This window comes from Lithobates pipiens, unplaced genomic scaffold (assembly GCF_037356315.1).
Source record: "Lithobates pipiens isolate NorthernLeopardFrog02 unplaced genomic scaffold, aLitPip1_a1.2 Scaffold_10, whole genome shotgun sequence".
NCBI lineage: Eukaryota > Metazoa > Chordata > Amphibia > Anura > Ranidae > Lithobates > Lithobates pipiens.
Genome location: NW_027507686.1, coordinates 81581966 through 81726144, shown reverse-complemented (window position 1 = coordinate 81726144; position 144179 = coordinate 81581966). Strand labels below are relative to the sequence as shown.

Here is a 144179-nt window from a genome sequence, read left to right as displayed (position 1 = left end):
GGAGCAGGCTGTACAGGGAGGCTCTCCTGGCTGTATGTCAGCCGAGGGGTCACCTGGACACGGGGGGTCCGAGGTAGCTTTCCGGGGGGTTCCACAGCAGGCGCTGCCGGGGACGGCTGCTGCTGAGGGAGGTGTGACGGGGTTTTTGCGCGCTTTTTTGGCGGGTTTCAGCGAGGCGTTGGCCCGCTGTGAGGCGCCTGGGGGTACCGCGAGCGGGGTTTGCCCTGCGGGGGCCTGGGGGGTGGTGCCCACGGTTGCTCCAAGTGGTCAAAGGGCTGCAGTCTTCGGCGCCCAGTCTGCTGCGGGCCTTGGGGAGGGGGAGAGATTGTGCTCGCTTTCCCCGGGTGGGATAGTACAGCAGGTAGTTGGTGGTGGGGCGCAGGGGGGCTCGGGTCAGGCCGCGGAACAAGGTCAGGGGCCAGTGGCGCGAGGGTCCGGCGAGGCTGAGGGTTTACGTTTGGCGGATGCGGCCAGGTGCGAAGTATATGTGTGCTTCAAGGGCCCGCTGGGTGCTCACCTGAAGCAGGACGTGAAGGAACGGATTTGGCGGGGTGAGTATGTTGAGATTTTCTCCCTCTTGCCTCTGGAAAAGTTTAACCTGGATAAGGTTAGACCGGATGAGAGCAAAAGGGAGGAAGAGGAAAAGCGGCGGTTCCGGCTGATTCCACGAACGTTTGGGAATTGGTTACAGGCGTTTAATATTTTGGCAAGTGTGATTGGGGAAAAGGCACCGGAGCAATGCTCGGCCCTTTTCTGCTACGCCGATGCGATCGGGGAGGCGCAGCGTTTGTATGGGGGGTTGTCGTGGTTGCGCTATGACGAGCAATTCCGACAACGGAAGGCTGTGAGGCCTTCTATTCGGTGGGACCACAAGGATATTAGCTTGTGGATGCGTTTGATGACGCAGGCGAGACCGTCCGGTCCCCCCTTTTCAGGGGGGGCTGGTGGCGCTGCAGGAACCTCGTCGTCATCGGCCGAAAAGCGGAAAGGTTACTGCTGGCAGTTTAACGATGGGACTTGCAAATTTGGAGGTACCTGCCGATTCCGGCATGAATGCTCCGGCTGCGGGGGTTCGCACCCATTCTCCAAGTGTTTTAGCAAAACGAAAGGAAAATCCGGTGAAACTGGAAAGAGGGAGGACGCCAGTGAAAGTGGAAAGATTGGCCCCCTTCCTAAGTAGATATCCGGATAGGGTGGCGGCGGATTTGTTGTGGCGCGTTTTTTCTTTTGGTTTTGTCATCCCGAGCGAGTTAGCGACGGTCCCGCCTGTTCCTAAGAATTTGATGTCTGCGCGGCAACACCCAGAGGTGGTGTCGGCGAAGCTGGCTAAAGAAGTGGCCTTGGGTAGGATGGCTGGTCCGTTTGGGGAGCCCCCCCCTGGTGGACCTGGTCGTTTCGCCGCTGGGGGTGGTTCCGAAGAAGGAACCTAATTCCTTCCGGTTGATTCACCATCTTTCCCATCCAAAAGGCTCATCGGTCAATGATGGCATTGACCGGGAGTCTTGTGCAGTTTCATACGCCTCTTTTGACAAAGCGGTGGCATGGGTCCGCAGGTTTGGTAAAGGGGCGCTTTTGGCGAAAACCGACGTTGAGTCGGCTTTCCGCCTTCTTCCGGTGCATCCCAGCAGCTGGAGGCTGCTGGGATGCAAGTGGAAGGAGCAGTATTTTGTGGATTTGTGTTTGCCAATGGGCTGTTCCGTTTCGTGCTCTTTCTTTGAGTCTTTTAGCTCATTTCTGGAATGGGTGGTGAAGGACGTGTCCGGGTTGCACTCCATAATCCATTATCTTGACGATTTTTTGGTGATCGGCCCTGCGGGGAGCAGGGTTTGTCAGACCCTCTTGGCTTCTTTGCAGTACATCTTTCGTTCGTTTGGTGTGCCGCTCGCAATCGAAAAAACGGAAGACCCGGTTACGACGATCAAATTCCTGGGAATTGTTATTGACACGCTCCGGATGGAGTGCAGGTTGCCCCTGGATAAGGTGGAGGAGTTGCGGGCCTCTGTGGCGCTGGCTCTGAAGGGCCCCAAGATTCAATTGCATGCCCTTCAGTCTCTGTTGGGAAAATTGAACTTTGCATGCCGAATTATGCCCATGGGCAGGGTTTTTTGTAGGCGTCTGGCAGCGGCCACGTCCGGGATTCGGGCGCCACATCACTTCATGCGGCTGTCCAAGGAGCTCAAGGCCGACCTTCGGGTGTGGTTGTTGTTCCTTGAACAGTTTAATGGGCAGTCGGTATGGATGGACAAATGGGTCTCGGCTTGGGACTTGGAGCTGTACACAGACGCTGCAGGGGCAGTGGGTTACGGGGCCATTTTGGGTAAGCACTGGAGTGCTGCTAGTTGGCCTGATTCATGGAGGGTGTCAGGTTTGTTGGGTAATCTCGTGCTTTTGGAACTGTTCCCAATTGTTTTGGCAGTGGAGATTTGGCAAAATGAATTCAGGAACAAGCGGGTGCGTTTTAATTGCGACAATTTGGGCGTGGTGCAGGCGGTCAACAAGGTGTCGGCCTCGTCACCTCCGGTAGTCAGGCTGCTTAGGCAATTGGTGTTCCAGTGTTTGTGTTTTAATTGTTTTGTCAGTGCTGTGCATGTGCCAGGTGTCCGTAATACTGTGGCTGATGCGCTGTCTCGTCAACAGTGGGACAGATTTCGCGTGTTGGCACCGGCAGCGGAGCGGCACGGAATTCCTTGCCCGGCATTCTTGTGGGACGTCGTTTTCGAACGGTAGCGGGTTTGCTGAAGAGGTCGGTGTGCACAGCCACTTTATCTGCTTATGAGAAGGTTTGGGCTGAATGGAATAATTTGAACTTTGAAAAGGGGGGTTGTTTTTCGGATACGGAGCGATTGTGTTTGCTGTTGGAATTCATTGGGAAGAATGTGGAAGCTGGAATTTCTTTATCCGCATTAGGGAAGAAAATAGCGGGTTTGGCCTTTCTCTTTCAGGTGTCGGGGGTGGAGGACGTGACCAAGCGTGCCTTGGTGAAGAAGGTTCTGCGGGGATACCGCAGGGGCAGGGTAGCGCGGGACCGGCGCCGCCCTGTGTCCTTTCAGTTGCTGGACACAGTTGCTCATGCCCTGGAAAGGGTTTGCTCTTCGGCTTACGAGACTACTCTTTTTCGGACGGCGTTTGTTTTGGCGTTTTTTGGTGCGTTTCGCTTGGGGGAATTGGTTAGTGCATCCAAGAAAGGGGGTGGGGGTATGGCTTTGGATGATGTGCGTATCAGGGGGGAGGTGTTGTCCATGCGCATCCCCTTTTCCAAGACTGATCGGGACGGAAAAGGTAAGTGGGTGGTCTTGGCGTCGGTCCCGGGGTCGCATTTATGCCCGGTTCAGGTTTTGCGCCATTGGTTGGGCGTTAGAGGGTCGGGGCCCGGGCCATTGTTGGTCCACCAGGATGGGTCGGCCTTGTCTCGTTTCCAATTCGGGGCGGTCTTTCACAAGTGCTTACGAGCGGCCGGTATAGATGTGCAGAACTACTCTTCACATTCCTTCCGGATTGGCGCGGCCACGGAGGCGTTCCGCTGGGGGGCGGAGGAGGAGCTGGTTAAACGCATAGGGCATTGGGAGTCAAATCGTTTTAGGTCGTACGTACGGCCACAGTTGTTGTGATCTTGGTGATTAGTGTTGGCTCTGGTTTTTATAAAGGGGCGCTGGTGGTTGTCCTTGTTTCTATGTGTGTCTTAGCGTCTTGTGTTAGTGATGTTGTGGTCTGTTCGTGTCAGGGCCTTTCGGGGTTCTGGAATGTCCATTTTCTTTTGCAGGTACGGAATGTTTGGTATGGATCCTGGGCCACTCATTTGTGTTCTGGGGAGCCAAGAGGGCGGATGTTAGGCCGGAAGGGCGCCAGTTGGGTTTCCCGAGGGACCAGGTGAAGGTTCGCTGAATCGGAGTTCCTGGGATGTTATGGTCACGGGTGCTCCCTGAGGTTCACCGTTATGCAAGGTTGGATAGGCCCCCTGATGTCCTGGTTCTGCATGTGGGGGGTAATGACCTTGGGCTGCGGGCATCCCGGGAATTGTGTAGGGATATTAAATATGATTTCCTGCGGTTACGGACCATGTTCCCTGACACAGTGGTGGTGTGGTCCGACATGGTGGCTAGAGCGACTTGGCGACTGGCGGTGTCAGTGGAAGGTGTGAATAGGGCCTGCATAAAGGTCAATAAAGCAGTGGCCAAGTTCTTTTTACGTAATGGGGGTCTGGCCGTTCGACACCGGGAATTGGAGAAGGAGCCTTGGCTGTTCCTTCGGGGTGACGGGGTACATCTGAATGCAGTAGGGATTGATATGTGGTTTTTGAGTTTGGAGGAAGGCATTCAAAGGGCCATAGCAGTGTGGCGGGTCGGCCGGGCGTAAGGTGTCACGCCTGCCGGCTTTGGCGGTGGTCGGAGGGTTTTTGAAGGCAGGGATGGTAAAAGGTATTCGGAGGAAGATGGGCTGGGCCCATCACTGAAACAAGTGGATCTGCCCTAAGGAGGGCAGAAGTGAGAGGTGGCTGTACCGGCTGGGTGAATTTTGCCAATTATTGTCTCTGTGCTGGCGTAAGTTACGGCTAGGGGCTAGGTAAGAGGCAAAAGGGTGTGCCGGATACAGAAAATGAATGACATTGGTGCCTTCAAAAACCCTCGGCAATATATATATATATATGGTTTCTGGTAATTTTGAGTTTAATGTTTTAAAGTGTTTATGTTATGTTTGGTTAATAAAAGGCTGCTATGGCCATTTAAACCCAAATACAGGTGTCTGGTATTGTTTATTTCAGGGGGTTATGGGTAATGGGGTTTGGTTAGGCCTAAAATTGGACAATACCCCATACAAGTATAGGACAGGAACCATAGTGAAACGTAGGTGGAGGGCCTGCATGATGGGGTTTGGACAGAAAAGGCTAGCAAGATAAGGGTTAATCAAGTTAGTAAGAGCAGGGGGAGGTCAGAAAGGTGGTGTGGTCTTAAGTAAAAGGTCATTGGTGGAGGATAGGGTGTGGCAGGGTGGTCCCTAGGGGGTTGCTATGTGGGGTGTGGGGAGCCTGAGAGCAGTTGCAGTCAGGACAGCCATCTAGGGACATTCTCACGCCCGCCCGCCCCAATTTTAGTGCAGTTAGTGTCTGACAGGTATTTGTCTGGTTTTGTGTTGTCTTTCCTAAAGTCGTAGCAGCTGGCGGTGGTCGGAGGGTTTTTGAAGGCGGGGATGGTAAAAGGTATTCGGAGAAAGATGGGCTGGGCCCATCACTGAAACAAGTGGATCTGCCCTAAGGAGGGCAGAAGTGAGAGGTGGCTGTACCGGCTGGGTGAATTTTGCCAATTATTGTCTCTGTGCTGGCGTAAGTTACAGCTAGGGGCCGGGTAAGAGGCAAAAGGGTGTGCCGGATACAGAAAATGAATGACATTGGTGCCTTCAAAAACCCTCGGCAATATATATATATATATATATATGGTTTCTGGTAATTTTGAGTTTAATGTTTTAAAGTGTTTATGTTATGTTTGGTTAATAAAAGGCTGCTATGGCCATTTAAACCCAAATACAGGTGTCTGGTATTGTTTATTTCAGGGGGTTATGGGTAATGGGGTTTGGTTAGGCCTAAAATTGGACAATACCCCATACATGCGATGTCTGTGCGATGCAAATTCAGCCATACAGACTATATGGCTGAATTCGAATAACATTGGGACCAAAGTCAGGGGGGAGGGGGGCGCCGATACAGATTCTCGCCAAGGGCGCTGGAGACCCTAGGTATGCCTCTGGTCTAAGGCCTCATGCACACTGGGTGTTTAGCCCCTGTACCTGAGATTCCTGTGTTTTTCTGCGGTTTGAAAGCACAGGTACACTGTCAAGCCCCGTTGCCAGTAGCCTGTAATAGTATATGAGAGCCTGGAATATGCAGCAGCTGGACACTGTACCATGTGGTACTAACATTTAGGGCCATATGCACCCAAAAAAGAATGCTTGGAAGGCTGCTGGCAGGGATTGGGCAGTGCACCCACATAAAAACGCTGGAATCTCAGACACAGAGGCTAAATGCCCAGTGTGCATGAGGCCTAAGAAGGGACTTCTCTTACATTGTAAAGATATCCTCTCACTTTCTGTTGAGTCTACAGTATAGGTTGAAGAGAAATAAAACCCTTGTTTAACCCCCCCCCACCCACTCTATCCAAAAATAAAAAAACTTTTGGCTTTGGATATGCTTGGAATCCTGACGTTCTATTCTCTTGCTGGTACTGAACTCCTTCTGCATGAACTAAAACCAGCTATGTGGACTTTTCAAGTTTACTTCAATGACATGTGGATTCTTATTCACTGGCACAGCTTTCCAGTCACATTTAGGTTTGAGCATTCATTTGAAATTGGGCCCTTCAGGCAGTGCAAAGATAATATATAAATCCTGTAGTAAACACTCAGGTACCAATTATATCATGGTCTTTAAATATGTCTGTACACTTTCTTGATGAACATTTAATACGTCAACATACATAACAATGATTTAACACTGAACTGTGACCATACCATTTTTTAGTATCTATCATAAAAGTGCGCTGTGAATAAACTTCAACAAACTCCAAATCAAAATCAACATGCAAAACAATAATAGTAATATTGCTAATCTCTCCACAGACTCCTTAATATATTAATCTTGATAAAACGTGAAATCATTAAAGTTCATAGATTTCAGAGGAGCTGGATATCAGAGTGTCTCTAAATTAAGTCTGCACAACTTACACTATTTGGATAAGTCTACATTTAATAATAACAGTTGAAAAAAAATAATTGATAAAACGTGAAATCATTAAAGTGAGGCACTGGATATCATAGTGTCTCTAAATAATAAAGTGCTAAACAGTTCCAACAAAGAAATAATAGGGAAGAAGATGATGTTAATCGCTTGCTGACTGTATACTGTATGTATCCTGCACCTCCAGGTCTGGTGGTGACGCACCCACTGCCGGCAGCCCATAGCGGGAGCTTAGACACATTAGCGGGAGATTAGACACAGCGGGACCTGAATGGCGGGTACGGCCGACTCAATGTCCGCCAGCACCCGCCAATGCTTTGGTACATAGGCAGAATGGCAGTCTGCCTATGTAAACAAGGCATATCGCTGTTCTGTCACTACAGAAGACATGGATCCTGTGTATCTGCTAAGCAAAGGCAACAATCCATGCCTTCTCCTAGTACAAGTACCTCCCGCACAGAGGAAAAGCACTGGTCAGGCACACATTTAACCCTTTGATCGCCCCTTATGGTAACCCCTTCCCAGCCAGTGTCATTAGTGCAGTTACAGTGCATATTTGTAGTACTGATCACTGTATTAGTGTCACTGGTCCCCAAAAAGGGTCAAAAGTGTCAGATAGTATCTTGACTGTCCCCGCAATATTGCAGTCTCGCTATAAGTCGCTGATCACTGCCATTACTTGAAAAAAAAAATGTAAACTATCCCATAGTTTGTAGAAGCTATAACTTTTGCGCAAACCAATCAATATACGCTTATTGGGATTTTTTAGCAAAAATATGTAGCAGAGTACATTTTAGCCAAAATATATGAAGAAATGAGATCTTTTACATGTTTTTATTGTATATGTTTTATAGCAGAAAGTAAAAACTATTGTTTTTTTGTTTTTTTTCAAAACTGTGGGTCTTTTTTTTAATAGCGTTATAGTGTAAAAAATAAAAAACGCAGAGGTGAACAAATACCGCCGAAAGAAAGCTTTATTTGGGAAAAAGGACATACAGTGCCTTGCGAAAATATTCGGCCCCCTTGAACTTTTCAACCTTTTGCCACATTTCAAGCTTCAAACATAAAGATATAAAATTTTAATTTTTTGTGAAGAATCACCAACAAGTGGGACACAATTGTGAAGTGGAACGAAATCTATTGGATAATTTAAACTTTTTTAACAAATAAAAAACTGAAAAGTGGTGCGTGCAAAATGATTCGGCCCCTTTACTTTCAGTGCAGCAAACTCACTCCAGAAGTTCAGCGAGGATCTCTGAATGATCCAATGTTGTCCTAAATGACTGATGGTGATAAATAGAATCCACCTGTGTGTAATCAAGTCTCTGTATAAATGCACCTGCTCTGTGATAGTCTCAGGGTTCTGTTGAAAGCGCAGAGAGCATAATGAAGACCAAGGAACACACCAGGCAGGTCCGTAATACTGTTGTGGAGAAGTTTAAAGCCGGATTTGGATAAAAAAAAGATTTCCCAAGCTTTAAACATCCCAAGGAGCACTGTGCAAGCGATCATTTTGAAATGGAAGGAGTATCAAACCACTGCAAATCTACCAAGACCTGGCCGTCCCCCTAAACTCTCAGCTCAGACAAGGAGAAGACTGATCAGAGATGCAGCCAAGAGGCCCATGATCACTCTGGATGAACTGCAGAGAACTACAGCTGAGGTGGGAGAGTCTGTCCATAGGACAACAATCAGTCGTACACTGCACAAATCTGGCCTTTATGGAAGAGTGGCAAGAAGAAAGCCATTTCTCAAAGATATCCATAAAAAGTCTCGTCTAAAGTTTGCCACAAGCCACCAGGGAGACACACCAAACATGTGGAAGAAGGTGCTCTGGTCAGATGAAACCAAAATTGAACTTTTTGCCCACAATGCAAAACGATATGTTTGGTGTAAAAGCAACACAGCTCATCACCCTCAACACACCATCCCCACTGTCAAACATGGTGGTGGCAGCATCATGGTTTGGGCCTGCTTTTCTTCAGCAGGGACAGGGAAGATGGTTAAAATTGAGGGGAAGATGGATGCAGCCAAATACAGGACCATTCTGGATGAAAACCTGTTGGAGTCTGCAAAAGACCTGAAACTGGGACGGAGATTTATCTTCCAACAAGACAATGATCACAAACATACAGCAAAATCTACAAAGGAATGGTTCACAAATAAACGTATCCAGGTGTTAGAATAGCCAAGTCAAAGTCCAGACCTGAATCCAATCGAGAAAAAGAGCTGAAAACTGCTGTTCACAAACGCTCTCCATCCAACCTCACTGAGCTCGAGCTGTTTTGCAAGGAAGAATGGGCAAGAATTTCAGTCTCTCGATGTGCAAAACTGATAGAGACATACCCCAAGCGACTTGCAGCTGTAATCGCAGCAAAAGGTGGCTCTACAAAGTATTAACGCAATGGGGCCGAATAATTTTGCACGCCCCACTTTTAATTTTTTTATTAGTTAAAAAAGTTTCAAAAATCCAATAGATTTCGTTACACTTCACAATTGTGTCCCACTTGTTGGTGATTCTCCACAAAAAACAAAAATGTTATATCTTTATGTTTGAAGCCTGAAATGTGGCAAAAGGTTGAAAAGTTCAAGGGGGCCGAATACTTTCGCAAGGCACTGTAAATTTTGTTTAGGTACAGCATTGCATGACCGTGCAATTGTCAGTTAAAGTACCGCAGTGCCGTGTCGCAAAAAATGGCCTGGTCATGAAGTGGGATAAACCTTCTGGAGGTCAAGTGGTTAAAGAAGACCCCACATGCAGATCTTTCTTTTGTGTGAATAACTCATAAAATGCTCAGCAAAATGCGCTTAGATTATATCACTAGTTCAGCTATTTCATCACGTACAATTCCACCAAGTACTAAATCATGCTTTGCTTGGGGATTAAATACTTTTTTTACTCACTGAACTGCAACTCAATTTATAACATTTTCATCATGTGTTTTTTCTGGATTTTTGGTTGATATTCTGTCGCGGTCATTTAAAATGCACCTATGATTAAAATTATAGACTCTTAATTTCTTTGTAAGTGGGCAAACTTACAAAATCTGCAGGGCATCAAATAATTATTTGTCCCACTGTAACTGGTAACTGGTTGTCAGGGCAGGTGGAATGGGTCTTCAGTGATATCAGTGGTCCTTGCTCCTCTCTCATGGCAAATGTATTCGGTACCCTATTACCCTTTTCTTCTATGAAACAGCTGCAAATGAAATCAGTGGACATTGTGCCTACAGCATAACTTGGCATACCTGAAGTAAAATTTTGCAGGGCAAAGGTACATTGCACAATAATATAGCAAATTACCATAGTACATTGTATGCTACAAAAACATTTCTGAAAGGGACACATGGGTAATAACATGGGGACAAGGCGCTTTAGGGTGGAGGTCACAGAGCCCCTCGTGCCCCAAAGCTTCCACACCCCCATGTTGAGGGCATGAGGCCTGGTATGGTTCGTTGGGGGACAATTGTTCATCCCCCCTTTCCTGGCCTGCCGGGCTGCATGCTCGGATAAGGGTCTGGTAGAGTTTTTTTTGGGGGAGGGCCAAGCCTTTCTTTAAAAAAAAAAGATCTATACCAGACTCAAAGGGCCTGGTATGTATCTGGGGGGACTCTACGTCATTTAAACAAATAAATAAATTGGTGTGAGGTTTTCTCCATACCAGAATCAAAGGAATTGTTTTGATTCATCACAGGACAAGTTGCATTCATCTCAAAGTCGGATCCTGTTCATTGAAGTCGCATGGAAGTCAGACTTGAAATCACAGGGCAAAGTCATGCGACTTCGGTGTCTGATCAGTGTGAACATAGCCTAAATGTGATTCATAAATGGAAGCAGAGTAAGTATCTGAATTTGACCTTGTATAAGCCTCTGTAGACCCTGTAATGCAGGGTGGAAACATTTGAAGAAAAAGCAGCACAAGGAGCTAATAGTTCATGTACTGTCATGAAGCATACTGATGGGAGGAGAAAGGAGAGTGACAGAGAGATGAGCTCATCACTGGGATGACCTCCCCTTTTCACTGACCAGTAACACATTGGGGAGGGTCTATGAGGACTTGGTCTCAGAGGAAGTGGGTTGAATGATGCTGGCTATCAGACTGAGGGCATTCTGTGGTGAAAAAGAAGAACTGCTTGTGAAAGCTCTGGATTGAAAGGGAATATTGCAGCAAAAGCTTGCTATTTATTTTATCTTTTAATGGAAAACATTTTTTTTATATTTTTTTTTTTTGCCTGGGATTCTGCTTTAAATTGAAGTTCTGATAATTGGAAGACATGTCAGATTGCCCTTTCAGTACATTAGAGGAGCCTGTACAAATGTGCAAGACTAAAGGTAAGGATGGAATTCAGATTTAAAGTTCTCCTGATCACCATCCGAATCCAAAATAACTTCCCTTTGTCATCTACTCTGAAGCATCCTCCAGAGGGTTGCTGTTTTCTTGCATTAGAGCCCTGCAGCACCATAGGGAACCCATCCCTTTACACCCCTAACAGCCAGATAAAACATTCCTGTCTGCATCAACTCAGCATTTTTCACTGATTGATGTCAGCAAAATTTCAGCTTGAAACAATAGAGTCTTAGAACACTTGGATTTCATCTACTGTTGCTTTTACAGGTCAGAACATTGGGATGCTTGAAATAAAGTTGATCAATGACCCTTAAATACAAATTGACATAGTATTTCACAAAAGTTTTAGGCAAGTGTTATGAAATGCTGTCAAGTAAAGAATGTTTTTAAAATATATTTTAATTGTTTATTGTTATCAATTTACAAAATGCAAAGTGAGTGAACAGAGGAAAAATCTAAATCAAATCAATATTGGTGTGGCTACCCTTTGGTTTCAAACTAGCACCAATTGTTACACTTGCACACTTTGTACACTTGCACAAAGTCAGAGATTTTGTAGGATTAGAGTCAGGTGTATGATTACCAATTATGTCAAGCAGGCGCTAACAATCATCAATTACTGCATCAGCAAGGTCTCTCCCAGGCAAAGACTTCAATTATGTGCTGTTCAAGCTCTTTTGAAGAAGCACAAAGAAATGGGCAACGTTGAGGACCGTAGATGCAGTGGTCAGCCAAGAAAATGCAGCAGATGAAAGACACATTATGCTTACCTCCCTTCAATATCAGAAGATGTCCAGCAGTGCCACCAGCCAGAACTATTGGAAACTAGGGGGATCCAGGTACACCCATCTACTGTCTGGAGAATTCTGGCAAGAAGTACAAAAGCATAGGAACTGGGGTGCAGACAAATAGCACCATATGTCCTAGACTGATGAGTTAAAATCTGAACTATTTGGCTGTAGCAGGAGGCAGTTTGTTCATCAAAGCGCTGTAGAGTGGTATAATTATAAATGTCTGCAGGCAACAGTGAAGCATGGTGGAGGTTCCTTGTAAGTTTGGCGCTTTATTGTAGATTGGTCAGGGTCAAAAAGAAATAATAATAATAATGCTGTCATAACTGAAGCCTATAACTAAAGCAGCATTGTGTCTTAGTCCTAGTCCTAGTATTGTGTCTTAGTCCCACCCCTTGAGGGATTTGTCCATTTCCTTTCTGCAAGCAAAGCTAACAGAATTTTAGCAAGCATTAAAAAGGGGATTAACTCCAAAGATAAAATGGAAACTCTAGTCCGGCCGCACCTGGAGTATGCTGTCCAGTTCCATTCCTCAGGAAGGATGTGCTGGAACTGGAGAGAGTCCAGAGAAGGACTGAAGGATCTCAGCTACGAGGAAAGACTGCAAGCACTGAACGTATTCTCTCTGTCGATAAGACGCTTGAGAGGGGATATGATTTCAATGTATAAAATACCATACTGATGACCCCACAATAGGGATGAAACTCTTGCGAAAGGGAATTAAAAAAGACATGCCGCCATTCATTAAATAAATTAGAAGAGAAGTGATTTAACCTTAAACTGTGTAGAGGGTTCTTTACGGTAAGAGTGGTAAGGTTGTAGAATTCTCTTACACAGCCAGTTGTTTTAGCTGAGAGCATAGATCATTTCAAAAAACAATTACAGTGGTGTGAAAAATTGTTTGCCCCCTTCCTCATTTCCTGTTCCTTTGCATGTTTGTCACACTTAAGTGTTTCGGAACTTCAAACCAATTTAAACAATAGTCAAGGACAACACAAGTAAACACAAAATGCAATTTGTAAATGAAGGTGTTTATTATTAAAGGTGAAAAAAAATCCAAACCATCATGGCCCTGTGTGAAAAAGTGATTGCCCCCTAAACCTAATAACTGGTTGGGCCACCCTTAGCAGCAACAACTGCAACCAAGCGTTTGCGATAACGTGCAATGAGGCTTTTCCAGCGTCCTGGAGGAATTTTGGCCCACTCATCTTTGCAGAATTGTCCTAATTCAGTTACATTAGAGGGTTTTCGAGCATGAGCGGCCTTTTTAAGGTCATACCACAACATCTCAATAGGATTCAGGTCAGGACTTTGGCTAGGCCACTCCAAAGTCTTCATTTTGTTTTTCTTCAGCCATTCGGTGGTGGACTTGCTGGTGTGTTTAGGATCATTGTCCTGCTGCAGAACCCAAGTTCGTTTCAGCTTGAGTACACAAACAGATGGTCGGACATTCTCCTTCAGGATCTCTTGGTAGACAGCAGAATTCATAGTTCCTTTTATCACGGCAAGTCTTCCAGATCCTGAAGCAGCAAAACAGCCCCAGACCATCACACTACCACCACCATATTTTACTGTTGGTATAATGTTCTTTTTATGAAATGCAGTGTTCCTTCTACGCCAGATATACTTGGACACACACCTTCCAAAGAGTTCCACTTTTGTCTCATCGGTCCACAGAATGTTGTCCCAAAAGTCTTGGGGATCATCAAGATGTGTTGTGGAGAAATTGAGACGAGCTTTGATGTTCTTTTTGCTCAGCAGTGGTTTTCTCCTTGGAACTCTGCCATGCAGGCCATTTTTGCCCAGTCTTTTCCTGATGGTGGAGGCATGAACGCTGACCTTAACTGAGGCAAGTGAGGCCTGCAGTTCCTTGGACGTTGTTGTGGGGTCTTTTGTGACCTCTTGGATGAGTCGTCGCTGCGCTCTTGGGGTAATTTTGGGCGGCCGGCCACTCCTGGGAAGGTTCACCACTGTTCCATGTCTTCGCCATTTGTGGATAATGGCTCTCACTGTGGTTCGCTGGATTCCCAAAGCTTTGGAAATGGCTTTATAACCCTTTCCAGACTGATAGATCTCAATTACTTTCTTTCTCAATTGTTCCTGAATTTCTTTGGGTCTCGGCATGATGTGTAGCTTTTAAGGATCTTCTGGTGGACCTTACTGTGTCAAGCAGCTCCTATTTAAGTGATGCCTTGATTGTGAACAGGTGTGGCAATAATCAGGCCTGGGTGTGGCTAGAGAAATTGAACTCAGGTGTGGACAACCACAGTTATAGTATGTTTTAACAAGGGGGGCAATCACTTTTTCACACAGGGCCATGATGGTTTGGATTTTTTTTCACCTTTAATAATAAACACCTTCATTTACAAATTGCATTTTGTGTTTACTTGTGTTGTCCTTGACTATTGTTTAAATTGGTTTGATGTTCCGAAACACTTAAGTGTGACAAACATGCAAAGGAACAGGAAATGAGGAAGGGGGCAAACACTTATTCACACCACTGTAGATAGGTACCTGAGCGATCATAACATACAGGGATAGACAATGTTATAATGACATAAAAACACACATACACAGGTTAGACTTGATGGACTTGTGTCTTTTTTCAACCTCACCAACTATGTGTTTTCAACCATTGAATGACAAACCTTCGGAGTAGAGTTCCCACCCAACCAGTACTTACCTGGCCTAACTGCAAAATATGTAAAAAGGTATATGGAGGTAAAAAAAAAAAATCCTGGTCTGTTATGGGGTAGCAATTTGTTGTGCAGTATGTCAGTGCACTTACGCAGTTCATCAATCCCCAGTCCTAGCCCTCCCCTATTACTTTAACCCTTATTGGGCTACTGGGCTGCACAAGGATGACAGGGAGACTGGGAGAGGCTGACTTTGTGTGTCTGACACTCAATTGGGGTTTATTCTCTTATCCTTGCTGCCTCTACCAGAAGAATCAGTAGCCTGTGTCTGGTTGACTGTTTTACTTGCGCTGCTCTGTCCCCTCAACTCCTGTTCTACAAATGATTGATAATATATATTTTTTTTATTAATGACAATTATATTTATTATAAAATAGTAATAATAATAACAAAATAAAATTAAATATAAATGTGATTGAGTAGGTTTAATGTTAATATGATTTAAAGGTGCCATGACCAAGTCATGCCCCTTTTAAGACTCACAACAAGTACACCATATACAAATTGTGTTGCTGCTGTGCACAAAGCCTCAAATGTTCTGTATCATTTATAGTATAAAATGTGCAGTACAATGCATCCAGAAAGTATTCACAGCGCTTTCTTTTTTTCACATTTTGTTATGTTACAGCCTTATTCCAAAATTGATTAAATTCATTATTTTCCTCAAAATTCTTTTACAAAGGTTTTTATTAGCAAATAGCATAGGTATACAGAACCGACTGACAAGTATGAGAAACTGATACATGTGAAATAACTTGGAGTTCAATTCCAAAATACAATGGGATGAAAGGGAATTACAGCAAGTGAATTATTACAATGGGTAAACTGAACCACTGTATTAAAGGGATTGTAAACCTTCGTGTTTTTTTTTTTTCATTTTAATGCATCCTATGATATAGTGTGAGAAAGACCTCTTCGGTTAAGAACAGGACGAGTGAGAATGCTATAATAGAGGAAGGAAAGTGAGAGAAAGGAAGGGGAGAGAAAGAGTGGTCTCAGAGGGCAAAGTGCACAAACTAAAAGTATCACAGTGTCATCAGCATTTGGTCAAAACATGAAGGATTCGCGTAGGCTATCCAGGGTTGCCAAGCTCGCAGAAACTGGTCATGGGTATCAGAGAGAATAGCTGTTAATTTCTCATTGACCATAGGGTTGTTCATGTGGTGTTTCACCACTTTAAAACTAAGTGCAGGAGTTTTCCAGGCTTTTGTTAAAGTTAGTTTGGTCGCAACAAAGAGGTGTGTTGCCAGCTTGGATTCTGTTCGCAATAGGGATTCTATAGGTTGGAAAAGAAGGGGTTTCTCTTTACATCTGAATTAAGTATTTATTTATTTACAAAAGCGCGTAAACCTGGATCCACAGCCTTAGGGCAATACCACCGGTTGAAAATATCCGCGAAAGCATGCTGATGGGTATTATGTAACATGCCATCAGTGTATAAACTTATAGGCATTTTCTAGAATGACTACATTTCTGGAACTCTTTGAAGCAGCTTGGAACATAATCTGCCCACTGTTGTTGGAAGGGACACACTGGAAGTTTACTACAGAATATAATCGAAGAATAAATCAGGGAAATTATACCCGTGGAATGTGGACGTGACCTTTATATGCTCTCAAAGGCTGCAAGAAGGTAAGGTGTTTTGTGGGACCTAAGGAGTCTTTGGATAAAATGATAAAGCTAAGGATAGCGGAAATGTTCACACAGCGGTATCTTGTGCGAAGAGCGAGGTGCGTCAAATTATGATCCTAACCGGGGCAAGTATAGAGTGGACATCCGAGAACCCGTGATCTGTCCACCAACCAAACTGCCCCGGCTTGTCCATACCGGGGGGAAATTATGGGCAGTGTAAGAAGCGTAATAGAGGTAAATGAGATGAGATCTAGCCTGCCGAATATTTAATTGAATCCCAAAGGCAGAGTGTATGTGGTAAAGACCTATAGGGGTGGGAAGAAGGAGAGAGCCATGGCAAGGAAGATAGGGGTATCAGATGTGAATCTATCATATCAATTGTGGCCCACAAGGGGAGGTAATAAGTCTCATGTATGTAGGAGATGGAGGCATGGAGATTAGGGACAGAGAGGCCTCCAATGATCCTAAACAGGATTTGCCTGTTGACTCGTGGACAGGAAGAGCCCCAAATAAAAAGTAATATTTTCCGTAGGTGAATATGGTGTATATGTAGCGGTACATAAATCAGTAGGACCCAGAAGGCATATAGCAATTTGGGTAGGTATATTATTATGACTGCGTTAATCCTGCCAAACCAAGACAACAGTAGAAGGACAGAAATAGGTTTGATAGTGATTTGAGTAAAGGGGGGGAAATTAGCTTGATATAGCCCTTCATATGTAGGAGTCAACTGAATCACCAGGTACAGCAAGGAGTCGAGCAATTGAAATGGGAAGGACTGTCGCAGGGTATCCTGAGTCAGCAATGTGAGAGACACTGTATTTTCCTCAAAATTCTTTAAACAATACCCCATAATGACAACATGAAAGATGTTTGTTTTAAATCTTTGCAAATTTATAAAAAAAATAAAAAAAAAATCACATGTACATAAGTATTCACAGCCTTTGCTCAGTACTTTGTTGAAGCACCTTTGACACCAATTACAACCTCAAGTCTTTTTGAGTATGATGCTACAAGCTTGGCACACCTATTTTTGGGCAGTTTCTCACATTCTTCTATGCAGGACCTCTCAAGCTCCATCAGGTTGGATGGAGAGCATCGTGCACAGCCATTTTAAGATCTCTCCAGCGATGTTCAATCTCTGGCTCTGGCTGGGCCACTCAAGGACAATTACAGAGTTGTCCCGTAGCCACTCCTTAGTTATCTTGGCTGTGTGCTTAGCGTCGTTGTTCTGTTGGATGATGAAACTTCACCCCAGTCTGAGGTCCAGAGCGCTCTGGAGCAGGATTTCATCAAGGATGTCTCTGTACATTGCTGCATTCATGTTTCCCTTAAAAATGACTAGTCTCCCAGTTCCTGCCTCTGAAAAACACCCCCACATTATGATGCTCCCACCACCGTGTTTCACTGTAGGGATGGTATTGACCAGGTGATGAGTAGTGCCTGGTCTCCTCCAGACATACCGATTGCCATTCAGGCCAAATATTTCAATCCTTGTTTCATCAGACCAGAGAATTTTGTTTCTCATGGTCTGTGAAGTCCTTCAGGTGCCTTTTGGCAAACTCCAGGCGGGCTGTCATGTGCCTTTTACCGAGGAGTTGTTTACGTCTGGCCACTCTACTATACCGGCCTGAATGTTCCTGAGGTTGTTCTTCTAGAAGGTTCTCCTCTCTCCACAGAAATGCTGGAGATTTGTCAGAGTGACGATCAAGTTTTTGGTGATTTTTTTTTTTTTTTAATTTGCAAAGATTTCAAACAAACTTCTTTCATGTTGTCATTATGGCGTATTGTTTGTAGAATTTTAAGGAAAATAATGACTGTAATCCATTTTGGAATAAGGCTGTAACATAAATAAATATGGAAAAAGTCAAGCGTTGTGAATCATTTTCGGATGCACTGTATATAGTACCATTAATAAAGTGCAATTTCTGGTTACCTGGTAAAATTCCCTACTCCCAACATCAATTACTCAGATAACAGAACTTTTCTGAGAAATGTGCAGAATAGTTATAATCAATGTAAAGATGATACCCATAAAGATAACAATGTGATAAATATGTACTGCATATCTGCCATCAAGCGATTTTCAAAGATCCAGGGACAAAAGGTACATGAGTTACATTGCCCAACCTTCTTTGCCCATATATTATCTTTGCACTCGCTCTAAATATGCTTGCTAGTACATGCCATACAGATGGTTGTCATGCTTGCCACTGGTTTCCTTGTATGTGTCTATGTTGTTTTGTCTTGTCCCCTATATATAGGTAATTTGCTATGCTTGCTTGATGGTCCTATTTTGCCCTCTAATGTAACCTTCTTCTTAGCAGTTATGGGGACCTTCCTCCAAGGTCTGTGTACCATATATAGAGGGAATTGTCTGCTAGTTGTGGGCTTATTGATGCCTTGGGATTGATGCCACAAGATGTGGTATTGCTATTTGGATTTATCCTACAATGAAGCTTAGGTGCAGCGGAGAGAGGTGCAACCCAATTTCCCTATATTATGTCTGTTAACAGGAGGGTAGTATTAAGTAACTGAAGTGCAGGAAGCATGCTAAGCTTGGTTTTCTTTTTAAACGTGTTACATAACAAAATTTTCTAGTCTATGAAAAAACCTATTCAAAAAAACAAAGCAAGGAGCAAAGAAATAAGTGCAATGGATTAGTCATTTAAAACCAATGTGTATTAATTTCACCAATGCCATACTAGTTTAAAATTGATTCTGACAGGTTCCTAAATAAGATACATAAATACAGGGCCTTTTTTCAGCGGGAAGCGGGGGAACGCAGTTCCAGCACCTTCAGCACTGAATGTATGTAATGGCAAGGTGTGCTGGATTGTGTTACAGTGTCTATTGATGCTGGCTGCTGGGGGATCTATTGTTACTGGAGGTGCTATTTTTTGCAGGGGTTTATTGTTGTTGTTGAGGTCTATTGTTGCTGCTTGGGAACCTATTGTTTCTGGAAGCAGTCTATTTTTGCAAGGGGAGGTCTGTTGTTGCCGACGGGGGGTCTATTGTTGCTTGCAGGGGATCTTTTGTTGTTGGGGGGGATTTACTGTTGAGGGAGCAGTCTATTGTAGCGGGCTGCTGGAGGGTCTATTGGAAATCTGTTGTTGCTGCCGGGGGTCTATTGTTGCTGGAAGGGGGTATTTTTTGCAGGTGGTCCATTGTTGCTGGGGGGGGGGAGAGGGTCCATTGGTGGCTGCAGGGGGTCTTTTTTACTGCTTTTCTTGTTATCATTAACAAATTCCATACAAATTACTTAGTACCACAAATGTTACTTGGTTCTGTATTTTCTAAAAGGGGCAGTATTGGGAGGTGGATAGGGGGTGGAACCAAGTAACGGTGCTCAGAGGTGGGTAGGATCAGGGACAAGGGCTAACTCCGTAAAGCGGAGTTCCTGCACCTATTCTCTGAGAAAAAAAGCCCAGCATAAATATAACCTGTAATTCATTATACCACTGCAATTGTTTTCTATGTGGTAATATATTGAACAGCACACCTTTCATATAATCATCGCCTTAAAAACAAAGTGCATCTAAAAGATACAGTAATGTGAAATAGTAAGTACACCCCTTGGAAATGGTTGATGTTTTTTCAACATATATGAACACACACACACATTAGATCTTTATTCAAATAGAGTGCAGCTAAAGGTAATATACTTGAATAAAACAACAGAAAAAATTGTCTTTTCACTCATGTATTCAACAAAAACATCAATAGCTGTAATGGGGTACTGTGGAAAAAGTATGTACATCCTTGGCATCAAAAGCTGACATTGCAGGCATTGTAGCAGAAATGATTTCTTGTAGGCATTCATATAACCGCCCACCAGTCTCTGACATTGTGATTTTTTTGACCACTTGTAAATGCTAAATTTCTTCAGATGCAAGTTGTCTGTGGGTTTCTTTGCATAAACAACTAATTTCTAAATACCCCTAAAATATTCAATAGGTATCAAATCAGGACTTTGACTAGGGCAGTCTATAACCATCTATTTATACTTTTTTTAAGCCATTCTTTGGCAGATTTGCTGATATGCTTCAGATCATTATGTTGACTCATTTGTGGTTCACCTTCAACTTTTGGACAGATGACATTCACATTCTCTTCAAGCATACTTTTATATGATGCAGAATGTATGGTTTGCTTGGTGACTGCAAGCTGCCCAGATCCTGAAGCAGCAAAGTATCCCCAAATAATGACATTTACACTACCATCCTTCATGGTTGGTATGAGGTCTTTCCCTTGAAATACTGTCTTCAATTTGAAGTTCAAGATAAACTGTACTCTTTTAGAACTAAATTAATGATTTTCATAAAGATCACACAAAGACGAAGTTACTTAGATGTAAGCTCACATTCTATGGACAAGGTAACAAGCCAGGAAAATTGTTAGCATGGGCCCTTCGAGATGTTCAGGGCAGAAACTTTATCTCACAAGTAATAGCTGCGGCTTTTTGGGCCTATTATATTGCCTTGTATGACCTCTACCCCAATGACACTTCACGACCCTCCTTTCAAAATCAGACTGGAATCATTTGCTATATACAGGACTCAGGCATGCCTCTCCTGCCTGAGGAAGCGATCCAAGATCCAGATTGCCCACTTTCCACAGATGAATTTGATTTAGCCCTTAAGCAGTGGCGTAACTAGAACCCTCAGGGCCCCGATGCAAGAAACTATGGAGCCCCCCCCCCCCCCCACCTCTGGACCAAAGCTCTTTTCTCCGAGCCCGATGGCAGAACACCAGGGCCCAGTCCCAATTGGGTGGCTGCATATAAAGGAACCAATTTCTCCACCCCCCCCCCGCTTCTCTTCCTCTCCCACCCACAGACATTCAGCGGATACAGGAGGAAAATGGAGAGATCTTTCCTCTATGTCGTGTGTTTCACAATCTTTTTCCAGTCAGGGCACCCTTGAAGTATACCCCTAGGTGAATGGGGCTGCACTGCAACCCCCCTGCAATGTGTGCATTGCATGCAGTTGCAGCATAGTGATGATGCATTTAAGGGGTTAAAACAGGTGGTCAGTACGCAACATTTTGCCTCTCTACCGGCTGTCATATGCCTCTGAAAAGCGATCTGAGCATGGATCGCTTTTCGTAGGAACCGCATTTTACATAAAATGTGCATACATACATGTAAACACACACACATATATAAAAACCACACACACACACACACACACACACACACACACACATATATATATATAAATGCACATATGCATGCACATATAAACCAGTGGCAGCTGGTGCTCAAAATTTTTAGGGGGACACAAGCAAACTGAAAAATTCTGAAAAAAAGACATCAATTACAGCCACTGTGCCCATCAATTGCAGCCACTGTACCATCAAACGCCACCACTGTGCCTATCAAATGCTGCCACTGTGCCCTAACTCTGCCACTGTGCCCATCAAATGCCTCCAGTGTGCCCATCAAATGCTGCCAGTGTACCCATCAAACACTGCCACTGTGCCCATTAAATGCTGCCACTGTGCCCATCAAGCTCTGTCACTGTACCATCAAATGCCACCACTGTGCTCATCAAATGCTGCCACTGTGCACATCAAATGCTGCCACTGTGCCAATTAAATGCTGCCAGTGTGCCATCAAATGCTGCTACTGTGAATCCACACCGCCCGCTCGCCATCTGCTCGGCCCTTACCCTATCTTGGTGGGGCAGCGGGTGTCTCCTGCCATCCTCATCTCCCGTCCTCTCCTCCTGATAGGCGTCCAATAGCTGCGCCTATCGTTTTAGCCAATCAGGTGACGGGTAATAGACCCACACACCTGATTGGTGGAGAGGAGGTTCAGTGTTAGGAAAGTGAATATTAATTCACTTTTCTAACACACCTGGGTGGACTGTGAGCGTCATGCATGGTGCTCGCAGTTCACCTATTTTGTAGCCTATTAGAGCCTACGGCTCTAATCAGGTGCTTGAAAAACACCCCCCCGCCTTTATAATTCAGGCGCCTCAAAAGGGACCGGACACCTATATATGGGGGTGGCAGAGGTGGCCATGGATATATTCATGCTATGCATGAATCTATCCATTGGTCATAGAGGGGGTGGCTGGAGAGAAGGGGCGGCACCCGTGTGCCCTTTTGGACACACCGTCACTGATGAACACATGCACATTCACATACATACATACATATGCATACATGCACACACAAATTCATACATACACATACATATATGAACACACACATGCATGTATGCAAACACACACACACATGCATGCACACACACATGCACACCCATATGCATGCACACGCACGCACACATACATGCATACACACACATGCACACCCACACGCATACACACATACATACATGCACACACACATGCCCACCCACATGCATGCACACACACACACACACATACATGCATGTGCACAGACATACACATACATGCACACACACACATACATGCGCACAGACATACACATACATGCATGCACGCACACACACATACATGCATGCACACACACATACATGCACACCCACATGCATACATATAAATACAAATACAGGAGTAGTAAAAAAAAACCTTACCTTGGCTCTTCCTGCTGGGTACTGCACTGTAGGGGGAGACAAAGAGCACACACTGTGCTTTCACTTTAGCCTAATGTGAGGAGCTCCCCGGACAGTGCCGATTACAGTTTGGCTGATGATCGGGGAGCTCCTCTCAGCCTCCCCTCCTATCGAAGAGTACAGGGGGCCCTCAAGTGCCCCCTGCAGCAAGGGGCCCGGTCGCCATGGCCATCTCGGCGACCCCTATAATTCCGCCACTGCCCTTAAGGCTATGAGCACTGGGAAAGCCCCCGGCCCTGATGAGTTCACCCTTGCATATCATAAATCTTTTCAGGCTGTTATACCTAAGGAAGGCAAAGATCCTCAGTAGTGCCAGAGCTATAGGCCTATATCCCTCCTAAACGTAAATCTACATTTTTTACAAGAATATTGGACAGTTGACTGTTGCTTTATATCCCTTCTCTTATAAATTCTGATCAGTCTGGATTTGTGCCTGAACGGGAGGCTAGAGACAATACTCAAAGAGTTCTAAGTGCTATCCATCTAGCCCAAGAGAAAAACATTCCCTTTATTCCATTATCTGCTGACGCAGAAAAAGCTTTTGATAGAGTGAGCTGGGATTTTGTTCTTGGCCCATATAGGTTTAGGGATTAACATGTTGGCATGGGTCAGGGCCTTATACTCACATCTGACTGCCTCTGTGAGAGCCAACGATTTATCTCAGCCCCTTTTTTGATAAGCAATGGAACTCGACAAGGTTGTCCTTTGTCTGCCCTCATTTTTATATTATCTCTGCAACTATTTATATGGACTGTTAGGGTGCATCCGGTAGTTACAAGCCTTAACATTTCTAATTATGCTCATAAGGTTGCAGCATATGCTGACAATTTTACTTTTTCTTCTGTCCCCTCAAACTCCCCTTCTGGTCCTACTACTGGAACTGGAGACCTATAGGGTGCTTTCTAATTACAAAATCAATGTTTTGAAATCAGAAGCCTGAAATATTACGTTATCCTCTCAACATCTAAAGAGCCTAAAATGGCAGCTTACCTTTAAGTGGTCTTTTCATATTAAATATTTAGGCACGCTGATTCCTGCCGACTTAAGACAGGTTTTTGAATTGAATTTCCGACCACTGGCTAAACATATTAAAGCGGATCTCCGTAACTGGAACAAAGCAGTCCTTACCTATTTTGGACGCAACAGTGTCTTGAAAATTAATATTTTACGGTGTTTCCTTTATTTATTACGAACTCTCCTGGAATCTTTACCACATAGTTTTCTCAAAGATCTACAGACTCATTTTCCGTGCTATCTGTAGGGAGGAAAGAAAGCCAGAATCAGTAGGGCAATTTTGGCTCTTCCCAAACCAAGGGCTGGCATTGGGGTTTCCAGACCCTACTAGATATTATGCTGAAGTCCATTTGATGAGGGTGATCAACTGGTGCACCCAGAAGACGAGTAAACATTGGCTGCCCTCTCATTAGGGCTATGCTTCGAACTATTAAATCTATTTTCAAGACTACTTCTCTTTTACTGTATCCCAGTCCACTCCTGCCATTGTTCAATTTCAATTTATTATATTAGCTCCACTCATTCACAATTCTGCATTCTCTATCCCAAAGGAAGATTTTGACTATGCCACCATTCTTTGAAAAACAAACCTATGTCCATTGCAAACCTACAAGCTACGATTGGTTTAGACTTGGATATTTTCCATTGCTTTTTGATCCCTGAGGAAGTCACGTGACCAATGATGCAAATCGGTGGGTGAAGCCTTGAAACATCACTTACGGTGTTCATCGATAACAGAAGGTGTCTTCACAGACGGGTTCTGGGTTCCCATCAGCTATCTATTGAGCTTTATTTGACCTTTTGGTCATACCTGGAGGTGAGCGGCCTGTCTTTACATCTATTGGTGTTTTTCTCCCTGATCCCTTTCTTTGTCGGATTGATGGTTATTTCCCCGCTATCAGATATGGACTAATTAGTCATCCTGATTATTATATAAAAAACAAAAAACAGCGCACAATGGAAATCGCATGAAGACGTATTAGTCTTTAGATAGGTAACATGATGAATTTATTGCACTAAGAGTCAAATATAAAAAGTTGCAGCAACTGTCAATAGTAGTATAAATACTTGCAGACGGTTGCAGAACAGTCATAAAAGCATATAGCTAAATAAGATATTGGTATAAATAATAAACAATACTGCTGCTGAGTTCGGATCAGTGGGGGTTAACATCAACCAATCGGCTTCAGGCTGGACCGTGGAGAGGGCTGTCACAATTCTAAATAGATAGTATGAAAATCCCAGTATGACAGGGGGGAGGATGGTGTCTCAAATCTTGTAGCTGCCAGATGAAAGCGCTCAGCCTACAAACACACGTGCAGGCACGGTAAAGAGGATCCTCACATGGGCACAGTAAGCCCTACCGTGAGATGTGGGATGAGGCACATATGAGGATGCTGTGTAGCTGAGCTTAGCTGTGCGAAGGCTAGACAGAGACAACCGCAAGGAGGGAAGGAAGCCAAAAGAGCTGAGCAGGCAGACTAGGAGCCGGACGCACCGAGTGACGTCAGCGTTACCACAGAAACATAGGGAAGTCAGTAACAACGGGAACTCATCAGTAATCAGCAGTGGAACATCGTAGGCTCAGGGGAAGCCCTGACTACATGTTTCACGCTTCAGCACTTTATCAAAGTGATTATTATATAATTCTTTGCACTTGGACAATTTTTTGCACTTTGTTTTTTTAATTATCATTTTGCATTTGGACGTTAGATATTCTTTTTCAACTTTATTCATTAGTAACTTATTCACTTGGTTATCAACTTTATTGTTTATTAATTTACAATTTGCAACAGGGAAGTTCTCTTGACCTTCTGCTGTCATCGCCTGTCCTCCAGGGTGGGCTTGGCCACCTGCATTTCGGCACCATGTTCTCCACGCCCACATTGTGACGTCTGCTGACGATGCAATTGTGGGCTGTGTGGAACATCTCGGAGATAAGGCCGGTGTTCTGCCTTGAGCGTACACCCCCAGCTTGATGCCAGTCTGTCATTCTCCGTACATGGCGCTGGGGGTGGGGCGCCTGGAGCCGCAGGGGGTATATCTGGCTGATCGGCTTGGCTGTGGTTCGCATTTGAGGCTTGTCGGTCTGCACAGTGGTCACAGGTACGGGTGGCTATTATTGACGTTTGGGGATGTTGAAACTGATTTAAGGCAACACTCTGATTTACTTATATCTATTGTGTGGGTGGTCTATTCCCCCACTATATTATAATTGGTTTATTAATTTACCATCATATAATTTTGCTTGTTTCCCCCCACAGTCTCCCAAATGATTCCATTGTGTGACTCCTAATGGATACATGTACTATATACCGCTCTAATTAATCATTTCCATACACATAGAGGGTTGTGGCACATTATAGGGTTCCTTAATTTATATACCAATATGCCAACTTCAATCATGTATGTTTTTTATCTATGTTCCCTAGTTGGTCCCAACCGCCCTCCTTTTCGAGCCTTGTGTTTTTTTACACATATTCTTTTTTCATAGATACATTTTTCTCTACATCTTAGACCTTTTGACCGATGCCTCTTCCAGCCAATGCTGCTCATCCGGGTGTTTCCACCTGTGGTATCCTTTCACCTGCGCCCCCTCAGCTCCCGGGCTGGACATTTATTGCCACCGTCATGGCAACAACGGGCAGTGATCCAGCCCAGTGGTTTGGTGAGTATGAGGTCTCCGGTTTGTTGACCTCCCTTGCCAATTGCTATCTTTTCCCCTTTGGCTTTTTCTACTCACCAATGTATACCTACCTTTTTTATTATATTTCATTTTCTGTTCCAGACAAGACTAATTTGCATCTGCCCCTGAAGAGCGAGCAGAGACTCGCGAAATGCATAGGGAAACACCGATGCTTCTGATAGATTCATACTGCTGGGTAATCCTTTGTTGGGGCATCAACAATGTTCCTCATGTGTTTATATTGTTGGGTATTTTTGTTGTGTGCATTGTGGTTCACACATTATTCCATATATGTATGTACAACCTTCTACCTCATACTATGTGTATATATATCAATTGACTTAGCTATTTATTATGAATTTTATTATTATTTCATGGCTGTATATGGAATGTAATGAATTTATATTTGTTTTTCCTATTGCTGTTAACTTGGCCACTATGCCGGGTAACGCACACTTATTGTTGTTGCCAATTGGTTACACAGCATTATGTAATTAATAAATTAAAGTTTTTTTACATTTCCGTGTGAACATATGCCTACTCTCTCCCACCTCATTTTAAAGTCCCAGAGCGATCCATTTTTCTTTTTCTTCCCTCTAAAGTGGAGCTGACCACCATGCTAAAACACTACTTTCTTGAAAATACCACCCCTGAGACTACTCCTTCCACACTTTGGGAAGCCCACAAGGCAGTCCTTCGGGGTCACTGTTTGGCACTAGCCTCGGCAATGAAGTGGGACACCATAGCTGCCAGGTTGCAGGCTGAGGGGAACTAAGGGCACTAGAAAAGACCCTATCGACCTTTCCCTCGATTCCACTCCTAAAAAAAATAATCTGCCTCCGACACTCAAGGATCTCGCTATAGGCCGAGTAGAGAATTGCGGAGGCTGAAACAGCTTTATTATGATAAAGGCAACAAGGCCCACTCCCTCTTGGCTCGCAAGCTGGCTGAACGCTCACACGTGACCACGCACCATCAAATTAAAAACAAAGAAGATAGTCTGCTCTCCCACCCCCATGACATAGCAAAAACTTTCGCAGAATTCTACACTATGTTATACAACAACCCTGAGATTCCACATAACCCCCCCTCCCAGGACCTGATCTGACCAATTAGCCCAATCTTGAACGTAGTGAGATACCTCCAATACCTCCAAACCTAGCTCCAATCCTCTGACCTTATCTCTCTTAATGCACCCATCTCTGAGGAAGAACTTATCGCCACCATTAAGTCAATGCCCGCGCGCAAATCCCCGGGCCCAGATGGCCTCCCCTACGAGTACTACAAGACCTTCCTCCCCATTTTGCTACCGCATATGAGCAGGCTCTTTAACGCCTTCCTTCACCAAATGCCTATACTCCCAGAGATGCAGAGATCATACCTTTCATTGATCCCAAAACCGAATAAAGACCCCTCCCTCTGCGTGAGTTATAGGCCAATTGCACTTCTGAACTCGGACTTAAAGATTTTTACAAAACTCCTGTCCACACGACTGAACATGATATTGCTGTCCCTGGTTCACAAGGACCAGGTGGGCTTTGTCTCCCTCCGCCAAGCGGGTGATAATACTAGACGGGTCATCGACCTGATAGACGTAGCAAATAAGGAGAGCCAGGCAGCCCTAGCCTTGAGCCTAGATGCAGAAAAAGCCTTTGACCGACTTGGCTGGCCCTTCCTGTTCGCCACACTAAAGCACATCGGATTCCGGGGTCCTTTCATCTGAGCCATCCAACCAGGGCCGCTGATAGAAATCATGGGGCCCCGTACAGCCTACCTGAAGGGGCCCCCTTCAGCTCCACCCTGGCCCCGCCCCTGGTCCCTCCTTTAGCCCCACCCCTGGCCCCACCCATTGCCCCTCCCCAGACCCCGCCTTGAAACAAAGTGTAGGTTTGGCTACAAGTGATATTTTTTTTTTCTCCAGTCAGTTATAGGTTTGATTATCCAAAAGAAATACTGTTTTCAGATGAGAACATACCTCTTTAATATCTATATGTAATACAAACCATTAATGAATAAATAAAATGGTATTTTGGAGAATATTGGCAGGGTATTTATTGCAGAGTATTGGCAGGGTAAGTATTGCAGAGTATTGAAAGGGTATTGCCAGGGTATTGGCGGGGTATGTATTGCAGAGTATTGGCGGGGTATGTATTGCAGAGTATTGTCAGGGTATTGCCAGGGTATTGGCGGGGTATTGGCGGGGTAAGTATTGCAGAGTATTGGCGGGGTATGTATTGCAGAGTATTGTCAGGGTATTGCCAGGGTATTGGTGGGGTATTGGCAGGGTAAGTATTGCAGAGCATTGGCAGGGTATTGGCAGAGTAAGTATTGCAGAGTATTGGCAGGGTAAGTATAAAGTATTGCAGAGTATTGGCAGAGTATGTATTGGCAGGGTATGTATTGGCAGGGTATGTATTGCAGAGTATGTATTGGCAGAGTATGTATTGGCAGAGTATGTATTGGCAGAGTATGTATGGCAGAGTATGTATTGGCAGAGTATGTATTGGCAGAGTATGTATTGCAAAGTATGTATTGCAGAGTATGTATTGCAGATGTTGAACTTCAAGCATACACCTCACCTGTGTAATTGTTAGCTCTAGCAGGGCAGCAGAGATCCCTTCCTCCCTCTTCTTGAGTGTCCACAATAGCTTGATCGCCCGGCCCCTGCACTCTCTGCTCCTCTCACTCTGCTACTTCTTCTCACGCGGAGAGAGAGAGAGAGGAATATCACTCCGCAACACCATAGGGTATGCTGGCCGGGACTTGTGCGGTGTGCAGGAGGAGCGGGCGCAGAAGGCCTATTCTTCCGCGCCCGAAATACAACAAATAGTCCCTCCCCTGCAGCCTCATACAGAACAGACTAATCGCATCTAATAAAAAAAAAAACCTTACCGAACGGGGGTGGGGTTGTGCGGACGATGATCGGTGGAGGAGAATCTTTTTTTTTTTTTCTATATTAATTTTGCAGTTCAGGTTGCCCGGGCCCCCCCTGCTGGTCAGGCCCGGTACAGCAGGGCCAGTTGTACTGGCCTATCAGCGGCCCTGCATCCAACATCTATACACAAATCCCACAACCCAGGTCAAGACTCCCTTTGCCCTTTCCCAGGCTTTTTCAGTAACCAATGGGACCCGTCAAGGGTGCCCGTTATCCCCTTTATCATTTGCCCTCTGCGTGGAGCCACTGACGGCATCCATCCGCAGAAACTCTGACATCCGCGGCGTGACGGTCAGGGGGCGGGAATTTAAATTGTCATTATTCGCAGACGACATTATTCTTACCCTCACCCAGCCCAGGATATCACTGCCCAACCTGCAACCTACCTAATTGGATAAATATAAAGCCCTATCGGGGTATAAAATGAATGCGTCCAAATCTGAGGCGCTCTAAATTAACTTACCTGATGCAGAAAGACAACACCTACAGCAATCACAAAGTAACACTGGAAGACCACAGCCCTTAAACATCTAGGGGTCCAAATCACTCCGTCGTATTCGTCCCTATACCAGGCTAATTCCCCCCCCCCCCCCCCCCCTTCAAACACATAAGGGATCTTTTACAGAAATTGAAAGCACACCATATTTCCCTTCTAGGCAGGATAGCGACGGTAAAAATGACCATCCTTCCCAAGCTCCTGTATCTGTGAACAAATGCATGATCAGCCTCCTGCTGTGGATGCAGATGCCATAACGCGGCCAATCTTGGAGGCAATCAGTGCAAGCAAAGCAGAGCTCATAGGGTGCGTTGATCACCTATCTTCTGAATGTAAATTAATCAGACATGATCTGGACAAGATCTGGGGCCACCTGACCACGGTGGAAACACGGCTGTCTGACATAGAGGACACGTCTCACAACTATGGAGCACAGCTGGCTGAGATCAGAGACCAGGTCAGGACCCTGCAACATAGAGCCATAGATGCTGAGGACAGACAGAGACGAAATAATATCAGGGTGGTGGGGCTGCACCTGCTATCCCTGCAAGAAATGTCTCCCACATATGTGGTCAAGCGAGTGCACAGGGTTCCCACTGGTAGCAGACCCCCAGGAGCATTTCCTCTGCCCTTCCTGGTACGCTTTCTGAACTTTCGGGATAGGGACATGATCCTGACCCAGGCCAGGAAACTACAGGAGTTACGCCATTACAACGCAAGGATCATGTTGTTTCCTGATTTTTCTGGAGACACGCAAAAGAAAAGAAGGTCTTTCACAGAGGTTAGACGACGCCTGAGAGATAAGGAAATCAAGTACTGCATGCTATACCCGAGCAAACTCAGAATTCAATAGGCTCGGTGAAGTTCTTTGAGCACCTGGAAGAAACCAGTGACTGGATGGATAAAGAGCTCTGAGGCCCATCCCTTTACACTGCCGAGATGCAGATGGAGCTGGTATGTTGTACATGGAGTTATTTGGAACCCTGACCTAGACATCCAAGTCTTAGAGCCCTTACTAAAGTTTTGGAAGGCACTGTTCCCCATGGCCTTCTTGTTGATAGAGACCGGAATTATAGTTGTTCTCTCTAATACGTTATGTTATTGTACTGTTAAGGGGGAATGGCGGGTTCCGTAGAACAGTTGGGCCGCGTACACACGGGCGGACTGTTCGCCCAACTTTGTTCGTCAAACAGTACGACAAACAGTCCGCTCAAAATTAGCATGAGCGGACTTGACCACACACGATAAACGAACAGTCCGCTGAAACCGTGCGCGATGACGTGAACGGCACGTACGACGGGACGAAAAATACGACATCCAATACACTGCAATGCAACCTTCGCCGTGTAAATCCTTTCTGAGCATGCGCGACACTTAGTTTGTCGAACAAGCCTACACACGAGCGGACTGTCCGCTCAAACCAAGTTTCAGCGGACTGTCTTACGGAAATTCCGAAAAACTTTGTTCGTCAGACTGTCCGCTGAAACTGTCCGCTGAAGCCCACACACGAGCGGACTGTCCGCTGAAACACTGTTCAGCGGACAAAGTTGGGCGAACAGTCCGCCCGTGTGTACGTGGCCTTGGGGACCGCCAACTGGGGCCCTCCTCCCCGGTTTCCTTATTTATTAATTAATATGTACCTAGTAACACGGGTGGTCTCCTCTTGCTTAGGCTTAGTCCTACTTCTTGGCCACACCAGAGGAGGCGGCCTTCCAACTCCAACATTACTTTTTGATACAGGCTGTGGGGCTACCCTTCCTCAATGGCACTGACATTGTCATCTGGTCCATATATATATATTTTTCTTTTTCTTTGAGATTATATATATATATATATATATATATATATATATATATATATATATATATATATATATATATATATATATATATATTATTTTTTTATGCATTTCCCCTGACAAACATCATATGGTCACATCTTCTTTTATTACTGCATATGGTCTCAATAATCTCTGCAGATATCGTGTGGAGATGATCAATTCAGCAGGATTTCACTGCAATTGTTTTTTTTGCTTTTTGGTTTAGGGAAGAAGCTTTATACCGGATTAGTTGGGGTTGTTGTTGGTATAAAAGCAAGGGTGGGCTTTGTAAGAGTCACAGCTCGACTTGGGGGTACATGCAATATTTGGGTTTTCCTAACTAATGTGTTATATGCTTTTTCTGTGGGTAAGTCAATTTACAAATGGTATCCTGATTCACTTTTAACATTATCCGTGGTAATGGCGGAGGATGTAGGAACTGTGTCTTGGAATGTTGGGGGCCTTGGTCAGAAGGTTAAAGGGGCCTCAGTATTCCAATTTATCACAGGATGTATGAGTAACAATAGCAATGGTGGATGATATTAGGATTGTATCTTAGAATGTTAGGGGCCTTAATCACAAATTTAAGAGGGCCTCGACTTTCCATTATCTTAGACAAACCCGACCACATGTTATATTCCTACAGGAAACACACCTGGATGGCAATAGAGTTCTTTCTTTATGTAAACCATGGATCCAAAAAGCTATACGTTCAATGTACTCCACGTTTGCCAGAGGAGTCTCTATTTTAATTAACAGAACTATACCCTGCACGATCCAACAGGTGTTTTCTGATCCAGGAGGCAGATATGTGGCGGTAGTTATGGATATGTCATAAAAGTGTTGTGGTGGTTAATGTTTATGTGCCCCCCCCTTTTCAAGTTAAGATATTATTTGATTTATTGGCTAAAATTGCACCATATACTCACCTCCAGATGGTTCTACTGGGGGATTTCAATGCCGTTCTTGATGCAGCGTTGGACACTTCCAATCCGACCAGGGGAGGCTCCACGGACCTGAATGGTTGGAGATTGGTGGCAGGTCTCACAGAACTGTGACGTTGGAAACAACCGAATGATAGATGCTATTCACATGTTTTGACGGCCCACAGATCCTCTGCCAGAATTTATCTGGCCTTTGGGAACAATCTCTTACTACCCTATGTGAAAGACGTTGCATATTTGGCTAGAGGTTTGACCGATCACAACCCCCTTGCTGTCACCCTGTCTTTTGTGTCGGGAGCGGGGGGGAGAAGCTGGAGGCTCCCACCTGGCTGGTTGCAAAATGAACATGTTTCAGTCCAGTTGACTGAGGCCATGAAATCATATTGGTCCTCTAATGATAACACAGCTGACCCCCAAATTGTATGGGATGCCCTTAAGGCGGTGACACGGGGGGGGGGGGGTGTATCACCGCCATCAAGACAGCGCAGTCACAGGATAATGAGGAGACAGAGTTGCTGCAAAACAAGGAAAGGGAGAGTGCGAGGGCTCATGCGGATGCCCCTACAGGGGCCTCGTATGAGGCCTTGCTAGAGGCGAGACGAACTCTGTCCATCCACTTCACGGGACAGGCCCGTGCAGAGATGGTGAAGAGGGCCCAGGCTAGCTTCGCAGAAGGGGACAAAAATGAGAAACTCCTGGCCATGCTGGTGGCTGATTATCATCCACTCACCTGCATTCCAGTTATTAGAGAACAAGGGCGAAACTTGATTGATGAACCTGGATGCATTATGCAGGAGTTTGTTAACTACTACTAATCGTAGGACCTTTCGGCCCTGGACTCTCTTTTAGATGACCTTCCAATACCGAAACTATCTGAAAACGACATGAATGCCTTAGATGCTAAAATCACAAAAAAATTAATTGAAAAGGCAATATTTACCATTCCCCCAGAATAAGGCCCCGGGACCAGATGGCCTCCCCGCTGACTTCTACAAGGCTAACGTAGAAATATTGGCCCCTAGACTGAATCTACTTTTAGAATACTAAACGGACAGAACACCCTGCCAGACTCTTTGCTAGAAGCATATATGGTTTTGTTATTAAAACCTGGAAAAGACCCGAAGGATTGCGCATCATACCGGCCAATAGCTTTATTGAACATGGACTTAAAAATTCTGACAAAGATCTTAGCCCTCAGATTAGCCACGGTTCTTCCTACTATTGTTAACATAGATCAAACGGGCTTCACGCCAGGAAAGTCGACGTACACAAATCTGAGGAGACTATTCACTCACTTACAAATTGGACCAAGGACCGATAGCTCAAGAGTAGTAGTCTCTATAGACTTTGAAAAGGCCTTCAACTCTGTGGACTGGCAGTATATGTTCAAGGTCTTGGAGGTAATGGGATTTGGTCCCCAGTTTAGGAAGTGGGTATCCCTGCTTTATAGACACCCAAGAGCGGCAGTCCGGCTGGGGACCTCCACCTGACTTTTTTGAGGTGGGCAGAGGAACTCGGCAGGGTTGCCCGTTATCCCCCTTTTTGTTTTCTCTTGCCCTGGAGCCCCTGGTGGTAGCACTGGTGGTAGCACTTAGGTCATCTAGAGAAATACAATCCATCTGGGCGGGTACAATAGATGAGTCCTTGGCGTTATACGCAGACGATATGCTGTTGTTCCTTTGCAACCCAGGGGGTTTTCCTGAAAAAGGCACTAGGGATCATTAATCATTTAGCCACCTTTTCGGGGTTAAGAGTAAACTGGGGTAAATCCTCTATTCTGCCAATAGACCCTAGGGCCCGGACAAAGGCAGATCCGAATTTACCAGTCCAATGGGTCTCATCCATCAAATACCTGGGAGTTCAGGTAACAGCGAACGTACAGGATTACATATCCTTCAATTTACTACCCCTAATAACATTACTAAAACAAAAGGTACAGGCTTGGACTAAACTCCCACTATCCCTAATAGGTAGAGTCAGTCTATTAAAAATGAAGTTTCTTCCTGTTGCACTATATTTTCTGAGACATGTGCCAGTTTGGATTCCGAATTCATACTTTCGGAAGCTTGACAGCATTATCTCATCTTTTCTATGGTCTCCCAAATATCCAAGAATAGGACTCAAGGTATTGCAGGAGCCAGGGGATCAAGGGGGTTTGGCGTTACCGGACTGGCAAAAATATTACTTAGTGGTGCTTGCTCGCAGGTGGTTGACTCCTGATGATGGGGATGTGGCTACGGTTTTGGAAGCAGCTCATCTGGGGTCATATGACAGTCTTCGATTTGCTTTGTTTAGAGGCCTTAGATCTGAACTCCCATTGACACTAACAATGAAAGCCACTATCAGAGCATGGGGGATGGCGGTGAGGGTGGCATGCCCCAGTTATAGGTGTATGTCCCCCTCAATCCCCATTTGGATGAACCCAACATTGCCCCAGTTCTACAACTTGCCGGATCCTATGATCTGGGCAGTTAAGGGAATTAAAACCCTAAAAGATATAACATCTTATGGTGAGTTGCAATCCTTTTCCCAATTGCAATCGAGACATGATCTTCCCAATTCATATCTGTTTAGATTTTTACAGGTTCAACATGCCTTCCAATTGCAGTTTCGCGAGTTGAGGGTTTAGTCCCTGCCCTCATCTCTTAAAGCAATGCTGGTGGGTGAGGAATTGCCAAAAACCCTTTCGGCAACTTATAAAGAATTCTTAAAGGTAACTCCACAGGCAATCACCAGATCTAGGGAAAGATGGGCGAGGGAGGTCCCGGAGGTACTGGGAGAGGATTGGGACAATTTGTGGACTCAACCATTTAAGCACTTGGTGTCCGCAAAGGGATAAGTTGATCCAGTTCAAATTTTTGCACAGGAGTTATTATACACCAGCCAGGTTGGGTAAAAAAATGTATACGGTCTCGGCAGAGTGTTGGAGATGTCTTCACTCACCTGCTGACATCACATTTTTTGCCATTGCCCCCCATATTCAGAGATTCTGGTTGGATGTCGTTTCTTGTATTACGGAATTAATATCAGTTCCAATACCAATGACCATCAGGGTTTGTCTCTTGGGTCTAGTGGATGATGTGGTGCCCACACGTGCCATGCGGACAATGTTGAATGTACTTCTCTTCTATGGCAAAAAGGTTATTTTGCTGGACTGGAAAAAGCCAGAGGCTCTGAGCATCTCCGCCTGGAAAGGTCTGGTAAACTCCATGCTACCTTATTACAAAGCCACGTATGACGTTAGGGGCTGTATGAACAAATTTGACAAAGTATGGCACTCGTGGTTTAACTCCAGCACTACAGTAAGATAAAGGAAGGGGCACGCTGCCGCTGGCACTGAACCAGTCAAACTCCCTCTTATGTGAGCAGCACTTAATAATGTATAACAGTGTTTAATATGAGGAAGAATTTCCGCTAAGACCCGTGCAGTAGTAATATGCACATTAGCACCCCATATAATTAACTGAAGGAAAACTGTAGATCCTGCTAGTTGTCGAGCTGTGACTAGGGGGCGGGTGGAGGGGGGATGGGGTGTTAGATAGTAGATATTTGTTAGATAGCAATTAGGCCATGTTGGCCTTGTTATGGATGGTGTCCTAGCTGGCACGTCCTAATGTGCTATGCTTATAAAAACAATAAACAGATTAGAAAAAAAAAAGAACACAGAGGAGAGATGGGTTTGCTTTAAGAGCATATTAAATAAGGGCTTTAGCCAGTGCATCCCATTGGGAAATACATTTAAATGAGTGAACAAAAGTCCTGGATGACTTAACTCCAATGTAAACATGCATATAAAAGCAAAGGAGAAGGCCTTCAAAAAATACAAGGCTGAGGGATCACCATCAACATTCAGACTTTACAAAGAATGCAAGAATAAATTTAAAGGTGCAATTAGAGCAGTTAAGATAGAACACGATAGACACATAGCAGAGGAGAGCAAAAAAAATAAGAAATTCTTTAAGTATATAAACAGTAAAAAAGGGAGGACAGACCATATTGGCCGCATAAAGAATGAGGAAGGAAATCTGGTTACAAAGGATGCGTGTCAGGTCACCTAGAGCCCAGGTGACAGATGCACACCGTAGGGTTTAGGGGTGCACCGCAAGGTTGTGGACCCTACGGCTGACTGCTGCAGACGGGGGACAGATCCCACTGGGGATAGAGCGTAAGATTCCCTGGGGCGTGGAGTCTAAGAGCCAGCAGGTGTTCACCAGAGCCTCGAGTGGTGAGGATGGACTTGGCTGCAACTGGCTCCAGGTCGCGACCCCCAGGGTCCCCCAGCTCACACCCACAGTAGGCAAAAGGAGGATAGGGATGGTGAGGGACAAAGCCAAGGTCGGGGCCACAAGCAAACAGGGATAGTCAGACACGCCAAAGTCGGTAACGGAAAACAGTAGCAGAGCACACGGCAGTAACCAGGAAGCTAACACATAAAGAATACACAATGGTTGATCAGCACTGAGGCCTGCAGTGCACAGGTTAATATAGGGCTCCCTGATAGGGCCTGGGGTGGAGCCATGCTTAGAGGAGAGGTTATAAAAACCACCAGGTGGAAGTGGCTGGCTTCTTAGTCAGAAGACATGAGGGAAGGTAAGCAAACACAGGAAGATCACTGTATAACCATGACAGTACCCTCCCTCTTATGAGGCCTCCCCCTTCCCTGCCTGGGTCCAGGCTTAAAGGGAAACTCCAGATGGAACCTCCTTAACAGACAGGGAGCAAAGACCTCAGATGCAGTGATCCAAGACCTCTCCTCAGGACCCAACCCTTTCCAAAGTACGAGGTACTGAAGAATGCCTTTACGGAGCTGGGAATCCAAAACTTGACTAACCTCGTATTTTAGATTATCCTCAGAGACCAAAACAGAGGTAGGGAGAGAACGAGGGGACTTGAGGACTAAAGGCTATTTAGGAATGGGTAGGGGCATGAGAAGATCAGGAGTCTGAGCAGGGTCCCCCAGACCCTTAAAGATGAATTGGGCATCCATAACCGGACCACCAGACTGGGCAGAGGTCAGTGGATCACTGAGGTCAGGTTGGTTAGAAAGTGACATGTCACAAGAATCAAGCTGGGTAGCTGAAACAGAAACAGAATGCAGAGAACCCTGAGAAAAAGATTGAAAACCCCTCCTGGCCGAATGAGGTATGCTATTCAAAGGATGGATTGAGCCTCTTAAACGGGTTTGAACGGACATAGTAGCAGTAGGGTGAGGCTGGATCACAGAAGGTCCTGAACAAGAAGCAGGAAGCTCATTGGGCATGGGCTGGACTGGCCTAAGTGGTGCAGAGGCCGACTGAATAGTATAGTCAGATGTAGCGACCATCTCAATCGCATCACAAGGCATAGCGACTCTGGAACTTGCAGACAAGTTAGCCTGGCTGTGCGTCCAAGGGAGATTAGGGACAGGCAAATGTAAATGGTTATGCGAACTGGAGTGAATGATCGACTCAGGTTCATAGGTGGGCTCCTCATCCAGAGTACCACATGACCCAGAGAGTGCACCAGTCCGACTATTGCAGGACGTATCGCAGGGATCGCTATATACAGCAGGAAAAGCAGAAGATACTGGGATGGTGGAAACAGGAAGTCTCTCCTTTGGGGTACCCTTGAGTAGGCAGGAAGAGGAACAGGAGGAACCCCAAGCCAGGATCTGTCTAGCAGACCAGTCAACGTGTGGAGAATGGAGCCGAAACCAAGGAAGACCTAATATGATAGGAGATGAAGCCTTAGGTAAGACAAGGAAGGATATCCACTCCTGGTGGAGTGTCCCTACCGACATCTTAACAGGAATAGTCTGGAAGCGGATAGGGCCCTCTGGGAGAACCGTGCCATCAATCGCCAAGACCACCAATGGTGTTGTAAGGGGCAAAAGGGTAAGTCTCATGGAGGATACAGTTTCCCAATCCATGAAATTGGCAGCGGCTCCGGAATCCAGATGTACTGAGACCGAACGAGAGGAAGCACCGACATGAAGCAACACAGAAAGGAGAAGACGAGAAGGTGAAGGTGATATTTCAGGGTCTAATACTCCACCTTCCAGATGTATTAGCCCTGAGCGTTTTTCCGGACGAAGAAAACAAGTGTCCCGGAAATGACCTTTGGCCCCAAAATAGAGGCATAGGCCCAGAGTTCTGCGCCTAGCGCGTTCTTCGAGAGATAACTTAGTCCAGCCCAACTGCATAGGTTCCTCGGTAGGCAGGGGGTGCTTCTCGGTTCGAGGAGAAGGGACTGGGGACTCAGGCTGCCTAAAGAACGGGGAGTGCTGGCGTCTTTTTTCCAGGGCCCTCTCCTGAAAGCGAATATCGATCTGGTTACACAAGGTGATGACACTGTCCAGATCAGCAGGAAGGGATCTTCCTGCTAATTCATCCTTCACTCTATCAGAGAGGCCATGTAAAATGGTTGCAACTAGGGCCTCATTATTCCAGCTCAATTCAGCTGAGAGGATACGGAACTCAAGAGCATACTGTCCCACAGAAGCGGACTCTTGACGGAGACGTAAAAGAGCGCTAGCCGCTGAGGAGACACGACCCGGTTCCTCGAAGATATTCCGAAAAAGTTTAAAGAAATCAGACAGGCTAGAAACCACTGGATCATTCAGTTCCCACAGAGGGGCGGCCCAGGCTAACGCCTCGCCGGACAGGAGGGATATGATATATGCGACTTTTGCCCGATCGGACAGGAAGTTTTGGGGCAGAAGTTCAAAATGAATTTTGCACTGGCTAAGGAACCCCCTGCAAGCCTTGGAGTCCCCAGAGAAACGGACCGGAGCTGGTAGTTGTAATGAATGTGTGGCTGCGACTGATGCGATAGGTGCAGCGGCAGATAGCGGTTGAGGTTATTGAACCGGGGGTCCTAATGAGGCCTGAACCTGTTCAAAACGGGATGCCAAATCCTGAAGGAATTGCATCACCTGGGTCTGATGCGATTCTTGGGTCTCAAGTCGCCGAACTAAGCTCTGCAATGGATCATCTGCAGGAAGCGGCACATCAGCCGGGTCCATGGCTGATCAAACTGTCAGGTCACCTAGAGCCCAGGTGACAGATGCACACCGTAGGGTTTAGGGGTGCACCGCAAGGTTGTGGACCCTACGGCTGACTGCTGCAGACGAGGGACAAATCCCACTGGGGATAGAGCGCAAGATTCCCTGGGGCGCGGAGTCTAAGAGCCAGCAGGTGTTCACCAGAGCCTCGAGTGGTGAGGATGGACTTGGCTGCAACTGGCTCCAGGTCGCAACCCCCAGGGTCCCCCAGCTCACACCCACAGTAGGCAACAGGAGAATAGGGATGGTGAGGGACAAAGCCAAGGTCGGGGCCACAAGCAGACAAGAATAGTCAGGTACACGCCAAAAGGTCAGGATCACAGGCAAACAGGGATAGTCAGACACGCCAAAGTCGGTAACGGAAAACAGTAGCAGAGCACACGGCAGGAACCAGGAAGCTAACACACAAAGAATACACAATGGTTGATCAGCACTGAGGCCTGCAGTGCACAGGTTAATATAGGGCTCCCTGATAGGGCCTGGGGTAGAGCCATGCTTAGAGGAGAGGTTATAAAAACCACCAGGTGGAAGTGGCTGGCTTCTTAGTCAGAAGACATGAGGGAAGGTAAGCAAACACAGGAAGATCACTGCATAACCATGACAATGCGGAGATGGCGAAGGTATTGAATTTATTCTTCTCCTCAGTCTTCATGAGGGAATCAGGGGGCTTGATCACAGGAAGCACTCTCATTACTAACAGAGGACAGAATTATAGATAGACTTGGAAAACTTAACATTAATAAGTCACGACTTACACTCAAGGGTCCTTAGGGAACTCAGTCAAGTAATTGTCAGACCCAGGGCCGCTGTTAGAAATCATGGGGCCCCATAGAGCATACCTGACAGGGCCCCTTGGTCCCGCCCACAACCCCACCCCTGGCTCCGCCCTTGACCCCATGCTGTCACAAAATCTGGGGGAAAGGTGGCAGGAGCTGAAACATGTAAGATGTTCCAAAAGGTGAACCTTTAAAGTGGTGTTACACCCCCAAAAAAATAAACATTAAAAGCCAGAAGCTACACATACTGCAGCTGCTGGCTTTTAATAAATGGACACTTACCTGTCCTGGAGTCCAACGATCTCGACACCCGCAGCGGATGTTTCCATCAGCTGTTGGGTGCTCCACCACCATTATGGGTAAGGGAACCCGGCAGTGTAGCCTTTCAGCTTCACGCCGGAAACCCTACTGCACATGCACGAGGCCCCGCTTCTCTCCCCGTTTGGCCCAGGGGCCAGAGGAGGAGGAGGGAGCCCCGCGGTGACATCACAGCTCTGTGGCAGGGAATCCTGAAAGTGGAAAAGGATAGCTGATACCCTATACCCCCCCCCCCCCCCCCATTTCCCCCTCAAAAGGTGCCAATTGTGGCACCGGAGGGGGGGAGGAAGAAGATGAGCAGAAGTTCCACTTTTGGGTGGAACTCCGCTTTAATAACCATTATTATTCTATTATTTTATTTTTTTACCTGAATGGACACAAGTCAATTCATATCTGGACTCCTGTAGACCTACATGGGGCTTTCAATCGGTCCACATCAGTGGCAGGCGATGCTCAAAATTTATGAGGGGGACGCAAACAAACTGAAAATCATATGAACATCATATGCAGCTACTGTACCCATCAATTGCCGCCACTGTGCCATCAATTTCCGCTACTGTGCCATCATACGCAGCTACTGTACCCATCAATTGCTGCCACTGTGCCATCAATTGCCGCCACTGTGCCATCAATTTCCGCTACTGTGCCATCATACGCAGCTACTGTACCCATCAATTGCCGCCACTGTGCCATCAAACATAGCTACTGTGCCATCAATTGCCGCCACTGTGCCCATCAAACTTAGCTACTGTGCCATCAAACGCAGCCACTGTGCCCATCATACACAGCTACTGCACCCACTGGTCCACAGGAAAAACTGACAGGCGGACCTGATTGCAAGGCTTGGGTGAAAAATTCTTAAAGGGGAGTGATTTGGGGGTGGTACAAATGCATCTTGGCTGTGTGTTTTTACTGTCCCTTCCCCTATCACATGTGTAAAGTAGCATCTCACTATGTGCTCATGGTCACTATGATGATCAGGGCACAGCAGGTTCTCTATGGCTCTGTCAGTGTAACATGCTGTGTGGTGCTGACTTTCTTATGGCTGTGCTGAGTTATAGTCTGTAACACACAGCACAGCCATATATTAAGAAAATCACAACCACACAGTCATGTTACACTGACAGAGCCATAGAGAACCTGCTGTGCTTTGATCATCATAATGACCATGAGCACACAATGGGGAGTCAGGGGACTAAGCCTCAGCCTGTGTGATGTGTGTCAGTGTGTGTGATGTGTGTAAGGGAATTGCTTGCCTGTGGGACCAGCATATGGATTACTCTCTCGTTCAGTCTCTCCATCAGGCTGCAGCAGCAAGGCACTTATTGAGGGAAGGGAGCCGCATTACAATTGAATCCATCCGCCCAGGAAAGCATACAGTGAGCACAAGGTACACAGATGCAGAGCAGGGATTGTATGCCTCCACCCGAAAATGGAGAAAAAGTCCCTCTTCTTCTCTCACCTCCTGGGCCCCTCTATTAACCTGATGGGGCCCAGGAAGGTACAATATACCTTGCCAATCAAGTGGGAGCAGGTTAATAAAGTTATTTAGCAAATTCGTTTTTTTAGCTAGAAATCTGCTCGGGCCCCCCCTGCTGGCTGGGCCCGGTACAACAGGGCTGCTTGTACTGCCCTATCAGCGGCCCTGGTCAGACCATTGTTCCTAATTTTTACAGACAGTCTACTAACTGGAAGGGTACCAGTGGATTGGAGAAAAGCCAAAGTAGCACCAATATTTAAAACATGGCCAAAATATATCTCTGGGAATTACAGACCAGTTAGCCTACCATCAATAGTATGCAAGCTCTTGGATGGGGATTATAAGGTATTATATACAAGATTTTAGTAATGAAAACAGTATCATTAGCAGTAATCAGCATGGATTCATGAAGAATCGCTCTTGCCAAACCAATCGATTAACCTTCTTTGAGGCCCGTAATTGGGGTATATCTGGATTTTGCAAAAGCATTTGACACAGCTCCCCATAAACGTTTACTGTACAAAGTAAGGTCCATTGGCATGGACCATAGGGTGAGTACATGGATTGAAAACTGGCTACAAGGGCGAGTTCAGAGGGTATGGGAGAACTCAGAATGGTCAGGGGGGAAAGTGGGGTCCCCCAGGGTTCTGTGCTGGGAACAAGCCTATTTAGTTTGTTTATAAATGACCTGGAGGATGGGGTAAACAGTTCAATTTCTGTATTTGTGGATTATACTAAGTTAAGTAGGGCAATAACTTCTCTGCAGGATGTGGAAACCTTGCAAGAAGATCTGAACAAATGAATGGGGTGTGCAACTACATGGCAAATGGGGTTTAATGTGGAAAAATTGAAAAATAATGGATTTGGGTGGCAAAAATATAAATGCAATCTACTCACTGGGGGGAGAACCTCTGGGGGAATCTAGGATGGAAAAGAACCTGGGGGTCCTAGTAGATGATAGGCTAAGCAATGGCATGCAATGCCAAGCTGCTGCTAACAAAGCAAACAGAATATTGTTATGGATTAAAAAGGGGATTAACCACTTCCGGACTGCCGCACGACTATATACGTCCTCACTTTGAGGACGGATATCGTTGTTATGGCAGCAGATAGCCCTCCGCCGCTTACTGGAGCCGTCAGCAGCTGCGGAGGCAATCAGATCCTTCCCGAGTGAGGGGAAGATGGCCCTTACTTGTCTCCATGACACTGCAGGGCAGAAGCGACTTCAAAACGTCACTTCCGGCCCATAGCTCTTAAAGGGCCATTTTTTAATTTATTTTTTAAATGACAACTTTTTTTTCTGTTGCATTTTAGTGTAAATTTGAGGTCTGAGGTCTTTTTGACCCCAGATCTCAAATTTAAAGCGGTCTTGTACTCACATTTTCAACAACATCCTAAGCCAATCTCTTTCTGCCATAGATGTGCAATTGACCCTTAAAAAAAATCAGATCGCCGTAATTACCTTTTAATTGCGATTCTAAAAGTACCGTATATACTCGAGTATAGGCCGACCCGAATATAAGCCGAGGCCCCCAATTTACCCCCAAAAAACTGGAAAAAATTATTGACTCGTGTATAAGCCGAGGGTGAGACATGCCTGTCCATCCCTGTGTGTCCGTCCATCCCTGTGGGTCCATCCATCCCTGTGTGTGTGTCCATGCATCCGTGTGTGTGTGTGTGTGTGTGTGTGTGTGTGTGTGTGTGTGTGTGTGTGTGTGTGTGTGTGTGTGTGTCCGTGCAGCCTACCTGTGTCCAGCCTGCCTGTGTCCGTCCAGCCTGCGTCCCGTCCAGCCTGCGTCCCGTCCAGCCTGCGTCCCGTCCAGCCTGCGTCCCGTCCCGGCCCGGCCCGGCCCGTCCCGTCCCGAGCCGAGCCTCCGTCCTTCAGCTCTTCGTCGGCGGCCATTCTAGGATTCAAAAGCCGCGCCTCCGTCGGTGATAGGCGGAACACTCAATTTCCCACTGACTGCTGTTCCGCCTATCGGATGTCCGTGATAGGCGGAACACTCAATTTCCCAGCAGCCTGTGTTCCGCCTATCACGGGCATCGTCTCATCCTCGTCCGTAGTACGAGGATGAGACGATGCCCGTGATAGGCGGAACACAGGCTGCTGGGAAATTCAGTGTTCCGCCTATCACAGGCGAAGGCGGAGCCGGAGGCGCGGCTTTTGAATTCTAGAATGGCCGCTGTCTGTCTGCTCGACACGCTGATCGAGCGGGCAGACAGCGATGACTCGAGTATAAGCCGAGGGGGGCACTTTCAGCCTCAAAAAAGAGGCTGAAAATCTCGGCTTATACTCGAGTATATACGGTAACTTCCGGGCTCTCCTCCCGTGGGAGTAGGCGTGGTTATCGCCTTTCCCCGGCTCCGCAAAGTCCCCTGGGAGCTTTCGCACATTCTTCCCATGAATCAGTGGGGAACGCAGTCCTGCCGAAATCTCGAAAGATTTCAGGACTGAATGACGCCGCTGATATAACTGAGCATGCGCGGGATCGGAACTAAGTGCTTGTGGGCTTCAAATGCCCACAAGAAAAATGGAAACGGGCGGGAGGAATTTTTAAATGTTAAACTCACGGACGAAATCGGCAAGCCAGGGAAAAAAAAACAGCAACAAGTGAGTGCTAGACTAATAGTATAATCAGATATCAATGACACCAAAAAAAAAAAAAAACGATAGGTCAGCGGAATCCCGCTTTAAGAGGTCCTGTCATGCTTTTTTTTCTATTATAAGGGATATTTACATTCCTTGTAATAAAATTAATAAAAAAGACACTTTTTTTTAAAACAGTGTAAAAAAAAATAAAAATAAAAGATAAAATAAATAAGAACATTTTTTTTTAAACACGCCCCATCCCGCCGAGCTCTCGTGCAGAAGTGAAGTAATACGTGAGTAGCGTCCACATATGAAAACGGTGCTCAAACCACACATGTGAAGTATCGCTGCGATCGGTAGAATGAGAGCAATGATTCTAGCCCTAGACTTCCTCTGTAATGCAAAACATGCAACCTGTAGAATTTTTTAAATGTCGCCTATGGAGATCTTTATAAGATTTTTAAAAGTTTGTCACCATTCCACGAGTGGGCGCAATATTGAAGCGTGACATGTTGGGTATCAATTTACTCGGCGTAACATTATCTTTCACAATATTAAAAAAATTGGGCTAACTTCACTGTTGTCTTATTTTTTAATTCAAAAAAGTGTATTTTTTTTAAAAAAAGTACGCTTGTAAAACCGCTGCGCAAATACGGTGTGACAGAAAGTATTGCAACGACCGACATTTTATTCTCTAGGGTGTTAGAAAAAAATATATAATGTTTGGGGGTTCTAAGTAATTTTTGAGCAAAAAAAAAATTTAACTTAAACAACACATCTAAAAAAAAAGGCCTGGTCCTTGAAGCCCCATACACACTATCAGTTTTTCTGCTGAGTTTTTCCTTCAGACTTACCAAAACCATATAATATGAGGTCAAACCTTAGGAGTTTCAATGTTTATGCAATCAGGCAGGCCCTTGCACTACATGGTTTTGGTAAAACTGATGGAAAAACTCAGCAGTAAAACTGATAGTGTGTATGGGGCTTAAGTGGTTAACTCAAGAGATAAAGTGATAATTCTCCCACTCTACAAGACTCTGGTCCGGCCTCAGCTGGAGTATGAAGTCCAGTTCTGAGCACCATTCTTCAGGAAGGATATACTGGAAACTACAGACCTAAATGTGAGCCGGGCATATTATGGGAAGCACATAAACCAGTCCCCCTTCCCCGGCCTCAGAGTTGGATCTTATGATAATCAGAAAGCATCTTTTACTATATAAGGCTAAAGCGGCACTGCAGTTTTGCCGCAGGGCAAATTATGAGTCGGGAGACAAATGTGGGAAACTCTTAGCGAAACAGGTTAGAGAACACAAACTATCTTCATATATCCCCCAGGTAGTCAGAGGCGACGGACAAAAAATAGTCCTCCCAGCACAGATAACACAGGAATTTTGAGAGTTTTACTCTCACCTGTATAATTTACCATTACCAACGTCGCCTCTGCTGGCCATGGAGGAATACATTAAGGCATCTCAATTACCATCCCTGTCGCCTGAACTTCGAGAGGAACTTGACTCCCCTGTCTCCCTTTTGGAATTACAAAAAGCACTAGGGAAGGCACCAGGCCCTGATGGGTACACTGTACAATACTACAAAACATTCCCCCCAATCCTAGGCCCACACATGATTCAACTATTTAATGCAATCAATTCTGGCTCAGTCTTCGCCAGAGACACACTGAGAGCTCACATCTCTGTAAGGAAGGAAAAGACCCCATGGCCTGCGGTAACTACAGACCTATATCGCTGTTAAATACAGATCTCAATCTTCACACAAGATTCTGGCTACCCGGCTGGCTCAACACCTGCAAAAACTCATTCACCTAGACCAGGTGGGATTTATTCCCACACGTGATGCGAGAGACAGTACTTCTAAAGTGTTGAATCTCCTACACGTAGCCCAGTCCACAGATACCCCATGTGTCTTTTTGAACACTGACGTGGAAAAGGCGTTTGACCGAGTGAACTGGTCATTTATGTTTTCCGTCCTCAGACATATTGGACTGGGAGAGGTGATGCGGAATCGGATAGCTGGAATATACTCCAACCTGACCGCTCAGGTAAAAGCGAACGGCGTACTATCGGAACCCTTCCCAACTAGAAACGGAACAAGACAAGGCTGCCCATTATCTCCCCTGTTGTTCGCCCTATCCCTAGAACCCTTCCTCGCTATGGTCAGATTAAACCCAGACATACAGGGGTTAAAAATAGGTAAGACACAATACAAGATATCGTCTTATGCCGATGACCTACTTTTTTCACTCACAAACCCCACAATATCACTCTCAAACCTCTTCAAAAAATTCAATATATATGGCACTTTATCCAACCTGAAGATAAATTTCACAAAATCGGATGCGTTGGGAATAGCTATGTCACCGCAAACCCTTCCATCGATGTACTCAGATTTTCGCTTTAAGTGGACATCGACCGCACTTAATTATCTAGGTATGAGCATTCCAGCCAATCTCTCCTGAATATAGGACCTAAACTTCCCACCTCTGTTTACAAAAACTAAGGTGCTACTAGACAAGTGGAATCTAAACCTTCACTCCTAGTTTGGCAGGTGCAATTTACTAAAAATGTGCATTCTACCAAAGTATCTTTACCTATTCCAGGCCCTACCAGTCAAAATACCAATCACATACTTCAGACAAGTACAGTCTTTGTTTACACGCTTTGTCTGGGCCCACAAAAAAACATGCATCCCACGCACACAATTGACACTGCCAAAACATTACGGAGGCCTAGCATTACCAGACATCAGGAGATATTATATAGCAGTGCATCTAGGCAGAGTCATTGATTGGCAACGTCACAGTGAACTGAAATTATGGGCACAAATAGAACAAGAACAATCTCCCGTACCATTGAAGAACGCACTTTAGTGTTGGGACTCTATACCACCTGACCTGAAAACATACCCTTTAATAGTAAACACCCTGAAACAATGCTCACAAGCCACAATGCAAATAAGCAAACAACCAAGACATCGCCCTTGACCACGATTCTAGGGAACCCCAAATTCCCGCTGGGCATGTCAGCCGCACACTTTCAGACTTTATGTGATTACGGGAATATCACTACATCCAAGTTTGTGACAGGAGACAGATGGCCCACCAATCATTGAGGAATTAATAGATCCTACGGGCCCATACCAGCTTACATTCTGGACTGCGGTACAGATACATCACTTCCGCCAAATGTTGAAAGACCCTCAGTCATACGCAAGACGCCTCACCACATTTGAGGAATACTGCTCAGGGCTAGAACCATTATCTCATGTCCTATCCAAAATGTACATGCTGCTCAATACCCCCCCCCCCCCCCCCCGAGCAACCAGTGCTATCTAGTATACGGAAATGGGAAACAGATTTGCACCGCACTTTTACTGCACCACAAATACAAAACATGTTAAACTTATCCCTAAAATCCTCACTATGCACCAAGATACAGGAAACCAACTATAAGGTTCTAACGAGATTGTACATGACACCCAGCAAACTTCACACTTTTTTCCCTAACACACCGTAACGGTGCTGGTGGTGTGATTCAGACAGAGGAAAGATTCTACATATATTTTGGACGTGTCCTAAACTGACATCCTTTTGGACGACAGTCCGCACCATATCCCAAAAATGTACAGACTTTGTAATCCCAGACGACCCTGCATTTTTTCTACTACACGTCTCCACCATGTCAGTTAAGACAAAAATCCATACTGCAATATTTAGTGAATGCAGCCAAGTCCTGCATTAGGGCCGGTTCACACTGCAGGCGATGCGAGGCGACACCGACTTGCCTCGCCGCGACCTGCCGCGACCTCAGCGGCAACTTCTAGATGACTTCTGTATAGAAGTCAATGCAAGTCGCCCCGAGGTCGCCCGAAAGTAGTACAGGAACCTTTTTTCTGAGTCGGAGCGACTCGAGTCGCTCCTCTCAGAACGGTTCCATTGTACAGAACGGGGGCGACTTGTAAGATAGCGGCGAGGCGAGTCGTGTCGCCTCGCATCGCCCGCAGTGTGAACCAGCCCTTACTCTGGAAGCAGCAGAACCCACCAACCACAGCGTTATGGCTAAAAAAGGTAGAAGACATAAACAAGATGGAGGAGTTGATATTGACTGAAGCAGACAGACACGAGACATACCAGTAAACCTGGGCCCTTTGGAATGTATTCAAATACTCAGAAGAAGGTAAATCTCTAGAATGTTCTTTAGAACATGAACATTGTCGGGTAATAAGAAGTAATGCTACCATACACACATAACTTGAGATGCAACCACATCCCACCCAGTGTGCCACCCTTCAACCCCCTTCCTGCTTTTCTTTCTCTACTATCTCTACCTACCTCTGCATTTCTATTCTTTCTTGTTGGGTCCATATCCCAATTATATAGTAAAAGTTAAGGAAAAGAGACATGATCTTGGTGGGAGATAGTAAGCTATCCCCCTACCACTGCAATTTTACCGCACTAGGACAGTGAGCAATATCGATCACAAACACTCCAGCCTGTAAAAGTATAAGATAACATGCATAACTGTTTATGGCATTCCCATAATTAGAAGGCTATGTCCTTCTTTATATATGAATAAGGTATTGTTACCATCCTTTCTGTCTTCTATTATATGGACATACTCTGTTTTGTTTGGTTCTTGTTGTGCTTTATTTTGTTTTATTCTATGTCTGTTATTCCTAAAAAAAAACGAATAAAAATATATTTGCAAGAAAAAAAAAAACTTTTCCATGGAAGAGAGTTTAATAAGACACGTGGCCACTCATTAAAATGAGAAGAAATGAGGTTTAACCTTAAACTGCATAGTGTTCTTTACGGTAAGCGGCAAGGTTGTGGAATTCACTGCCATAGGCGGTGGTTTCAGCGGGAGCATAGATAGTTAAAAAAAACTATTCGATAACGACCGCAACATACAGGGATATACAATGTAATACTGACATAAAATCACACACATAAGTTGGACTTGTGTCTTTTTTCAACCTCACCTACTATGTAACTATGTACCGTATTTATCGGCGTATAACACGCACTTTTTTCCCCTTAAAATCAGGGGAAAATCGTGGGTGCGTGTTATACGCCGATACTCCGCGATTTGCACACAATTTTTTGGGCTCTGGGCGGCTTTCAGCCGCCCAGAGCCCTTCTCGCGGCTTTCGGGCGCTTTCGTACCTTCTCAGCGGCTTTCGGCCGCTCTCGGACCTTCTCAGCGGCTTTCGGCTGCTCTCGGACCTTCCGAGAGCGGCCGAAAGCTGCCGAGGTCCGAGAGCGGCCGAAAGCCTTCGAGAGCGGCCGAAAGCCTCCGAGAAGGACCGAGGCGGCCGAAAGCCGCCAAGAACTTCCGGGTGCCGCCGAGATACACGGGACATCTCGGCGGCGCCATTTTTAAAAACATAAGTGGACAATGCACTAAGACGGACAAGCTGCATGTCAAGGCTGCAATGAGGACAGGCTGCATGACAAGGCTGCAATGAGGACAGGCTGCATGACAAGGCTGCAATGAGGACAGGCTGCATGACAAGGCTGCAAATGACGCTGACGAGGGTTCAGATGGACACTGATAAGGCTGCATTGATGGGCATTTAAATGTAAGTTTTTTTTCCTTAAATTTCCCTCCTAAAAGTTTTTTCCACAAAATTCCCTCCTAAACTTGGGGTGCGTATTATACGCCGGCGCGTGTTATACGCCAATAAATACGGTAACATCTAAAAGGGATGCAGACTCCATTTCCGTCTTTAAACGCCTGCCATTTTCCTCTTTAGGAGCATTGAACTATGGCCTATAACAAATTTGGCATGACGAAATGCATCATGCAGAGCTTAGGAGACCTTGAATGAATGCCATATGAGTTCCAGTCTAACAGGTGAAAGTTTTGTTTACACTAGAGCGAATTTGATTTGGCACATTGGTGGATTTAGTTTTGAACTGATCAATGACACTGGGAATTTTGACTTTATAATGTTTTGTATTTATATGTTCATAGACGCTACTTGAATATGTTTAAGGGGCACTTTATTGCAATTTGATTCCAAAATCTTCTGCACTTAGTGCTATATGCTTCTTACACTGTCCATTACTGTTTATGAGGTTCTCTGGCTTAACCACTTGCTTACTGGGCACTTAAACCCCCCTCCTGTACAGACCAATTTTCAGCTTTCAGCGAGCGATGCACTTTGAATGACAATTGCACGGTCATGCTAAACTGTACCCAAATGAAATTTTTATCTTTTTTTTTCTCCACAAATGGAGCTTTCTTTTGGCGGTATTTTATCACCTCAGCGGTTTTTATTTTTTGTTAAAATTTTTTATAAAAACAGAATTTTTGTTATAAAATTTGAAAACAGGTCATTTTCCTCCATTGCTGTACGCTGATGAGGCGGCACTGATGGGTACTGATAGGTGGCAGTGATGGGCGGCAATAATGGGCACTAATTGATTACACTAATAGGTAGCACTGCTAGCTGACACTGATTGGCACCACTGGTGGGCTTTGATAGGTGGCACTTATGGGCATTGATAGGTGGCACTGGCAGGTGGCACTGGCAGTGGTGGGCATAGATGAGGCATAATTGCCTCTTCCTCTTAGGGACCGATGTCCCTTTCAGGTAAGCTGGTCAGCGTCGTGCTGTCAGCGTGAGGAGAAAAAACAATTACCAAGCTTTTGTTTACATCATGTGATCAGCTGTCATTGGCTGACAGCTGACCACATGGTAAGGGGCCAGGACCGGCCCCTTACTTGAATCAGTGATCACCGAGTCTCAGTGACTCTGTGATCACAGCATGCTCTGTGTGCGCCCTGCAGGGCACGCACAGGGAGCGTGCATGGGGGAGGCCTCCCAGAAATTAAGGTCCACGCTGTGGCTGTCATTTGGCTGTAGCTTGGACGTCAACTGGTTAAAGATGTCTCATCTAGAAAAAAAACATTAGTCCACAATGTGGGCTGGTTCACACCACAATCTCTGCTTTCCGCATGCATTTCTACATGTGTGTTTTTGATGGGTTCTGGTGGGTTTCTGATGTGTTTTTTCCCGTTTTTTTTTTCATTTCAGATCAGGACATGTGCGTTCCGGTGCATTTTTCATATGTTCAGGTGTGTTTTTTTGGGGTTTTGACACATTTCAGGTGCGTTTCAAACAGAAAAATGCAGCATGTTCTACCTTTGTTTACTACAGTGGAATGCACTGCACTGGTGTGAACCAGGGCCATTCGAATACATGGAAAACACTGTCCATGCTTGTTGATGCAGAGTAAAAATGCCAGACCTAAAACAGTGTTTGTAATATAGCCAGCACAGAAGCAGTTAACGTTTTTGTACACAGTAGGTACTGTGAATTTCTCCTAAACTTGCACAGTTTAGGAGAAATTCACTGTATATGCATGTGCCATAACCAGCGGCTTCCGCAGAATGACGTCATTGCGGTTCTGGCCAATCACAGAGCTGGAGCCCGTGAACCCAGAAGTAACATTCCAGAGACATTTTGCCCGTCACATCGGTGTACGGGAACTGCGGCAACAGCATCGTTCTAAGGCAAGTATTTCATAATGAGCTAGTATGCAATGCATACAAGCTCATTATGCCTTTATCTTGTAGGTTGTTTTTCCACTTTAAGAATTTGAAATATTATTTGCTATTATAGCTCCCCCCCCTTAAGGGCCACAGAAGAATTGGGATCCCCCACCCTGCACAGTCAGGCACACCATAGAAAAGTCTGTGACTTTGTTTTTGTTTTTTAGGGGTAATAACTTGCAGCAGGTTCAGCGATTACTGGCTCACCAGTTGATTTTTTTTTTGTGGGTGGTTTTTAAAAGGAGCTACAAAAAACACCAGTGACAAAGAAAATTAGCTTGAATAATTGAATAGATTACAGTCATGTAATAAATAAGTAGCACATTACATACAGTATAAAGCAATTGTAGATTGTAGTAAAGAACACAAAGAAACCAAAAGATATGGTAATAAAAGCCAACAAGTATAGATAAAAAGCATGGCCAGAGTGGGGCCAGCCCTAACACTGGATCACTCAAACAGAGAGCATATATAAGAAAAAAAGAGTTTTAGAAAACATGGGATACACTCCAGAGTTAAATAAAAATAACAATAAATGTAGTTTAAGGTTGGTAAAAAAGCATGAGGTTATCAAAGGGACCAAAGGGGGGGAAGGGAGGCCAAATTCAGATTGACCCCATGCGGCCCAAACTTTGTTAAATCGTGTTAGCATGCCACCAGCTATGGCTGCGAGGTAGTCCATTCTTCTAATATCCACAATGATATTCAGAAACTGGGATTAGGGGTAGTGGATCTGTAGATAGCCAGCACAGGAAGGAATGTCTCTCTCGGCAATATATAAGATATGTGAAGTCAGTTTTGTAGACCTAACAAAGAATGGACAGGTTCCAGTGAGATAGACATATCAAGGACCTGTTAAAAAATGGACATTGTGTAAACCCAGAAGGGCTGGAATACGAGGACATACCAGAAGATATGGTACACTGAGCCTGTTCTATGGCTGCATCTCCAGCAGATCGCCTGTATCATTGAGTTGTGGGCATGGAGTAAAACATCAAAATAGCCTCTCTCTACACCACACAACGTGATGACTTAGATGTGGAGTTGTGCATTTTTTCCCAGTGATTTAAAAAAATAGGACGTTGAAGGTTAGAAGAAAGCGGGTATTCTTCGTGAAGAATTTTGTAAAATGGAGAATATTAAATGTAATTGGTAAGGGCCTTTAGCACAGATTAAAATTTGGTGAGTCTGTCTAAAATTAGGGAGGATGACATGAAGGAAAAGTAGTGTTTCATTTGGAAATACATTTGGGAATGTGTTTCTTAGGCCGGCTATACACGGTCCGAAATTGATGAACTGTACGATATTCGAACCGTTAATGTACCAAGTTGATTAATCGATCAACTTGGGTACAACCAGCCTGCCGGATGCTCTTGCGATTATTGGTAGCAGCTGCTATAACCTCTAGTGGTAATCACTGTCTTCTCCCATCGGGGACGGCTTCCCCCCACCTGCCCACCCTGGCAGAGGACAATGGCCCGGTAGGAGGAATTCCCCTGTCAGCACTGTCTGTGTTGATGGGGGAATCATGCAAATTTCTTTCCTGCAACCTGTGGTTACAGGAAAGAAATTCACCTCGTCTGAAGTTCCTCAAAATAATGTAACTTAGGAGATATTGGATGTACAAGGTGATGGAGGTGAAAAATAGCTACACAGGCCCAAGGAATCATTCGCCCATAGAACAAACTGTTCCGAATTGCTGGATTATATAAAATATTCGTCAAATGAGGGAATGGTGAGGAGAGTTAGTGAAGTACACGACATCTGGTGCTCCCAGTCGAGTTCTTAGAGAAAGAAGCACTGATCTATCTGATGAGATTTGATGTTCCAAATAAAATTTGTGAAATGACCTCTGAATATGAAGGAGGAGTTCTTTATGGCACCCAAAACGCATTGGCTGTTTTTTTTAGTGTAAACCTATACATTCATTTGAACACTTTAATCATTTGGACCAGTGCTTCTTCCATTGGTGAATGTTTTTTTTTGTTTGTTTGTTCTGGTAACCTGTTGGGTACCCACAGGTGGATAGCCCTATCTGATGTGAGCAGCCTAATCGGAGCCAGTGAGCTATCTGAATGTTTTTGTCCTTTCACTAATTGGACTCAAATCAAAATCCTTGTGCTTTTTGAATGCTTATGTCTTTTTCTTCATTGAGGCTCCTCAGTGACTTCTTACATCAAAAATCGTATATTTTTTCCAATCTTTTAGGCCTAATGCATATGGGCAGAAAAACTTCTCCATTGGAAGCATTTTTAATTTTTTTAGCCTCTAAATGAAGTTCTATGCCAGCCAATGCATACATGTACATTGTGACATTTATGTTCATATTTTCAAGCAGCGCTCAAAGGCATAAAAAACTTGCATTCATAGAGGTGTTTTAGTGGCATAATTCATGCGCATGCGTGAATAAATGCAATGTAAACAAGCATGTAGGTGTGTTCATGAATTTGATTGGCCAGAATAAATGAATATTCTAGCCAACAGAATTCACGCACATAAATCTCTAAAAGCCATACTCCTGGCCAGGGCTTTTTTTCAGTGGAAACGTGGGTGAACGCAGTTCCGGCACCTCCTGGAATGACTGTATGTAATGGCAAGGGGTGGGTCTTATGTTGCTGGGGGGTCAGTTGCTGCTGAAGGAGATCTACTATTGGGAGAGGGGTCTATTGTTGATGGCTGCCAGAGAGTCTATTAATGCTGGCTGTGCCGAGATCTGTTGATGCTGCAGGGGAGCCTATTGTTCTGGGGGGGGGGGGGGGTGGAATGTTGTTGTGGGTGGTACATTGTTGTTAGGGGGATCTATTGTTGCTGGCTGAACGGGATCTATTTTACTGCTTTTCTTGATATCATTATCAAATTCCATACAAATAACTTGGTTCTGTATTGTCTAAAATGGGTAGTACTGGGAGGTGGGTAGGAGATGGAACCAAAGGACGGTGCTCGGAGGTGGGTAGGGGACGGGGAAAAGGGGTGACTCAGAAAAGGGCAGTTCCTGCACCTATTGGCTGAGGAAAAAAAAGCCCTGCTCATGGCTAGTTACATGCCAAAATTACCGTATATACTCGAGTATAAGCCGAGATTTTCAGCCTCTTTTTTGAGGCTGAAAGTGCCCCCCTCGGCTTATACTCGAGTCATCGCTGTCTGCCCGCTCGATCAGCGTGTCGAGCAGACAGACAGCGGCCATTCTAGAATTCAAAAGCCGCGCCTCCGGCTCCGCCTTCGCCTGTGATAGGCGGAACACTGAATTTCCCAGCAGCCTGTGTTCCGCCTATCACGGGCATCGTCTCATCCTCGTACTACGGACGAGGATGAGACGATGCCCGTGATAGGCGGAACACAGGCTGCTGGGAAATTGAGTGTTCCGCCTATCACGGACATCCGATAGGCGGAACAGCAGTCAGTGGGAAATTGAGTGTTCCGCCTATCACCGACGGAGGCGCGGCTTTTGAATCCTAGAATGGCCGCCGACGAAGAGCTGAAGGACGGAGGCTCGGCTCGGGACGGGACGGGCCGGGCCGGGACGGGCCGGGCCGGGCCGGGACGGGACGCAGGCTGGACGGGACGCAGGCTGGACGGGACGCAGGCTGGACGGGACGCAGGCTGGACGGACACAGGCAGGCTGGACACAGGTAGGCTGCACGGACACACACACACACACACACACACACACAGATGCATGGACACACACACACACACACACGGATGCATGGACACACACACAGGGATGGATGGACCCACAGGGATGGACGGACACACAGGGATGGACAGGCATGTCTCACCCTCGGCTTATACACGAGTCAATAATTTTTTCCAGTTTTTTGGGGGTAAATTGGGGGCCTCGGCTTATATTCGGGTCGGCCTATACTCGAGTATATACGGTAGTTTTTTTTTATGGTGGATTTTTCTGGCAGCTCCTGGCATAAAGATCCAGCTTAGGTAGCAGTATTTTAATACACCTATGGGCATGAAACCTTAAAGTGATACTGTTTTTTTGTTGGTTAAAATAAAAAAGAGGTTATACCTTCCTGCTCTGTGAAAAGATATTGCACAGAAAGCTCTCTTACCTATTCTTCTGGAACTCCCTTGCCAACGCTGTAAATTTTTCATTTCTCCAGATGCCCCCTTAGCGAGCCAAGTGCTAAGGAGGCACCCATGCCAGCACACTCCCATGCCAGGCTGTGTGCGTCCATAGACACACAGAGCTGGTGAGCAACACCCCTCTGATTCCTTTGACTTCTGCTGCCCTCAGTGTCTCCTGTGAAAGCAAGAAGTGAGAGGAGTGTTGCTGCAGCTGAGACAGCGTTGGAGCGGTAACAGGAATCAGTTAAGTGTTTAGGGATGGGGGTGGGTAGGAGAAGTAATGGGGCATTTTAACCCTAATGCAGAAAATGCATTAAGGTTAAAAAAAAAAAGGTGACTTTAGAACATTGTTATAGGTAAGTATAGTATAGTATAATTTCAATGCATATACATTAGAAGTTATTAATGCAAAGTTAACAAGAAAATATTTTAATGGGACTTTCAAATAATACATGCATGTGCTTCCATACTTGCACAAGATATTTTATATAGATTTTTAGATTCTCCCTCTAGGAGCGATCTCAGGTAATGAGTTCAGCATTTATTTGGAGATAAGATTAAGCACATATAAGTGTTCTGATTTAGTCTTTCCAAATCGGTAGCTAGCTTGCACAGTTTGCCTATGTATTAAGCAAATATGGTTGCCCTCTATAAGTATACTGTATATATTTACAAACCACAGTTACAAAACAGTTCAGTGTCCTTAAAGTGTAGCTATGGGTAAAGTAACAAATGTCATACACAATGCAATTTTGCATTATCGTTAACACAGCACTTTTTGTTTTTCTGAGTGCTCCTTGAAATATAGTTTTCTTGTCTGTGGATCTTGCCAGTAGATCAGTATTTTGCCCACTTCCTCCTGTAGTAGATTACCTACGCTGTTCAATTTATAGCGACATTGCAGAGCAGCATTATCACTCTGTGGGCAGCATACTTTAGATGGACATGTAGTTTTAAATTGATTTTGAGTAAAAGGCAAACAGATTAAAGTCTAGCTCTGGCTAACACTTTTTGAAGTGGTATTAAACCAAAAAAAAATTATTATAGCTTACCAATTCTTACATGTGGTGACTGTGTTTTTTCCAGGCTTTTTTACCTTTTATTTTCTATTATTTTTCAACTTCCTTTAACGGACCGAGTTGTCCAGCAAAAGTGGCACTTAGAGAGTTGGGACAAACCATTTAACACTGACAGGTGTGCCTACAATAGTCAGCTTTTATGCATTTATGTAAACCCTCTAACCCAAAAGTAAAAAAAAAAAACTGTTGCTGTTAATTGCTTATAAAGCGTTAGCGGGTGTTCAGCTTTAATTTGCTAGTCAACTGCATCTAAATCTGCTAGTGCATCTAAGGCTGGGTTCACACCGCAGCACGGAGTGTTTCACATCAAGGGTCCGGCGCGTACCTGTTCGCCATTTCAGGTCTGATTTCAGCCCGAAAATTGTTGGCTGAATTCGGACCTGAAACAAACCAGAAGAGTGCAATTTGCACCAGAGATGCTCCAGAGATGCGTGAACCGGCTCCATAGGTTACAATCTCCTGATGTGAATTGGATGTGGGGAAAGCCGCATCCAATTCACAGTAGTGTGAACCCAGCCTAATACTACACTCTCTCAGACTGATAATGCTGCTGTCCAGAAGTGTCTCCATTTCTCCTCCATCCAGAGTAGAGACACCATAAGACAGGAAGCTTATGCATTGACAAGCTACAATACATAAAATGTTTTTTTTTGGGGGGGGGGGGTTAATACCACTTTAACCGGCCGACCGGCTCCTGCACATATAAGTCAGCAAAATGGCACAGCTGGGCAAAGTAACGTACCCGTGGTCACGGGTCCCGCGGACTCGATTGCTGTGGGGATACCCGCAATTGCGTCACGGAGCTCAAGGATGGGGAGATGCTGATGTAAACAGCATCTCCCCGTTCTGCCTAGTGACAGCACACTGATCGTCTGCTCCCTGTCATCGAGAGCAGCGATCAGTGTGGTGTCACACACAGCCACGCCCCCCTTCACTACCAGTGACATTTTTACAGTAATCAATGCAATTTTATAGCATTGATCACTGTATTAATGCCAATGGTCCCAAAAATGTGTAAAAAATGTCCGATGTGTCCACAATATGTCGCAGTCACGATAAAAATCGCTGATCACCGTCATTACTAGTAAAAAATAAAAATTTATAAAAATGCCATAAAACTATCCACTATTTTGTAGACGATTTAACTTTTGCGCAAACCAATCAATAAACACTTATTGCGATTTTTTTTACCAAAGATATATAGAAGAATACGTATCGGCCTAAACTGAGGGAAAAAGAAATTGTTATATATATTTTTGGGGGATATTTATTATAGCAAAAAGTAAAAAATAATGCGTTTTTTTCAAAATTGTCACTCTTTTTTTGTTTATAGCGCAAAAAAAACGCAGAGGTGATCAAATACCACCAAAAGAAAGCTCTATTTGAGGGGAAAAAAAAGCACATCAATTTTGTTTGGGACCCACATTGCACGACCGCGCAATTGTCAGTTAAAGCAAAGCGACGCAGTGCCGAATCGCAACAAGTGCTCTGGTCAGGAAGGGGGTAAATCCTTCTGGTGCTGAAGTGGTTAAGTAGTTACAGTTACAAGTGCAGTGTTAATTGGTTGATACCAATTCCTGTATATGAAGATGTTGCTCAACACTATGGCCTGTTAAAAGAAGTGGACAATTATTGGCAGGATCAACAATCAAATCTAAGTTACGGGAAGGACCAAAAACTGCTGTGTTACTGCTATTGACATATTGGGGGTTATTTACAAAAAGCAAATCCACTTTGCACTACAAGTGCAAACTACAAGTGCAAAGTGCACTTGAAATTGCACTGAAAGTGCACTTGGAAGTGCAGTCGCTGCAAATCTGAGGAGAAGATCTGAAATAAGGGGAAGCTCTGCTGGTTTTATCATCCAATCATGTGCAAGCTAAAATGCTATTTTTTATTTTCCTTGCATGCCCCCCTCGGATCTACAGTGCATCTTTCAGTACAATTTCAAGTGCACTTGTAGTGCAAAGTGGATTTTCCTTTTATAAATAACCCTCATTGAATCGTTATACTGTATGTATTATTATTTTTTTTCAGCTTTTACAATAGTTACGCTTTTATATTCATTCATAAAGATATTAACAGGAAACTGTATCAGATTCTGATATACAGTTAAGTAAAACATAGATATTCTCCTAAATAAAAATTATACATCGGGATTTGATTACTTTGAATGTTAAAATCCCAGGCAGAGTTTCTTTCCGAAAAATACAGTAACAGACAGAATACAATCAAGTCTATTTTGAAAGGTTACTTATAAACCATGTTTTGCTACTCTTGGTTTTTTGAGCACTTCAAGTAATGTGCAAAATAGCAAAGTGTTTAAAATATCTAAAGTGCTGGTCATATAAAACAGCGTGTTAAATACATGCTTTAAATTGCTCTAGAGTTCACAAATAAATACTTAATCCAGTTCCTCAGGTATGTACCGATCTTTTGTTTTTTTCCTAAAATATTTTCAAAACTCATCCATTCGTTCAGATTAATTCTGAGCATCTGTACAACTGGCAATCTATGTACAATTTATACCAGGAAATGTATAAAGAACGTTATCTCTTTCACTTGCATGGTAAGTCATATACTACTTTGTGGATATCACAATGGCGACATTCCAAATTTTGAACACTACAAAGAAGCTACATCTCAGGCTGTAAAAATCATGCTTGGTTAGCTTGAAATTTTATATCCAAAGTATATTAGAACGCCTGGACAAATGACCAGACTCTGTCCTTATGTCCCAAGCTACGCAGTGACCCGTTTCTGATTTTTTTATACATGTGATGGGTCAGAAACTTTTCCTTCAAGGACTTTTTCTGCATCCTCCTCCTCAATTCTTTGGTAACAAAAGAAAAAGCTAGATCCAGAGTCTTTGAGCTTGGCTTTTATCTCCTGGGGATGTTCATCCAGAGATAACATTTGCTGTTCCCCACCACAGTGTAGAAAAATAGAGAAGTCTTCTGGGTTAGAAGGCTTGAATTTGAGAGCACAGAGATGGGTTAAGTCAGCTACTGTCTGTGATGGCTTCAGAAGGATGGTTTTTGTAGTGCAGCCATTAACCGGATCTTGATGGGCAACTCGTAAGAAGTTCTGGAAGAAAAAGACATGTTTGAAAACATAATCTGCTAGACAAATATTACAGCTTTTCTATTATATTTCCAACCCTTTTTTTTTCCCCAGATATGACCTTAAATTATTTGTTTTCTTGTAAAAATCAGATTGATTGCTTCTCCACAGACTTTGGTGCAGGACTAACTTCAGAGGAAAGGATAGTGATCAGACATGTTTTCTAATGCCGTGTACACATGACCGAATTGTTCAGCTGACTTAGTCCGCTGGACCGCATTACGCGGGACAATTCAATCGTGTGTGGGCTCCAGCGGACTTTTTCATCGTAAAGTCCAGCGGACTTAGAAAGTAGTTTTGCATCAAAATTTGTCCGCCAGACTTGGCTTTCAGCGGACAATCCGTTCATCTGTGTGCTAGTCTGGCGGACTAAGAATGATGCATGCTCAGAAGCAAGTACGAGAAGGAAGCTATTGGCTACTGGCTATTGAACTTCCTTTTTCTAGTCCCATCGCACGTGCTGTACGTCATTGTGTTAGAAATCGCCGGACTTTCGGAGCGTCCGTGTGTGGCCAAGTCCGTTTGTTAGAAAGTCCAGCGGATTGTTTGCCGGATTGTTTGCCGGACTAAGTCCGCCGGACAATTTGGTCGTGTGTACGTGGCATTGCTTGTCCAATCACAACTTTCACTGAGACTTACTGGAGGAACCAGTAGAAAGGAGATCCTAACTGGATCTGTCTAAAATCAACCAAAGCTTTTGTCTGAGGTCACCTTTACCCTCTTCTTTATTCATTTTCTGTCTGATTTTGTCTACTCAATTGTCAAGATTTTGCAGCTCCATCTGCTGGCAAATTTTGGTTTTGTGACCTTTCCACTGCAATAAACTACCAATAGAGAAAATCATTATAATCAATTCCAAATGCACACAGGATCAGTCATGAGCACCAGAAATAAACTTAAAAGACAATGGCAATGACGTATCAGTAAACACACAACAATTGCTATAACAACCAAGGTTTAGGTGAATAAAAACAAGCCAAATTACTTTACAACCACTGCAAGCCTCATAAAATAAGAGGATTGCAAATGCCGTTCAAAATAATAAGTTACAAAATTCAGGGTCTTCCAACTCAATGAGAGGCTGAACATAGAGGGGTAGGTTCGGCAAGGGGGGATGCAGCAAACAAATTACTTATCAACAAGTGGCCTGGAGAAGATCAAAGCAGACTAACCTCTGCAGCAATGCTGGCAGCATTCATATGTCTATTTCCCAAAGACAACCTCTAGATATGATGCTGAGCACGTGCACTGAACTTCTTTGGTCAACCATGGCAAGGCCTGTTCTGAGTGGAACCTGTCCTGTTAAACCGCTGTATGGTATTTGCCACCATGCTGCAGCTCAGTTTCAGGGTCTTGGCAATCTTCTTATAGCCTAGACCATCTTTATGTAGACCAACAATTTTTTTTTTCAGATCCTCAGAGAGTCTTTTGCCATGAGGTTCCATGTAAAACTTCCAGTGACCAGTATGAGAGTGAGAGCGATAACACCAAATTTAACACACCTGCTCCCCATTCACACCTGAGACCTTGTAACACTAAGCCCTTGTACACATGGTTGGACATTTCGACGGAAAATGTCCGATCGGACCGAGTTGTCGGAAATTTCGACCGTGTGTGGGCTTCATCTGACTTTTTCCGTCAGAATGTCTGACCAACAAAGTTTGAGAGCTGGATATAAAAAATTTCCGACAACATGATCCGAATGGACTTTGTCCAATCGTTTGTAGAGAATTCCGATCGGACAAAGTGCCACGCATGCTCAGATCAAATTCCTAGACCAAAGCTATTGGCTACCAGCCTGAACGTAGTCCCATCGTAACTAAATAACGTCACCACGTTGCGAACGTTCCGATTTTCCATCAACTTTGTCCGACCGTGTGTATGCAACACCAGTTTCGGACAAAATCCGACGGATTTTGTTGTCGGAATGTCTGACCGTGTGTACAAGGGCTAAGGAGTCACATGACATTGGGGAGGGAAAATGGCTAATTGGGCCCAATTTGGACATTTTCACTTAGGGGTGTACTCACTTTTGTTGCCAGAGGTTTAGACATTAATGGCGTGTTGAGTTATTTTGAGGGGACAGTAAATTTACACCGTTATACAAGCTGCACACTCACTACTTTACATTGTAGCAAAGTGTCATTTCTTTAGTGTTGTCACATGAAAAAATATAAAAGAATATTTACAAAAATGTGAGCGGTGTACTCACTTTTGTGAGCTACTGTGTATATATGTATATATATATATATATATATATATATAAAAACCTTTATGTCCCATAATTCAGCTTACAATATTATGTACATACATATTGATTATAAGCATTCACGTGATACCTGTAAGTCATTGAGTGATGGCAAGCCTTGCCTCCTCCGATGCCACTCACTAAGGGACAGTGCAGCATCCTGGGGGTGAGTGTGTAGTGAGCATAGGACAGACAGAGAGGCAGATATACTAGTCAGATAATAACCTCCTGGTAAAGAGAAAAAAAGAAGACAGAATGAGGAGGGATCGACACATTATTATTCAAACTAGAGTAAAGTTCAAGTTCAGGCTGGATTGACAATGAAACAATGCAATAACCCGTGCATTACCTCACACATTGACTCAACCTGTGCTATGGTGCTTTTAATCTTAATTAGACCCCAGTGCATTTTGTAAATGGCTATGTGTTGCGTCAAGCAGATAGAACATGATCTTTTTTTTGTGCATTAAATAGGTAATTTAAATGTGTTACTGTGCCATGAGGTGTTTGGCAAAGCACACATTATCGTAACACATAGGTCAGAAGGGGGCTTAAAGGCTAGCTATGATTTAAATAAATAAATTGAAATGACCCTCCTTCCCATGCTAACTAAACCCTCTTGCATCTGTACCATCCTTCCTCCCAGCACCCCTGATATTGAACCCCCTGCTAACCTGACTCTGATCCTACCTGCATACCAGCACCCCTAAACTAAACTCCCCTACTAAATCCTGACTCTGATGCTTCCTGCATACCAGCACTCCTGAACTGAACTCCCCTACTATCCTGACGCTGATCCTTCCTGCATACCTGCATACCAGCACTCCTGAACTGAACTCCCCTACTATCCTGACGCTGATCCTTCCTGCATATCAGCACCCCTGACATTGAACTACCCTACTATCCTGATGCTGCACCTTCCAGCATAAAAGCACCCCTGAACTAAACTCCCCTACTATCCTGACTCTGATCCTTCTTGCAAACTCCCCTACTAAATCCTGACTCTGATGCTTCCTGCATACCAGCACTCCTGAACTGAACTTCCCTACTATCCTGACGCTGCACCTTCCTGCATATCAGCACCCCTGACATTGAATTCCCCTACTATCCTGATGCTGCACCTTCCAGCATAAAAGCACCCCTGAACTAAACTCCCCTACTATCCTGACTCTGATCCTTCCTGCATATCAGCACCCCTGACACTGAATTCCCCTACTATCCTGACGCTGCACCTTCCTGCATATCAGCACCCCTGACACTGAATTCCCCTACTATCCTGATGCTGCACCTTCCAGCATAAAAGCACCCCTGAACTAAACTCCCCTACTATCCTGACTCTGATCCTTCCTGCATACCAGATCCCGGACACTGCTTCTTTCTTCTAGCCAGCACTACACCTGCCACTCAGCCACTGCATACTCCACCATTGCTCCATCACTATGGAACCTCTCCAAGGTGGCAGCCACCATGTACAAATCCAACAATCAAATTTATTCTTTATATATTTTGATTTAAAGTTTTTTTTTCTTAATTACAACACAACTATTTATCATTCCTCCCTACTAAGCTATTTAACCTTCTATATTTATATTTTAAACAAGCAATCACTATATCAGGCTGGAACTGGAAATCTATTTTATGTCCTATATGCTTCTTTTTCAATAAATATAGGCTAGGATAAACTGTACACAAACACAGATTTGGTGTGAGGTCACAATACAAATGTTACAAATATAAACATAATGTAGAATCGTATACAGTATCATATAGCATAAAAAATGAGTAATATTCTTACCTTCCCCCATAAGGGACTCTTGTGGAAGCAGTTCTATGGTGTACTGAGTATCTATCAGAAGGTGGGGCAGCTCACATAGTGCCAGCACATAGCACAACGCGGGGAGAAATTCATCTGCACCACAAGCATCATCTGGAAGAGACAAGTGGGTCTAAAGTCTTACAATGCATAAACATTATATTCCTCACCTGTAAGCAAACGTTCCGACTGTGGACATTTTCTAATATATTTGCATTTCTTAGAGTGGAAATAATCTGTCTCGATCAGTATAAACTAGTTTTTCATTTTTATGTAGCATTGATACATAGATAAGAAGGTATATTATATGTACTTGTTGTAAACTTTATATTTTTTTACATTTCTTCAGTTGCTTCCTGATTTCTGGCCTAGGCCAAAATGTTGTCCTACATCCCATTAGTCTTCATAGGCATTTTTTCTTTCATCTGGAGAAGTGCAGGAGGGGCTTTCTTAACTAAGCATACCCACCTGCCTATATGCCTGAGTTAGGGGAAGATGGACACCAGGAAGTAAATGCTGCATCAATCATCTCTCCTTACTCAAGATGGCCACAGCTAGAAAGGCTTAGGCGGTGTTGTTCAAAGTGATTCCTCAACAAAATAAAGTATGGAGGCATGGAGACATTAATGGGGGAGTTGTCTTTCATTAAAAAAAAAAATGAAATAGCATTTTCAAGTTGTGGTGCTCAGATAAAAGTAAGTTCTGCTTTAAAATCATCAATCATTAAAAATGTAATTTCACAAAAATATTGTAAGTACAATATATGCAGTGGCTTAGCGTGGGGGTGCCAGGGCGAGACATTTAGAGGGGGCAAAATTTCACACCAGTATGTGTCACTACTGGCTGTGTCCTCCTAATTTTAAGTTCCTGTGTCCCCCAAGCTCCAGTCGCCATGTTCAGTGTCCGGTGCCCTGTGATTGGGCGTATGGGGGTCATGTGAGGCGTAGGGGTGGCTTGTCCGCGATCACGGTTGCTGCTGAAGTTCCGCCTCCACACATGACCCCCATACGCCCAATCACAGTGCGCCGGAAACTGAACAGGGCGGTCAGAGTGTGGGGGAGACAAGCAAAAATGTGAGCCGCCATGGCCGCTGTCTTCTCCTCCTCCTATCCTCCAGACTGATGCAGGCCAGGACAAGAAGGTGAGTGATATTCCCTCGTGAGAGTTGTGTTACTGGCCTGGGGGGGGGGGGGGGGGGGGATGAAAGAGAGAGAGAGAGAGCAGGAAGGAAGGAATACTGTAGGCAGGACAGTATAGTTTAGTATAGTGGTCAGTGTAGTGTAGTATGGTGGTCGGTGTAGTGTAGTATAGTGGTCAGTGTAGTGTAGTATAGTGGTCAGTGTAGTATGGTGGTTAGTGTAGTGTAGTATAGTGGACAGTGTAGTGGTCAGTATAGTGGTCAGTGTAGTTCTCAGTGTAGTGGACAGTAAAGTGGTCAGTGTAGTGTAGTGGACAGTACAGTGGTCAGTGTAGTGTAGTGGACAGTACAGTGGTCAGTGTAGTGTAGTGGACAGTATAGTGGTCAGTGTAGTGTACAGTATAGTGGTTAGTGTAGTGGTCAGTATAGTGGTCAGTGTAGTTCTCAGTGTAGTGGACAGTATAGTATAGTATAGTATAGTATAGTGGTCAGTGTAGTGCAGTGGACGGTATAGTATAGTGGACAGTACAGTGGTCAGTGTTGTATAGTGTGTCAGTGTAGTGTATTGTACAGTATTGTACAGTATAGTAAAGTGGACAGTACAGTGATCAGTATAGTATAGTGGTCAGTGTAGTATAGTGGTCAGTGTAGTAGACCGTATAGTGGTCAGTGTAGTGTACGGTATAGTTCTCAGTATAGTGGTTACTATAGGTTTCAGTGTAGTAGTCAGTATAGTATAGTGGTCAGTGTAGTGTACAGTATAGCTCTCAGTATAGTGGTTAGTATAGTTCTCAGTGTAGTGGACAGTATAGTATAGTGGACAGTATAGTATAGTGGTCAGTGTAGTGCAGTGGACGGTATAGTATAGTGGACAGTACAGTGGTCAATGTTGTATAGTGTGTCAGTGTAGTGTATTGTACAGTATAGTAAAGTGGACAGTACAGTGGTCAGTATAGTATAGTGGACAGTATAGTGGTCAGTGTAGTATAGTGGTCAGTGTAGTGGACCGTATAGTGGTCAGTGTAGTGTACGGTATAGTTCTCAGTATAGTGGTTAGTATAGTTCTCAGTGTAGTGGTCAGTATAGTATAGTGGTCAGTTTATAGTACAGTATAGTTCTCAGTGTAGTGGTCACTATAGTATAGTGGACAGTATAGTGGTCAGTGTAGTGGTCAGTTTATAGTACAGTATAGTTCTCAGTGTAGTGGTCACTATAGTATAGTGGACAGTATAGTGGACAGTATAGTGGTCAGTGTAGTGTACGGTATAGTTCTCAGTATAGTGGTTAGTATAGTTCTCAGTGTAGTGGTCAGTATAGTATAGTGGTCAGTTTATAGTACAGTATAGTTCTCAGTGTAGTGGTCACTATAGTATAGTGGACAGTATAGTGGTCAGTGTAGTGGTCAGTTTATAGTACAGTATAGTTCTCAGTGTAGTGGTCACTATAGTATAGTGGACAGTATAGTGGACAGTATAGTGGTCAGTGTAGTGTGTAATGGTCAGTAAAGGAATCAGGTTGGTCAGTACTATTGTATTGTTGGAAGGGACTCTGGAAGTGCTAAAAATTACTTGCCTTGCCCCGTGTGCTGCCAACCCATGCTATACCACTGGATATATGTACACAATATATTCCTCTATCTAATTTAGTGTATAATACGGCAAACATGTGAAAAGCTAATAAATTGAAGTGACCCATACAATGAAAAAAGTATAAGCAAAGGTTGATAACATTGATAATGCTGTCACTACAAATAAACTGACTAACAGTTAGATATATGGACAGATGAAATGATCTCCAAACTGGATTTTTTCAGATAGTTAAGCTTATCCAACTCCCTCATGCCCTAGAAGTCTTCCCTTTTTCCCTTTATGTAAACCTAGTCAGTAAAATCTCAAATAAGCTTTAACATGTTAGTGTGATTCAAAAAACTTTCTGCTGCCACTTTGCTAAATGCCAAGGGTTCTCGATCTTACAACTGCTGTTCTCTTAGCATCGATGCCTATAAGTTATTTACAACTACAGAAAACCTCTCCCTCTCCTTTCCTCCACAAGATAAGGGAGGTGCTCTATAGTGCATAGAGAGAACTGGAAACAAGGCTGACTGGTAAGAAACGGCACTTACAAAGAAAACAGAAAGTTCTTATTTCACAAGATTTCTGGCAAGAATAACCGATATTTTTGGTACTTATCAATCAGATATAACAAAACGCATTCAATGATACATTGGGGGTTATTTACTAAAGGAAAATTCACTTTGCACTGCAAGTGCACTTGGAAGTAAAGTCGCTGTAGTGTAGATCCGAGGGAGACATGCAAAGAAAATAAAAAAACAGCATTTTAGCTTGCACATGATTGGATGATAAAATCAGCAGAGCTTCCCCTCATTTCAGATCTACCCCTTAGATTTAGAGCGACTGCCCTTCCAAGTCTACTTTCAGTGCAAAGTGGATTTGCCTTTCGTAAATAACCCCCTTTATATTTAAAGGACCAAAAAGAGAGCAAATAGGAGAAGTTTACTGTTAGGGTTTACCTAAACTTAAAGTGGAATTGAATCCCAAACCTAAGTATTCTTAAAAATGTTTCCACCCCTTCTCTTACCTATCCTGCCTACCCTGTTCAAAAAAGATCTGTATACTTACCTATTTTTAGTCTGCTCCAGTTCAGTCATGTCATCCTTCAGCTCCGGCTCCCCTATGTCAGTAAGCGGCTGCTGCTGGGGAGAAGAAGGAGCAGTGACAATGGCTGGGCCATGGGAGCCTATGAGTGATGTCCCAGCACCCGGAATTCCCAGCCGCTGACAAGTATTCAATGACACAGGGGAGCCGGAGCTGCAGGATCACCTAAATGGACATGGGCAGACTTCAGATCTTTTTTTACACAAGGTAGGCAGGATAGGTAGGGGGAGTGAATTCTACTTTAAAGCTTTTTTTCAGTGGAAAGTGTGACACCAATATTATGTGATTATGGCAATTCAAAGGCTACATAGGGTTCTGTACTCAGTGTTACCTTGCTGTGTGTCCATGCTTTTATAAACCCCTCTGCAGGCTTGTAGAAATAGGCGGACCTTATCAGAAGGAGAATATTTTAATTGTATTCTTAACAATTTCTGTCGAATTTTCTCCAGATCCTGAGCCACGGGAGCTTTTAACTTTACACCAAGAAGTGATGATCCACCTTTCTTTACACTTTGCATATTCTTTCCAAGTTTCTCCAGATCTCCATTTTCCTCCATTTCTCTTTGAATCTCAGACATTAGATATGATTTCAGAGGCTTTAGTATAAGTCGGTGGAGTGATTTTTCCAAGACACGTTCTGCAGTAGCATAGAAGGCAGTTCTGTTAGTATTATGACATCATTAACCTATATAACCTTGCTACATTTAACTTATCTTTAACTTATCTCATGACCCTGAATGTATAAGGCAATCCTAGTACACACCTGGTATAAAGAAGTAAGATACAAAAGGCAAAATGGAAGTGCTCATGGATGGGTATTAAAAGGATGATCATGAATTGTGTTAAGTGGTAGACCAAAATGATTTATTTAGCATAGATCTGGTATTTAAACTTAATACATACTGTATATACATGTGTTCACATAAAGAACAATGTACATGAGTTGTGGCAATATTCTTAAAGTGGTATTAAAAGCAAATATTTATTATATTGCAGACTTGCTGGTAAGTGTGCTAGGAAATGTTCAGTTTGTAATGCGCAAAGCCCTTCCATGTGCTTCTTAAGCCAGCCATAGATAGTTCAAATCTCTGCTGGGTTCAGCAGGCACCAGCCGAGATTCGAACCACGTGTGAGAAGGCTGAACATACCAAGTTGATCAATTGATCAACTTGGGTACAACCAGCCTTTCCAGATTTACTTGCTATTATCGCTAGCAGCTGCTATAGCCGCTAGCAATAATCACTGTCTTGTTGTGGTGGGGACGGCCTCAAATGCCCCGGTGGTTTCAGGAAAGAAATTTGCACTGTCTATGGCCTGCCTTACTGCAAAGTCTAGTTATATTCTGAATCTTCATTGCTATATTTATGCCAATTTTTTATTTATTTTTGTATTTATGCTAGCTGTTAACCTCCCTGGCGGTATGATTATTTCATATTTTAGGTGTTGAAATCGGTACCATTATTTTGCATGGAAATTTGGCGTTCTCTATTGTAGGCCTGTAATTCTTAGCCCTTGTACACACGGTCGGACATTCCGACAACAAAATCTGTCGGATTTTTTCCGACAGATTTTGTCCGAAACTGGTGTTGCATACACACGGTCAGACAAAGTTATCGGAAAATCCAATCGTTTGTAACGTGATGACATTTTTTAGTTACAACGGGACTAAGTTTAGGCTAGTAGCCAAAAGCTTTGGTCTAGAAATTTGATCTGAGCATGCGTGGCACTTTGTCCGATTGGAATTCTCTACAAACAATCGGACAAAGTCCGATCAGATCATGTTGTCGGAAAATTTTATATCCAGCTCTCAAACTTTGTTGGTCGGAAATTCCGACGGAAAAAGTCAGATGAAGCACACACACGGTCAGATTATCCGACAACAGGGTCCGATCGGACATTTTCCGTCGGAATTTCCGACCGTGTGTACAAGGGCTTAGAAATAATTCACTTAAATCCGTCCAAACAAGAGTCTAATAGACATCCCCGGTATGATAAAATTTGAAATACAAAATCATAAATTATAATAATATATATATATATATATATATATATATATATATATATATATATATATATATATATATATATATAAATATAAATAATATAATATAATATATAAATTATAAATGAATATTAAATTAATCATAAATCATATTAAATTAATCATATTAAATCACATTGCATTAAATCGCATCGCATTAAATCGCATTGCATTAAATCGCATTAATCATATTAAATTAATCATAAATTATAATATAATATATATATATATATATATATATATATATATATATATATATATATAAATAATATAATATAATATAATAAAATAAATAACTATATATAAATTATAACAAATAATAATATAATAATAATAACAATTATTCAATAATGTAATCAAATCAAAAACACTGAAATGTGCTGAGCTGCAGAATTATCGCTGTCATTACTTTTAGTGTTTGATGATGAATTTCCCCAAGAATTACTATCGCTCAATTCTGCAAGTGATTCTAACTTATTATCGCTGTTTTCTAGCTGGTCTAAAGGCACTTTTGATGTAAACGGACATTTTTTGGTTGCTATGGACAATCTCCAGTTTCCTGGCATAAAGAACAGTATTTATAATATAAAACTGCATGCAGGACACTGGAGAAACCACTAGGGACAAAGGGGATGTGTAATTATTTGATACAGTACTGTGTCTATACTGTGTTATTATTACTTTTTGAATTTGGAGCCAAACTCCGTCCCCGTGCGTCGCAACGCTCGCAGGGAATGGAGCTCTGTTCTGTCACAGATCGAGCGAGACATGGCGGCTTGCTGATCACAGCGGGGAGACATCGCTGGATCCAGGGGACAAGGTAAGTAAACCCCTACATGGATCCGGTGATGGGATCCAGAGTCTGGCTCAGGAATACCGCTTATGGTTCTGAAATCTCACCCCGAGCCAGACTCAGGAATACCGCCAGGGAGGTTAAATACTCTTTATCTTTTGTACTTAGCCCGTTTTCACTCCCATTTTGCTCTTTTGCACATTATTGATCACGGTTTTTATTATTTTACCTATATTTTTTTTTGTCCCGTATCCGTGTCCAAGTTGTAAGTGGGTACTTATATTATCACAGTTCACATTGGAGCGCAACACCATCACTTGATTGTTTTTGCATATATATTTTTTTGGGTAGTGTTTGGCCCATACGGTGGTTGTAGCACCATTGGCCATTATTTATTCATATTCCATAGGAGAGCAGGAATAACTATTGTATTTAAAGTCTAGTTATAGATTGGGGTGGTTGCCACTAGAGGTCGACCGATATATAGGCCGATATTTGCCGTTGTTTAATTAATTGGCATCGGCCGATTGAGCTGATAAAAAGGCAGATTTAGAACTACAGCGCGACTTGGAACTGACTTCTGTAATAGAAGTCAATGCAAGTTGCCTGAGTCTTCATAGAAGCACTTATTTCCTCTCTGGGCAGTCTGCCAAGAAAAGAGAAAAAAGATACAATGTTTACACTTGAATGAATGAACTCAACTCTGTGTAGAGTTCTCAGTTTAACCATTTAAAGACTAAATTTTTTCTGACACTTGTTGCTTACAAGTAAAAGTCCTGTATTTTCTTCCAGAAAATCACTTAGACCCCCCCAAAAAATTATATATATATTTTTAGCAGAGACCCTAGGGAATAAAATAGCGGTTGTTGCAATATTTTATGTCACACGGCATTTGCGCAGCGGTTTTTCAAATGCAATTTTGTGGGGAAAAAAAATACACGAAATGATAAAAAAAAAAAACCTAAAACAGTAAAGTTAGCCCATTTTTTTTCGTCCAAAAGTTTTGACTACCTGTTTTTATTTTATAGGCTGCTTTCACACTGGAGCGGGCAGGCGTTGATGGTAAAATGCTGCTAGTTTTAGCAGCGCTTTGCCATCATTTTAGCGGTGCTATTCAGCTGCTAGTGGGGCGCATATAACCCAGCTAGCGGCCGAAGAAGAGGTTAAATGCGCCCATAAAGCACCGCTGCCAAATCGCATTACATGTGCTTCAGCAGTTGTGTCCATTAATATCAATGGGCAGGAGTGGTGGAGGAGCGGTATACACCACTCCAAAGGTGCCGCTTGCAGGACTTTTTTTTTAACATCCTGCCAGCGCATCGCCTCCGTGTGAAAGCACTCTGTCTTTCACACAGACTGTAGGGTACCCGAGTACCTGTCCCAGTTCATCTGAGTACCCGAGTACCTGTCACGGCCCATCAGAGTACCCGAGTACCTGTCACGGTCCATCAGAGTACCCGAGTACCTGTCACGGTCCATCAGGGTACCCGAGTACCTGTCAGTCCATCAGGGTACCCGAGTACCTGTCACAGTCCATTAGAGTACAGAGTACCTGTCACAGTCCATCAGGGTACCCGAGTACCTGTCACAGTCCATCATGGTACCCGAGTATCTGTCACGGTCCATCAGAGTACCCGAGTACCTGTCACGGTTCATCCGAGTACCCGAGTAGCTGTCACAGCCCATCTGAGTACCCGAGTAGCTGTCACAGCCCATCTGAGTACCCGAGTACCTGTCACGGTTCATCTGAGTACCCGAGTACCTGCCCCAGTTCATCTGAGTACCCGAGTACCTGCCACAGTTCATCTGAGTACCCGAGTACCTGTCACAGTTCATCTGAGTACCCGAGTGCCTGTCCCAGTTCATCTGAGTACCCGAGTACCTGTCCCAGCCCATCTGAGTACCCGAGTACCTGTCACAGTTCATCTGAGTACCCGAGTACCTGTCCCAGTTCATCTGAGTACCCGAGTACCTGTTACAGTTCATCAGAGTACCCGAGTACCTGTCCCAGCCCATCAGAGTACCCGAGTACCTGTCCCAGCCCATCAGAGTACCCGAGTACCTGTCACGGCACATCAGAGTACCCGAGTACCTGTCACAGCCCATCAGAGTACCCAAGTACCTGTCACGGCCCATCAGAGTACCCGAGTACCTGTCACGACCCATCAGAGTACCCGAGTACCTGTCACGGTCCATCAGAGTACCCAAGTACCTGTCACGGTCCATCAGGGTACCCGAGTACCTGTCACAGTCCATCAGGGTACCCGAGTACCTGTCACAGTCCATTAGAGTACCGAGTACCTGTCACAGTCCATCGGGGTACCCGAGTACCTGTCACAGTCCATCATGGTACCCGAGTATCTGTCACGGTCCATCAGAGTACCCGAGTACCTGTCACAGCCCATCAAAGTACCCGAGTACCTGTCACGGTTCATCCGAGTACCCGAGTAGCTGTCACAGCCCATCTGAGTACCTGTCACAGTTCATCTGAGTACCCGAGTACCTGTCCCAGTTCATCTAAGTACCCGAGTACCTGTCACAGTTCATCTGAGTACCCGAGTACCTGTCAGGGTTCATCCGAGTACCCGAGTACCTGTCACAGCCCATCTGAGTACCCGAGTACCTGTCCCAGTCCATCTGAGTACCCAAGTACCTGTCCCAGTCCATCTGAGTACCTGTCCCAGTCCATCTGAGTACCTGTCACCGCCCTTCAGAGTTCCCAAATACCAGTCACCAGGCCATCAGAGTACCTGAGTACCTGTCACCAGGCCATCAGAGTACCCGAGTACCTGTCACCAGGCCATCAGAGTACCCGAGTACCTGTCACCAGGCCATCAGAGTACCCGAGTACCTGTCACCAGGCCATCAGATTACCAGAGTACCTATCTCCAGCCCATCAGAGTACCCGAGTACCTATTTGCAGCCCATGTCTCATAGAATATACGTTGGGGTGTTTGCTTTCCAAAATGGGGTCATTTTGTGGGTAATTTCACTGTCCTGGTGGTCCAGGACCTTCAAAAGTGTGATAGGTAGGAATGAAATGAGATGTGTCATTTATGCTCCTAGAACGCCTGAACGCACTATTTCAATGTTCGGCCTCTCTATGTGGCCAGGCTGTGTAAAAGTCCTACACATGTGGTATCGCCATACTCGGGAGGAGTAGCAGAATGTATTTTGGGGTGTAATTTTTGCTATATACATGCTATGTGTTAGAAATATCTTATAAATTGGCAATTTTGTGTAAAATAAAAAATGCTTTTTAATTTTTTTCCACATATTCCAAAAACTTCTGGAAAAAAATTAACCATTCAAAAGACTCATTATGCCTCCCAGATTATACGTTGGGGTGTTTGCTTGCCAAAATTGGGTCATTTTATGGGAAATTCCATTGTCCTGGTACTCCAGGGCCTTCAAAAGTGTAATAGGTGGTTGAGAAATGAGATGCGTCATTTTTGCTCGTAGAACGTCTGAAGGTACTACATCAATGTTGGTGCTCTGTATGTGGCCCGGCTGTGTAAAAGTCTCACACATGTGGTATCGCCGTACTCGGGAAGAGTAGCAGAATGTATTTTGGGGTGTAATTTGTTGTATGCATATGCTGTGTGTGAGAAATAACCTGATAATATGACAATTTTGTAAAAAAAAAAAAATAATAATAAAAAAATCTTCATTTTGCAAAGAATTGTGGGAAAAAATTACAACTTAAAAAAACTCACCATGCTACTTACTTAATACCTTGGAATGTCTACTTTGTAAAAAGGGGTCATTTGGGGGGTATTTGTATTTTCCTGACTTGTTAGTGTCTCAAGAAATGAGGTACACCTGATGTACTGAAGGCCTGATCAGATGTGATCAATTTTCAGTGATTGGCACCATAGTTTGTAGACTCTATAACTTTCACAAAGACCAAATAATATACACTAATGTGGGTTATTTTTACCAAAGATATGTAGTATAAATATTTTGGCCAAAATTTATGAAGAAAAATTACTAATTAGCAAAAATGTATGACAGAAATAAAGAAAAAGGAATTTTTTTCACAAAATTTACGTTTTATTTTATTTATAGCACAAAAAATAAAAAACCCACTAGTGATTAAATACCACTAAAAGAAATCTCTATTTGTGTGGAAAAAAGGACGCAAGTTTCATATGGATACAGTGTTGGATGACTGAGTAATTGTCATTCAAACTGTGAGAGCGCTGAAAGCTGAAAATTGGTCTTGTCAGGAAGGGGGTGTAAGTGCACTGTATTGAGGTGGTTAAATATGGGAACCAAATATTAAGATAGCCCAGTAAGTCAACATAAATAAAGATCTCACTGTTGCTTATAAGACTGGGCATTTTCATGTTTCTAAGTAGTTAAATCTGAAACAAGAGACACTTTTTATTTAGTTTCCCATTTAACATTCATAAGTCAGACCATGCTCATGTATATAAGCTCACTACATCCTATCTGTCAGAGCTCTTATATGGAATGTCACTAACCTTGTTCATCGGGTATAAGCATTTCCAGGTGCATTTCTGCACTCTCTCTTAACAAAAGCTTCATGCGATCCATAAAATCCCTGATCTCCTTTAACAAATTCTTATAAGTTGTAGGTCCCTCCTGTGTCTTATCTTTTACATATTTATTTTTACTCAGTTCCATATTTTGAAGAAAGGCTTGCAGTTCCTTTCCAAACTCTATTGACATGTCTTTTCCCATTTCCTCTATTAATATCATCATCTTCCGTTCTGGGGACAAAAGGGACAAGAAAGCTCCACTAACTGCCCGAAATGAGGAACGGCCACTTTTCTTTTTCTTTCTGCGTGTAAGCTGAGGAGACTTTCCACCATCCTCGGATGTTACATCATCTGCACTGCTGATGGATCCACTATCCTGCTCTTCCAAAGTGGACACTCCATTCATGTGGTTTTCTCTTGCATCCTTTGAGTCTTGTGTTTTTGCCAATGTGGAAGGAACATTGTAGTCACCTACATCTTTAGACCGCAATGGTGACAGCTTTATTCCAAGGTCACGACTACCCTTACTTAAGCTCTTTCTCAAACGCTGTCTAAGAGATGACCGAGGTTTTCTATACTCTTGGTCTTCTGATGATTCCTCAGTTTGTTTGGTCTCAGTTCCATGTGACATCTCCACTGAAGCCACCTCTTCTTCCTCTTTTACAGCTTCCTCACTGGGCACCGGAGGAGGTGGGTTTAGAGGAGGAGAAAGGGATCCTGAATTTTCAGTAGACACCCTGACTTTGATACTTTTCTGGAAGTGGGAGCGCTTGAGTGCGCCAGTGTCTTTGTTTTTGAAAAGAGGATTAAGAAAAAAGAGTGCTCCTTCTTTCCCTCCTGAGGAAACCTCTTTGGGGCTGCGAGTTTTGAGTGCAGGAACAAGAGTTGGGCTGATAGTGTCTGGTAGGTCAGGCAGAGGTGACAAGGTGAGTGTAAGAAAGGTATTACTGAAAGTTGGAGCTGAAGAATTATCACGAGCATTAAGTGAGGAATTCCAGAACTCTAAAAGGAAAGTTAAATAGCAAAAGAAAGTACTGATTTAGAAGGTGAGAAATCAAATATGAGACATAAAAGAGCATATACAACTATTCAATTTCTGGTTTCTGCCTCAAAGTAGCATATGAGTTTATAAACTACTATTAACTTCCATTTATTTATTTTTTAATTTTATTTCCACGTTATTGGGTATTTTTTACCGCATTCACTAAACGCCCCGGGAAAGTAAACAGTCAAATTGCCGTTAGTAAATAAACCCTATAGTATGCAATTTCCCCACTACAGTCATATACTGTAGACACACATACACATGAACAGTCTGGACTGAAGCCTTTTAATGTATTAGTAGTTTTGGGGTTGTTAAAGGAATGCAAAACATAAATACAAAGAAAATGCAAACCGAGGGAGACTATTGAAGTTCTATGAAGATTTCATCTGTAGCGTGCTTTGAGCCCAGTATCCCAACACAAAACAAGAGTTATAGCGACTTAGCCACCACAATAGTTCTGCTATAGCAACCACTCATACATTGCCACTCTTTGTTCTTTTTTGTGCTAGACCTTTGTGCAGTATACTTGTCCCCTAAAGTGGAGAACATATCTCTCTTTTTTAACTGTTAAACTATCATGTGTGATAATATACCTTACAAGCAATATATTTGGTGTTACATGACAGTAGGCACTCCATTGATGTTGTTTTGTTGTTCTAGATTTCAGTCTGTAGCCATCCCAATAAAATTGGCATATATATTTTTGATAAAATTACATTGTAAAATGTGTTTATTACTTCTGACTTCCAATGTTTTTTTGTTTTTTTTTTAATCACTTAGGTATTCCCCTATCAACAACCAAGCTAAGCAACAAAAAATTGTCTATGGCCACTATGTGCATGTAAGCACGTTGAAGTTACACTAGTTAGAAATTCCATGAATGGATCCACTTCTTCGTACATGGACTCTACTTTTGCAGGTATGACGGGGTAGCACACAGCCTGAGTAAGGAGTAGGGATGTAGGAAAAATCTTGTTCTTGCATGTTAGACTTTGACATGTTCATTTTGCACTTTTGTAAGTAAAGCTTTGAAACTTTGTTCCCACCCGGTCTGAAGTTACTTTGGGGGTGTAATGCAAGTAACCAGCACACATGGTCCGTAGTTCGGGTCACTAGACACACTGGGGTATGAAGACGTCAGTACCAATGTTGGTTCAGTGTACAGATAGTGTTTACCAATGGTAATGAAAGTCTACCAAGCAGCCTGTCATTAAGTCTGTGCCTGGGGCAGGTGGTATAGCCTCTTGCAGGAAGTAGTTGTTGTTGACACTCTCTCTGTGAGTGGGCTATCTCCTATAGCAACAAGGTTTCCGGCCTGTACAAAGGTACGGAAGAGTCAAGTGAAGTTTAGTGCACTTAAGGAGTCCACAGTAGGTGCATGGCGAGACCCCATACTGTTACTGAGAGTGAGGTAGCAGTGATAGGCTGGACGGGTGGATGTGGACAAGGCTCAAGGTATCCCTCCTAAATGCAAGTTATAGAGAAGGTGTATATTGTCACCGGGACCCGATAGTTAACTGGAGAGCAGTTACAGTGCAAGCGCATGTTCATCTCTAAAAGTAGAGGCCCTCCATAAGGTCGAGTATTCCCCCACGGTGGCCTCAGCCTTGTCCCAGGACATTGGTGGAAACAGCACAGAGAAAATGTACCCATATGTAAGGCAGTGACCCTATTTCAAGTGCCTAGAATAGCGGAGAAGAAACCACCCCAGGGGTAGTGATGTAACCCAAATTTGGCACCCAATGAGTTAATGGGAAAACATGGAGGAAAGGTTCATCTTCAGCCCCACCCTGTCTACATGCAGAAGCCCCTGTGAGTTATAACAGTACAGCCATTGACACACCCCCATATCTCATCCAAAGCAACAATCCATTAACAGAGCTGTATTACCATGTGCACCCGGACTGGCAACAAAAGGTATAACATGAGTTAACCTAAGGATGACAATATCAGAAAATAAACTTGGTCCAGCTGCTTTACATGGCTTTTTCTTATTGTACTCATGATTATCAGCAGGGGTGGACTGACAATTCATGTGGCGCCAGGGTAAGAGAAGATTATCGGGCTCCCAGGTTTACAGATGGCTGCCACGCCAGGAGTGAGTAACAAACAAAACAACATACAGCAGTCAGGATGAGCGCCATGTTCACATCAGAGTCCTCTATTTCACCAAAGTCCCAGCATTCTCCCTATACATCACAGTCCCACTTTATGACAGAGCCCTCAGAGTGCCACCCTAAAGCACAGCCCCCCAGTGTGCCACCCTACCGCAGAGCCCCCCAGTGTGCCACCCTACCGCAGAGCCCCCCCAGTGTGCAAGTGAGTCGTAGAGCCAGCGAAATAGTGAACTGCTGTGCTTGGCCTCAGATTGGGCAGTGGGGCATGTGAATAAAAGCCATGCTTGATGTGTGCCATGATATAATTGCACAGGCACGCACACAGACCTGCCCTGCTGCCTGATCTGAAGTCAAGCTCAGCAGTGCACCATTCAGCTGCCTCCGAATGGCAACAAGTGGATTTTTCACAGTCATGGGATTGTTAGATCAACTTCTGTTGAGCGGCAGTAGGCACACATGGATCATACGGTATACACACAGTAAACACACAGACGCATACATACACACAGTATACATATAGTATACACACACAGTATACACATACACACAGTATACATACAGTATATGTACACACACCAGCACTTTTTCCCAAAAAATCAGCCTGATAGAACACACTGCTGCTGCCTCCATCTCCCGGTATGCTGGGACTTGTAGTGCCCCAGCAGCTCACAGACAAAGGCAGCGGTGATGCAGGCGAGGGGAAGACTGTGCCTGTGTACTGCGGGCAGGTAATGAGTAGGGAGGTATAATAGAGATTGGGATAGAAGTTCAGAACATCCTTCCTCCAGAAGGAGTGCACTTCTCCTCCCACAGAAAATTGATCTGGCTGCTTCAGAGACAGGAGGAGCCCTGCTAGAGGAAACGCAGCCTCTCCCCTCCCTCCTGCTCACCAGGGTAATCACTGACAAGAATACATTCAGTTCAGCTCAGTCAGCTTACCTTTCAGCAGGCTGCAGCCTCTCCCACACTGCAGGCTGTACACTCCTCCTTCTCCTGTCCTCCAGCAGTTGGCATCTCCTGTTCATATGTCAAATAAGCTGCACTGGGGAAGGGGGCGTGTACAATGTGTTCCTATTGGCTGAGGAGGCAGAGCAGCTATAGCCTCAAGATTTTAACTCTAAAGCATCTCGGACATTTCAGGGACAGGTGTAAAAAAGAAACACAGATTTTTTACAAACTGTCCCTGGTTTTACTGAGGCTTGCAACCCTGATGGGGCCCCCTAGAGGCGCGGGCCCTCAGGCAGTGAGCGAATGGTCAGTCCGCCTCTGATTATCAGTAAACAGTATAAGCATAATAAACTCTCATTCATTTACCATGTCCTAGATTGGATATAGCCTCCAGCTCTTTGCGTGAAGTCACTTTTTCTATAGCTGCGGGAAGTCTTAGCGTATATGGGAGAACATCCCTGAAAAATAAAGACCCAAGTTACATGCAAGATACAAAATAAGTGTAACAGTGCAAAGAAGAATAAATGTAGAAAAATAAAAATGCATGAAAGTGCAGCTAAATATGGTTGAATAGATCACTGTAACTATAAAATATAGGTAAACGGAAAACTTTACTAGAAAAATAATGGATTCTGATCAAATATGAATCTTCTGTACTTGCTTTTGCTTTGTATTACATTTATATTAGTAGCTTGGCACCTAAAGATCTCACATTTAGAACTCATGCCATCCTACTTTTTTCTCTGTACTGCTACTTAAGGTAAACGCAAACTCCCATGCTTATGCTGTGTAATTATAACTGTGAAGCATGCCATATGTTTAACCTGCTAAATTCCTATTGGAATGTACAGTGCACTCACTGGACTTCTAATGTAGAGGTTCATATGCTGTATGCAGTACTAAAAGGTATCTAGTGCCTACATACCTGCTTGACTTCCCCACCCTTACCCTATATTCAGACAGCCGAATATGTGTGGCCGAGTTGGCCAGTGGCAAGAATGGTAGGTTGTAAATGTTGCTTGCATACATTATGGGGGTGATTACGAAAGGCAAATCCAATTTGCACTGCAAGTGCACTTGGAAGTGCAGTCGCTCTAAATCTAAGGGGTAGATCTGAAATGAGTGGAAGCTCTGCTGATTTTATCCAATCATGTGCAAGCTAAAATGCTGTTTTTTATTTTCCTTGCATGTCCCCCCTTGGATCTACAATGACTTTACTTCCAAATGCACTTGCAGTGCAAAGTGGATTTTCCTTTAGTAAATAACCCCCATAGGCAGCGTTTGTGATTATCAGAGTAAAGGCTACAGTCTAAATCCTCAAGAGATTTCGCTTCACATTATGTCGCATAGCCAAAACAGAATGTAAGAGCAAATCCCTCCAAAGGGAGGGAATTCCCATTTTTTTCACTTTTAGTAATAGTTTTGTAAATAGGTTAATTGGCCCTAGTATGGGTATGTGTGGACGTTTGTTAAGGACCTTAGATTGTGAGCACCTTGAGAGCAGGGACTGGTGTTAATATAGATGTAAAGCGCTGCGTAAATTGTCTGCACAATATAAATACCTGTAATAAATAATAAATAACAGGATCAATAGAGAGGGTTAATCTCTCTAACAGGGGCACAGACATCAATAATATCCTGACAGGTGTTCTAATCCCTCTCCACTCTATCCAAATTAAAAAACAAAATTGCCTTATACTACACATGTCAAAGCAAAATAAACATATTTAATACATCTTTGCTTTGCATGAACATTTTGATACAGGTATACCCCACTTTTAAGTACACAATGGGGATTATTTACTAAAGCTGGAAAGTGAAAAATCATGCTCATTTCTGCATATAAACCAATGAGTTTCCAGGTCTTATAACCAAAGCTTAACCCCCCTAGCGGTAATCCCGAGTCTGGCTCGGGGTAGGAATATACTGATAGGAGCGGTAACCCCGAGCCAGACTCGGGATGGCTTCGCTCGATGCAGGCGAGGACACAGGGAGAGTTACTTACCTTGTCCCCTGGATCCAGCGATGTCCGCCGCGCTGTGTGATTGAGCCGTCCTCCGCTCGATTCACAGTGCCGAATGCCGCCGAGCTCCGTTCCCTGCAGCGTTACGGCGCACGGGAGTGGAGAACGGCGGCAAATTCAAAAAAGTAAAAACACACAAAACACACACAGCACTGTAATCTTACAGATTACAGTGCTGTATTAAAAAATACACACCCCCTTTGTCCCTAGTGGTCTGTGCAATGCCCTGCATGCACTTTTATATTATAAATACTGTTTTTTACTGCCTGGAATTTGGAGATTGTCCATAGCAACCAAAAAGTGTCAATTTTTCAGTGTTTTTGGATTTGATTACATTATTGAATAATTTCTATTATTCTTTATTATATTATAAACTTTATCATACCCGGGATGTCTGCTAGACTCTGGTTTGAATAGATTTAAGAGCGTTATTCCTAAGAATTACAGGACTACAAAATAAAAGCCAGATTTCCATGCAAAATAATTGTACCGCTTTCAGCACCTAATTCCAGACTGAATCATACTGCCAGGGAGGTTAATTGAACAAGCTGAGGTTAGAAGCTCATTGGTTTCTATGCAGAAGTGAGCCTGATTTTGCACTTTCCAGCTTTAGTAAATAAACCCCATTGCTTACTTAAAAGTGGGGTATGCCTGTGTGTTTTATTCCTTTCTACATGCTGCAAGTACTGTAAAAATAATGGTTCATGTGTCTGCAATATAGTGTGCTCCTACCTTCCTGTTTGACATGACAACAGAGTGTATTTTGGGCTCTGAACTCCAAAGCATTTGTTGTCAGCCCTGCCTACATTACTTCTGATGCATTAAAAAAAAACGCAGCCCTCTCCTAATCACCTTTCACTCCTCATCTCCATAACCGCTCCTTGTGTACAGGCGGAGAGCACAGGAAGTGATCAGTTCACAGGAAGTGATCAGTTCACAGGAAGTGATCAGTTCGCAAGATTTCTGGCAACATAGAAAATGCACTTATAAAAAAGATATAACAAAACACTTTCAAAGGTATCATTAGTAGACCAAAGATGAGCAAAGGAGAGAAGTTCATTATTAGGGTTTACATACAGTTTAACTAAGGGGAGCAATTGTGTTACAGTTACCTTTCGGAACTGTAGTAAGATATAAGTCGGATAAGATCTGGAAAGGTAAATGTTGAACGTTCCAGAGAGAGACCTGCAATGTACAGAAAAAATCCATAGTCATCAAATCAGTTCAGATCAGGAGAGAGGCCAAAGTTGAGAACAGCACTTCATTTATATAATACTCAGTAGAGCAAAGACATACCATATCTATAATCAAATTACATAACTTAAACAAGGAGATTAGTGTGCCTGACTTGGTACTCAAACTGATAATCTACTTCTTCAGTGATTGAAAAGGCCAAAGTACAATACAAGAATCTTTAAAAGACCCGGCTAAGCATGATTTGCTTCTGCACTGGTATCTTGCAATGAATGAACAGATTCACATGGTTTAAGGTTCAGTCTGGACGGAGTAGTTTTAAAGAGCATCTTCACCTTAGGTGCAAAAATTTTAAGTCCAGTTACAAATACTGTATCTGCTGAATTTTCATAATAGGAAGGTTACCTTTTCAAGGATCCAGCTCCATCCTGACCTGAGCTGGTTCTTCAGGGGTTAACTTCTGCTTTAGGTATAACTATAACTAATATTCACAAATGGTTGACAGTTTGCTTCAAACTTTCTTGATCCACCATTTTTATTGTGTGGTTTGTTGCGATTTTCATAGTGCCTCCCAGCCTTCCCTTTTATTCCCTGCCTTTATACAGGCTGTTAGGATGGGTTGTGTCGATAGAAAAAAACTGCAATTAAAAAGCACTGTGCGTTCACCATTTTCTGGGAGCACATAAAAATATCCGGCCTCTGCAAATTAACATAAGATATCCATGACCCCCAACCCAGGAAATGAATGACATCAGCTATCTGACTCAAACAATCTCACAGGTTGGGTTACATAAACTCAAAGTTCTCAGTTGCCCCTCATTGCGCGAGACTGTCCCTCTTCCCCCCCCTCAATTGTCTCTCTCTTTGGTCTAGAGCAGTCATTTCCAAACTGCGCTCATTTTCTTGCCTTTATCTGGCCCTTGGGGGACTATTACTCTCACACTAATCCTCCCACTGACACCAACAAGGGGGTACTACTCCTCCCACTGATGCCAATGAGGGAGGACTATTCCTCCCACCGATACCAATAATGGGGCACTATTCATCCTCCTACTGACCACAGGCTCTATGTTTTTTTTACTCCCATTGACCACCAAGCCCTGAAAAATTGTTCACTCCTACTAATGCTGGGACATTTTCTACTAGTCTCCATCATAAACTATTCTATTTACCAGCCACTAGAGGGCATCTGAACTATCCAACAACCTGACTGTTATGAATCAACAAGATAACCTCCTTTAATTAACACCCGCTATTTAAAGCGGAGCTCCACTCTAAAGCAGAACTTCCACTCATCAGAACCCCCCCCCCCTCCAGTGCCACAATTGGCATCTTTCAGGAGGGAGGGGGTGCAGATACCTATATAATACAGGTATTTGCACCCACTTCTGGGCATAGATAGCCACAGAATCTGCGGGTATTTACGCCACTTCCTGTCCCTTCCCCGCTGTCTACTGGGAAACACACGGGTCCCAGAGACAGCAGGGACCATCCGTATTGCGCAGCACGACTCGCAAATGCGCAGTAGGGAACTGGGAAGTGAAGCCGCAAGGCTTCACTTCCTGATTCCCATAGCGAAGATGGAGGTGGCAGCACTCGAGAGCCGATTAACAGATCTGCTTCGGATGCCGACATCGCGGGCGCGCTGGACAGGTGAGTATCCTTATTTTAAAAGTCAGCAGCTGCAGTATTTGTAACTGCTGACTTTAAAAAAAAAGGTGGAACTCCGCTTTAAGGCACTCATGCCCCTACATAATTAGCTTGATAAAGGAGTGCGCCTGTCACTACCATCGGCAGAGCGCACGTTCACAAACGCATTGCAGCATTTCCTGTGACATCACATGCCCACCGCTGCGGTCCATGTGCTCTTTCTGGGATGCTCTGCTACAATATATATATAGTTGTACCGTCACAATATATAAATACTTTTCATTGCCTGTAACCAAGACAATAACTTCATTATCCTGTATTGAGATGTGAATTATTTGCCCTTTCTTCTGTGGTAGCCTAAACTGAATATTAGAATAAAAGGTTTACTATGCTTTACATGATTTCCTAAGAAGAATACACATGCACATATTTAAATTGTGCAATATGAGATGTTTCCGAAGCATTAATGTTCAAATATTAGTAGTTTGTTCCAGTAAAATGCAGTGTAGCCATATCACCAGAAGGTGGCAGAAGTGTATTATCACTTACCATTAGAGACATACACCAATGTAATTTAATGATGCATACAGATGTGATATCCAAAATCCATAGTAATCCCTGGTGTTTTAAATACTGTATATAGCATATATACTGTATAAATGTGTGTATATTATATATATATATATATATATATATATATATATATATATATATATATATATATATACCCAAAGAAATAGAGTAAACGGCACGGGAGAGAGAGAATTGGTACTTTTACACTTTTCAGTCCTAGATATGTAAAAGTACCCATACAGGGGTATGTCATGACCGACTCAACATGCATTACCTGATTCTCTCTACTCATGTGACTCAACCACCATGGCTACTTTGGTTTGCCAGACTGCACATTGTGCCCCCACTAGTCATCAGCAGACATTTCCTGGAATGCGACTAGTAATATTATTGTTTCCTTCTCAGGGAAGAAAATAAAGAAAGATGTCCACAGAATTGGAGAAAACTATAAAGGAAGGGTGTTTTTTGCTAAGCACAATTAGCTCCATCAACATCTTGAAGCAAGCAGATACTGGAGATCATCTGTGCATTAGCATGTCACGGTTGAACATGAGTATGGCAGCCTAGTTTAGAAGTCAGAGAAATGAAGATGATTTAGAAGAATAAGGTGCACTAGCTGCTTGAAGTTGCAATTAATATATATGGGTCAGTCCAGATCAATAACAGACACTGAACCTAATGCAGTCTCCTGGTGGGTTATCACGTTGATTATTCTCGCACAGCAATATTTCAGCTTGCATGCAGATTTCATTAACTGAAAATAATATAGTCACTACAGGGGGAAGCTTCATACAAATCTACGTGAACTGTAAGGACTAAATATATGGAAAAGCAAAGAAGCAATATGCGAAAGACTTATCAAACATTAGTTTCAGCTAAACTTTACAGTAATAACTCAAGTGTGAAAAAATACCATGGGGGGTTATTTACAAAAGGAAAATCCACTTTTCACTACAGGTGCAAAGTGCACTTGAAATTGCACTGAAAGTGCACTTGGAAGTGCAGTCGCTGTAAATCTGAGGGGTAGATCTGAAATGAGGGGAAGCTCTGCTGATTTTATTATCCAATGTGCAAACTAAAATGCTGTTTATTTTCCATGCATGTCCCCCTCGGGTCTACAGAGACTGCACTTCCAAGTGCACTTTCAGTGCAATTTCAAGTGCACTTCACACTTTTAGTACAAAGTTGATTTGCCTTTTGTAAATAACCCCCCATATGTTCCCTTTAAATACACACAAGCCATTTGTTTTGCTCTTAGAAGTTTCAAATAATCAGGCACTAATGTGGATAATAAATTGATAATCTCATTGAAAATGCTGTAGACTGCAGACTCGTTACTATGCTTTTACCACAGCCATTCACATAAACAGCAGTCAACTAATGGCTGGAATTAATATTTGATTATGCAGTTGTTTTCGATAGACCAACAAAAGCAGCAAAGTGAAGAAGTGATGTGTTGATGGTTGGGGGTTTATAGTCCATCCAGCTTACACAGCAAAATAGAGGCCCTTAAAGTGACCCTGTCAGGTTATAAATAAAAAAAATAAGAAATCCAAAGATCCCTGCAATAGAAGAGCGTTTAGCCCCTGTACACACGGTCGGAGATTCCGACAACCAAATCCGTCGGAGTAATTCCGACGGATTAATTCCGGAAGAGGTCCGGAAGTGATGTTGCATACACACGGTCGGACTAAGTTGTCGGAAAATCCGATTGTACATAACGTGATGACGTTATTTCGTTACGACGGGACTACGTTCACGCTAGTAGCCAATAGCTTTGGTCTAGGAATTTGATCTGAGCATGCGTGGCACTTTGTCTGTCGGAGTAGGCTACACATGATCGGAGTATGTCCAATCGGAGCATTTTGTCGGAAAATTTTACCGGCAAGTTGGAAAACTTGGTCCGTCGGATATTCCGATGGAAACAGTCCGATGCAGACCACACACAGTCAGAATATCCGACAAAACGGTCCGATAGGACACATTCCGTCGGAAACTCCGACCAAGTGTACAAGGGCTTATACCTCACTTGTCCAGCATTCCGTCTCATTTTCCTCTTTCTTTGCAGCTCAATTGCTTTCACCAGTTTTACTGACAATCAATATTTATAGGAGTGTCAGATGCCGGTGTCCCAAGCTGCATGTCGAGGTTCCATCCTCTGACCCCTATGTCACTGATGTGTCCTGTAGTGACAGGGGACACAGGCAACGACACTCCCAGAAGTGTCGGAAATTGTATAGCCTTATGGAAGTTGCAAGTTGTAAAGTATGTCACATATAGTTATAGCCAGTACAAATTGTGCTACACTATACAGCTCTTTACTATTACCCTGTAGGGTTCAAGACAGGCAGTTATGTGAGGGTTTTAAATCATAGTGCATCATGCACAAAAATCTAAGGCCGCGTACACACGCGGGGACTGTTCGCCCAACTTTGTCCGCTGAACAGTGTTTCGGCGGACAGTCCGCCCGTGTGTGGGCTTTCAGCGGACAGTTTCAGCGAACAGTTTGCTGAACAAGGTTTTTCGGAATTTCCGAAAAACTGTCCGCTGAAACTTGGTTTCAGCGAACAGTCCCCTCGTGTGTAGGCTTGTTCGTCAAACTAAGTTCCGCGCATGCTCAGAAAGGATTTACACGCCGAAAGTTGTAATGCAGTGTATAGGACGTTGTATTTTCCGTCCCGTCGTACGTGCCGTTCACGTCATCGCGCACGGTTTCAGCAAACTGTTCGTTCGTCGTGTGTGGGCAAGTCCGTCCATGCTAATTTTGAGCGGACTGTTTGCTGAAACTGTTTGACGGACAAAGTTGAGCGAACAGTCCCCGCGTGTGTACGCGGCCTAAGAAGTCCTGAGTTCTCCAGACACTTCAGAGCTGCTCCCCAACAAATCATCCAAAGGGATCCAAGTAAGGTGATTTTCTCTGATTGGCATTACTTTCCCAGTGAAGAGAAAACAAAGCAGATGCATTAGGCAATTGCTGGGAGACTAATGAAACAGTTACATCTTTCTACTGTAAAATTCTATAGGAAAGCACACACCCAGTAAAAGAAACAAATGAATTGACTTAACCACCTTAACCAAGAATGGGCAACCTACTGTACTCTGCAGCACCTTGTCTAGTGTATTGTGACCTGTCTGCTACTCACCTGATGATCCTTCATGTATGTAAGCCTGATGGATGAAACTTGGCCCGCAGTCATCTGATAGTCGCACACACAGGACCAACTGCTGCCGAGTGTTGGATCTCCTCACCAAGAATGTCTGGAAAATAAAAAAGACTATGGTAAATTCTGAGTACAATGGACATTAAAATAGTAACAAAATACATATATTCTAGTGTCAAAAAAATAGAAACAACACAACAGGCCATTCCTCAGGGGAACAAGAATACAATACTAAAAATAAAACTTATGAGGCTTACTTTGTTTTAAAAAGACAGTAATGGATAAGTATGTACATTTAAAAATATAAGCCTGATGCCCCGTACACACAAGCGGAATTTCCATTGGAAAAATCTTGGATGGTTTTTCCCACGGAATTCTGCTCAAGCTTGGCTTGCATACACAGGACTAGTGCAAGGATTTCTGACACCCTAGGCGAAACCTCATTTTGCCAACCCCCCTTGGTTCCCCCTGACTCCACCCCCTTTGCCCTGCCTATGTATAACCCACCTTTTTAATGAAGCGCCCATCAAATGCAGCCCACCAGTGCCCATCAATGAAGCCTACCAGCACCCATCAAATGCAGCCTCACCAGTGCCTATCAATGCAGCCTACCAGCGCCCATCAATGCAGCCTACCAGTGCCTACCAATGCAGCCTACCAGTGCCTACCAATGCAGCCTCACCAGCGCCCATCAATGCAGCCTCACCAGCGCCCATCAAATGCAGCCTCACCAGCACCCATCAAATGCAGCCTCACCAGCACCCATCAAATGCAGCCTCACAAGCGCCCATCAAATTCAGTCTCACCAGTGCCCATCAAATTCAGCCTCACCAGTGCCCATCAATGCAGCCTACCAGCGCCCATCAATGAATGTTTGCTTGCTTCTATTCATTCAGGAGTCGGGACAAAGACACAGTCCTCTGCCTCTGACACTATGTGCAAACAGAGCGGTGGCTGCCTGCTGATGCTGAGACTTAGATGCTTGCTGCAGAGAGAAGAGAGTAGAAACACCAGTGGCCGGGCACCCTAGGCAGCAGTGCTCCCTAGGCGGCTGCCTAGTTTGCCTAGTGGTAGCACCGGCCTTGTGCATACACATGATCATACAAAAGTTCTCTGAACATTCGACTTTCAAGAACGTAGTGACGTACAACACTACGACGAGCCGAGAAAATTAAGTTCAATGCTTCCGAGCATGCATCAAATTATTTCCGAGTATGCACGTCAGAATTGCTACAGATGATCGGGATTTCCATTCGGAACTTTTTCCGACCGAAAAATTGAGACCCTGCTCTCAATCTTCTTTTGCTGGCGGGAATTCCCGCCAGCAAAAGTGCGATGGACCATACAAACGGTCAGACTATCCGACCAAGAGCTCTCATCGGACTTTTGCTGGCGGGATCGCTGATCGTGTGTACGGGGCTTAAGGGCACAGTTATTTTGGATTTGCCAATTTTCAAAATGAGAATTCGACTAGAAAAAAAAGAAATGAATATGTTCTCTATAATGATATAAAGACAAGCCCAAAAATATAGCAAAAGGACAAAGTCTGAACATTACAACACTGAGTTCTTCACCGGGGACAAAGAGAAGGAAAACTTACTGAATGTTTTCTTTAGCTCTGTGTATGTATGGGAACATGCTGCTGATTTTTAGTATGATGATACTGGTGGTATTACAAATGCAACAACATGGCTTGGTAAAAGTAAATCACTAGAGTCTAATATAAGTTTTTGTGAAAGTAACATCAGAAGTAATTTTTTGTTTCTTTTTTAAATCTGCAGCTTTTAATAAAGCAGAACTCAATTCGTCCCCTCCACTCCTCCCAGGACCTCCTGCTCTCTAGCTCACTTTTTACCTCCTCCCATGTTCGCCTTCAAGACTTCTCCAGAGCCTCTCCCATCCTCTGACACTCCCTGCCCCAGTATATCCGATCAGTCCCTACCCTGTCCACCTTTAGGAGATCCCTGAAAACTCATTTATTCAGGGAAGCCTATCCCACACCCACCTAACTGTCCCTGAGCCACCCCCATCAAATCATTCTTTGCAGCTATTACCTTTTGTACCACCTCCTCCCTTTAGAATGTAAGCTCTACAAGCAGGGCCCTCCCGTATCTTTTGTATTGAACTGTACTGTAATTGTGTTGTCCCCCCTATACATTGTAAAGCGCTGTGTAAATTGTTGGCGCTATATAAATCATGTATAATAATAATATGTAAAAATATTCACCTCCACCTTACAGAAATGCAACGGCTTATTTTCCCCACGCATGTTAACACTGAGAGCTTGAGAATTAATTAATTTCAAAGGCCAGAATAAATTATTATTCTGGCCAATGAAATGTGTTACCGCCTAAGCACTTTATGAATCTAAACATGTCTACATGCATCAAGTGTTTTTTCTGCCAAAACACTGTGGCCAGGAGGAAAGGCGTCTTAGCCCTTGTACACACGGTCGGAGAATCCGTCAGAATGTGTCCTATCGGACTGTGTCGTCGGATAATCCGACTGTGTGTGGTATGCATCGGACTGATTCTATCGGAATATCCGTCGGATCCAATTCTCCAACTTGTTGGAAATATTTCCCGACCAACTGGGCCGATCGGACATACTCCGATCATGTGTAGAGAATTTTGATCGGACCAAGTGCCACGCATGCTCAGATCAAATTCCTACATCAAAGCTATTGGCTACTAGCCTGAATGTAGTCCCATTGTAACGAAATTACGTCATCACGTTCTGAAAGATCGGATTTTTCGCCAACTTTGTCCGACCGTGTGTATGCAACAGTTTCGGACAAGATCCGACGGACAAAATCCGACGGGCAAAATCCGACGGATTTGGTTGTTGAAATCTCCGACCGTGTGTACAGGGGCTTAGAGAGATGGGCAAATGCCTGTGTGCATGGGGCCTTAAAACTTTAACTGTGCTAAGTGTGTACTTCCCTGCGTTCATTATTTTGTCTTTTTTACAATATCATTAGCCTTTTTATGGTTACTGGTTAAGGTGTCTGTGCTACACTCACCGGTCACATTACTAGGTACACCTGCCTGGCAACACAAATTGCTAATCAGCCAATCACATGGCAGCAACTCAATGTATTTATGGATCTAGATGTGGTGAAGACAATTTGCTGTAGTTCAAACCGAGCATCAGAATGGATAAGAAATGGGATTTAAGTGACTTTTACAGAGAATGGTCCAAGAAAAAAAAAATGTCCAGTGAGCGGCAGTTCTGTGCACGAAAATGCCTTGTTGATGTCAGAGGAGAATGGACAGACTGGTTTGAGATGATAGAAAGGCAACAGTAACTGAAATAACCACTTATTACAACCAAGGTATGCAGAATGCCATCTCTGAATGCACAACACATGGACCCCTGAAGCAAATGGGCTACAGCAGCAGAAGATCACACTGGTTGCCACTCTTGTCAGCTAAGAACGGTAAACTGCAAGTCACACAGTCTTGATTTCAGCTGAGACATTCAGATGGTAGGGTCAGGATTTGGCGTAAACAACATGAAAGCATGGATCCATCCTACCATGGTTCAGGCTGGTGGTGGTGAAGTAATGGCATGGGGGATATTTTCTTTGCAAACTTTGGGCCACTTAGTACCAATTGAGCATCTTATAAATGCCACGGTCTACCTGAATATTATGGCCTACTATATCCATCCTTTTATGACTACAGTGTACCCATCTTCTGATGGGTCATTCCAGCAGAATAATGTACCATGTCACAAAGCTCAGATCATCTCACCACTGGTTTCTTGAACATGACAATGAGTTCATTCTACTCCAATGGCCTCCACAGTCACCAGATCTCAATCCAATAGAGCACCTTTGGGATGTGGTGAAATGGGCAAATTCTGATCATGGATGTACAGCCGACAAATCTGCAGCAACTGCGTGATGCCTCCATGTCAATATGGACCAAAATCTCTGAGGAATGTTTCAAACTCCTTGTTGAATCTATGCCATGAAAAATGGAGGCAAAAGGGGGTCCAACCCGTTACTAGCAAGGTGTACCGTGAGTGTAAGTACTGGGGTATCTTCCTAAAACTTGAGGTAACTGAAGAAGTGACTTGAATAATCTACAAAACATCTTCAACATTACACAAAAAGTCTAGTTCAATGTGACCAGATAGTTCTTTACAGACTCAATAATCTCTTGTCGTGATCCTTTGTACCCAAACACATTGGGGTGATTATACTGTACATGTGTTTCATTCTACCTCCATGTATGACCAACTTTGGTCCATTTGGTGGCTTGGGAAAAGCCTTTCTATCTCCCCATACACACACAGTGTATATTATATGGAGAAGAATGTGTACACAGCAAAGGTTACCAGTTGGGTTACCAAACGACTTACCCCTGGTGGCTCCCTCTGCAGTACATGGAGGGCGGTAGCTGAGTTGACACTGAGGTGAAGCCACACACTTTGTGTGAGAAGAAGCTTGTCTGTAATGCTGACTGAGGTTGATGATCCTCTTGGAGATGGGGAACGGGGGGGTTCGTTATTTGGGTAATCATACACAGGTTCTGTTGTGCTGAAAAGACAAACAAAAAGAACTGGGTATTAGTGTATTTCTGATTGATTAGACAAGAAATTCACCCAACATTCACTTGTTACGGGTTTGCTTTTTCACATTCACGCTATATAAATATCATTGTGATCTCTCAATATTTATCTGGCAAAAAAAATGGCCGGTACATCAAACACAATCCCCTTCTATTTGTTGAACTAGATGGACAAGTGTCTTCTATTTGGCCAATTTCTTGAATGGATTTGCCCAACATCTCCACCTCAATGGGAAAGTGTTTTAGAACCCATTTACAGTTGCAGCCGGGGGGGCAGTAAAAATAGGCGGTTGAGCTTTACTGTCTATAGAAACTATACTCCATCTTTTTTGGCTGCTTTTCTGTACTACTCATTCTATTTCATTAAATATATACAGCGAATGTAGCACATACACTATATTACCAAAAGTATTGGGACATCTGCCTTTACAGGTACACCAGTCCTCAGGAAGGATGTGCTGGAAATGGAGCGAGTACAGAGAAGGGCAACAAAACAAATAAAGGGAGTGGAGGATATTAGTTATGAAGAAAGCGCTGAACTTATTCTCTCTGGAGAAGAGACGCTTGAGCGGGGACATGATTTCAATGTACAAATATCGTACTGGGGACCCCACAATAGGGATAAAACTTTTCCCTGGAAGGGAGTTTAATAAGACACATGGCCACTCATTAAAATTAGAAGAAAAGAGGTTTAACCTTAAACTGCGTAGAGGGTTCTTTACTGTAAGATTGGCAAGGATGTGGAATTCCCTTCCACAGGCTGTGGTCTCAGCAGGGGGGGCGGCATTGATAGTTTCAAGAAACTATTAGATAAGCACCTGAACGACTGCAATATACAGGGATATACAATGTAATACTGACATATAATTCCCCACATAGGTTAGGCTTGATGGACTTGTGTGTTTTTTCAACCTCACCTACTATGTAACTATGTATGAACTTTAATGACATCCCAGTCTTGACCCATAGGGTTCAATATTGGGTTGGCTCACCAGTTGCCACTATAACAACTCTTCTGGAAAGGCTGTCCACAAGGTTTAGTGTGTCTATGAAAATGTTTGACCATTCCTCCAGAAGTGCAGTTGTGAGGCCAGGCATTGATGTGGATGAAAAGGCCTGGCTCGCAGTCTCTGCTCTAAATCATCCCAAAGGTGTTTTATTGGGTTGAGGTCAGGGCTCTGTGCAGGTCAGTCAAGTTCCTCCACCCCAAACTCGCTCATCCATGTCTTTATGGACCTTGTTTTGTGCACTGATGCGCAGTCATATTAGAACAGGAAGGGGTCATCCCCAAACTGTTCTCACAAAGTTGGGAGCATGGCATTGTCCAAAATGTCTTGGTATGCTGACACCTTAAAGCGGAGTTCCACCCAAAAGTGGAACTTACACTTTAAGGCCTCCTCCGAGACTCCTGTTTGTGAATTTGAGCTTTTGGAGAGGAAGGGGGAGCAGGTATCTGATTTTGACAGGAACCCGCTCCCACTTCCTTTCTGGTTGCCTTAGGTGATCGGAAGTGGAAGTTCTCCCTCCTGAAGCCTACTGGGACAGATGACAGGTCCTAGAAAATTTTGGGACCAGACACAGAGCACCACTCGCGCATGCGCAGTGGGCACCCGGTTGTGAAGCCGCAAGCTGTCATAGCTGGGTGCCCATAGTAGAGATGCCGCCAAGGGAGGACAAGGAGAGAACACAGAACGGGTGAGTGCGCCGCTCGATCGTGGGACAGGAGAGTGGCTGTATAATAAAAGTCAGCAGCTACACTTTTTGTAGCTGCTGACTTTTAATAAACAAAAATATGAATGGAATTCCGCTTTAAGAGTTCCCTTCACTGGAACTAAGGGGCCAAGCCCAACCCCTAAAAAACAACCACCCCACACCATAATCCCCTCTCCACAAAAGTATTTGGACCAGTGCACAAAGCAAGGTCCATAAAGACATGGATGAGCGAGTTTGGGGTGGAGGAACTTGACTAGCCTGCACAGAGTCCTGACCTCAACCCGCTAGAACACCTTTGGGATGAATTAGAGTGGAGACTGATAGCCAGACCTTCTCGTCCAACATCAGTGCCTGACCTCACAAATGTGCTTCTGGAAGAATGGTCAAACATTCCCATAGACACACTCCTAAACCTTGTGAACTTCCCAGAAGGGTTGAAGCTGTTATAGCTGCAAAGGGTGTGCCAACTCAATATTGAACCCTATGGCCTAAGACTGGGATGCCATTAAATTTAATGTGTGTAAAGGCAAGTGTCCCAATACTTTTGGTAATATAGTGTATGTTTGTAAAACTTAAAGCCCAGTCTCTAGGAATGCAGATTCAGAATGCATTTGCATAAAAGCAGGTCTGTGCAGTAAAAGGGTTTGTGTCGATGGAATCAGTTTGACATCAGACACTTTTGACATGATTCAGAATTCACTGACAGGTGCATTTGAGCTCTAGTTGACCTCATTCTGACCTGCATAGACCTCTATGGGAATGCAAAACTCACTTGTAATGAACAAAAAATCTCGCCATCGCAGGCCTTTGTGCTAGGGCTACACTGGCCATTATTATTATTGGCTCAGTAATGCTACTAAAATCTTATGACTAAGACTGATTTCTTTATATCACATTGATTTTAATTTAAACTGCTACATACAGTAAGAGATTTTCATTAGTTTAATTGAACAATTGATCTACAACGGCAAATTTAACTGCTTGATGACCAGCCGCCGCAGTTTTACTGTGGCAGAATGGCACGGCTGGGCAAAAAGATGTTACCTTGCGTTGCTTCACCTTTTGGCCGCTAGGGGCGCACCCGCAGAATTTGCCCAGAGCCGATGCGATGACCACCGGGCTTTGCAATTACTCATGACAGAGCGAGAACTGGGATCTGTGTGTGTAAATACATAGATCCTGGTTATTTTAGGGGAGTAGAGACAGATCGTGTGTTCCTACTATGTAGGAACACCGATCTCTCTCTCCTCCTAGACAGTCCCCCCTACAGTTAGAACACACCTAGGGAACACAATTAACCCCTTGATCGCCCCCTAGTGTTAACTCCTTCCTTGCTGGTGACATTTATACAGTAATCAGTGCATTTTTTTAGTTCTGATCCCAGTTCTTTCAGGGGAGTAGAGACAGATCGTGTGTTCCTACTATGTATGAACACTGATCTCTCTCTCCTCCTAGACAGTACCCCCTACAGTTAGAACACACCTAGGTAACACAATTAACCTCTCGATCGCCCCCTAGTGTTAACTCCTTCCCTGCCAGTGACATTTATACAGCAATCAGTGCATTTTTAAGCTCTCCCAATAAAAATCGCAGATCACCACCATTACTAAAAAAAAAAGAAAATAATAAAAAATGCCATAAATCTATCCCCTATTTTGTAGACGCTATAACTTTTGCACAAACCAGTCAATATAAGCTTATTGTGATTTTTTTTTTACCAAAAATATGAAGAATACATATCGGCCTAAACTGAGGAAAAAATTAGTTTTTTGATAAAAGATGTGGGATATTTATTATAGCAAAATGTAAAAGATATTGGGGGTTATTTACGAAAGGCATTGATGTAAATCTGAGGGGTAGATCTGAAATGAGTGGAAGCTCTGCTGATTTTATCATCCAATCATGTGCAAGCTTAAATGCTGTTTTTTATTTTCCTTGCATGTCCCCCTCGGATCTACAGCGACTGCACTTCCAAGTGCACTTGCACTTGTAGTTTGCATTTGTAGTGCAAAGTGGATTTGCCTTTCATAAATAACCCCCTTTGTGTTTTTTTTCAAAATTGTCGCTCATCTTTAGTTTATAGCGCAAAAAATAAAAACCACAGAGGCGATCAAATACCACCAAAAGAAAGCTACCCTGTTTCCCCTGAAAATAAGACCTAGTGTGGTTGTCGGTGATGGCTGCAATACAAGCCCTACCCCCCAAATAAGCTGTATTTAAAGTCCTTGTAGGTCTTATGTTCAGGGTAGGGCTTATTTTCGGGGAAACAGGGTAGGGCTTATTTGTGGGGTAGGGCTTATATTGCAGCCATCAACGACAATCACGCTAGGTCTTATTTTTGGGGAAACAGGGTATTTGTGGGAAAAAGGGGCGTCAATTTTGTTAGGGTACAGTGTCGCACGAATGTGCAATTGTCAGTTAAATCGACGCAGTGCCATATCACAGAAAAATGGCCTGGTCATTGAGCAGCCAAATCTTCCGGGGCTAAAATGGTTAATCACATAACAGGAACTATTAGCAGTTGATCTCCACTCTTCTCCTCCAGAGATTTGAATTGGTAACATGAGAGAAATCTCTCAACAATTGCTCATTTAGCATTCTTGGGCAATTTGTCGTATTTATGTATACTGCATGAAAATGATATCCTGATAAATCACCAACAATCTCTTACAGTAGCAGAAAAGAGTGTTTTTTACACTAACAGATTTTTTCTGTCTATGAGATTAAAAACTGCCCATGGAGCTAAAAGTTGGCCAAAGTTGGATCAAAATTTGGTCAAATTTCAAACTGTATGTGGCTCTCCCTGTTCATCAGAAGTCGTTTTTGTCAATCTGCAGCCGATTATCAGTGTATTCTGACAGCGGAGATTTCTGCTGTCAGAATACAGTGTCCCATTAGGAGGCATTCCTTCATCCACCTCACTTGAGTGGATGGCAGAATCTGTTTTTATCTGGTCTTCTTTAGGCCCCTTTCACACTGAGGCGGTGCGGCCGTCGTCGGTAAAGCGCCGCTATTTTTAGCAGCGCTTTACCGTCGTTTTAGCAGCAGTCTGCGGGCGCTAGCGGGGTGGTTTTAACCCCTGCTAACGGCCGAAAAAGGGTTAAAAAATCTGCAGCGGCGCTTTGCCAGCGGTATAGCCGCGCTGTCACATTGATTTCAATGAGTAGGAGCGGTTTAGGAGCGGTGAATACACCGCTCCTTCACCGCTCCAAAGATGCGGCTAGCAGGACTTTTTTTTACCGTCCTGCTAGCGCACCGATCCAGTGTGAAAGCCCTCGGGCCTTCACACTGGGGTGAAAGGGGCCGGTATTTGGGATTCCAAATTGCACTGCAACAGTGATAAAACACACCACATGTGTTTGGGTGCCATTCATTTTTAAAACATGGCGTGATAAATCGTGCAGCAATTGGGGTCAAACCACAGCGCACAAAGCTTGCTACTTAAAAGGAGCTCCTGCTCCATTTTGGGCAACAAGCTTTGCTTGATGCAGTTTGCCAACTGATGAATGGTAGCCAAGCATGCAGGGTGTGTTTTGGTACAATTGTAGTGCAATTTGGAATTGCGACTCTGCCCGTGAGCCCAAATCCCTCAAGGCTGCCATAGAATTCTTTTGCTGATAAATGCTGGCCCTGTTGGCACCACCTGTCTCAAAAGCTGATTTCTCATCAGATGCAGCCACTGTCTGGGTATTCGTACAGCCATAAGTGCCAGCTGTCAGAATACAATACAGTATTGGGACGCCTGCCTTTACACACACATGAAATTTATTGTCATCCCAGTCTAATGCCCTGTACACACAGTCGGACTTTCCGACAGAAAATGTGCGATCGGATCGTGTTGTTGGAAAATGCGATCGTGTGTGGGCTCCATCAGACTTTTGCAGTCAGAATTTCCAACACACAAAGTTTGAGAGCAGGATCTAAAATTTTCCGACAACAAAATCCGATAGTTTAACCACTTCAGATCCGCGCTATTGCCAAATGACGGCATTAGCGCGGACCTACATTTCCGGGACTACGTCTATTGACGTCGTCCCGGTTACGAGCGGCCTGCGCGCCCCCTGAGGGGCGCGCGCGGCGCGCTCTGTGATCGGCGAGTCCGTGAGACTCGCCTGATCACCGATCCGTGTAAGGGGTCGATCCCGACCCCTTATCACGTGATCAGCTGTCAGCCAATGACAGCTGATCATGTGATAAAACGGAGCCGGTAATCGGCTAGTATTCTTCCTCGCGCTGTCAGCGCGAGGAGAAAAAAAAAAGCCGATCGCCGGCGGCCGTGTTCGGGACATCAGTCCCGATCACGGCCAGCAATTCAAGCGGACACCTGCCCCCTGCCAGTGCCCACCTGCCACCCGCAGTGCCATCCTGAAATAAAGTAAGTGCCCCCCTGTCAGTGCCACCCAGCAGTGCCCATAGTGCCCACAGTGCCACCCAGCAGTGCCCACAGTGCCACCCAGCAGTGCCCACAGTGCCACCCACAGTGCCACCCAAAATCTGCCTCAAAGGTGCTGCACCCCAGTGCCGCCCATCAGTGCCCAGCAGTGCCGCCCATCAGTGCCCAGCAGTGCCGCCCATCAGTGCCCAGCAGTGCCACCTATCAGAGCCACCTATCAGTGCCACCTATCAGTGCCCATCAGTCCCATCTATCTGTGGTACCTATCAGTGCCCATCCGTGCCACCCATCCGTGCCACTTATCCGTGCCACCCATCCGTGCCATCTTATCTGTGCCCATCTTTGCCCATCAGTGCCGCCTTATCTGTGCCCATCGGTGCCACCTTATCTGTGCCTATTAGTGCCGCCTTAACTATGCCTATCAGTGCCCACCAGTGCAGCCTATCAGTGCCCACCAATGCAGCCCATCAGTGCCCACCAATGCAGCCCATCAGTGCCCACCAATGCAGCCTATCAGTGCCGCCTAATCAGCGCACCTTAATGAAGGAGAAAAATGACCCGTTTGCAAAATTTTATAACAAACTATTAAAACATGATTTTTTTTTTTTTTTTTTGCATCTTTTTTTGTTTGTTTAGCAAAAAATAAAACTCCGAGCTGTAACTAAATACCACCAAAAGAAAGCTCTATTTGTGGGAAAAAAATGATAAAAATTTCATTTGGGTACAGTGTTGTATGACCGCGTAATTGTCACTCAAAGTGCATCAGCGCTGAAAGCTGAAAATTGGTCTGGGACTGAGGGGGGTTTAAGTGCCCAGTAAGCAAGTGGTTAAATTCCGATCGTGTGTAGATAATTCTGACGGACAAAGTGCCACACATGCTCAGAATAAATTACCAGACGAAAGCTATTGGCTACTGGACCGTTTATAGTCCCGTCGTACGTGTTGTACGTCACCGCGTTCAGAATGATCGGATTTTCAACTTTGTGCGACCATGTGTATGCAAGACAAGTTTGAGCCAACATTCGTTGGAAAAAATCCAATGGATTTTGATGTCGGAATGTCCAACCGTGTGTATGGGGCATTAGTCCGTAGGGTTCAATATTGAGGTCCATAAAGACATGGATGAGCGAGTTTGGGGTGGAGGAACTTGACTAGCCTGCACAGAGTCCTGACCTCAACCTGATAGAACACCTTTGGGATGAATTAGGGCGGAGACTGCAAGCCGGACCTTCTTGTCCAACATCAGTGCCTGACCTCACAAATGCGCTTCTGGAAGAATTGGTCAAACATTCCCATAGACACACTCCTAATCCTTGTGGACAGCCTTCCCAGAAGATTTGAAGCTGTTAAAAGCAGCAAAGAGTGTGCCAACTCAATATTGAACCCTATGGACTAAAGCCTCATACACACGGTTCGATTGTCGTAAGACCGAGCGTCTGATTTTTGTCAACAGCGTGTGTGCAGAATTTTGTCTAACATACTAACTATCTGCAAATTGTTGTTCAACAAACACGAATGTAGTGACGTACTACGAGAGTATAAAGAGGAAGTTCATTTCTCGAGCGCCACCCTTTGGGCCCCTTCTGCTAATTTTGTGTTAGTAGAAGTTTGGTGAGCGTTGATTTGTGATTTTCAGACAGTTCCTGATCTTCAAATGACAGTTTGGGAGTAGGCAGTTACATTAAAAACAACACAATGGAAAATTTACTTCTAAGTGCACTTTCAGTGCAAAGTGGATTTTCCTTTAGTAAATAAACCCCATTGTGTCTCATTAAGGGCCGGTTCACACAGGGGGCGATGCGAGGCGACACCGACTTGCCTCGCCGCGACCTGCCACGACCTCAGCGGCGATTTGCAAATGACTTCTGTATAGAAGTCAATGCAAGTCGCCCCGAGGTCACCCAGAAGTAGTACAGGAACCTTTTTTCTGAGTCGGAGCGACTCGAGTCGCTCCTCTCAGAACGGTTCCATTGTACAGAACGGGGGCGACTTGTCAGATTGCGGCGAGGCAAGTCGTGTCGCCTCGCATCGCCCGCAGTGTGAACCGGCCCTAAGATGCTCATCTATTATATCATTATTTATTTAAGGTTAATTTACGCAGCGCTCCACGCATACATTGCACACGCACATCGGTCCCTACCCCCAAGGAGCTCACAATCCAAGGTCCCCAACCCACATTCATATAATAGGGCCAATTTTGGACAGAAGCCAATTAACCAACCAGCATGTCTTTGGAGGGATAATGGTGTTGTGGTAACTTCCCCAAAAAAATCAAACAACAGCCATAATATTAATATTATTTATATCAATACAAAACAAAAACCTTTTAAAATACATTTGGCATAACTCCATCAGTATCACCAGCAAGGCAGCTTCATTATTATCCCATTAAAGAAGATGACAATGTGCGATGAGTTTCACATTTCATCATCACGAATGTTAATTCTAGAAACGGTAGTTTACAAGACCAAACTCTTCCAGGTCGTTCATTGATTTCGGTCTTGCATGTTTGTACTTTCAACTTTTGTATGACGATTTCTGTACTGACCAATCCGAAAATAAGATGTTGTACTAGTCTGCTCCTCCAGCTTTTGTTTGACAAAAAAGTGAAATCGGCTGTTGAAAGCACCGTACTAACGATCGGAAAATTGGTAGATCGTTCTTCGGACAAAATTTTACTTCTGATTTTTGTATCATGTATACAGGCCTTTAGGCTTACACAGACAGCCACCACAGAAAAATTGCAGTAAATATAGAGCTGCCAATCAGATGCATTCATATCTCTGAAGCCCCATACACACTATAAGATTTCTGCAGATTTTTTCCTTCAGAATAACCAAAACCATATAATATGAGGTCAAACCTTAGGAGATTCAATTTGTATGCAATCAGGCAGCCCTTGCACTACATGGTTTTGGTAAATGGGCGGCACAGTGCTGTTGTGGGTAGCACTCTCACCTAGCACTAAAAAAGGGTCACTAGTTCAAATCCCAACCACAACACTATCTGCCTGGAGTTTGCATGTTCTCCCTGCGCCTGCGTGGGTTTCCTCCGGGTACTCCGGTTTCCTCCCACACTCCAAAGACATGCAGGTAGGTTAATGGGCTTCTGTATAAATTGGCCCTAGTGTATGAATGTGAGTTAGGGACCTTAGATTGTAAGCTCCTTGAGGGTAGGGACTGATGTGAATGTACAATGTATATGTAAAGTGCTGCATAAAATTGACAGCGCTATATACAGGCATACCCCACTTTTAAGTACACAATGGGGTTTATTTACTAAAGCTGGAAAGTGCAAATTCAGGCTCACTTCTGCATAGAAACCAATGAGCTTCTAACCCCAGCTTGTTCAATTAAGCTTTGGTAATAAAATCTGGAAGCGCATTGGTTTCTATGCAGAAGTGAGCCTGAATTTGCACTTTCCAGCTTTAGTAAATAAACCCCATTGTGTACTTAAAAGTGGGGTATGCCTCTAAGTACCTTAAATAATAATAAATATGAAGACAAAAATCAGCAGAAAATCTGATGGTGTGTAGGGGGCTTAAAGAGGAAGTAAACCCTGATGGGTTTACTTCCTCCTTGATTCCCTGCAAAGGTAAAGCATAATGGACTACTATGCATCGCATGGTAGTCCATTATGTGTCATTTACCTGACACAGGAGCCAGCGATGTCACCGCTGTCCCCTGTAGTTCCGAGCGTCCATCTTCTTGGTGAGTCTCGCTGCTCCGGCGCTGTGATTCGCCGGAGCAGCGATGACGTCACTCCCGCGCATGCGCACGGGAGCCGACACTCGCGGCATATCACCGCGATCTGCAGGCTTACCCAGTGCGCCTGCGTGCCGCTGTCTATGGCGCATGCGCCGTAGACAGCAGTGGCTGTCTTCAGGTAAATATCTCCTAAACCGTATAGGTTTAGGAGATATTTCTTGGACCTACAGGTAAGCCTTAATCTAGGCTTACCTGTAGGTCAAAGTGGTTTGTAAGGGTTTACAACCACTTTAAGCTGCTGTGCAGCCTAGGTGAATTTTGCAGCATTACCATGCACTTGGTGACCTACAGAAATAAACAGTAGTGCAGAATAATAAACGCATGGCGTGCGTGTATGTATGTATGTAATATACTATATGGCCAGCTGATGTAGATACATTTTTATAAGTGTCTCTTTAGACAGAAAAATGCAGGAAGACACATCAATACCCAGCGTCAAAGTGTCAAAAATGTGAGTCAACTGGTATCTGCATTAAAAGCACACAATGCTGCACTGACTGTCACATCGTCAAGTGTCAGTCCAGCCTCCCAGGTAACACATGCACAATAATCAATCACAAATCCTTCAGTTAGTTAAAAGTGGTTGGATTTGCACTAAATAGTGTCTAATTCTATCCAATATTTTCTTGTTAAATCCCCTTCAGTATATTAAACACGACCAAACTGTTAATGAAACATCGTCATTAGATCTGAAACGCATGTAATGCTTCCACTAATACAATATTAATGCCGCTTTAGTGTGCTTGCTGTAGGAAGCTCTGACCACGATGACAGAGCTGAAAATCTGGAAAGTAAGCGGAGAGATGTTTTTGGAGAATACCTTGTCATGCCGGGTTCCGATACAGTTTCCATGCCAGGAATTCCAGTTTGCTTCCTTCTTCGTAGGAGATGCTTGATCTGAATTTGGGAACAGGATTACAGAGTCACGTTGCTATTAAATCACGAAAGATTATTTTATTACTCATAGTTGAACTTCGGCAGAACACAGAAATCCTGTAGTGCATGTATAGTAGAATGTGCTGGATTACTGACACTATACAACTTTTCTACTAAATACTCTTTTTCAAACTGTAAAATAGCCATTTCAGCTTTATGCTGACTATAACACTTAACGTACAGTGTTCTACTTCTAGATTGTAAGCTCCATAGGTAAATGACCTCTGTCTTTGTACGATTAGGAGTTTACAGACTAGTATTACAGATTAGTAGTGTATATAATAGGCTGTTGTGCTATGAAAATAGGTAAAGAAAGTACTAAATACACTTACCTTGGTTTTCCCTTGGGACGCAGACTGTGGAATCTCTCTCACCCTCTTTTCCAACCCCTATGGGCGTTCCAAGAGTGACTAACCCTTGGGGTGTTGCAAGGTATATACGCAGCTCCTTCGCTCATTATTTTCCATGGGCCCGCCCCTTCTTGCCTTTCACTGTATCTTTCACGCTGTCAGCTCTTCCCACATGCCTGCTCTGTAGAGACTTGTGAAATAAAAGAAGCTTCCAGGAGGGAACAGCTAGAGGCTCCGAGCCCTGGCACCCGCTAAAGTATTAACTATTTAAGGCTTCTTTCATACGGACATTTCAGTGATTTTAAATTAACGGATTGAACGCAGCTGCGTTGTTTTCAATAGACATATTCACACAGGTGTGTAAATATACACTGCGTTCAGATCCGTAACACAAAATCCCCAAATCTGCATCTGAGGACATGAATATACAAGTACGCCAGATGCAGGATTTTTTTTTCTTTAAAACAGGAGAATTTTACGCATGTATTCAAAGCGGGAGTCCGCCGTTTTAAAAAAAAAAAAAAAGCCAGCAGCTACAAATACTGCAGCTGCTGACTTTTAAAATAATGACACTTACCCGCCCAGCGCGCCCGCGATGTCGGCACCCGAAACCGATTTCTCGATCGTCTCTCGGGTGCTGCCGCCGCCATCTTGGGTATGGGAATCAGGAAGTGGAGCCTTTCGGCTTCATTTCCCGGTTCCCTACTGCGCATGCACGAGTCGCGCTGCGCAATAAAGATGGTCCCCGCTGTCTCTGGGATCCATGTGTTTCCCAGCAGGCAGCGGGGGACCTTCGGAAAGGGGCGTAGATTCTGCGGAAAGGGGCGTACCTTCTGCAGAATCTACGCCGGAAGTGGGTGCAGATACCTGTACTGTACAGGTACCTGCACCCCCCTCCCCCCTGAAAGGTGCCAATTGTGGTGCCGGAGGGGGGAGGGTTTCAATGAGCGGAAGGTCCACTTTAAAAATGTATTTTTTTTTTTAAAGTCAGCAGCTACAAATACTGCAGCTGCTGACTTTTAAAATATGGACACTTACCTGTCCAGGGTCGAAGCCGATCTGTCTTGGGTGGAGGTGCTGCCATCTTCGGTAAAGGAATCAGGAAGTGAAGCCTGTTTCCATACTGTGCATGTGCTAATTGCGCTGTGTGATCCCACTAGTCCTTGCTGTCTTCTGGGACCTGTGTGTCTCCCAGAAGACAGCGGGGGGGATGGACGAGGTGCCAGACATGGCGTAGATATTCGCGAATACTGCGGCTCTCTATGCCCAGAAGTGGGAGCAAATACCTGGATTACACAGGTATCTGCTCCCCCTTGAAAGGTGCCAAATGTGACACCGGAGGAGGGGAGGATTCCAAAAAGCGGAAGTTCCATTTTTGGGTGGAAATCCACTTTAATGATCATTAAAGTGTTACTAAACCCAGGACCCTGCATTCACTATATCTGGTCTCCCACAGTACACAGAACCTGGAAAAGCAATTATTTTTGTAAATATAAACTGCTAAATAGCTTTTCTCATCAGCAGTTAGAGCAGTCTTGTGACTTCTATTAGTGTCCAGGAGCACTGGCTAAAGCTTGTAGGAAGAGTTTTCTGACTGTCCTATGAGGCTGCAAGACCCCTGACCTTCTGTCTGGACAGTGCTGATTGGCCCTGTGCTGATCACATGCACACTCCCAAGAAAAAAAAAAACTCTCTAGCAATACACACCAAACTGAGCATGTGCAGCCTTATAACACTCTGTGTTATAAAATTATCAGGGGACAGTGGAAGAAGGGGAGGATCCGAGAAGACAGAATCAAACAGCCTTTTTACACAATGCGAAGGATTAACCCCTTAGGTTCCACATTGAGTATAACAAGCATGCTTTACTGCATATACAGACTGATTTTACTGTAGTGGGTTTAGTAACACTTTAAGCAGGAACTTTTGTGCTAGAAAGAAGTATGAAAAATAATATCAATAAAATGTTAACATCCATGTGAATATAGCCTTACAAATCCTCGTGGACAACTAAATGTACTATTGTAATCTCATTTATGACTGTTATTCTTGTAGGCAACAATAGGGTACAGACTTTATATCACTGTATCGATCGACTTGTATACAACCAGCCTGCCGTGTTTTTCCCTAAACGATAAGTGCCATTGGCTATAGCCGGCAACAGGGCTGCTGTTAGAAATCACAGGACCCCATACAGCCTACCTGACAAACAATCCCCCCACCCAAAATGTCTGAGGAAATAGATTAATCAGTTACGTTCTTTGAAAAATCACCTGCACAGATGAATGAATAAGAAAGTCCTTTCAGGCTTCCTGCTCATCCACAAACATAGTAAATACAGTTTACTATGCTTCAGTGATGAATGGACACAGGAGTGATTGGTACCGACTGCTCACTGTGTTCATTCAGGAAAGGAAGGGGCCAGAAATGAAGAGTTTATTACAGGCCCCTTCCCCCAGCTTTCCATCACAGAACACCCCTCTGTGTGCAGCTGCTGGCGGGAGAGGGGAGGAGGTAAGCCGGAAGCATTGCAGGGGGAAAAGGGACACACAGGGGGGCCCCAACAGCAGATGGAAGAGACAGTTACTAGAACCAATTCCCTTGCACTGCAGCTGGAGGGAAAACGAGGAGAATCTGGCAGTGCTGCAGAGGGAGGCAGAAGAGACTGCCATGTACAGCTCCCTGCCATCAGAATATAATAGCACAGTGGGAAGGTTTCCTCCATCCATTCATTCATTCATCCCTCTCAAATGTGTGGATGGGGGAATAGGCTTTTTTTCCACTGGTGAAACAGGAAATTTGTTACTGGCAGGATCACCAGGTGAAATAATGGAAAAGAAGCCTAAAAAAAGAAAACAAATGCAGTCACCAGATTGGTAAGCTGCAATATATTACATTCTTGTTTTTGGGTTCAATACCATTAGGTTAGTGACTCAAAGTATAGAGCTAAGAAAGTCATCATGATGGCCAAGAAACAAGCATTTTTAGGAGATGTGTGCAATGGCAGTGTTCACTTTTTATGTGTTTTAATCAGCATAAACTGCAATAATTAATTCCGTATACCCCCCCCCCCCCCCCCCCCCAACTTACAAATAGTTGAAATCAATGTATTAAGATAATAAAATGCTGTGGTATCTGGCAGCAAGCCGTCATAAGCAGATCCTTTAAGCCTCTGCTGACCTGCATTGTAACCACAGTGCATCCTGGTACCATCTTTTCTCCAGGTAAACGACTAACACACACTCGGCCATCCACAAGATGTAAAAGAAAATGTAATTCAACAGACTAGGTCACTTTCTTCCATTGCTCCATGGTCCAGTTCTGATGCTCATGTGCCCATTGTAGGTGCTTTTGGCTGTGGACACAGGTCAGCATGGGCACCCTGACCAGTCTGCAGCTACGCGGCCCCATAAAAAACAAACTGTGATGTGCTGTGTGTTCTGACACATTTCTATTGGAACCAGCATCAAAGTGATTCTAAAGTCTCCTTTTTTATTGTATGTATGAAAATAGCAAACATGTTATACTTACCTCCTCTGTGCAGTTGGTTTTGCACAGAGCAGCCCCAATCCTCCTCTTCTCGGGTCCCTCCTCGGCTCTCCTGGCTCTACCGTCCTGTTATGTGCCCCCACGGCAAACAGTTTGCTATGGGGACACCCGAGCCGAGCCACGGCCCACCCCCCTCTCTCTCTCCTCATTGGCTCACGGACTTTGATAGACAGCAGTGGGTGTCAATGGGAGTTTGGGATTTGCTCTGACTCAGTTGTCTAGACATTACAATTTGTCCTGTGCCAGAGACCCTCAAATCCTTACTCTTGCTCATTTTTTCTACTTTCAACATCAACTTCAGGGACAGCATGCTCACGTGCTGTCTAATATATCCCACCCAATTTCAGATGCCATTGTCAAGAGATAATGAACGTTGTTTATGTTACCTCTCAGTGGTCATAATGTTATAGCTGATCAGTGTATGTCTAATAGTAGTTAGTTACATTCAACTGGACTTGTTCTGTAATGTTAAAGATGCATCTTACTTATAGTCATGGATCGAGGAATGCAAACACCACCAAAGTTAGGTTCATTCACATATTTAGGGGGATCATCTTGAACAGATGAATGAAAATATGGTCTCTATTCAAGTTAGAAAAGCACACTTAATACATACCTCCCAACATTTTGAGACAGGAATGAGGGACACCTACTAGCAAATGTATGTAGGTATAGGACACACCCCCTTAAAAGGAGTATTAACCAAAAAAAAAAAGTTTAATTCCACTAGGGTTTTTTTTTACCACTACTATTCCATTATATTGGCTTTTAAAATTTACAAATGCAGCAATTTAGAATTTGGATGAAATATTTAGCACTGGGAAACAATTTTTGAAAGCTAAAAAGTGCATTTTTTTTACAATTATATAGATCAGACAAAAATGAGGGACAAATGAGGGGGAAAGAGGGACAGAGGGACATTGCTCCAAAGGAGGGACAGTCCCTCAAAATCAGGGACAGTTGGGAGCTATGCTTAATGTAGTTGTAAACCTCAAAATATGATATGCCTCTTTAGTGTGTACTTGTATCAATCCAGAGCACTAAGTGTAATTTCTGTCTGTTGCTTTGATCTGCTATCAGCATGAATCACTTTTGACAGGTTTTCCTGACACCAAGAGAAAATGGTAACAGGGGAGGGAGCTCCGTTTGATTGACAGCCTCAGCTCTGTTCCTGTGTGAAGGGGAGTGTTTCCCTTCCCTCCAATCAGCTATCAGAGTTCTTCTCACTGAGCTCTGGAGAGTGTAACCTCAGCTCTCCGCCTCCTTTTTCTGACAGCTCAGACAAGCTTTATAAATTCTGGACTTTTAACAGATATAGAGAAGACTGCAGATAGACAGGTACACCTTTATGTAGGACAATTCGTTTTACATCTGTGTATCATCTGATGCCAATCACTTCACTGGGTATATGTAAGGGTATAAACCACTACAAAGGCAGCTGCCATGTACAGCTGCACATTGAGATGAGTAGGAAGAGGCACCTTTAAATGGTGGTGTACTGCCATGGGAACATACATGCACACTGATCGTCCAGACCCAAATAGTGTGTGCTCAGGGTATATGTCAGTGCGCATTCGGGTACTTTACACAAACCCCAGGATGCAACCAAATACAGCTGCTTCTTCCCATTAATTTCGAAGGGCAGCTGTAGGACCTGGGAGAGGCATTACGCAAGTTCACCACGCTGTATGGCTTTTGCACGGCCGTCTGCATGAAAGTGACCTCTATCCTGTGCTCATTGCGCCATCACCTTCAAAGATATAAGCTGCACAGCGACCTCGCTAATGCACCCAAAGTGTATCCATGTGGGCACCCAGGGAATGCATGGTGACATCAGGGACACGTAGCTGCTTACTTCATGAAAAACCTGCAAAGCACGTTTGTGTCAGCGAGGCCTAGGGGTGCTTCATGACCTATGAGATAACCAACAGTTCCTTTAAAGCAGTAATATATTCTGCAGTGATGCATAATCATGGAGCCATTCCATAAAGAAACCATGAGGTCTGTTACAGTAACACTGAAAAGAATACTTGTTTGTAGCGTATAATGATCTGAGATAGAGAGGAATGGATAAAGAGATAACTTTTAAGAGGTTCTGAGACAGATTGTGTCCCTGACACTTTACTCATATCTATCAGTACAAGGGTGATTAATATCTGGGTCAGCATAGATTAATTCCCCCCTATCAAACAGCTGCCAGCTGGAGCCATAGTGATTATTTGGTACAAATGGATTAGAGAGGGACAGAGGAGAGGGGAAAACATTGAGACTCAGGACATCAGGGAGTAGGAAACCAAAAAAATGATATACAGGCATACCCCACTTTTAAGTACACAAAGGGGATTATTTACTAAAGCTGGAAAGTGCAAAATAAGGCTCACTTCTGCATAGAAACCAATGAGCTTCCAGGTTGTATTACCAAAGCTTAATAGAACAAGCTGGGGTTAGAAGCTCATTGGTTTCTATGCAAAAGTGACCCTGATTTTGCACTTTCCAGCTTTAGTATATAGACCCCATAGTGTACTTAAAAGTGGGGTATGCCTGTATGGGTGATGCTTGTTAGCAGGGCTTTCTTTAAGCAGGAACGCAGTTCCGGAACATCCAACACTGAAGTCATGTAATGGCAATGGTGCTAGGGTGTGCTGGAGGGTCTATTGATGCTAGATACTGGGGATATAGGGATCTAATGTTGCTGGGGGAATCTATTGTTGCTGGCAAAGGTTTATTGTTGCTGGGGAGGTCTATTGTTGCTGGTGGGTGGTTTGTTGTTGCTGAAGGGTCAATTGTTGCTGGGAGGCATTTACCGTTGAGGAAGGGGTCTATTATTGCTGGCTACTGGAGAGTCTATTGATGCTGACTATGGGGCGATCTATTGATGCTGGTGGGGGTCAATTGCTGCTGGGAGTATTTTGTTTCAGGGGTCCTACTGTTGCTGGCTGAAAGGGATCTATTTTACTGCTTTTCTTGTTATCATTAACAAATTACATACAAATTACTTAGCTTACATGGTTCTGTATTCCCTAAAAGGGGCAGTACTGGAGGTGGGTAGGAGGAACCAAGGAACAGTGTTCGGAGGTGGGTAGGGGGCAGAGACAAGTGGTGGTTCCAAAAGGGGGGAGCACCTGCACTTATTCTCTGAGAAAAATAAAAAACAGCTCTGCTTGTCACAACCTGTTCTACTGAGCCATAATATGCTGATTTTGTCGAAGGGAAGTCATACAATCACAATGGCATATAAATATACAGTTTAGCTGTTAGGAGGAGAAAAAAAAAGGGGAAAGGTGGTCACCACATGGTGGAAACAGAATGTCTCCTGTGGACAACCAAGCAGTTAATATGGCAGAAAACTGAACCTTCTGGCTTATTGTAAAAATATACTTTATTAAATAGATGGTATAATGATAAATATCAAAAATCAAAACACACAGTGCTGACAATTGCCCCCCAACACAATAAAACATAATCACAATGAAGTCACCCGGCCCCATGTCCATGCGAATGCACATTTCTATTGCAGTACCCCGCAATCGTATTCAATTCCAAGTGTGCAACTCACATGTGCCTCAAGGCTACCTAAATGCCACAGTTGCAAGATGCAAACTCTGACCCTCTATCCCGAAGCACCAGGGTAGAGTTGGCACAGCAATAACCGAATCCAAAAAAGAAAGGCCTAGATTGGGGCCTCAAAGATGATGTCCTCTCTCCACAGACAGTTAAAGCACAGAGCTTCCTCCCTTAGTGTAGTCAGCGCTAACTCCCCACTTTCCAACTGAAGATCTTCCCAGACAAGAGAGATAGGGACCATCAATGAAACAACAAAGAACCCCAAAATACAAGGATTCCCCTATTAAAGGGGCAGCTAACAGAAGTGTCTGCGGTGTGGCCTCCCCAACCAGCTCCATAGGTAGAAACATGAACAGTTGTGGCTGTTAACTATCACCTTGTAAAATACATTCAGTTTTAGAAATGAAAGGCAAAACATTTGTGTATAGATGTAAAAAAAACATCATAAATACCTTTGTCTTTTACAAGTAACCACATTCCCTCTGTTCTCAACTGCATAAGAGCTGGGAGAGGAGAAGCAACAGCATACAGAGCTTCCCAGTTAACCTCCCTGGCGGTATGATTAGTTCTGATTTTAGGCGCTGAAAGCGGTACAATTATTTTGCATGGAAATTTGGCATTTTATATTGCAGGCCTGCAATTCTTAGAAATAACTCTCTTAAATCTGTTCAAACCAGAGTCTAGCAGACATCCCGGGTAATTTATAATATAATACATAATGATAATAAATAATAATAAAAATTATTCAATAATGTAATCAAATCCAAAAACACAGAAATTTGCTCATTTGCAGAATTGTCGCTGTCATTAGATTTAGTGTTTTATGACGAATTTCCCCACAAATCGCTATCGCTCAATTCTGCAAGTGATTATAATTTATTATCGCTGTTTTCTAGTTGGTCTAAAATCACTTTTGACATAAAGGGACAGTTTTTGGTTGCTATGGACAATCTCCAAATTCCAGGCAGAAAAAACGTGCATGCAGGGCACTGGACAGACTAGAGACAAAGGGGTGTGTATTTTTTTATACAGTACTGTAATCTTACAGATTACAGTACTGTGTGTGTTTTGTGTGTTTTTACTTTTTTGAATTTGGCGCCGAACTGCGCTCCTGTGCGCCGTAACGTTGCAGGGACTGGAGCTCAGCGGCACTCGGGCACTGTGTGAATCGGGCGGAGGACAGCTCGATCACACAGCGCGGAGGACATCGCTGGATCCAGGGGACAAGGTAAGTAACTTCTCCCTGTATCCAGCGATGCGATCCCGAGTCTGGCTCAGGGTTACCGCTTATGGTACTGAAATCCCAGCCCGAGCCAGACTCGGGATTACCGCCAGGGAGGTTAAAGGCTGTGTGTGTGGGGTGGGTTGTGTGCCAGGACAAGTCTGATCATTTGAGGAGGGCAGACTGAGTTTCCAACAGAGCTAGAGAACTGACTATGGTGTGTTTTTCTGTTTAGTGTGGTCAGTTTTTAATAGGAAAGCAGAGGGATTGGCAGGAACACCAAGGATTTTACACGAAGGAAGCAGTACAGAGAGAACAGGATACTTTTTCATACAAGTACATAGCATAGCAGGCACATTTCAGCACAGCATGGTGCATGAAGCATGGTGACATTGGTCACACTCCATGTGACAGTGCTGAGATAATCAGTGTTGTCACATGGGGAGTCTATAGCTGTAAGGCTATGGTGGCTCATATCTTATCAGGGGCTTTTTTTCACTCCCGGCAGCTGGTTGGAGTGGCAGGGGAGCAAAGAATGGAAGTTTTATGTTGCTGAGGAATTTTAAAGTGTTACTGCTTACCTTCACCATCACAGGAGTGAGTTCCTTCTCTTATTCAAACTCCTTCACATTCACGTTCTCCACCCTGATGCAGTAAATGTGAGCTCAGCATTTGAGCGCTCACTCAACACTAAGGCTGGATTCACACCTATGCAGTTTTGGTGCTTTTTGCATTTTGCAGATTTGCACTACAGAACGTGTTCCATAGGAAACCATGTTAAATGGACTGTAGTGCAAATCTGCAAAATGCAAAAAGCACTAAAAATGCCTAGGTGTGAATCCAGCCTAAGCCTCCCTTAGCAATGATCCCTAGCAACGTCCTAGAAGTATTCCAGTCAGGCTTCATGAGGTACATAAATGGCCTACACCTATAGCAAGGGCTTTATTTAACTTTGTTTTTGTCTACAGACGCCTCTTACCTGAATAGGTTTTTAGGTAAAGGTGAACTAACCCGTTTAACAGACCAATCTGTCCAGCAAAAGTGGCAGCTAGAGGGTTTAGACAAACCACTAAATACTGACAATGGTCAGTGTTTATTCATTTGTACAACACCTTTATCCCAAAAAGAAAAAAAAAACTTTAACCGCTTGAGCCCCGGAAAATTTTACCCCCTTCCTGACCAGAGCACTTGTTGCGATTCAGTACTGGGTTGCTTTAACTGACAATTGTGCGATCATGCGATGTGGCACCCAAACAAAATTTACGTCCTTTTTCCCCAACAAATAGAGCTTTCTTTTGGTGGTATTTGATCACCACTGTGGTTTTTATTTTTTGCGCTATAAACAAAAATAGATCGAACATTTTGAAAAAAACACAATGGGGTTGATTTACTAAAGGCAAATACACTTTGCATTACAGGTGCACTTGGAAGTGCAGTTGCTTTAGATCTAAGGGGAAGAACTGAAATGAGGGGAAGCTCGGCTGATTTTATCATCCAATCATGTACAAGCAAATATTCTGTTTTTTATTTTCCTTGCATGCCCCCCTCAGATCTACAGTGACTGCACTTCCAAGTGCACTTGTAGTGCAAAGTGAATTTGCCTTTAGTAAATAACCTCCAATATTTTTAACTTTTTGCTATAATAAACACCCCCCCCCCCCCCCCCCACAAAATATATAAAAAAAACAATTTTTTTCCTCAGTTTAGGCTGACATGTATTGTTCTACATATTTTTGATAAAAAAAATTGCAATAAGCGTATATTGATTGGTTTGCGCAAAAGTTATAGAGTCTACAAAATAGGGGATAGTTTATGGCATTTTTATTATTACATTTTTATTTTTACTTGTAATGGTGGCGATCTGCGATATTTATCGTGACTCCGACATTATGGCGGACACATGGGACAATTTTAACACATTTTTGGGACCATTGGCATTAATACAGCGATCAGTGCTATAAAAATGCATTGATTACTCTAAAAATTTCACTGGCAGTGAAGGGGTTAACACTAGGGGCAGACCAAGGGGGTTAATTGTGTTTCTAACTGGAGGGGGGGTGGGACTGTGTAGGGGAAGTGATAGGTCGCTGTTCATACTCTGTATGAACAGACAATCTGTTACTTTGCCCCTCAGAGAACCAGAAACTGTGTGTTTAAACACACAGCTTCCGGTTCTCCGTGTGTCAGCGGACCGCCAGGCACTCTCATCGGCTCGGGGGGGGGGGGGGCGTGCAGCAGCATAACATAACATCGCTTCACCCAGCCGCGCCATTCTGCGGCAGTGAAACTGTGGCGGCTGATCGGCAAGTGATTAAACTATACCTTACTTATAATTAGTTTGTCAAATCCATCTAAATCTGCCATCTAACATTACCAAGCCCTGACACTGACAATACTGCTGTACAAAGATGTCTGCTTTACTACTTCATCCAGAATGTAGACACTTTTAGGCTGGGTTCACACTTGAAAACGGAGTGGCTCACAGCTGGGGTCCGGTATGTCTCCATTCATCGTTTCGGGTCTGATTTCAGCCCAAAATCCGGGCTGAAATCAGACCTGAAACGTGGGAATGGAGACGCACCGGACCCCAGCTGTGAGTCGCTCCGTTTTCAAGTGTGAACCCAGCCTAAAGGTGTCTACATTCTGGATGAAGTAGTAAAGCAGACATCTTTGTACAGCAGTATTGTCAGTCTGAAACCTGAAATAGACCAAAAGACGCACAGGGCTCCTGTTCAATTCCCACTGGAGCTGCTGCAGAGATGTGTGAACCGGCTCCATAGAGAGCCAGTCACAATCTCCTGCTATGCGAACTGGATGCGGCAAAATCTGCATCCAATTTTCAATAGTATGAACACAGCCTTAAGGTAGATTTAGGCTGGGTTTGCACCGCCGCACAGAGCAGCTCACAGCAAGGGTCCGATGCGTGTCCATTCACCATTTCAGGTCTGATTTCAGTCCGAATTTTTGGCTGAATTCGGACCTGAAACAGACCAGAAGATGCACATAACTCTTGTGCAAATCGCCCTGAAGCCACTCTGGAGATGTGAGAGCTGGTCACAATCTTCTGAAATGCAAATTGTATGGGGGGAAACCAGCATCCAATTGGCAATAGTATAAACCCAGCCTTAAATCTAAGGCTAGCCACAACAGTTCAAATCTCTGCCGGTTCGGCGGAAACCGTCCAAAATTCAAACCGTGTATGGGCAGCCTGAACGTACCAAGTTGATTGATCCATCAACTTGGGTACAACAAGCCTGACGGATTTTACATGCAATTATTGCTAACGGCTGCTATAGCCGCTAGCAATAATCACTGAATACAAAGTCTCAGTGTGAGCGATTGCCCTGTTAGCATTGTCTGTGTTGATGGGGGAATCATGTGAATTTCTTTCCTGCAACCCGTGCTTGCAGGAAAGAAATTTGCACTGTCAATGTCTTGCCTAAATCTCCATTGCCTCTGAAGCCAAATCTGTGTTAGGCCCCTTTCACACAGGACGGATCAGTAATGATCCGCCCCGTGATGATCCGCTTGCTCAGCGGGGATCGCTCCGTTGTCCCCGCTGAGCCGGCGGATAACAGGGCGGTCCGCTCTCTGCTCTCCTCTATGGGGGATCGGGTGAGCACAGACCGTCTGTCCGTGTTCATCCGATCCGCTCTGCAGACGGATAGAAACATAGGATTTTCCTCCGTCTGCAGAATCGGACAATTGCGGAGGCGGACGATAGCGGGTGTCTGCGGATGTTCATCCGCAGACACCCGCTATCCCATAGGAATGCATGTATGTCCGTATTTCATCCGCAAATAGATGGATGAAATACAGACATAATGTCCGCATGTGTGAAAGGGGCCTTAGGATCACGCTCCAGAGGCTACTGACAGGCTGTGAGGCAGCAATGCGACGTCTCCTCACCGCCTGTTTTAACCTCCCTGGCGGTACGATTATTTTGGATTTTAGGTGCTAAAAGCGGTACCATTATTTTGCATGAAAATTTGGCGTTTTATATTGTAGTCCTGTAATTCTTAGGAATAACTCTCTTAAATCTGTCCAAACCAGAGTCTAGCAGACATCCCGGGTATGATAAAGTTTGAAAAATGAAATCATAAATTATAATATAATAAATAACTATAAATAATTGTACCAAATAATAATATAACAATAATAAAAATTATTCAATAATGTAATCAAATCAAAAACACTGAAATTTGCTCAGTTGCAGAATTGTCACTGTCATTACTTTTCAGTATTTGATGACGGATCTCCCCACAAATCGCTATCACTCAATTGTACGAGTGATTCTAATTTATTATCGCTGTTTTCTAGCTGGTCTAAAACCATTTTTGATGTAAAGGGACAGTTTTGGTTGCTATGCACAATCTCCAGTTTCCAGGCATAAAGAACAGTTTTTATTATATAAAACTGCATGCAGAGCACTGGGCAGACCACTAGGGACAAAGGGGATGTGAAATATTTACATACAGCAATGTAATCTGTAAGATTACATTATACTGTATGTATACTGTCTGTTTCACTTTTTGAATTTGGCGCCGATCTCCGTCCCCGTGCGTCGCAACGCTCGCAGGGCACGGAGATCGGCTCTGTGATAGATCGAGCGAGACACGGCTCGCTCGTACAGCGGGGAGACAACGCTGGATCCGAGGGAGAAGGTAAGTAAACCTCCTCCTGGATCCAGCGATGCAGTCCTGAGTCTGGCTTGGGGTTACCGCACTTGGTATGAAAATTCCACCCCGAGCCAGACTCGGGAATACCGTCAGGGGGGTTAACCCCATTTGCCCTGACAATCGTGACGCAACTGCGTGCATTGCGGGGCATTTGCGGTGTTTCAGCATTGATTTACATGTGTAGCATTCAAACAACATATATCGGTTTAACTCTAACATGAAAACATCCCCTTCCGCTTCGTATAGTGGGCAGCAAAAACATAGCTCAACAGCACATTTTTGCTGCCCTCCAACCGTCGGTCTAAACAAGGCCTTTGACACCAAGTATGTTACTGGCCTGATCACCAGGTAAGAATAAAGGAATCAAAAAAAGGGGGGAACAAGGGGGACATTGGGACTTTAAATGAAGGAAGAATAAAGGAATCAAAATCTTAAAAAAAAGAGAGAACGGTTGTGGCCATCATATTTAACCACTTAACAACCGCCCATTGCCGATTAACGGCTTCAGGGCGGTTGTTTAACTCTGAGAGGCCGTTAATTAACGGCCTCCCAGAATTCTGCTCGGGCGCGCACACGAGAGCATCCGTGACCGCTGGGTCCAGTGGACCCGGCGCATCACGAATCACGGTCATCGCGGCCGTTTACAACGTGATCGCTCCGTCAAATGACAGAGTGATCACTTGTAAACAAGCCGGCGTCATGTTATGATGCCGGTTCCTCCCTCCCCCTCTCTGTACCGATCGGTACAGCGGAGGAGGAAGAGATCGGTGTCAGCAGCGATGTGGGCTGCATCTGCAGTGCCCACATCGCTGCTCACCGAAAATTAACCCCTCAATTCCCTGCCAACACTCTGCAATACCCTGCAATGCTCTGCAATACCCTGCAACACTCTGCAATGCCCTGCAACACTCTGCAATGCCCTGCAACACTCTGCAATGCCCTGCAACACTCCGCAATGCCCTGCAACACTCCGCAATGCCCTGCAACACTCCGCAACGCCCTGCAACACTCCGCAACGCCCTGCAACACTCCGCAACGCCCTGCAACACTCCGCCACGCCCTGCAACACTCCGCAACGCCCTGCAACACTCCGCCATGCCCTGCAACACTCCGCAACGCCCTGCAACACTCCGCAACGCCCTGCAACACTCCGCAACGCCCTGCAACACTCCGCCATGCCCTGCAACACTCTGCAATGCCCTGCAACACTCTGCAATGCCCTGCAACACTCTGCAATGCCCTGCAACACTCCGCAATGCCCTGCAACACTCCGCAATGCCCTGCAACACTCCGCAATACCCTGCAACACTCCGCAATACCCTGCAACACTCCGCAACACCTTGCAACACTCCGCAATACCCTGCAACACTCTGCAACACTCTGCAATACCCTGCAACACTCTGCAATACCCTGCAACACTCCGCAATACCCTGCAACACTCTGCAACGCTCTGCAACACCCACCAATACCCTGCAACACTCTGCAATGCTCTGCAACACCCGCCAATACCCTGCAATGCTCTGCAACGCAATACTCTGAGATACCCAGCCATAGTCGGTGATACCCTGCAATACCCAGCCATAGACATCCCCCCCCCCTCCCGCCGCCCTCCGCCCTCCAGTGCTTCTACCGAATCGCTAATACGATCAAAGCCAGAATCTTTTTTTTTTTTTCAGGCTTCCCAGCTTAGAGGTGAGATGTGGGGTCTTATTGACCCCACATCTCACTGTAAAGATCCCATATTCCTATTACAAGGGATGTTTACATTCCTTGTAATAGGAATAAAAGTGATCAAAAAAATAATTTTTGGGGAAAAAAATGTCAAACTAAAATAAATAAAGTAAAATGAACAATAAAAAAAAATGTTTTTTTTAAAGTGCCCCTGTCCCCATGTGCTCGCATGCAGAAGCGAACGCATACGTAAGTCCCGCCCACATCTGAAAACGGTGTTCAAACCACACATGTGAGGTATCGCTGCGAACGTTAGAGCGAGAGCAATAATTCTAGCCCTAGACCTCCTCTGTAACTCAAAACATATAACCAGTAAAAAAAAATGAAATCGTCGCCTATGGGGATTTTTAAGTAGCGAGGTTTGGCGCCATTCCACGAGCGTGTGTAATTTTGAAGAGTGACATATTAGGTATCTATTTACTCAGCGTAACTTCATCTTTCACATTATGCAAAAATTGGGCTAACTTTACTGTGTTTTTTTTTTTTTTTAAGCACAAAACTGTTTTTTTTTCCAAAAAAAAGCATTCGAAAAATTACTGCGCAAATACCGTGCGAGATAAAAAGTTGCAAAGACCACCATTGTATTCTCCAGGGTGTTTGCTAAAAAAACATATATAATGTTTTGGGATTCGATGTAATTTTCTAGCAAATAAATGATGATTTTTACATGTAGGAGAGAAATGTCAGAATTGTCCTGGGTGCTCCAGAACGCCTGATGGCGCTCCATGCATGTTGGGCCTCTGTATGTGGCCACACTGTGTAAAAGTCTCACACATGTAATATCGCCATACTCGGGAGTAATAGCAGAATGTGTTTTGGGGTGTAATTTGTGGTATGCATATGCTGTGTGTGAGAAATAACCTGATAATATGACAATTTTGTGAAAAAAAAAAAAAAAAGGAAAAAAAATCTTGATTTTGCAAAGAATTGTGGGAAAAAATGACAACTTCAAAAAACTCATCATGCCTCTTACTAAATACCTTGGAATGTCTTCTTTCCAAAAAGGGGTCATTTGGGGGGTATTTGTACTTTTCTGGCATGTTAGGGTCTCAAGAATTGAAATAGGCCGTCAGTACTTCAGGTGTGATCAATTTTCAGATATTGGCACCATAGCTTGTGGACTCTATAACTTTCACAAAGACCAAATAATATCCACCAATTTGTACTTATTTTTACCAAAGATATGTAGTGGTATAAATTTTGGCCAAAATTTATGAAGAAAAAATTACTAATCTGCTACATTTTCTAACAGAAACAAAGAAAAATTCATTTTTTTACAGAATTTTCGGTATTTTTTCTTTTATAGCACAAAAAATTAAAAACCCAGCGGTGATTAAATACCACCAAAAGAAAGCCCTATTTGTGTGAAAAAAAGGACAAAAATTTCATATAGGTCCAGTGTTGCATGACTGAGTAATTGTCATTCAAAATGCGAGAGCACCGAAAGCTGAAAATTGGTCTGGTTATTAAGGGTGTTTAAGTGCCCAGTGGTCAAGTGGTTAAGGATAGGCAAGCTGCAATATGTTCCATCTTTGTTTTTGTGTTTAATTCCACTTTAAGGCTGGGTTCACACTATCTTCGCATGCGGCACACAGCAGGGGTCCGGTGTGTCCCCGTTCACCATTTCAGCCCGAAATTTTGGCTGAATTCAGACCTGAAACAGACCAAAAGACGCACAGGACCCTGGTGCAAATTTGCACTGGAGCCGCAGTGGAGATATGTGAACCGACTCCATAGAGAGAATCCAATTCCCAATAGTGTGAACCCAGCCTAAAGCTTTCAATTCCCAATAGTGTGAATCCAGCCTAAAGCTTTTATACTTCCTGATAATGCTGGAGCTCACCTTCCCATTCTTGCCTCCTGCACATTCCTACTGGCCAGTGAGCTAGCTCCTACAGCAGCGGGTTTATTGCTGCATTTGCAGACCTTATACCTGCAGCAGTTTTTTTTTTATAGCAGATTGTGGTGTGTGTGCCCTGTAGAAATTGGTCAGATTATAGACCAGGGTTCCTCCAGAGGTTGCTAGGGGTTCCTTGAGAAATGAGAATTTCTGCCTCTCAGATAAGTTTCCAGTGACACCATTGATCTTTTTAGCTATCTGTAAGGGGGTAATTCTTCTCAGTGATCACAAGTGTAAGGGGCTTGCTTACCACTGACCATCACACTGATGTATCATGAGTTGTAGACTTAAGCCGCGTACACACGTAGCCGTCTGTCCGACGTACTTAGTCTGGCAGACGTCCGCCAAACTGTCCGTCTGAATTTTCGAACGGGCTACTTGCCCACACACGGCACTTTTTCAGCGGACTAATACGGCGTACTAAGTCCGCCGTACTTTAGAAATGAACGGACTCGCCCACACACGCGGAGGAAAATCCGCTCATTTCGAGCGCGTCTCCAGGTAGGCGGGGCCCGCGAAGGAGACATCGCTGGCCCCGCCGCCTGGTATGGACTTAAAGGGGAAACCCCAACGCCGAAAAAAATCGGCGTGGGGGTCCCCCCCAAGTCCACAACAGACCCTTGTCCGAGCACGCTACCCGGCCGGCCAGGAAAGGGGGGCGAGCGAGCGCCCCCCCCCTCCTGAGCTGTACCAGGCCGCGTGCCCTCAACATGGGGGGTGCCTTGGGGAAGGGGGAGCGCAGCCCCCCCCACCCCAAAGCACCTTGTCCCCATGTTGATGAGGACAAGGGCCTCTTCCCGACAACCCTGGCCGTTGGTTGTCGGGGTCTGCGGGCGGGGGCTTATCGGAATCCGGGAGCCCCCTTTAATAAGGGGGCCCCCGGATACCGGCCCCCCACCCTATGTGAATGAGTATGGGGTACAATGTACCCCTACCCATTCACCTGTAAAATAAAAGTACAAAAAAAAACACAACACACGAGATAAAATACTTTATTGCACAGCTCCGGGGGTCTTCCGTCTTCGGGGGTCTTCTCGCCGGACTCCTCCGCTATCTTCTTGTAGCTCTTTTGCTAGCGGAGGAGTCCGGCATTCTTCCTCGCCGCCGGCCTCTTCTCCTGACTTCGGGGGTCTTGTCCCCCTCTTCGGTTCTTCTGCCGGGCCACCGCGCCTTCTTCTAGCTCTTTTACAGGCGATGGCCCGGTCTTCTGTCGTCGTCGTCGCCGCCTTCTGTTCTTCTCCTTCTTCTTCTCCTGGAGATGTTGACTCAACGCTCTCTCCGGCCACAATGCCAGGGACGCGCTGCGCGGCCACTTATATAGGGACAAGGGGCGGTGTCACATGGCTTTATGTCACATGGGTTGGTGTCACATGGTGACCCCGCCCCCTTACGATGTCACAGTCCCCATGTGACATCAACCCATGTGACCAACCCATGTGACATAAAGCCATGTGACACCGCCCCTTGTCCCTATATAAGTGGCCGCGCAGCGCGTCCCTGGCATTGTGGCCGGAGAGAGCGTGGAGTCAACATCTCCTGGAGAAGAAGAAGACGAAGAACGGAAGGTGGCAGCGGCGACAGAAGACCGGCCCACCGCCTGTAAAAGAGCTATAAGAAGGCGCGGTGGCCCGGCAGAAGAACCGAAGAGGGGGACAAGACCCCCGAAGTCGGGAGAAGAGGCCGGCGGCGAGGAAGAAAGCCGGACTCCTCCGCTAGCAAAAGAGCTACAAGAAGATAGCGGAGGAGTCCGGCGAGAAGACCCCCGAAGACGGAAGACCCCCGGAGCTGTGCAATAAAGTATTTTATCTCGTGTGTTGTGTTTTATTTTGTACTTTTATTTTACAGGTGAATGGGTAGGGGTACATTGTACCCCATACTCATTCACATAGGGTGGGGGGGCCCCGACAACCAACGGCCAGGGTTGTCGGGAAGAGGCCCTTGTCCTCATCAACATGGGGACAAGGTGCTTTGGGGTGGGGGGGCCGCGCGGCCCCCCCCTTCCCCAAGGCACCCCCCATATTGAGGGCACGCGGCCTGGTACGGCTCAGGAGGGGGGGGGGCGCTCGCTCGCCCCCCTTTCCTGGCCGGCCGGGTAGCGTGCTCGGATAAGGGTCTGTTGTGGACTTGGGGGGGCGTTGGGGTTCCCTTTTAAGTCCATACCAGGCGTCGGGGCCAGCGACGTCTCCTTTGCGGGCCCCGCCTACCTGGAGACCCGCTCGAAATGAGCGGACTTTTCTCCGGGCGGGAAAAGTCCGCTCATTTGAAAGGTACGGCGGACTTGCATACACACGGCCGGATTGTCCGCCGAAATGAGAGTACGGCGTGCAAATTTTTGTGCAAACCGAAATTCTAAGTCCGCCGTACTGTCGGGTCAAAAAAGTATGCCGGAGGCTACACACGGGGGGATTGTTTGGCGGACTTGAGTTTGCCGGACTTTTCCACCGGATTGTTTGATCGTGTGTACGCGGCATTAGTCATTTTTAGCAGGGGTTCCTTGAGACTGGAAAGTTATTTCAAGGGTTCCTCTGTGTTGAAAAGGTTGAGAAAGGCTGTTATAGACATTATATATTGTATATCTAAATGGTCATTCCCAGTTTTTCTTAAAGAGGAAGTAAACTCCCCTGGTTTGTTTGTACCTATAGGTAAGCCTATAAGAACGCTTACCTATAGGTACTGTAAATATCTCCTAAACCTGACCTGTTTAGGAGATATTTACTGGAATCCCCGCTGATTACGTCATCGGCGCATGCGCTTTTCACAGCAGTGTGCCACGACCAGCGGCTCCCAAAAGCATGTGCGGAAGTGACGTCATTGCGGCTCCGGCCACTCAGAGCGCCGAAGCCTGTGAGCCCAAAAGACGCAGCAGGGAAGATGTCAACCATCTCAGCAGTGTGGGGGCTTCATTCTAAGGTAAGTATTTCATAATGAGCTAGTATGCAATGCATAATAGCTCATTATGCCTTTGTCTTGCAGATTTATTTATTTTTTTGAGAGGGGATGTTTACAACTTCTTTAAACGTGAATCTGATGTAAAATATCAAATTGAATCGTTATATAATTGCAGATAAATAACATTTTTGTAGTGTATAATATTGCTGTACCTTTGCTTGTTCCTAATCCATAATTCATAAATATGAAAGGCAACTAGCATTTTCAGGAGACCAGCAATGACAGATGTATTTATGAATTCCCATACAACTCCACTTAAAGTGCTGCAGATAAAATCAGTGATGCCTCTTTACAACTCTCCCACATACAGTACCTTTGTTGCGATCCTTTCCTTCTTCATTTTTTCCATGATGTCAGTAACCTAAAGAAAGTGAAATGTACCTATAATACTGCTATGCTAAGCAAAACCACACAGCAAACATTTTAATAAGCACTGAAATCAACTGAAAAAACTGTTGCACATCTGTGAAATGCCCCATTATTCTTATTAATGCATTTTATATGTCATTTTAAACACAGTATTATTTACTATATACATAATGATTTTCGTATGGATATTTTAACAAATATTTAATTCCTGTTTCACCCCCCTTGTCCCCCATACTTCTATACTGTATGAAATATCACATTCCTTTCTTATAGTGACTGATCAAACAAACCCAGTACTGACGTCAGCATGCGAGTCACGCCTAGTTACACGTCCAAACACATCAAACGTGGCCTGCAGTATCATCGTTTTTATTTCCAACACATTTAATTGGGCAGCTTTTTGGCCGCAATGTTCTTCTTATTTAGGCACTACATACTTTTGGGTTTGTTTGTACGATGTGTCATATGCTTTTGCGCTAACCACTAGATGTGCAGCAGTCATCTGTAATTGCAGACATTTGCTAAACACCACTCTACCCTCCTTCAAAAATCACAATCATATGGTTATCCCATTACTATTTGTAGCATGAAAAAAAGGTATAAAAGATTTTTATCTGTGATTCATCTCTGTGGAAAATAATCACTTCCTCTTCAGGACAGCTTGTAAGGTACAAGAAAAAAAGTGCCCTTTGCTCCCAGACGGCTCATGCTGAGCTAACAAGGAATCTAAATTGTCCCCAGACTGTCACTTATCAGGCCCACCAGCAGGGGCAGCATATACACCAATATCCCAAAATACCAAGAGATTTATTTAGTCCTGCACTGATACATGTAAGAATGGTTTAGGAACTCACGGAAAGCTATACATGTTGTAAGCACATGGATATACATGATGTAAGCACATGGATACGCTCAATGAATTTCATTTTTTTAAACGTCTTTTTTAAGCATCTTTTTTAAGCATTTTTTAAGCATCTTCTCTGAGCTGATATTATTCCTCACATTGAATAAACAGCCTCTAAATTGATACAGGACTAGCAGGTACATCTATACAGGCATCCATTTAATCTTTGGCTGGCTTCAGAACTGTGCAATGCAGTGACATAAAATAAAACGTGTGTTTTGTCATGCTACCGTGACACTTAAAACAGTGCAGAGCCACTCATTGTGAACTTCAACTTACCCAGGGCATCGTGAGGTTGGTGCCTTGAAGAGCACTACAACACACAGATGTGAGGTCAGGGCCTTCTTTAATATTGACTGGACCCTGGGCAAACATTTTCTTGGGCCCCCTCTTCCACGCAATTTCGCTCTCCACATGCTTTGAGATATACAATAAATATCAGCCAGACTCAAAATCTGTTTACTGATTCAGATCAGGCAGTGATTGTGATTGGTTGCCAGAGGTTACAGTATATCATTACCACTTACTGACTGGCTGCTAGAAGTTGCAGCACACATTATGGCTCACTGTTATTTTCTAGAGGTTACAGCACATGATTTCTGCTTGTTTATTGGTTGCTAGAGATTACTTTACATCAATACTGCTCCTTGATTGATTGCTAGAGGTTACTGAACATCTATACCACTCACTAATTGGTTGTTAGAGGTTACTGCACACCATTACTGCTCACTGATTGGTTGCAAGAGGTTAATGCCCAGCATTACTGCTCACTGATTGGTTGCTAAAGGTTACAGCACATCATCTTCTCACTGCCTGCCTGCGTATTCACATGCACCAAAATTTAGGGTGCAGTATCACCATGTTATTTTGAAGCATCCACTTCCAATTTGTTTACTTTTGCAGAACAGACTGATGTTAGGCTTAATGACCACAGTTGTAGGCAGGACTTTCAAGCATGCCTCTTTACCTCCCCAGTGGGCAGCATTCAGCAGAAGTGATGGTGGATGTGACCTCAGGGGGACATGCTATTCATATAAATGCTGCCTTTATTTACACATCAATGCCACAGTCCACTACTATTTACATATTAATGCTGCCACTATTTACATATCAATGCAGGTTATTTACATGTAAACACTGGGTCTGCAGGTGAGCCATCTGTACATGGCAATAGGGCAGAGCTGGGCAGCAGCAGAAGTTTACAATGAGATATCAGGACACAGCACGGGACTTAAACTTCAAGGGATGAGGGAATTTAAGCTGGGATAGTTGGCAAGTATGAGGCAGCTGTTTGGGGCCCCACAACAATGATGTGGCCCAGGGCAGCTGCCCCTTTTGCCCTGCCTTAAAGAGGAAGTAAACCCTGATGAGTTTACTTCCTCTTTCATTCCCTGCAAAGGCAAAGCATAATGGACTACTATGCATCGCATAGTAGCCCATTATGTGTCACTTACCTGACACAGGAGCCAGCGAAGTCGCCGCTGTCCCCTGTAGTCCGCCGCATCCATCTTGCTGGTGGCGTCTCGCAGCTCCGCCGCTGTCATTCGGCGGAGCCGCGATGACGTTACTCCCGCGCATGCGCACGGGAGCCGACACGCGTGGCAGATCCATTGTTGGAAATGCCGCGCTCAGTGCGCCTGTGCGTCGCTGTCTACGGCGCATGCGCCGTAGACAGCGGTGCCTGTCTTCAGGCAAATATCTCCTAAACCGTATAGGTTTAGGAGATATTTCTTGGACCTACAGGTAAGCCTTAATCTAGGCTTACCTGTAGGTCAAAGTGGTTTGTAAGGGTTTACAACCACTTTAAAAACGGTCCTGTGTGAGGTGTGTGAGCAGTCCATTTAAAATTAATGAACCGTTGCTTTTTTTTTTCTATTGTCCTTCAACTTACGATATTGTGCACTTTGTGAAATGTATGCCGTGTTTGTATCTCACTATATACAAAGTCTAAAAAAAAAATTAAAGTTTTACTCTTAGATTGTAAGCTCTAAGGAGCAGGGCCCTCTGATTCCTAATGTAGTAAAGTGTATTGTACTTGTACGGTCTACCCTTAAGTTGTAAAGTGCTGCGTAAAAACTGTTGGCACTATATAAGTCCTGTATAATAATAATAATCAGGGCCGGATTAACATAGGAGCTATTGGAGCTGCAACTTCAGGCCCCTTACCTTAAGATAGGCCCATTTACAAAAAAAAAAATCACAAAAAACAAAAGATTGACTTCGAAGGTCGTGCCTCGGCGACCAGGGGTCACATAGAGCCAAAATGTAGGGGTAGGTAGCTGAAGGTCTACCCCACTACTGGTCAAAATTTGAAACTAGGGTCCCGGAGATACGGGGCTCCTTGAGCAGCCTGTCAGAAGCTACATATGGAGTGGCCAGTTTAAATACAAACTGACACACTCTGTTTGCTGCAGACTGAGAGGATGAGCTCACAGTGCCTCTCCTCACTTCTTGTCAGAGGCACTGAGCTCAATGGACAGCTTGGAGTCTGCAGAGTTTGACAGACTGCACCGCCTGTCAAACTCGTTTGCAGTAGCAGCATAGTCCAACAATGTAAAAAAAAAAGTAGCACCTCATGAATGCCTGTCAGCTGCTGCTATACCACTCGTTGAAAAGCAATCCACCAAAGATCACTTTTCAGAGGGCAGTAAGCATTACTGCAAATGTGAAAGAAACTTGAAACGCATCATCCATTTCACACTCACCACAAACCAGGTCACTCCCCAGCCACTTTCCATGTTAGCCAACTCCCTGCAACTTATAACACAGGTGACCATTTCCCAACCTGCAGATTACAGACCCTACTCCAAAAGATCTCACTCCCAGTTACTCCCCCCACCCCCTGACTGATATCACTCCATGACCACCTCACACCCCCCTGCTGATAGACCTTTCTCCCCAGCCTGTCCCCACACACCCTCACACCTGCTGACCTGTGGATGGGGGAATCACTCCGCAGTGTTCTTGTGTTCTGCCAGTGGGGAGCCTTCCCTACCCACAGAATACAATGATCAGTGTTGCTAACTATAGCTGGCAGCACTGACTGTTTTGGGAAAAACCTGACAGGCTGGTTGTACCCAAGTCGAATAATAGATTGACTTGTGTACAACCAGCTAGCCCATACATAGATCGACTATGGCTGGTCTCTGCTTAATTTCAATCCATGTATGGCCAGCTTAACCACTACGTGGTCCCTAAACATTCTTCCACAAACCTTTAAATTTTTCCTTCCCAGATTCCTTCATCCTCCTCACCTGTTCATAGTGCCCACTGTCATACCCTCCACACTCCTCTCCTATACATAGTCCCACTGTCATACCCTCCACAATCCTCTCCTACACATAGTGCCCACTGTCATACCCTCCACATTGCTCTCCTGTACATACTGCTTACTGTCATACCCTCTACACTCCTCTCCTGCACATACTGCCCACGGTCATACCCTCCGCAGTCCTCTCAATACTGCCAACTGTCATACCCTGCACACCTGCAAAGCGAGCAAAGTCCTTTCTTGTATTAAGAGAGGTATGGACTCCAGAGAAAGAGATATAATTTTGCCCCTGTTCAAATCATTAGTAAGACCTCACCTGGAATATGCCGTTCAGTTTTGGGCACCAGTTCTCAAAAAGGATATCGGGGAACTGGAGAAAGTGCAGAGAAGGGCAACCAAACTGATAAGAGGCATGGAGGAACTCAGCTATGAGGAGAGATTAGAGGAACTAAATTTATTCACTCTTGAGAAGAGGAGATTAAGGGGGGATATGATTAACATGTTCAAATATATTAGGGGTCCATATAGTGAACTTGGTGTTGAGTTGTTCTCTGTACGGTCAACCCAGAGGACACGGGGGCACTCTTTACGTCTAGAGGAAAAGAGATTTCAGCTTCAAGTACGGAAAGGTTTCTTCACAGTTAGAGCAGTGAAAATGTGGAATAGACTCCCACCAGAGGTGGTTCTGGCCAGTTCAGTAGATTGCTTTAAGAAAGGCCTGGATACTTTCCTGATGGTACATAATATAACTAGGTACTAACATAGGTAAAGTTGATCCAGGGAAAATCCGATCGCCTATTGGGGGATCAGGAAGGAATTTTTTTCCCCTGCTGTAGTAAATTGGAGCATGCTCTGCTGGGTTTTTTTTTCGCCTTCCTCTGGATCAATTGTGGGCATAAAATTGGGTATCTGGATTGTACGATTATTTTTTATTTTATTTATTTGTTTTTAAGGTTGAACTGGATGGACTTGTGTCTTTTTTCAACCTGGCTAACTATGTAACTATGTAACTATGTAACCTCTCTCCTGTACATACTGCCAACTATCTTTCTCTCCACACTCCTCTCCTGTACATACTGCCCCTATCATAACCTCCACACCCCTCTCCTGTACATACTGCCCACTGGCATACCCTCCACACTCCTCTCCTGTACATAGTGCCCACATTCCTCTCCCTCACCTGCATATACTTCCCACTTTTATATCATCTATACTTGTTCCCTATGCCTCTTACACACAAAAACAGTTCTTTAAAATGATATTAAATATCCTCAATATTACCAGCTCTAGAATGAGCACAATTTTGTTCCATCTTCACCCTGTCTTCCTTCCGGGTTCTGTGCCTTCGGTCACTTGCCTTGGCCGGGCTGTGTTGCCTCCCTTACCCCTCTCTCATCCCTTTTCTCTCTCTCTCTCTCTCATCCTCCCTCTATTTAAGTTAATTTGTTATAACAAAAAATTGTTTGCATCTTTAATTATTATTATTTTTTTATTTTCTTTTACTAAAAAGCCCCACCATTAGGGATGAGCTTCGTGTTCGAGTCGAACGTACATTCGACTCGAACATTGGCTGTTCGGGCGTTCGGCGAAATCCGAACTCTTGGTCCGTTCGCGTCAAAATTCGTATGGCGCGCGCGGACCACAATGCACTGCGATGGCGCAGTGCATTGCTGGCTCATGATTGGCCAAGCATGCACTGTGACCCCGCATGCTTGGCCAATCGCAGCGCCAGCAGCGAGGAGAGCCATGATTGGCCACAGGCATCCTGCCTGTGGCCAATCATAGCTCAGGCTGTGTAGTGCACGCCCCACACTATATAAGGCCGCCTTTGAGGCGGCCTCGTGTAGTGTGTTGGAATCTGAAGCAGTGGGTGTTCTGCGTACCTTCAACACAGTTACACACCAATCATTTTTGGCTGATTTCCTATCTTGCTCTTGTGTAGTGGTTATTGTCTGTGCCCTGACCGCAGTATACACCACTACACTATATTCACCTCACCTATATAGCTAGCTAGTGATCTATCTTTAACCACTTAACAACCGCCCATTGCCGATTAACGGCTTCAGGGCGGTTGTTTAACTCTGAGAGGCCGTTAATTAACGGCCTCCCAGAATTCTGCTCTCGCGCGCCCCCTGGGGCGCGCACTCGAGAGCATCCGTGACCGCCGGGTCCACAGGACCCAGCGCATCACGGATCACGGTAAGCGGCCGTTTACCACGTGATCGCTCCGTCAAATGACGGAGTGATCACTTGTAAACAAACCGGCGTCATGTTATGACGCCGGTTCCTCCCTCCCCTCTCTGTACCGATCGGTACAGCGGAGGGGAAAGAGATCGGTGTCAGCAGCGATGTGGGCTGCATCTGCAGTGCCCACATCGCTGCTCATCGAATTTAACCCCTCAATTCCCTGCCAATACTCTGCAATACCAGTGCATACTCTGCAGTACCCTGCCATTACTCTGCAGTACCCCCCCATTACTCTGCAGTACCCTGCCTTTACTCTGCAGTACCCCCCATTACTCTGCAGTAACCCCCATTACTCTGCAGTAACCCCCATTACTCTGCAGTACCCGCCATTACTCTGCAGTACCCCGCCATTACTCTGCAGTGCAGTACCCTGCCATTACTCTGCAGTACCCCGCCATTACTCTGCAGTGCAGTACCCTGCCATTACTCTGCAGTACCCTGCCATTACTCTGCAGTACCCTGCCTTTACTCTGCAGTACCCTGCCATTACTCTGTAGTACTCCCCAATACTCTGCAGTACCCTGCTATTACTCTGTAGTACCCCGCCAATACTCTGCAATACCAGTGCATACTCTGCAGTACCCTGCCATTACTCTGCAGTACCCCCCATTATTTTGCAGTACCCTGCCTTTACTCTGCAGTACCCTGCCATTACTCTGTAGTACTCCCCAATACTCTGCAGTACCCTGCCATTACTCTGCAGTACCCCCAAATACTCTGCAGTACCCGCCATTACTCTGCAGTACCCCGCCATTACTCTGCAGTGCAGTACCCTGCCATTACTCTGCAGTACCCCGCCATTACTCTGCAGTGCAGTACCCTGCCATTACTCTGCAGTACCCTGCCATTACTCTGCAGTACCCTGCCTTTACTCTGCAGTACCCTGCCTTTACTCTGCAGTACCCTGCCATTACTCTGTAGTACTCCCCAATACTCTGCAGTACCCTGCTATTACTCTGTAGTACCCCGCCAATACTCTGCAATACCAGTGCATACTCTGCAGTACCCTGCCATTACTCTGCAGTACCCCCCATTACTCTGCAGTACCCTGCCTTTACTCTGCAGTACCCTGCCATTACTCTGTAGTACTCCCCAATACTCTGCAGTACCCTGCTATTACTCTGTAGTACCCCGCCAATACCCCACCAATACTCTGCAATACCCTGCCATAAATTGCCATACCCAGCCATACTCGGTGATACCCTGAAATACCCAGCCATAGACGCCCCCCACCCCTCACCGCCCTCTGGTGCTTCTACCACCTCGCCAGTACGATCAAAGCCAGAATCTTTTTTTTATTTTTTATTTCAGGCTTCCCAGCCTAGAGGTGAGATGTGGGGTCATATTGACCCCCAGATTTCACTGTAAAGAGGACCTGTCACCCCATATTCCTATTACAAGGGATGTTTACATTCCTTGTAATAGGAATAAAAGTGATCAAAAATATATTTTTGGGGAAAAAAATGTCAAACTAAAATAAATAAAGTAAAATGAACAATAAAAAAATAAAATAAATTAAAGCGCCCATGTCCCCATGTGCTCGCATGCAGAAGCGAACGCATGCGTAAGCCCACATATGAAAACGGTGTTCAAACCACACATGTGAGGTATTGCCGAGAACGTTAGAGCGAGAGCAATAATTCTAGTCCTAGACCTCCTCTGCAACTCAAAACATGTAACCAGTAAAAAAAAATTTATGAAGAAAAAATTACTAATCTGCAAAATTTTATAACAGAAACAAAGAAAAATTCATTTTTTCGCAGAATTTCCGGTCTTTTTTCTTTTATAGCACAAAAAATAAAAAAACTGAGAGGTGATTAAATACCACCAAAAGAAAGCTCTATTTGTGTGAAAAAAAGGACAAACATTTCATATAGGTCCAGTGTTGCATGACTGAGTAATTGTCATTCAAAATGTGAGAGCACCAAAAGCTGAAAATTGGTCTGGTTATTAAGGGTGTTTAAGTGCCCAGTGGTCAAGTGGTTAATAATAGAGCTTGCAGTCAGTAGTGTTAGGAGATAGTGCGTGCTGTCTGCGTGCTCTGTACCCAGTACATACCGCTATAATATAGGGCAGGCCCCTACTTTCAAACATCCAACTTACAAACATCTCCTACTTGCAAACGGAAGGAGACAGCAGCGAGTGAGATGAAAAAAGACGGATGGCAAAACAAATTATACAGGGGTGATAACCCTTCCCTATGTTTTCCAAAAAGCTTAAAAATAGTTTTTTTGACTGGAGCTACACTTTAAAAATGTACCAGTTGAAAATTACAAACAGATTCAACTTAACACAACAAACCTACACAGTCCCTGTCTTGTTTGCACCGCCTGTATACTGCTGTTCTGAGTATATAGGGCCTGGGGGCCACACGCATTTCCTTTTTTTAATATGGGTACAGGGTTCCCCTTAATATGCGTACAAGACCCAAATAGGCTGGTAATGGGCAGGGAGGGCTACCCATGCCATTTTTCTGAATGATTTTCAACCATATTGCAGGAACCAGATATAACATTAAAACCGCAAGCAGTTTTAAATGGTGTTATTTCCGTTAAATGTCATTTTGTGCAGGGACTGTTCTAAACACGGGAAACACGTGGCATTTCACAGGCATACTACAGACACCCCCCAGGCACCATATTTAAAGTAATATTTCACTTTTTTTTTTTCACTTTAATCGTCATTAACCACTTCCCACCCGGCCAATGCATATATACGGCCGGGTGGGAGCCGTCTACTCCTGATAGGACGTTCAGGAACGTCATTCAGGAGTAGCGGGATCGCGCGCGCGCGTGCCCGCGCAGCGGCGCGATCCCGATGTGCTCGTGTCACCCGGACACGGCACATCTCAGATCGGCAGGAGGGCTCTGTGATTGGCCCTCCTGATCACATGACGGCCGTGTCCAATCACGGCCGTCATGTGATGTAAACAAACAGCCGGTTGCTAGGCAATCGGCTCTCCTCTCCTCACACGGAAGTCACCGCTGAGGAGAGGAGAGCAGAACGCTGCAGCCGGCTGATGATCAGTGAGTATGGGCTGCTTTTTACAGCTTTTTACTCACTGATCATCAGTGTAGTGTAAACACACAACACACCACACAGTACAAACACAGTCCCCACATATGTCCCCAAAACACACATGTCCCCAAAACATACATGTCCCCAAATAATAAAAACACATGTCCCTAATAATAAAAACATGTCCCCCACATATGTCCCACTAAAATCACATGTCCCAATGATTATCTGCACACATATGTACGTGATCACCTGCACACATATGTACATGATCATTTGCGTACATATGTCCGTGATCACACAAACCAATTATTATACACTTAACGGAATTTTTTTTACCAAAAACATGTAGCAGAATACATTTTGGCTTAAATTTATGACAAAATTTGATTTTATTGGATTTCTTTTCAAATAGAAAAAAGAAAATATTGTTTTTTTTCCAAATTTCCGCTTTTTTTGCGCTTATATCGCAAAAAAAAAAAAAACGGAGTCGTGAATAAATAACACCAAAAAAAAGCTCTATTTGTGCGAACAAAATGATAACAATTTCATTTGGGTAGTGTAGCATGACCGCGCAATTGTCACTGAAAGCGCTAGAGCGCTGAAAGCTGAAAATTGGGCTGGGAAGGAAGGGGGTGAAAGTGCCCTGTATTGTAGTGGTTAAAATCAGTGCTCCCGCCAAAACGGCCGTTTTTAAAACTTTTTTTTGCATTGACCCATGTCCCCTGAGGCAGGAGTCAGGTCCCCAAACCCTTTTTAGGACAATATCTTGCATATTAGCCGTTAAAATTAGCACTTTCCATTTCGAACGTTCGAGTCCCATAGACTTCAATGGGGTTCTAACGTTCGTAACGAACGCGGGGGCCGTTCGCAAGTTCTGGTGCGAACCGAACCGGGGGGTGTTCGGCTCATCCCTACCCACCATAATCCTCAGCACCAGGCCTGTGATATTCTTAGTCCGGCCCTGATAATAATACTAGACCCACAACATAAAATCAGTTTGTATATGCAGTAAAGCATGCTTGTATTGTGTAAAAAGCTATTTGATCCTGTCTTCTCTGATCCTCTCCTTCTTCTAGAGTCTGCAAACCATCTCTGCATAGTACAGAGGCTAGAGGACAAGCTGCACATGCTCAGTTTAGTGTGTATTGCTATAGTTTTTTTGGGGGGAAGGTGCAGGTGATCATCACAGGGCCAATCAGCACTGTCCTGACAGAGGTTCAAGGGTCCTGCAGTCTTATAGGACAATCATGGGAGAATGAAAACTCCACCTACAAGTTTTAACCAGACACAAATAGAAGTCACAAGACTGCTTTAACTTCTGATGAAAAAATGTATTTAGCAGTGTATATTTACTAAATGTATTGCATTTCCATGTTCTGTGTACTGTGGGATACCAGATCTAGTGAATGCAGGGTCCAGGGTTAAGTAACACTTTAATGATAAAAAAAAAAAAAAAAAATTACTGCAAAGGATGTTAATGCATAAGACCTCATTTACACAGGAGGCAAAGGGGCAATAAAATCAGGTAATTGAGCCACGGTTTTATTGTCCCTTGAGTTGCAGGCTAACATGCCTGGCATATGTTAATACACTTTGCCATAGTTGCGGCATGATACAACCTATCATGTTTGGCAGGTGGAACCAAACGCAATCCAGTCCAGTGCATGGGTCTCCATCACAACTGCTTGAAATGCAGACTTGTAGTGCTGCAGGTTTAAAAAGGTTAAAACAGGCGACAGAGGCAACCTCTGAGCCGTCTGTCAACTGCTTCTGAAAAGCGCCCCACCACAGATCGCTAATCAGAGGGGGCAGTAAAAGATAGACTTGTGCAGAACATAAAATTTGTTTTGTTTACTTTAGTTTCAATGTGTTATTTACATAAATTAGTAATAACAATTCGTTTCATTTGTTTTTGGAATTTGTTTTTTTTATTAGTTTTCAAATTGATTCGAAAAGTTTTTGAATAGTTTTCAAATTTGAAAATATTTTGAATTCGAATAGTTTTTCCAATTTCCAAAAAGAATAAAATAGAATTGAAAATAACAAATAGAATATAAAAAAAATTAATAGAATAGAATATAAAAGAAAATAAAAAATATAATATAATGGAGTAAAACAGAACAAAATAGGATAGAAAATAAAAGAACAGAATAGAATTGAATAGAATAGAAAGGCATAGAATAAAATAAAAAAGAATAGAATAAAATAGATTATTACCAGCTTCTAAAATTCGAATAGAATAGAAAAGAATAGAATTTAAAAAACAATAGAATAGAAATAATATAAAGAAATGTACTTCTGCACTACTATTGAAAATAATGATAAGTGCTGTATAGATAATATAAGAGGTTGCTATTTAACCCGCTAGCCGACCAGTTTCCGCAGTTACACTGCAGTAGGTTGGCACGGCTGCGCAAATCACCGTAGGTGTACCTCAGATCTTTAAGACACTATTGCAGGCGTGTGCCAGCAGCGTGTCCACCTAAGTCCACCGGGCACCCGCGATCGATATGTAAACACACATATCCTGGTTCTGTCAGGGAAGAGGAGACAGATCGTGTGTTCCTACTAATTCCTACTAAAAGATCTGTCTCCTCCTCTAGTCACTCCCATCCCCCCAGTTAGAACACACAGTGAGGGAACACACTTAACTCCTTGATCACCCCTTAGTGTTAACCCCTTCCCTGCCAGTGACTGGTATACAGTAATCAGTGGCTATTTTTATCTCTGATCGCTGTATAAATGTCAATGGTCCCAAAAAAGTGTCAAAAGTGTCCGATCTGTCTGCCGCAATGTCACAGTCCCAATGAAAAAAGCAGATTGCCGCCATTGCTAGTAAAAAAAAAATGCCATAAATCTATCCCCTATTTTGTAGATGCTATAACTTTTGTGCAAATCAATCAATAAACGCTCATTGTGATTATTATTTTTTTGCTAAAAATATGTAGGAGAATACATATCGACCTAAACTGAAAAAAGAATGATTTTTTTTAGATTTTTGGGGGGATATTTATTATAGCAAAATGTACAGAATATTGTGTTTTTTTTTCTAAATTGTCGCTTTTTATGTTTATAGCGCAAAGAATAAAACAGAGGTTATCAAATACCACCAAAAGAAAGCTCTATTCTTAGGGGAAAAAAAGGACATACATTTTGTTTGGGTACAACGTCGCACGAATAAGTAATTGTCAGTTAACTCTATCGCAAAAAAGGGCCTGGTTAGGAAGGGGACAAATCCTTCTGGGACTGATGTGGTTAACAACAACTGTTATTAGCAGACCCAGGTAAAAATAAAATAAAAGTGAAGCACTGCCTCCCTTCATAGATAAGAAGGTACTAAATAATATGAACACAAAGTGAAAATAGTTGAAAATAGTGACCCCTAGTGGTGGTATTAAATATAGCGCAAATATTGTTGCATAAAACACAATAATATAGTGTGTGCAACCAGTGATCTCTAGTGGAAATAATAAATATAATGGGCATGCCGTGCAAACACGGCAAGCACAAATCTCAGATATGTGAACCTAGGGTTAAGGGCCAACAGTACATCAGGATTGAACAATTTTCAAATATACTTATATCCCATTGACACTAAAACTTCCGCACGAACCAATTAATATACACTTATTGTGATTTTTTTTTTTTTTTTACCAAAGACATGTAGCAGGCATGTAAATTTTGGCCTAAATTTATTAACAAATTAGATTGTATTGGATGTTTTATAATGAAGTTGAAAATCTTTTTTTGGTATTTTTTCTTTTAAAATAAATAAATAAAAAACCCAACAAAAAATAAAAAAACCCAGTGGTGATCAAATACCACCAAAAGAAAGCTTGGTTTGTGTGAAAAAAATGATAGAAATTTATTTTATGTAGTGTTGCATGATGACACAATTACCAGCCAAAGAAGCACAGTGCTGAATAGCAAAAGCTTGCCTGGCTATGAATGGGATAAAATCTTCCGGAGCTCAGGTGCTTAATAGAAGCGTAAGGTCTTTTTTCACTGTAGCTTTTTTTTGGGAAGAATTTCTGTGATCGCTATCTTTGGAACAGGAGGGAAAGGAATCTCTCTAACTGGAATTCAAAAAGGAATAAACTGAAAGTAGCTCTAATACCCCATTACACGCGATCGGAAATTCCGCCAGCGAAAGTGAGGTTTTTTGTCGGAAATTGAGACCGTGCGTATGCTCCATCGGACTTTTGCTGGTGGAACTCCCGCCAGCAAAAGATTGACAGCAGGTTCTCTATTTTTCTGACGGAAAAAGTTCAGATCGAAAATTCTGATCGTGTGTAGCAATTCTGACGCGCAAAATTCCTGCGCATTCTCGAAAAAAATTCGACGCATGCTTGAAGCATTGAACTTCATTTTCTTGGCTCGTCGTAGTGTTGTACGTAACCGCGTTCTTGACGGCCAAAAGTTCAGAGAACTTTTGTGTGACTATGTGTATGCAAGCCAAGCTTGAGCCATTAACCATTTAAGATTTTTCAGACGAAAACTGATCGTGTGTACGCGGCATTACCCTTTCTTACTCTGAAACTCCCTAACAATATACAATTAAATACACAGTATTATCTGCTCTAACAGGAATTTTAGATTGTTGTTATGCCGTTCCAGCAGGAAACCTAAAAAAAATAAAAAATAAAAACAGGGCAGCTTTGAGCAGAAGCTGCACGAACCGGTTTATTTGGCAGAGGTTGTTACCAATATGGGAGGTTCTGAAAGTTATAAAATACAACAGTTTACATACTTTTCCATTTGGTTTACAGAGGAAGTAAACCCTGATGAGTTTACTTCCTCTTTCATTCCCTGCAAAGGTAAAGCATAATGGACTACTATGCATCGCACAGTAGTCCATTATGTGTCACTTACCTGACACAGGAGCCAGCGATGTCACCGCTGTCCCCTGTAGTCCGGCGCATCCATCTTCTCGGTGGGTCTCGCTGCTCCGCCGCTGACATCACTCCCGCGCGTGCGCACGGGAGCCTCCACGCGCGCCATATCGCCGTTGACGGTGCTGCCCTTAGTGCGCCTGCACACGCCGTAGACAGCGGTGCCTGTCTTTCGGCAAATATCTCTTAAACTGTGTAGGTTTAGGAGATATTTCTTGGACCTACAGGTAAGCCTTAATCTAGGCTTACCTGTAGGTCAAAGTGTGTTGTAAGGGTTTACAACCACTTTAATGCATTGTTTATTTAAGAAATGACAATGTAAAATGTTTATTTTTTTTGTTATGACTGATGAAAATCATGTAAAATTTTAGCAGCCATCCATGCAGAAATTAAAGACAATACATGGGAATTGAAATAACAATCTATATGTCAGAGATGAACAACAGATCGCGGCTGCTAAATTTATAAAATCAAAAACGTGTGAGAAATTGTAGAAAAGCAGCGCTGGTCTTAAGTCCCTCTGCATAAACCTCCTAAGCTAATAAATACAATATCTATAGTGTAAACCTCACCTCTAAATGCCACTGTATAAACTCCAAATGTGCAAAACTGTGTCGAAATAACGTGCAGGTTACTCTATGGGATGCCGCGCAAAATATTACATATATAAAGTGCTCATAAACAATAAAAAATTCATAATACATAAAATATATGTGCAATAATCTCAAAGATCAAATCAAATATATAAAACATCAATGAAAAAAATCAAAAGGAAAATAGTCCATATAGTAATCCAAACAAAAAATCCATCGGTGTCCAAACTTTAAATCTCAGCCACTTCCTTATTGACAGTGATACTATGTGTAATAAACTTGCATCCAGTGTAATCCTTCACCAGTCACACTAAATTAACTCACCAGAGTTAATGACTGGTAATATTATAAGCCAGCACCTGTGCCTCTGAACAATCTCCTGTTTCCAGCCAGCACAATGCAGGCCGCTTCGGAAAGACACTGTATGACGAAGCGCGTAGGTTGAGGGAAGGATGCTGATGTCACCACGCTAGCCAGGATCGTATTCGAGTAGCGTCTGGAGATGATTGGCAACATTACAAAGCACTGATTCCCTAGCGTCGGGTCAGACACTTGAGACTTGTGTGTGTGTGCGTGTTTATTTTATTGTTTTAATAAAGCCTTTTTAATACGGTATCACACTATTGGAGCCTTCCTTCTTCCATTTTATATCCATGTGGGACCCATATAAAAAATGTGGAGGGGACCGCTCCCTAAAACATTGTTACGGATGGAAACAGGAGATTGTTCAGCGGTGTGGGTCCTGGTTTATAATATTACCAGCCATTAAATCCTGTGCTGGATCATGTACTAGGTATGTGATCCAGCACTCCTGGGGGGTAGGGGGTGGGCACACCGCTTGTGCTTTGATCAATCACAGCACAAGCCAATCAGCAGGTGCCGGCCAATAGATGACCGTTGACATAATCGGCGAGAAGAAAGAACAGAGCCTATGTAAACAAGCCATAGCTTACATCCCTACTGCCAGTAGGGATGTGCTTAATTTTGTTTCCCTGCATACTAGGGGGCAATCAAGGGGTTAAATGTGTTACCTAGGGAGTGATTCTAACTGTAGGGGGAGGGGACTAACTAGGGGAGGAGACCGATCGGTGTTCAAACTTTGTATGAACACACAATCTGTTTCCTCTCCCCTGACAGGACGTGGATCTGTGTGCTGAGGATAAGTCACAAAAAATCACTGCTAAAGAAGCTGGCTGTTCAGAGTGCTGTATCCAGGCATATTAATGGAAAGTTGAGTAGATAAAGGGTAGTTGAGGGATAAAGTGTGGTAGAAAAGGGTGCACAAGCAACAGGGTTAACCGCAGCCTTGAAAAGGATTGTGAAACAAAAGCCATTCAAGAATTTGGGGGAGATTCACAAGGAGTGGACTACGGCTGATGTCAGTGCTTCAAGAGCCACCACACACAGAGGTACCCAGGACATAGGCTACAACTGTCGCATTCCTTGTGTCAAGCCACTCCTGAACCAGAGACAAGGTCAGAAACGTCTTACCTGGGCTAAGGAGAAAAAGGACTGGGCTGTTGTCCAGTGGTCCAAAGTCCTCTTTTTGGATAAAAGTACATTTTGCATTTCATCTGGAAATCAAGGTCCCAGAGTCTGGAGGAAGAGTGGAGAGGCACAGAATACAAGTTGCGTGAAAGTCCAGCGTGACGTTTCCACAGTCAGTGATGATTTAGGGAGATGTGTCATCTGCTGGTGTTAGTCCACTGTGTTTTATCAAGTCCAAAGTCAGCACAGTCCTCTACTAGGAAATTCTAGATCCATTTGTGCTTCCCTCGGTTGACCAGCTTTATGGAGATGCCAATTTCATTTTTCAGCGGGTCTTGGCACCTGCCCATGCTGCCAAAAGTACCAACACCTGGTTTAATGACCATAGTATCACTGTGCTTGATTGACCATCAACCTCACCTGACCTAAACCCCATAGAAAATCTGTGTGGTATTGTCAAGAGGAAGATGAGACACACCAGACCCAACAATGTAGACAGGCTGAAGGCCACCATCAAAAGCATCCTGGGCTTTCATAACACCTCAGCAGTGCCATAGGCTGATCACCTCCACGCCATGCCGCATTGATGCAGTAATTCATGCAAAAGGAGCCCAGGGCCAAGTATTGAGTGCATACTATACTGTACACAGTACAGTATATGTCTTCAATATTGATTAGACTCTAGCCTTCCCCCCCCCCCCCCCCCCCCATGCAATTTCACTCTCCAACAGAAACACACACATAGCTCTATCTAAAAAAGAACCTTTAATAATGTAAACATAAATGACTGGTCCAGGCTCACTGGTTGCTTGAAGTTAAAGCACATTATTACTGCTCACTGATTGGTTGCTAGAGGTTGCTGTGCTTCATTACTACTTACTGGTTGCTAGAAGTTACAGAACATCATCTCCTCGCTGCCTACACACAATGGACTGGGGAGGTGAGGGGACCCACCAATAGAGAGAAAACTCCTAGAACCAAGCAAAGAGGTGTGCAGAGATGAGCAATAGATGGTTACTTTGGGAGGGATATTCAAGTACTGTCCCTTGTGCTGATTTTGTCTGTGCCCTGTGTGATACATACACCTCATCACTGCACAGCATGCACTCCCGAGCCCTGTCTGTTATGCAATACTGAGTGTGGTACTCTGTACCTCTTCCTTCTTGTGCAACGCATGGAATATTTGGCAATGCTCTATGTATAACCCCCCTGTTCACAGCTCACCGCTGTAACCTCCTTGTTCACAGCTCACCTCTGCACCCCCCTTGTCCACACCACAGCTCACCTCTGTACCCCCTGTCCACAGCTCACCTCTGTACCCCCTGTCCACAGCTCACCTCTGCGCCCCCCTTGTCCACACCACAGCTCACCTCTGTACCCCCGTCCACAGCTAACCTCTGCGCCCCCCTTGTCCACACCACAACTCACCTCTGTACCTCCCTTGTCCACACCACAACTCACCTCTGCGCCCCCCTTGTCCACACCACAACTCACCTCTGTACCTCCCTTGTCCACACCACAGCTCACCTCTGTACCTCCCTTGTCCACAGCTCACCTCTGCACTCCCTTGTCCACAGCTCACCTCTGCAGTCTCCCCCGTCTACACCTCACCTCTGCACCCCCCCCCCCCATCTAAACCCCCGCCCCCTTGTCCACAGCTTACCACTGCCAGGGCAGCTGTCCCAATTTCCCCACGTTGAAGACGGCCCTGACTGTACATGGACATACTTTTCAGTAAGCCATCATTTCTGTATTAAAAATCCTTCCTTTTATTGGTCTTATGTAATATTCAAATTTTCTGAGATACAGAATTTGGGATTTACACTAGCTGTAAGCCATAATCATCCACATTAAAAAGAAAGAAATGCATGAAAATATATCACTGTGTGTAATGAATATATTATACGCGTTTCACTTTGAGTTGAATTAGTGAAAATAATTAACTTTTTGATGATATTCAAATTTTTTGAGATGCACCTGTATACCATAGTTTGTAGCTGCTATAGTTTTTTGTGCAATTCAATCAATATACTTTTTTACCAAAAATATGTAGCAGAATACATATTGACCTAAATTTATGAAGATATTTGATTTTTTACATTTTTATTGGATATGTTCTATAGCAGAAGCAATAAATATTGTTTTTTTTTTGTTTATAGCGCAAAAAATAAAAACCCAGTGGTGATCAAATACCACCAAAAAGAAAGCTCTATTTATGGGGGGGAAAAAGGACATACATTAATTTACGTATAGCATTGCATGACTGCGCAATTTTCAGTTAAAATAGCACACTGCTGTTTATAAAAAAAATGGCCTGGTTATGAAGGGGGGTAAATCTACCAGGACGACAAGTGGATAAGGTTGGATATAATTTGCAAAACAAAGGTCTCCACATTCACTAAGCTCTCTTGTAAAGTGTACAGCTTATTTGCCTTTGGTAATTTTTTTTCCCATTGCATCTTGATCTTCATCTCACATGTTCACAGTACTGTGGTTGGAACAAATGATCATATAATGTAAGAATCAGTATATTATACACACACATACATACATACATACATATACACACATACATAAAATATAGGATCAGTATATCCTATATCCTCAAGGTACCACTGCAATGAAACTCACAACCACTTTATACTAAAACATAGCCCTGTAGCATTCTAATGATATCAGACATCTCTCCATCATAAGGAAGTAACAGTATTGTCTATGTGGTGCTGCTAGTTGTTAAAAGGTTAAACCACATTTTCTACAACACCAGTTTTAATCATGGCCTTAAAGTGGTTCTAAAGGCAGAAGGTTTTTTATCTTGATGCATTCTATGCATCAAGATAAAAAAACCTTGTGTGCAGTAGCCCCCCCTCATACTTACCCGAGCCCCATCTCGATCAAGTGATGTTGCACAAGAGACTCGGCTGTTCTGGGACTCTCCCTCTTGATTGGCCAAGACACAGTGGGTGCCATTGGCTCCCGCTGCTGTCAATCAGTCAGTGAGCCAATGTGGAGAGAGAGGGGTGGGGCCGAGCCACGCCTATGTCTGAATGGTCACAGAGCAGTGGCTCCAGTGCCCCCATAGCAAGCTGCATGTTTTGGGGGCACTTGGCTGGAGGGAGGGGTCAGGATCGGCGGCGAGGGCCCCAGGAGAAGAGGAGATGGGCTGCTCTGTGCAAAACCACTGCCCAGAGCAGGTAAGTAATAAAAAACAAGATTTTAGTTTCACTTTAATGCCATGTCTTCTTTCTTTGATACAGAACATTGGCATAACTTTCAATGCACTATAGAAGGGTCTGATTTTGCTTATAACATTAATTTTGTGCTTAAAGCATTAACCTGAAAAATGTACCTTTAGTTTTGGAATTCCTTCTGAAAAGTAGCAGTGT

At 44.1% G+C, this 144179-nt stretch overlaps 1 protein-coding gene across 1 annotated transcript; it reads right to left on the bottom strand.

Annotated features, from left to right (window-relative positions):
- Window positions 1-56965: 56965 nt before the first annotated feature.
- RIN1 (Ras and Rab interactor 1) lies at window positions 56966-104534 on the bottom strand. The gene is made up of 11 exons (XM_077456270.1): window positions 104397-104534; window positions 103949-104025; window positions 93047-93224; window positions 88661-88775; window positions 83213-83285; window positions 80444-80535; window positions 75950-76969; window positions 68960-69265; window positions 64798-64929; window positions 63094-63230; window positions 56966-60718 (listed from the first exon to the last, which is right to left on the bottom strand). The coding sequence occupies exons 2-11, from the start codon at window positions 103978-103980 to the stop codon at window positions 60401-60403; spliced, it is 2403 nt and encodes an 800-aa protein (XP_077312396.1). The 5' UTR covers window positions 103981-104025; window positions 104397-104534; the 3' UTR covers window positions 56966-60400.
- Window positions 104535-144179: the final 39645 nt, after the last annotated feature.

What these genes read in the sequence shown, in the direction of transcription:
- RIN1 (XM_077456270.1), bottom strand. Translation starts at nt 103,980, where the DNA reads ATGGAAACTGTATCGGAACCCGGCATGACAAG. An exon ending in AAGCATGGACACACAGCAAG is followed by an intron (nt 64,930 to 68,959) that starts GTAACACTGAGT and finishes TGTCTCTTCCAG; the next exon opens with ATGATGCTTGTGGTGCAGAT. An exon ending in AGAGTCCCTTATGGGGGAAG is followed by an intron (nt 63,231 to 64,797) that starts GTAAGAATATTA and finishes TCTCTTTACCAG; the next exon opens with GAGGTTATTATCTGACTAGT.